Source organism: Oncorhynchus gorbuscha, linkage group LG22, assembly GCF_021184085.1.
Source record: "Oncorhynchus gorbuscha isolate QuinsamMale2020 ecotype Even-year linkage group LG22, OgorEven_v1.0, whole genome shotgun sequence".
NCBI classification, from domain to species: Eukaryota; Metazoa; Chordata; class Actinopteri; order Salmoniformes; family Salmonidae; genus Oncorhynchus; species Oncorhynchus gorbuscha.
The window spans coordinates 4,626,039-4,770,217 of record NC_060194.1 but is presented as its reverse complement, the minus strand read 5'-3'; the positions used below and the strand labels follow the sequence as shown (position 1 = coordinate 4,770,217).

The following is a 144,179-nucleotide window of genomic DNA, read 5'->3' as shown; positions in this document are numbered from 1 at the left end:
ATAGTTGAGGTTTAGGGTTTAGTGAGTGTTTTGTTCCAAATACAATGCTTTTAGTTTTAGAAATATTTAGGGCCAACTTATTCCTTGCCACCCACTAACTGCAGCTCTTTGTTGAGTGTTGCAGTCATTTCAGTTGCTGTAGTAGCTGATGCGTATAGTGTTGAGTCATCCACATACATAGACACTCTGGCTTTACTCAGTCAGTGGCATGTCGTTAGTAAAAACTGAAAAAAGCAAGGGGCCTAAACAGCTACCCCAGGGAATTCTTGATTCTAAATGGATTATACTTGAGGCTTCTTGGAACTCTGGGGGCGGTATTTCATTATTGGATAAAAAACGTTCCCGTTTTAAGCGCAATATTTTGTCTCGAAAAGATGCTCGACTATGCATATAATTGACAGCTTTGGAAAGAAAACACTGACGTTTCCAAAACTGCAAAGATATTGTCTGTGAGTGCCACAGAAATGATGCAACAGGCGAAACAAAGATGGAATTTCATACAGGAAGTGCCCCAGATTTTGAAGGCGCTGTGTTTCAATGTCTCCTTATATGGCTGTGTATGGGCCACGAATGAGCTTACACTTTCCGTCGTTTCCCCAAGGTGTCTGCAGCATTGTGACGTATTTGTAGGCATACTCTTACACAAATGCTTGTGTAGCTATGGTTAAAAAGCATATTTTGAAAATCTGAGATGACAGTGTTTTTAACAAAAGGCTAAGCTTGTGAGTGAATATATTTTTCATTTCATTTGCGATTTTCATGAATAGTTAACGTTGCGTTATGGTAATGAGCTTGAGGCTATGATTACACTCCCGGATACGGGATTGCTCGTCGCAAGAAGTTAAATAACTCCCTCTGTGCATCTGTTGTAGGTCGGAATTCTTCCAGCAGGACAACGACCCCAAACATCAAAAGCAACCTGGAATGGTTTGAGAAGAAAACTCTGGAATGGCCAGTGAAGAGTCGAGATCTGAATCACATCCATAACTATGGCAAGAGCTGGAAACAGCCGTTGGTGGAAGGCACCACCGCAAACATTGAAGTATTAGAGCATTGTGCTACTAAAGAGAGGGCCAAATTGCAAGTAAGAAAGTGTTGCAAATTATTTTGGTCTGCAGTCATCTTGGCCAAAGGCTGTGCAAACAAGTACTAGCTCCAGGGTGCCAATCATTTTGTCCATGCCATTTGTTTTTATTAAAGTAGACCAAAATAAAATTGGTTCTGCTAGTACATTGCCTTCAGAAGGTATTCATACCCCTAGACTTATTCCACATTTTGTGCTACGGCCTGAATAAAAAGTTTGAAATATATTTTTGTCTCACCCATCTACACACAATACCCCATAACGACAAATTTAAAGTCCAAACTGTAACTTGGCCACTCAGGAACATTCACTGTCTTCTTGGTAAGCAACTCCAGTGAAGATTTGGCCTTGTGTCTTAGGTTATTGTCCTGCTAAAAGGTGAATTTGTCTCCCAGTGTCTGGTGGAAAGCAGACAACCAGGTTCTCTTTTTTTGCCTTTGCTTAGCTCCATTCCATTTCTTTTTTAGTCTTACTCCCCAGTCCTTAACGATTACAAGCATACCCATAACATGATGAGATACGCCACTATGCTTGAAAATATGGAGAATGGTACTCAGTTATCAGATTTGCTCCAGACACAAGACTTTTGACAAAAAGTTAATTGCTTTGCCACATTTTTTTGCATTATTACTTTAGTGCCTTGTTGCAAACAAGCATGTTTTTGAATATTTGTATTCTGTACAGGCTTCCTTCTTTTCACACTGTCATTTAGGTTAGTAATTGTGGAGTAACTACAATGTTGTTGATCCATCTTCAGTTTTCTCCTATCACAGCCATTAAACTCTAACTGTTTGAAAGTCACCTTTGGCCTCATGTTGAAATCCCTGAGCAGTTTCCTTCCTCTCCGGTTTCCTTCCTCTCCGGCAACTGAGTTAGGAAGGACGCCTGTATCTTTGTAGTGACTGGGTGTATTGATACCCCATCCAAAGTATAATTAATAACTTTACCATGCTCAAAGGGATGTTCAATGTCTGCTTTTTATTTTTTATTTTTTTACATTTACCTATCAACCTATAGATGGCCCTTTTTCGAGGGACTGGAAAACCTCCCTTGTCTTTGTGGTTGAATCTGTGTCTGAAATTCACTACTCGACTGATGAACATTACAGATAATTGTCTGTGTGGGGTACAGAAATGAGGTAGTCATTCAGAAAGTATATTAAACACTATTATTGCACACAGAGTAAGTCCATGCAACTTATTATGTGACTTGTTAAGCAAATGTTTACTCCTGAACTTATTTAAACTTACCATAAGAAAGGGTTTGAATACTTAATGACTCAAGACATTTCAGCTTTTCATTTTATAATAAATTGTAAACATTTAAAAAAACAATTCCACTTTGACATTATGTGATATTGTTTATAGGGTAGGGACATTTTTTCTCTCCCAATTTAATCCATTTCAAAATGTGGAAATGTCAAGTGGTGTGAATACTTTCTGAAGCAACCATACATTAAAACATGAAAGATAATGAAAATAGATGCCACAAACAAGAGTCAGTCACCTGCATTTGTGGCAAAAGCGCACCAGTTCATCCTGTTGAACGCGGTCTGCCAAGAACTGGGGTCGACAAAGGGGCAGACGGGTCTTGGAGAGTAACTCAGGGAGCCGAGGTTCCCGCTCCTCACGTTCATGCCGCACCCACGCCAGAACTGCTTCAAACACCTAGAACGAGGGCACAACAGAATGTCAAACACCTAGAACGAGGGCACAACAGAATGTCAAACACCTAGAACGAGGGCACAACAGAATGTCAAACACCTAGAACGAGGGCACAACAGAATGTCAAACACCTAGAACGAGGGCACAACAGAATGTCAAACACCTAGAACGAGGGCACAACAGAATGGCAGAGGGAATAACGCTTAGGAATTCAAATCCAGTCATGTTAGACGTCGTTTACCACAGCACAGTTTTATCACAGGCGAACGATTTTGAATTCATCACAGCATTCTCTATCGGAAAGTGGGCTGGCCCTCATTGATATCGCGTAGGTCAAAACATTGGTCTGATCATTTATAAAGCTCTTGCGCAAAAACTCCTGCATTACCTTAAATCATTACTAACCTATACAAGTATGAGATACCCGCTCACAGGGATGGCTTTTTGTTTCCTTGCATATCACTTTTGGAACAATCTTCAGAATACCATACAGTTCGATGCATTGGTGCCTTTCAGGCAGTTCAGAGACTTAGCCGAAATCCTCTTTAGAGAGGAATGTGCATGTTTTTTCACAAGGTTTTTGCATTTTGGAGTTTCCTGTGCTGCCGCCTTGAGGTATCTAACTTGTAATTGTTGCTGGTCTTGTGAAGCAGGGCTCCATTGCAAAAGAGACCTTTGTCTCAATGGGACTCCCTGAAATAAAAAGGTTACAGTGGGGCAAAAAAGTATTTGGACAATGCCGAGAAGCAGCGGCAAAACGCCGAGAAGCAGTGGCAAAACGCCGAGAAGCAGTGGCAAAACGGCGAAAAGCAGTGGCAAAACGGCGAAAAGCAGTGGCAAAACGCCGAGAAGCAGTGGCAAAACACCGAAAAGCAGTGGCAAAACACCGAAAAGCAGCGGCAAAACGCAGAGAAGCAGTGGCAAAACGCAGAGAAGCAGCGGCAAAACGCAGAGAAGCAGTGGCAAAACGCAGAGAAGCAGTGGCAAAACGCAGAGAAGCAGCAGCAGTGGCAAAACGCCGCAAAACGCCGAAAAGCAGTGGCAAAACGCCGAAAAGCAGCGGCAAAAGAAGCAGCGGCAAAACGCCGAGCAAAAGCAGCGCAGCGGCAAAACGCAAAACGCCGCAAAAGCAAAACGCAGCAGTGGCAAAAAACGCAGTGGAGAAAAGCAGCGGCAAAAAAACGCCGCAAAACAGAAGCAGTGGCAAAACACCGAAAAGCAGTGGCAAAACACCGAGAAGCAGTGGCAAAACGCCGAGAAGCAGTGGCAAAACGCAGAGAAGCAGTGGCAAAACACAGAGAAGCAGTGGCAAAAAGCTGTTGCGCTCTCCACGGGGAGCAGGTGCGACATCAGGAGGGCAGTGCACTGTTTCCTGAGCCCGGGTATAGGTTAGGACGAGGGCTACGGTGGCTTCAGCACACTTCCTGAATGTCTGTGGGGCCAGGGACAGACGGAATGGGAAGGTGAGAAATTCCGAAGCTATTCTCTCAAAGGTGAACATCATATCTCCTGTGTGCAGAACAAACTGATGTGGAATTAAGCATCCTTGAGGTCAACAGTAGTGAAATACTCGTTTGGCCGAATAGAATCTAACAGCATGCGATGCGTTAGCATTCAAAATCCGTAGACCCTCAGATCATAAATCTAGGACGGGGCGTACCCCTCCCCCTGAAGAAGCCTTGGTGAGCTTCCTCCTTAGGTACCAACTCCCTTGGCCAACCTCTCATCTTTGAGGCACGGCCCCTTCACCCTGTGCAGTGGACTGCACTACTACCATGAAACGCAGGACCCAGGGGGAGACTTCTGTGAAGAGCAGGGGAACCCAGAGCAGGGGAATAGGTGGGTGGATAGAGCCCACTGGTGGGCACCCCAATGGGGCAACTGCGCATTTGGGCAACATGCATCATGGAAGGGACAGGGGACCTGTCAGGCCTGTGGCCAGACAAGGTTGGCCTTGAGAGGTTGGTTAAAAAGGCTAAATGTGGAACCATCACCCTCTGCCCCTGGGCATGGATATGATGGGAACTCGTTAAAGAACTAAACTGGGGTAACAGTGGTTTTTGACCCACCCCAAAGAGGGCTATAGGTCTTGAGGTGGGGGGCTCTGAACTATCCCAACAACTCCATGCCATTCATATCCAAGTGGGCGTAGCCTGGCACTGGTGACGTCAGTGGCTCATCCCAAACAATTTCAATTGGGTTGAGGTTGGTTGATTGTGAAGGCCAGGTCATCTGACGCAGCACTCCATCACTCTTCTTCTTGGTCAAATAGCCCTTACACAGCCTGGAGGTGTGTTGGGTCATTGCCCTGTTGAAAAACAAATGATCATCCCACTAAACCCAAACCAGATGGGATGGCGTATCACCGCAGAATGCTGTGGTAGCCATGCTGGTTAAGTGGGTCTTGAATTCTAAATAAATCACTGACAGAGTCACCAGCAAAGCACCCCAACACCACTTCCTCCATGCTTAACGTTGGGAACCACACATTCGGATCTCATCCGTCCACCTACTCTGCGTCTCACAAAGACACAGCAGTTGGAACAAAAAATCTCAAAGGACAGATTTCCATGAAGGCCTGAGACACACAGTCTCCTCTGAACAGTTGATGTTGAGATGTGTCTGTCACGAACTGAAGCATTTATTTGGGCTACAATTTCTGAGGCTGGTAACTCGAATGAACTTACCCTCTGCAGCAAAGGTAAATCTGGGTCTTCCTTTCCTGTGGCGGTCCTCATGAGAGACATCATAGCGCTTGATTGTTTTTGCAACTGCACTTGAAACTTTCAAAGACCTTGACATTTTACAGATTGACTGACCTTCATGTCTTAAAATAATGGACTGTCATTTCGTTTTGCTTATTTGAGCTGGCCTTCTACCAAAAGGGGCTATCTTCTGTACCTTGTCACAACTTATTGGCTCAAACACATTAAACAGTAAAGAAATTCCACAAATTAACTTTTAACAAGGCACACCTGTTAATTTAAATGCATTCCAGGTAACTACCTTATGAAGCTGCTTGAGAGAATGCCAAGAGTGTGCAAAGCTGTCAAAGGCAAAGGGTGGCTACTTTGAAGAACCTCAAATATAAAATATATTGATATTTAACACTTTTTCTTGGTTACTACATGATTATTTCATAGTTTTGATGTCTTCATTATTATTCTACAATGTAGAAAATAGTCCAAATAAAGAAAAACCCTTGAATAAGTAGGTGTGTCCAAACTTTTGACTGGTACTGTAGGTGTGGGAGATGTAGAATACCCGGGATCGAGTTTGGAGGCAGCGCGTCTGATCGGTTTGAAGAAGGGGAGATCAGCCATTGACTCCTGCCCTCCCTTCTCAGTTTGGCTGGGCAGCATAAGCTGAGCAGAGGAGATGAACTCTTCCTCAGGGGCATAATACCTCCCATGGTCAGAGAGGGTGCTGCCTGATGCAGCAAGAGACATGCAGTCATCCTCACTTCGTGATTAATCTTTAAGGTCCGCCCCCCGGGACAGATAGGCGTCCTCCGAATATGCTGGGAGCTTGAGGTGAAGATGGCTGTCCCTCTTCTGAGACTTTGTTTGCAACGTCTTCCTCGAGCAAGAACGAGGTCTACCATGCTCTACACCGGGTCCCAGCTGAACGCAATGTGAATCAGACTGGGACACGAAATGGCCGCAACTGCAGGGGAAAGCCTTGCTAGGGATACGGGTGACGCTAGCTGGAAGCCAGGTAATCAGACACAGGTTAGGTAAGCAGAAATAGCTTAAGCTACATTATTTCTCTCATTACCGCGTCCCCTATTTGAAGAATGGTCGAATGACCGCAGCAGCAGGGTTTGTGACGTTATGGGAATATTTTGGGAAAAGTGAGAGAAAACCCCTCCGACTTTGTTTGAATGGATTTGTGCATCGAAATAGAAACTGTATTTTAAAAAATGCAGAAAAGTCAACAGACAAGGTAGACACTGACTCCATTAATGTGCCAATCCAAAGATTGTAATATCCAAGATCCTCTCCGATCTGGCATTTCATAATTTGTTGGTTAATATTTAAGTAATAACCTGAATAATAATAATGAAATGCCATCATAAAGAAGTGTAATGGCTTGTTTCAAATACATTTTTATTAAGAAGCATATCCATGTAAACACGTGTACAAACAGAATTGTGATCTCCCCCGGTTATATATCAAGTTATCGCATTGGGACAAGTAGACCACAGGATATCCTAGGTTTCCTTTTCTCTCCCCTGGTTATATATCAAGTTATCGCATTGGGACAAGTAGACCACAGGATATCCTAGGTTTCCTTTTCTCTCCCCTGGTTATATATCAAGTTATCGCATTGGGACAAGTGGACCACAGGATATCCTAGGTTTCCTTTTCTCTCCCCTGGTTATATATCAAGTTATCGCATTGGGACAAGTGGACCACAGGATATCCTAGGTTTCCTTTTCTCTCCCCTGGTTATATATCAAGTTATCGCATTGGGACAGGTAGACCACAGGATATCCTAGGTTTCCTTTTCTCTCCCCTGGTTATATATCAAGTTATCGCATTGGGACAAGTAGACCACAGGATATCCTAGGTTTCCTTTTCTCTCCCCTGGTTATATATCAAGTTATCGCATTGGGACAAGTAGACCACAGGATATCATAGGTTTCCTTTCCTCTCCCCCGGTTATATATAAAGTTATCGCATTGGGACAAGTAGACCACAGGATATCCTAGGTTTCCTTTCCTAGGATGTTGGGGCTTGCCAGACAGTGAAGATAAATTGAGTGACTTGTCTTGTCAGTCAGTCAGTGCAGCCTGCCGAATCGCATCGCTGAGAAAGCCATTCATGAGGCTACTGGTAGGCCTAGGCTTATTGATGCTTATCTGCAGATAAACTATTTAAAAAATCTATGAAGATGGCGAATCATCACTGCAAGAACAATAGGTATTGAGAGCCTCATTCTGGTCCAAAAATGATCATTAGGGCCATCACAGAATCCAGGCATTAACATTGCATTCAACAATATTCAAACAATGTATTGATCTTAGCAGGGAATCAACTAAATGTGTGTGTGCCTCCTCTACTTATGTACCTTCCCGTACAATTCTGATAACTCCATGAAGGACATAACTCTACCATTCTAATTTACAATATAATTTAGGAATAAAATACATTTTCAAACACCTTTCCCATAAATACAGGTATTTTATCAACCAGCACATTTGAGTTCAGCCATAATAATTTTTTCCATCTTTTCAGGGGGATGAAATTGAAATTGTATCCAGCTCTGCAATGCTTGTTTGAAAACTTTTCAATTAATCTGAAAATGAGATATGGCAATGGATGAGCTTGTTTTAGTAATCTACTTGAGAACCATTTAGGGTTCAAGTAAGATGTTTGAATAAGTGAAAGTTTTAGAGCTTTAGTGCTTATATATTTTATAATCTCAACCCACCGAATTAATATTCATTATATCTCTGAAGCCCACTTACATGTTTTACATCAATCTTCAACTGTATCACTAGCCACTTCAAACAATGCCACTTAATATGGTTTACATACCCTACATTACTCATCTCATATGTATGTGTATATACTGTACTCTATATCATCTGCTGCATCTTTATGTAATGCATGTATCACTAGCCACTTTAAACTATGCCACTTTGTTAACATACCCTACATTACTCATCTCATATGTATATACTGTACTCTACTGCATCTTGCCTATGCCGTTCTGTACCATCACTCATTCATACATCTTTATGTATATTCTTTATCCCTTTACACTTGTGTCTATAAGGTAGCAGTTGTGGAATTGTTAGGTTAGATTACTCGTTGGTTATTACTGCATTGTCGGAACTAGAAGCACAAGCATTTCACTACACTCGCATTAACATCTGCTAACCATGTGTATGTGACAAATCAAATTTGATTTGACTTGGAGTTACATTGTGTTGTTTAACCTGTTACTCCTACCCCCTACTTTTTCGAACATTCTGTTAAAAATCGCGCAACATTTCAGCGCCCTGCTGCTCATGCCAGGAATATAGTATAGGCATATGATTAGTATGTGTGGATAGAAAACACTCAGACATTTAGAAAACTGGTTAAATCACGGCTGTGACTATAACAGAACGTGCATTTCATCGAAAAGCGCAGGAAAATCTCACTGAAAATTGGAAAATATATCAATGCGCCACAAATTACCTGGAGCAGAGATTGCAATTCCTACAGCTTCCACACGATGTCAACAGTCTTGTCATTTACCTAGGCTTTGTTTCTTGGTCAAACGAAGAAGAGACAGCCCATTTCTTCAGGTCTCGGACCGGATATTTTGGTTGAGATTTACCCGGACATTATTTCCAGACGTAACCCTATAGAATATACATCGCCTCATGATCAATTTGATCGCTTATTAAAGTTTACTAATACCTAAACTTGCATTACAAAAGTATTTCGAAGTGTTTTGTGAAAGTTTATCGTCAACTTTTTTAATTAAAAAAAAATGACGTTACGTTATAAGAGGCTATTTTTTTTCGTTTATCACACAGTCTTCATAGATCGATATCTAGGCTATATATGGACCGATTTAATCGTAAAAAAGACCCAATAGTGGGACATCTAGGAGTGCCAACAAAGAAGATGGTCAAAGGTAATGAATGTTTTATATTTTATTTGTGCGGTTTGTGTAGCGCCGACTATGCTAATTATTTTGTTTACGTCCCCTGCGGGTCTTTTGGGGTGTTACATGCTATCAGATAATAGCTTCTCATGCTTTCGCCGAAAAGCATTTTTAAAATCTGACTTGTTGCCTGGATTTACAACGAGTGTAGCTTTAATTCAATACCCTGCATGTGTATTTTAATGAACGTTTGAGTTTTAACTAGTACTATTAGCATTTAGCGTAGCGCATTTGCATTTCCAGATGTCTAGATGGGACGCCTGTGTGTCAGGTAGGAGCAAGAGGTTAAGTGTTCCCTTTATTTTTTTGAGCAGTATATATATATCAAAATTTGCAAAACAAAATCTAAAAACGTGTTTTTGCTTAGTCATTATGGGGTATAGTGTTTAGATTGCTGAGAAAAAAAGTATATTTAATCAGTTTTAGAATAAGGCTGTAAAGTAACAATGTGGAAAAAGTCAAGGGGTCTGAATATGTTCCGAAGGCACTGTATACAGATTTTGAGTGATAAAAATGTTCAAGTGTTGCTCACAAAAGTCAAAATGAAGGAAAATTCATCATGGCAAATATTCTTGAGAAGTTGGAGAAATTATTTTTCAATGTATTTAAATTGAATGGATTTGACCAAATGTGTGACCATCTCAAACAGGGTACGGGGTTTGAGCTTTCCAAATTTGAAAACAAAGACCCTTGGTATAGCTTAACCATGTTTCACTGCTTGAACCCCTAACGACAATAAAAAGCCACAGACCTGCTCCTCCGCTTTGATGTTGAGTTCGTCACAACCCACCAGCTCCAGTACTTCCTCTGGCCTGAGACTGAGGAACTCCTCAGACACGGACACCTCCACAAAGTGCTGGTGGACAAAACTGTTGGCCGCGTCGTACAGTGTTGTGCACATCATGGTCTCTGCAAACTGTCGCACGCCCAGACAGTTCTTAGGGTGAAGTCTGTGGTGAAATAGAGGTGGTGTGGGGGGAGAAAAATAAATAAATAAAAGAGAGAGCAAAAGTTCAAATTAGTTATTCACAACTTCCAGTTACATGGTTATTTTGCTCACGCAAAATGTCACCCTACGTGTGCAATATTATAAAATAATTTGGCTTTAGTTGCAAGGACTTTAGGGAGTTTTATAAATGCTCCAGTGTTGAGAATATTATTGGCATATAAAAGAGACAAACGATTAACAAAAAAAACTTTTTGATTTGCAGAAATGAGGAATCAAATGATTAAATTGTCAATGATTGACCACCCACAAGGGTTGGTGCTGCTAGTAATAGGGTTCTCCCCAGGGATGTTAAACAAGGTGGTGCTGCTAGTAATAGGGTTCTCCCCAGGGATGTTAAACAAGGTGGTGCTGCTAGTAATAGGGTTCTCCCCAGGGATGTTAAACAAGGTGGTGCTGCTAGTAATAGGGTTCTCCCCAGGGATGTTAAACAAGGTGGTGCTGCTAGTAATAGGGTTCTCCCCAGGGATGTTAAACAAGGTGGTGCTGCTAGTAATAGGGTTCTCCCCAGGGATGTTAAACAAGGTGGTGCTGCCGAGAACGGCACTGCCCCTCTTTGGACATAATTATTTATTACATTTGAAAATGTTTATTACAAAAATGATCTCAAAGTACATCAAAATGAGAAAAGTAACTGTCAGTGTCTGGCGTGGCCTCCAGCTGCATTAAGTACTGCAGTGCATCTCCTCCTCATGGACTTGCACCAGATTTTCCAGTTCTTGCTGTGAGATGTTACCCCCCTCCTCCACCAAAGCACCTGCAAGGTCCCGGACATTTCTGGGGGGGGAGACAGCCCCGATCAAACATGCCCAATGGGATTGAGTTCCGGGCTCTTCGCTGGCCATGGAAGAACACTGACATTCCTGTCTTGCAGGAAATCGTGCACGGAACAAGCAGTGTGGCTGGTGGCATTGTCATGCTGGAGGGTCATGTCAGGATGAGCCTGCAGGAAGGGTCCCACATGAGGGAGGAGGATGTCTTCCCTGTAATGCACAGAGTTGAGATTGCCTGCAGTGACAACAAGCTCAGTCCAATGATGCTGTGACACCGCCCCAGACAACAATATATGCCAACGGACACCTCCACTTACAGTCATGTGTGCATACATTCTACGATGGGTGGTCCCGAACCCACACCCTGGCGTTACAGGCGCCATGCTCTACCAACTGAGCTACAGATTCCCTCAATCCCACTCCAAACACAAACTCCTTCAACGATCATCACCCCTGGTGAGACAAAACCGCTACTCGTCCGTGAACAGCACTTTCTGCCAGACCTGTCTGGTCCAGCGAAGGTGAGTTTGTGCCCATAGGCGACGTTGTTGCCGGTGATGTCTGGTGAGGACCTGCCTTACAACAGGCCTACAAGCCCTATTGCGGACAGTCTGAGCACTGATGGAGGGATTGTGGATTCCTGGTGTAACTCGGTAGTTGTTGTTGCCATCCTGTACCTGTCCCACAGGTGTGATGTTCGGATGGACCGGTCCTGTGCAGGTGTTGTTATACGTGGTCTGCCATGGTGAGGACGATCAGCTGTCCATCCTGTCTCCCTGTAGCGCTGTCTTATGCATCTCACAGTACGGACATTGCAATTTATTGCCCTGGCCACATCTGCAGTCCTCATGCATCCTTGCAGCATGCCTAAGGCACGTTCACACAGATGAGCAGGGACCCTTGGCATCTTTCTTTTGGTGTTTTTCCAGAGTCAATAGAAAGGACTCTTTAATGTCTTAAGTTTTCATAATTAACTGCTGACCTTAATTCCACATATGTTCTTTAATTGTTTATGGTTCATTGAACAACATGGGAAACAGTGTTTAAACCCTTCACAATGAAGATATCTGAAGATAATTCGTAAAAATCATACCTTTTAAAGACTGTCCTTTTTTTGCTGAATATGAATATATACATACATACATACATACATACATACATACTGCTCAAAAAAATAAAGGGAACACTTAAAAACAAAGTAACTCCAAGTCAATCACACTTCTGTGAAATCAAACTGTCCACTTAGGAAGCAACACTGATTGACAATACATTTCACATGCTGTTGTGCAAATGGAATAGACAACAGGTGGAAATTATAGGCAATTAGCAAGACACCCCCAATAAAGGAGTGGTTCTGCAGGTGGTGACCACATACCACTTCTTTAGTTCCCATGATTCTTGGCTGATGTTTTGGTCACTTTTGAATGCTGGTGGTGTTTTCACTCTAGTGGTAGCATGAGACTGAGTCTACAACCCACACAAGTGGCTCAGGTTGTGCAGCTCATCCAGGATGAAACATCAATGCGAGCTGTGGCAAGGTTTGCTGTGTCTGTCAGCGTAGTGTCCAGAGCATGGAGGCGCTACCAGGAGACAGGCCAGTACATCAGGAGACGTGGAGGAGGCCGTCGGAGGGCAACAACCCAGCAGCAGGACCGCTACCTCCGTCTTTGTGCAAGGAGGAGCAGGAGAAGCCCTGCCAGAGCCCTACAAAATGACCTCCTGCAGGCCAAAAATGTGCATGTGTCTGCTCAAACGGTCAGAAACAGACTCCATGAGGGTGGTATGAGGGCCCGACGTCAACAGGTGGGGGGTTGTGCTTATAGCCCAACACCGTGCAGGACGTTTGGCATTTGCCAGAGAACACCAAGATTGGCAAATTCGCCACTGTTGCCCTGTGCTCTTCACAGATGAAAGCAGGTTCACACTGAGCAGACGTGACAGTCTGGAGACGCCGTGGAGAACGTTCTACTGCCTGCAACATCCTCCAGCATGACCGGTTTGGCGGTGCTAACAGTCATGGTGTGGGGTGGCATTTCTTTGGGGGGCCGCACAGCCCTCCATGTGCTCGCCAGAGGTAGCCGGACTGCCATTAGGTACCGAGATGAGATCCTCAGACCCCTTGTGAGACCATATGCTGGTGCGGTTGGCCCTGGGTTCCTCCTAATGCAAGACAATGCTAGACCTCATGTGGCTGGAGTGTGTTAGCAGTTCCTGCAAGAGGAAGGCATTGATGCTATGGACTGGCACACCCGTTCCCTAGGACCTGTATCCAATTGAGCACAACTGGGACATCATGTCTCGCTCCATCCACCAACGCCACGTTGCACCACAGACTGTCCAGGAGTTGGCGGATGCTTTAGTCCAGGTCTGGGAGGAGATCCCTCAGGAGACCATCCGCCACCTCATCAGGAGCATGCCCAGGCGTTGAAGGGAGGTCATACAGGCACGTGGAGGAGATGTCAGGAGACCATCTGAGGCACGTGGAGGCTACACACACTACTGAGCCTCATTTTGACTTGTTTTAAGGACATTACATCAAAGTTGGATCAGCCTGTAGTGCGGTTTTCCACTTTAATTTTGAGTGTGACTCCAAATACAGACCTCCATGGGTTTATAAATTTGATTTCAATTGATCATTTGTGTGATTTTGTTGTCAGCACATTCAACTATGTAAAGAAAAAAGTATTGAAGAATATTTCATTCAGATCTAGGATGTGTTATTTTAGTGTTCCCTTTATTTTTGAGCTACATACACACACACACACACACACACACATGAGTTGAATTTAGACACAAATACAATATTTTTTGTATTACAATTTGTAATACAAAAAATATTGTAAGAAATTATGCAAATGACATGTGCCTTTACTGCCAATCCACTTTTCTGGACACTGGATGAAGTCAGTGGTGGGCTTTCAATTGGAAAAGACACTTCAGGACTATTCAGAGATTGATGCTTTTCATCTTTCCATCTAAAAATAAAATACTGCATTTAAGCATATTTTTTCCCAAGGGTATCTTAGCTTGAACACATACTGAAGCAATTGTTGATATCTTGAAGAAGAAAGTCTGAAGAACAAGCACAACATGTGGTGAATGCACAAGCTTCTGAAGCTAAGATACTATGGATGTTATAATGCTGAAAAAGGATACTGACAATGAAAAGAGAGAAACCAATTATATAGTCCAGATAAAACCTTGACAAAGGTTAGCTTTCCAGATTCCGTTTCAATGTATGGTGTATGTTTAAATAAAATATATATCTTGTATTATTATTTAAAAAATGTAAACGTGTGGGAAACTAATCCGGACTGTTATAAGAAATCCCGCTATGCCCTTCGACGAACCATCAAACAAGCAAAGAGTCAATACAGGACTAAGATCAAATCCTACTACACTGGCTCCGACGCTCGTGGCAGAGTTTACAAACTATCACGGATTACAAAGGTAATCACAGCCGCAACCAGTGACGTGAGCCTACCAGATGAGCTGTCTTCACTGACATTTTCAAACTTTCTTTGACCCAGTCTGTAATACCTACATGTTTCAAGCAGAACACCAAGGGAACAGATACTGCACTTCACAATGCCCTTTCCCACCTGGACAAGAGGAACACCTATGTGAGAATGCTGTTCATTGACTACAGCTCAGCATTCAACACCATAGTGCCCCGAAGCTCATAACTAAGCTAAGGACTCTGGGACTGAACACCTCTCTCTGCAACTGGATCCTGGACTTCCTGATGGGCCGCCCCCTGGTGGTGAGTGTAGGTAACACATCCACCACGCTGACCATCAACACGTGGGCCCCTCAGGATTGCATGCTGAGTCCCCTCCTGTACTCCCTGTTCACCCATAAATCCTACACTACATTTACATAAATTCTACATGCATTACATTTGCAGATAACAAGACAGTGGTAGGCCTGATCACCGACGACAATGAGACAGCCTATCGGGAGGATGTCAGAGACCTGGTAGTGTGGTGCCAGGACAACATCCTCTCCCTCAGTGTTGGAGGAAATTATGGTTGAAATGACTAATTATGTATACATTCCAATCAGAACTGACTAGACCAAATGCTATAATGTACTGTATATGAATTTTTCTCTTGCTCCCATTCCCAATTGTATATAATGTAGTCAGGAGTTTAGTAACAATGAAGGTCTGTTCCTTAGTTCATTCATTTGTACAATCTCCAGGTGGCAGGAACGGACTATCTCCAGACTGTCTAGAATGCTGATTTATACTGACTGACCTTGACTTCAGGCGTGGAGCGAAGGCTCGAGAAAAACGTTAGAAAACGCTGACGTCATTTTCAGTTTATAACCTGTGGAAATATGTGTATGTGGCAGTACTCTTGAAATAAACGCTGTTACCTTGGCTTTTAAGACTGGTCTCGATCTACTTCATGCATAATTAATAAACTTACAACTCATTAATGAAATAGAAAGAGTGCGAATTTGGTTTTGGCTACAAAACAATTAGGAATTTAGAATTCCACAAACACTCAGTGATAAAGACAAAGGAGCTGATCGTGGACCACAGGAATCGGAGGGCCGAGCACGCCTCCATTCCCATCGGCGTTGCTGTAGTGGAACAGATTGAGAGTTTCAAGTTCCTCTATGTCCACATCACTAAGGATCTATCATGGGGTTCACACAAACCAACACAGTAGTGAAGATGGCATGACAACATCTCTTCCCCCTCAAGAGGCTGAAAATATTAAGGGATTCTTTACCTGTTACACAAAAAAATTGTGATATATCTGATCAAGTGTATTTGTGGTCTATGCTATGTAGGAAAAACTAAACGAGCTCTGAAAAAAAGAATAGCAGAACACAGGAGCAATATCAGGATTCTTGACCAGAGACACCCTGTGGCTGCGCATGTCATGGAGGCTCGTCAACACATCAGCTCTCTAAGATACAACGGTATTGAACATGTTAAGACTCCTAGGAGGGGGTAAGATCCAGATAATATTTTATTAAGAGAACTTTATTGAATTCACCATTTATGCACCATGTCTCCTAAAGATCTGAACCAAGAGATTTATATCAGACCATTTCGTACATGAATGTTATTTTTCCTGCCTTCCAGGTCTCCTACTTGGTCATTTTGTTCATATACACTACTGTTGAAAAGTATGGGGTCACTTAGAAATGTCATTGTTTTTGAAAGAAAAGCACATTTTTTGTCCATTCAAATAACATCAAATTGATCAGACAAGTCCTCAATTGGCAGCTTCATAAAATAGTACCCACAAAACACCAGTCTCAACGTCAACAGTGAAAAGGCGACTCCGGGATGCTGACCATCCTAATCTTTTATTGGCCAGTCTGAGATATGGCTTTGTCTTTGCAACTCTGCCTAGAAGGCCGGCATCCCGGAGGCGCCTTTTCACTGTTGACGTTGAGACTAGGGTTTGCGGGGGGGGGTGCACCAGGGCCTCCCACACTCCTCTTTCTATTCTGGCTAGAGCCAGTCTGCGCTGTTCTGTGAAGGGAGTAGTAGACAGCATTGTACGAGATCTTCAGTTTCTTGGCAATTTCTCGCATGGGATAGCCTTCATTTCTCAGAACAAGAATAGACTGACGAGTTTCAGAAGAAAGTACTTTGTTTCTGGCCATTTTGAGCCTGTAATCGAACCCAAATGCTGATGCTCCAGGTACTCAACAAAGTCTAAAGGCAGACAGTTTTATTGCTTCTTTAAATCAGCATAACAGTTTTCAGCTATGCTAAAAATATTTGCAAAAGAGTTTTCTAATGATCAATTAACCTTGGATTAGCTAACACAAAGTACCACTGGAACACAGGAGTGATGGTTGCTGATAATGGGCCTCTGTACGCCCAGGTAGATATTCCAATAAAAAATATTATTTTTAAATCAGCCGTTTCCAGCTACAATAGTCATTTACAATATTAATGTCTAGACTGAATTTCTGGCCGTAAAAATGGTCAAAGACTCCAGCCACCGTAGTCATAGACTGTTCTCTCTGCTACCGCACGTGAAGTGGTACCGGAATGCCAAGTCTAGGTCCTAGAGGTTTCTAAACAGCGAATACCCCCAAGCCATAAAACTCGCTAATGTTATTTAACTGCTGCTCTTTAATTACTGCGTTGTTGGTTAGGGGATCGTAAGTAAGCATTTCATTGTAAGGTCTACACCTGTTGTATTCAATGCATGTAATTAATAACATTTGAAAAAATGGAATGTTATTTTAATGGACCAAAAAATTAGCTTTCTTTAAAAAAACAAGGACGTTTCTAAGTGATACAATTTTGAACAGTAGCGTATACGGTAGCGTATACAGTTGAAGTCGGAAGTTTACATACACCTTATCCAAATACATTTCAACTCAGATTTTCACAACTCCTGATATTTAATCCTTGTAAAAATACCCTGTTTTAGGTCAGTTAGGATCACCATTTTCTTTTAAGAATGTCAAATGTCAGAATAATAGTTGAGTCAATGATTTATTTCAGCTTTTATTTCTTTCATCACATTCCCAGTGGGTCAGAAGTTAACATACACTTAATTAGTATTTGGTAGCACTGCCTTTAAATTGTTTAACTTGGGTGAAACGTTTTGGTTAGCCTTCCACAAGCTTCCCACAATAAGTTGGGTGAATTTTGGCCCATTCCTCCTGACAGAGCTGGTGTAACTGAGTCAGGTTTGTAGGCCTCCTTGCTCGCACACACTTTTTCAGTTCCGCCCACACCTTTTCCATGGGATTGAGGTCAGGGCTTTGTGACAGCCACTCCAATACCTTGACTTTGTTGTCCTTAAGCCAATTTGCCACAACTTTGGGAGTATGCTTGGGGTCATTGTCCATTTGGAAGACCCAATTGCAACCAAGCTTTAACTTCCTGACTGATGTCTTGAGATGTTGCTTCAATATATCCACATACTTATCCTACCTCATGATGCCATCTATTTTGTGAAGTGCACCATTTTGTGAAGTGCTTCACAGTTGGGATGGTGTTCTTCGGCTTGCAAGGCTCCCCCTTTTTCCTCCAAACATAACAATGGTCATTATGGCCAAACAGTTCTATTTTTGTTTCATCAGACCAGAGGAAATGTCTCCAAAAAGTATGATCTTTGTCCCCATGTGCAGTTGCAAACCGTAACACAACTTCAAAATTTGCTACATGAGACTGAATCAAGGCGGTCGGTCGGTCACATGTGGGAACTCCTTCAAGACAGTTGGAAAAGCATTCCTCATCAAGATGTATATCAAATATATATCTGTAGGCTAAATAAAGCCAAATTATTTTGTCCGGGAACATTGGGTGCAGTAAACAAAAAGACAAACACAGCAGATTATGAAGTGGCCAGCCGACGTAAGAGGACTGCGCACTTCTTTTGAGCCCAAAAACTGGCGCAAATATTGTAGGAGGGAGGAAATCCCTCCACAGCTTAGAATGTTTAGTGTTATATATATATATATATAAAAAACACAACAATCAAATATAAGAGGAAGGGCAGGCCAGCTGATAGAGGTGAGTCTTAAGGCCTGCTTTTACCTCTTGGTGACTGGAGAGCAGTATTGAGTAGCTTGGATGAATAAGGTGCCCAGAGTAAACTGCCTGCTATTATGGATATAATTGGTATACTCGGACAGAAAACACTGAAGTTTCTAAAACTGTTTGAATGATGTCTGTGAGTATAACAGAACTCATATGGCAGGCGAAAACCTGAGAAAAATCCAACCAGGAAGTGGGAAATCTGAGGTTTGTAGTTTTTCAACTCATTGCCATTCCAAATTTCAATGTCTCTGGAGTCATTTTGCACTTCAAGGCTTCCACTAGAATGAGAGGGGATTGAGCCAGGTGTCTGGCAGAGTGCCATGGGCTTGTGTTCATGTGAGAGTTACCTCGTGTTCCATTGCTTTTCTACAGACAAAGAAATTCTCTGGTTGAAACATTACTGAAGATTTATAATAAAAACATCCTAAAGATTGATTCTATACTTTGTTTGTTTCTACGGACTGTAACGGAACTTTTTGGACTTTTCGTCCTACCTTTCCGCTGGACGCACGTGCGTCGTGAGTTTGGACTCGCTAACAAAAGGAGGTGTTTGGACAAATTACGAACTTTATGGAACAAATCCAAATTTATTGTCGAACTGCGATTCCTGGGAGTGCATTCTGATGAAGATTATCAAAGGCAAGTGAATATTTATAATGCTATTTCTGACTAATGTTGACTACACAACATGGCGGATATCTTTATGGCTTGTTTGGGCTCTGAGCGCTGTACTCAGATTATTGCATGGTATGCTTTTTCCGTAAAGTTGTTTTTAAATCTGACACAGCGGTTGCATTAAGGAGAAGTTTATCTAAAGTTATATAATAGTTGTATCTCTTATCAATGTTTATTTTGAGTATTTCTTCAAATTGATGTGGCTCTCTGAAAAATCCCCGCATGTTTTGGAACTACTGAACATAACACGCCAATGTAAAATGAGATTTTTGGATATAAATATGCACTTTATCAAAGAAAACATACATGTATTGTGTAAGATGAAGTCCTATGAGTGGCATCTGATAAAGATCATCAGATTTATCTATATTTCTGCTTTTTGTGACTCCTCTCTTTGGCTGGGAAAATGGCTGTGTTTTTCTGTGACTTGGTGGTGACCTAACATAATCTATGTGGTGCTTTTGCTGTAAAGCATTTTTTAAATCAGATACTGTAGCTGGATTAACTAGAATTTTATCTTTAAAATGGTGTAAAATACTTGCATGCTTGAGAAATTTTAATTGTGAGATTTTTGTTGTTTTGAATTTGACGCCCTGCACTTTTGGCGGGGTGGGACGCTACCATCCCACATTTCCCAGAGAGATTAAATGCCTCAGTGGTTTGAACAGCCCAAACGTGAAGTGAGGGAGAAAAAAGTTAAACAAGGTTCTCTCTTGATCAATCAATCTAAATCAGCCAACACATGGCACATGCATTTACATTTTTCAAGGACCAATTAAATATGTGTGTGGGTGTATAATGCGTATGTGAGAACACACCTTTCCTGGAGGAAGGAGCAGCAGGCATCCTTGACATTCTGCAGCTGCAAAAAGCTGGCTCCAATCAGCAGGGACTGGACGTTCTGCTGGTCGATGGCCACATGGCCATTATACGCAAAATTGATCAAAGCTTCAAGTGCACTGCCAAGGGGGAAAAAGAAACAACACCTGACGTAAGGGAGCAGCACTGTGGCCCAGTACAGAAACAACCCCCCTCCCCCCAATTAGTTACTTTGGTAACACTTTACTTGACACAGTGTCATAACTGGCATAACCATGTCATAACAGCTGACATTACATGTCATTAGCTGTTATATGGTCATAACATTGTCTTGACATATTTAGACTTGTGACATATATTGCGTTAATTTATGGCTGGTTATGATACCTATATTAGAATGCCAAAACCTACCACACAAGGCAACACATTCCATTACACCATAGCTTGCTTGTCAACAGTATGTTTATATTATACACTCCTCAAACAAATTAAAGGGAACACTAAAATAACATCCTAGATCTGAATGAAATATTCTTATTAAATAAATAAAAATCTTTACATAGTTGAATGTGCTGACAACAAAATCTGTGCCGCCCCCCAAAGAAATGCCACCCCACACCATGACTGACCCACCGCCAAACCGGTCATGCTGGAGGATGTTGCAGGCAGCAGAATGTTCTCATGACTGTCTGTCACATGTGAGTGTGAACCTGCTTTCATCTGTGAAGGCAGGGCGCCAGAATTTGCCAATCTTGGTGTTCTCTGGCAAATGCCAAATGTCCTGCACGGTATTGGGCTGTAAGCACAACCCCACCTGTGGACATCGGGCCCTCATACCACCCCCATGGAGTCTGTTTCTGACCGTTTGAGCAGACACATGCACATTTTTGGCCTGCTGGAGGTCATTTTGCAGGGCTTTGGCAGTGCTTCTCCTGCTCCTCCTTGCACAAAGGAGGAGGTAGCGGTCCTGCTGCTGGGTTGTTGCCATCCTATGGCCTCCTCCTGATGTACTGGCCTGTCTCCTGGTAGCGTCTCCATGCTCTGGACACTACACTGACAGACACAGCAAACCTTCTTGCCACATCTCGCTGATGTGCCATCCTGGATGTGCTGCACTACCTGAGCCACTTGTGTGGGTTGTAGACTCAGTCTCATGCGACCACTAGAGTGAAAACACCACCAGCATTCAAAAGAGACCAAAACATCAGCCAGGAAGCATAAGAACTGATAAGTGGTCTGTGGTCCCACCTGCAGAACCACTCCTTCATTAGGGGTGTCTTGCTAAATGCCTATAATTTCCGCCTGTCTATTCCATTTGCACAACAGCATGTGCAATTTATTGTCAATCAGTGTTGCTTCCTAAGTGGACAGTTTGATTTCACAGAAGTGTGATTGACTTGGAGTTACATTGTGTTGTTTAAGTGTTCCCTTTATTTTTTTTGAGCAGTGTATATAATCTTCATACATCATTATAATTGCACACACATTGATGTCAGACATGCCCCGACCCCAATGTTCTGTTGCCGATGACTGGGCTGAACGCAGCAGCAGATTTCAGGAGCAGGACAAGACACCCTCCTCTTTTGATTGATATAAGGTTTGTATGTTCTAGGCTAAGTTGTTTCAAATATTGATGAAAAAACATGAAATCATTACAACAATAAAAAAGGATTTAAGAAACAAACTTTCAAAACGAAAGGACATTTCTTGGCAAGGAAAAAACAAATTTGAATAAATGTGGGTTGACACTTATGTAGGTGTCACAAGCAGCCATAGAATAATGAAGTGATAATGCCAAAAGCCGGTGTTTGGAGGATATATTGGCAAGAGTGTTAAGCTCGAGACGATGTCAAGGGCCGACATACTGTGCCCAAATATCCTCCAAACACCAGCTTTGAGGGCATTATCACTTTTATACAACAGATTATTAATACAATTTCTTCCTTCCAGAAGAAACAGTCCCGACACAAATCAAGGTTTGCTTCCAAAGTCGGCTAGTCGTTCGTTCTATTGGTTTGGTTGCAAAAGATGCAACCGGGTTGTTCAGTCTTTTTGATCTGTATCTATGGACGCAACCAAGTCGTTTGTTCTAAATATTCCATTGCCATACTGGCTGGCAGCATACTTATCCCTCGATTGCTAGCGAGCCAACTACAGCTAACTGACAATTACGTCAAACAGTGCAGTCAGAATAACAACAAAGTAGCTGCATTGGCATTTGTTTTCTAATGATATTTGGATACATCCATAACAATGAGCTAATGAGGCGTGATTTCACCTGGTGTAGAAAATGTGCTCCCGTCAGGACACGGTTGTTCGAGAGCTAGCCAACAAAACAACTTCAAACTGAAGCTGGAAAGACTGCACACTAGCTGCACTTTGTTTTGTTTTACCTGTTGTTTTCTATTGATCATTTTGTATATATAGTTGAAGTCGGACGTTTACATACAACTTAGCAAAAACTATTTAAACTCAGTTTTTCACAACTCCTGATATTTAATCCAAGTACAAATTCCCTGTCTTAGGTCAGTTAGGATCACCACGTTATTTTAAGAATGTGAAATGTCAGAATAATAGTAGAGAGAATGATTTATTTTCATCACGTTCCCACTGGGTCAGAAGTTAACATACACCCACTTAGTATTTGGTAGCACTGCCTTTAAATTGTTTAACTCGGGTTAAGCCTTTTGGGTGAATTTTGGCCCATTCCTCCTGGCAGAGCTGGTGTAAGTCAGGTTTGTAGGCCTCCTTGCTCAGACCAGCTTTTTCAGTTCTGCCAACAAATTGTCCATGGGATTGAGGTCAGGGCTTTGTGATGGCCACTCCAATACCTTGACTCTGTTGTCCTTAAGCCATTTTACCACAACTTTGTAAGTATACTTGGGGTCATTGTCCAATTGGAAGACACATTTGCGACCAAGCTTTAACTGATGGTCTTGAGAATTTGCGTCAATATATCCACATACATTATTTCCTCATGATGCCATCTATTTTGTGAAGTGCCCCAGTCCCTCCTGCAGCAAAGCACCCCCACAACATGATGCTGCCACCTCTGTGCTTCACGGCTGGTGTTCTTCGGCTTGCAAGCCTCCCCCATTTTATTCCAAACATAATGATGGTCATTATGGACAAACAGTTCTATTTTTGTTTCATCAGACCAGAGGACATTTCTCCAAAAAGTATGATCTTTGTCCCCATGTGCAGTTGCAAACCGTAGTCTGGCTTTTTTTTATGCCGGTTTTGGAGCAGTGGCTTCTTCCTTGCTGAGCAGCCTTTCAGGTTATGTTCATATAGGACTCGTTTTACTGTGGATACAGATACTTTTGTACCGGTTTCCTCCAGCATCTTCACAAGGTCCTCTGCTGTTGTTCTGGGATTGAGTTGCACTTGTTGCACCAAAGTACGTTCATCTCTAGGAGACAGAACGCGTCTCCTTCCAGAGCGATATGACGGCTGCATGCTCCTATGGTGTTTATACTTGTGTACTATTGTTTGTAGAGATGAACGTGGTACCTTCAGGCGTTTGGAAATTGCTCCCAAGGATGAACCAGACTTGTGGAGGTCTGCAATAGTTTTTATGAGGTCTTGCCTGATTTAAAAAAATTTCCCATGATGTCAAGCACTGAGTTTGAAGGTAGGCCTTGAAATACATCCACAGGTACACCTCCAATTGACTCCAATGATGTCAATTAGTCTATACATCCACAGGTACACCTCCAATTGACTCCAATGATGTCAATTAGTCTATCAGAACTTCTAATGCCATGAAATCATTTTCTGGAATTTTCCAAGCTGAAAATCTGTCTGTAAACAATTGTTGGAAAAATTACTTGTGTCATGCACAAAGTAGATGTCCTACCCGACTTGCCAAAACTATAGTTTGTTAACAAGAAATGTGTGCAGTGGTTGAAAATCAAATTTTAATGACTCCAACCTGAGTGTATGTCAACTTCCAACTTCAACCATGTATAACCATAAAAATTTGACTGATTCATGATTTTGATGGGCTGAGAAAAGCTGCCCTCCTGTCAGTCTCATCCTGACTCCCACGCGTTCATTACTATGGAATGGAATTTGAATATTGAAACAATGTTTCAATTGTCGGAGAGACAGCAGGGTTTATACACATCTCCGCTGTTGAAAACTAAATGTTAGTTTAAAAGTAATGTGAGATAATGTCTGCTTTTTATAGTGGAGATCAAGTTTATAAATTGCCTAGCTGGGCTTATTAGACAGTGGATTGAGCAGTCAGATGAAAGAGTAAATAGGCATGTTTTTTTGTTGTCGTCTTTTACCCCCCTTTTCTCTCGTCGCTGCAACTTCCCAACGGGCTCCGGAGAGGTGAAGGTGGAGTCATGCGTCCTCTGAAACATGAACCTTCAAACCGCGCTCCTTAACACCCACCAGCTTAACCAGGAAGCCAGCAGCACCAATGTGTCAGAGGAAACACTTTTCAACTCGGGGCTAGATGAGCCAAGTAAAGCCCCACCGGCCAAACCCCTAATTTAAAGCTGCACTGTTGTAAATAAAGTAAATACCTAATATCTATAAAATGGTCATTTTTGAAGTTCATTCCCTCTTCAACGCACCTATCTGGAAGCCCAATGATTACAATTGTGTACTTGTGTGAAACATAGAGCTGGGCGATATGTCCAAAATATATCACGGTATATATCACGGTATTCCAAATTTGTTACAGTACGGGCGGTATTTGACAATATTTTATGTTTTTGATTAAAAGTACACAATTAGATTTATGAGTAGTGCGTGACCCTAGCGAGGCAACACATATATTGTAAGTGATTTCAATGAGTCTTTCTCCATTCTGATTTTTTTATACTGTTCAATTCAACTTCAAACAAAAATAATTTCCTGCATTTCTGCACTCATTTGAGAATTTCTACACTGCTACGTAGGGTTGCACAATATGGGCAAAAAATATATCAAAACACTTGGGTGAACTGTTGAAATCATGGAAATGGAATGTTATTCTAATTCTATAGTACATCATGGAATCATGGGAATGGAATGTTATTCTAATTCTATAGAACACTCGTAAATCCGTAAATTATATAATACGTAAAATAATACAAATAATAGTGGGCCATACCATAAAATGCTTACTTACAAGCACTTAACCAGCAGTTCAAGAAGAGTAAGGTTGCAAAGGGTCGGAAACCTGCCGGTAAATTTCCTCAAATTTTCCATGGGAAGTTAAGCCCGGGAATTTTGCTTAAATTCATCAAAAAGTTAGCTTATAACAGTGAACCTTTTTTTCGTGGGATACACAAGACAATTCTAGGTCTTGTGGGATATTTTAGTTAAACAATCCCCAATTCAAAGGAATTGCAACCTCTGCATGCACAGTGCATTCTTCCATCACACGCAGAGCTGATTCTCAAGATCTTGCACACTAATGAGATGCTATTGAGCCCACACTACTACACTGTCTGAGCCAAGGACTACATGCTTTCTGGTAAGTTTTAGTTACAATACAGGGTGAGGTGAATATATTTGATATGACATACATGATTTTTGTTAACCTCTTGGTGTTAGGGGGCAGTATTTTCATTTTTGGGAAAAAACGTTCCCGTTTTAAATGGGATATTTTGTCAGGAAAAGATACTAGAATATGCATATAATTGACAGATTTGGATAGAAAACACACTAACATTTCCAAAACTGTAAAGATATTGTCTATGAGTATAACAGAACTGATGTTACAGGCGAAAGCCTGAGAAAAATCCAATAAATACAGAGGTAGCCATTACTCCAATCGGTCAGAGTGAAAAATGAATTGTCCCGACTGATATATTATCGAATAGATATTAGAAAAACACCTTGAGGATGGATTCTAAACAACGTTTGCCATGTTTCTGTCGTTATTATGGAGCTAATTTGGAATATTTTGCCGTTATGGTGACCACAATTTCCAGGCGATTTCTCAGTCAAACGTGAAAAACAAACGGAGCTATTTCGCCTACAAAAATAATATTTTGGGGGAAAAAAATGAACTTTGGCTGTCTACCTGGGAGTCTCGTGAGTGAAAACATCCGAAGTTCAAAGGTAAACGATTTAATTTGATTGCTTTTCTGATTTTCGTGACCAGGTTGCCTGCTGATAGCTAGTTGTAATGCTATGCTAGGCTAGCGATAAACTTACACAAATGCTTGTCTAGCAGTGGCTGTAAAGCATATTTTGAAAATCTGAGATGACAGGGTGATTAACAAAAGGCTAAGCTGTGTTCTAATATATTTCACTTGTGATTTTCATGAATAGGAATATTTTCAAGGAAGATTTATGTCCGTTGCGTTATGCTAATTAGTGTCAGATGATGATAATGGTCCCGTTCACGGGCTGGGCTACAGGTCACTACAGGTTAACTAGTAAATAGTAGCCTACAGTAAAGTGTGTTTAAATCATTTCTAACTTGTTACCAATTTCTGCTTGTTGTTTTTTGCTACCATGTGGGTTTTAGCTTGCTTGAGCCTGCAAACTGAGGAGTGTTAATTCACCTGTTTCCATACATGTTTCATTTTTAAAAATGTATCTTACAAAGTAGTTGTTCAACTGCTTAACTATATATCTGTACATGGAAAAGAATTTATCTTCTAATCTTTACAGGAAAGTGCCACAGGCACTATCTGATGTGTGGAGACATTGCACTGCAGCTAATGTAGAAGGAAAAGCTGTGTACATTTGCAAATATTGTGCCAAATCATATGTGAAGAATGCAACAAAGATGCAGAATCATCTGGCCAAGTGCATAAAGTTTCCTCAGCAATCACGTGATCAGAGAAATGCTGATGAAGGTCTTGCTCGAGCTGTGTATGCAACTGATTCAACTCTGATGCTCACAGACAATGTGTATTGGAAGAGATTTCTGAATGTTCTTCGCCTAGCATACACCCCTCCAACCAGACATGCTTTATTTACTAATTTGCTGGATGAAGAGTTCAACAATCAATCAAATGTATTTATAAAGCCCTTCTTACATCAGCTGATGTCACAAAATGCTGTACAGAAACCCAGCCTAAAACCCCAAACAGCAAGCAATGCAGGTGTAGAAGCACAGTGGCTAGGAAAAACTCCCTAGAAAGGCCGGAACCTAGGAAGAAACCAAGAGAGGAAGCAGGCTATGAGGGGTGGCCAGTCCTCTTCTAGCTGTGCGGGGTGGAGATTATAACAGAACATGGCCAAGATGTTCAAATGTTCATAGATGACCAGCAGGGTCAAATAATAATGATCACAGTGGTTGTAGAGGGTTCAACAGGTCACCTGTTGGAGTGGTGTTGTCATCATGTTTGACAGTCTCCTGGAGGGGGAGGAGTCTCTCCAAGAAATAGCCATATCACAGTCTGCCGATATAGACAGCCCCATCAAGAGGATCCTCCTGGATTATGTATTTTGAGAGAGAGTGGTAAGCAGCTTAAAACTCCTGAAATCTATAGCAGTAGCTATTGCACGGATTGAGGGAGACAATGCCATCCTGTATGAAGTTCAGACTCTGCTTGCAGATGTAAGAGAAGAAATCCATACTGCCCACTTCACTGTTACTCCAAGCAGAGGAAACAGCAGTTCTGAAATACATCAAAAAGTGTGAAGACTTCTGCCTGAAGCCCATACATGCCACAGCGTACATGTTGGACCCCAAGTATGCTGGCAAGAGCATCATGTCTGGTGCAGAGATCAACAAGGCCTATGGTGTCATCAATACCGTGTCTCACCACCTTGGTCTCGATGAGGGCAAGGTTCTTGGCAGTCTGGCGATGTACACTTCCAAGCAAGGGATTTGTAGATGCAATATAGCAGTAATGCCAACATATCTCATCAGCCACCTGGTGGAAGGGACTTTGTGGAGCTGAGGTTCTTTCCCCTGTTGCCTCCATCATCCTCCAAATCACACCAACATGAGCCACCTCAGAGTGCAACCGGTCCTTGTTTGGGAACACACACACCAAAGCACACAACAGGCTGACCAATAAAGGTTGAAAGATTGGTGGCCATCCGGGCAAATTTGAGCCTGACAAGCCATCCAGGTTGGAAAGTGACAGTGAAGATGAGGCCTCAGAGTCTGATGTTCAAGAAGTGAACATTGAGGAGGTCCAGGGAGAAGACACGGAAGCCTGAAGACAAACAAAGCTATAGTTTCTCGACTATTATTTTACAGATGTATGTTGAAAATGTTTTTGGGAGATGCGATGGATCATTGGGGATCATTCAATATTCCCTTTCTTTTGTTGTTCAGTGAAATCATCTCAGGTGAAAGTCAATTCATGTAATTCAAGTTAAATTCATAACTAAATCTCTTTTTTTTTTTATATTGGAAGGATTTAATCATTTGTAATTATGTCTACTCATGATAAGGTAAAAGGTTTATGTTTGTCTCCATATGATATTGTAAATCTATCCAATGCAAAAAACATCGACATTTAAATGGTATTAATAGTTTCCACCTTGGAATATTCCCCAAAATGTGCAACCCTAAAGAAGAGTTAAGAAAATATTAACCAAATAAACTATATATACAGGGAGTACTGGTACCGAGTCAGTGTGCGGGGGTATGAATCCAGAGACTTAACAAATGGATTGTAATAATTATAAATGGTGCTGTTTTACGGGCCCTTGACCAACTCTGCTATTTTGTTTGTTTTTTCGCAATTTTTAAAACTAATTTGTACATAATGTTGCTGCTACCATCTCTTATGACCGAAAAGAGCTTCTGGAGATCAAAGCAGCGATTACTCACATCGAACTGGTAAAGATATTTTATTTAATGAGTCCGAAGGATATACTGCTTCCTGGAGACAAGGCCCAAATCACCGTCATTCACGTGAAGAAAAGATGGAAATACAGGGGGCGGGGTCTGGGTGCCTTGTGAGAATTAGTCAGCGAGTGAGTAAACCACCACTACCCTCTGTATTTTTGGCCAACGTGCAGTCATTGGAAAACAAACTGGACGATGTACGACCAAGTCTATCCTACCAACGAGATATTAACGGTAATATCTTATGTTCCACCGAGACTTGGCTGAATAACGACACAGATAATATAAAGTTGGCTGGCTTCTCCATTTTTTGGCACGACAGAGCAGCTACGTCTGGTAAGACGAGGGGTGGGGGTGTGTGTCTATTTGTCAATAACTGCTGGTGCGCAAGGTCTAATATTAATGAAGTCTCGAGGTATTGACCGCCTGAGATAGAATACCTCCTGATAAGCTGTAGACCAATCTACCATGAGAGTTCACATATATATTATTCACAGCTGTCTATTTACCACCACAGTCCACAATAGTTTTCAAGCCCAGTCACATACGACGAGCGTCAAAGCTGGTGTCGTAGGATTTAAGACCGCACTCAACGAGCTGTATACGGGCATAAGCAAACAAGAACATGTTGAACCAAATCCGTTTGACCTAAATTCTACCAGCATGTCACATGTGCAACCAGAGAGAGAGAGAGAAAAAAAAACTCTAGACCACCTTTACTCCACACAGAGACACATACAAAGCCATCCCTCGCCCTCCATTTTGAAAATCTGACCATAATTATATCCTTCTGATTCCTGCTTACAAGAAAAACTAAAGCAGGAAGTACCAGTGACTCAATACAGAAGTGGTCAGATGACGTGAACGCGAAGCTACAGGAATGTTTTGCTCGCACAGACTGGAATATGTTCCAGGATTCATCCAATGGCATTGAGGAGTATTCCCCCTCAGTCACCGGCTTCAACAATAAATGCATCGACGACGACGTCGTCCCCACAGTGACTGTACGTACATACCCCAACCAGAAGCCATGGATTACAGACAAGATCCGCACCGAGCTAAAGGCTAGAGTTTTGGCTTTCAAGGAGCGGGACACGAATGCGGACACCTATAAGAAATCCTGCTATGCCCTCAGACGAACCCTCACAGGCAAAGCGTCAATACAGGACTAAGGTTGAATCCTACTACACCGGCTCTGATGCTCGTCGGATGTGGCTGGGCTTGAAAACTATTACAGACTAGAAAGGGAAACACAGTCACGAGCTGCCCAGTGACGCAAGCCTACCGGACGAGCTAATTCCCTTGTATTCTCGCTTTGAGGCAAGCTGATTCTCAACACTGGGGCCCCTCAGGGGTGCGTGCTTAGTCCCCTCCTGTACTCCATGTTCACTTACGACTGGTTGGCCAAGCACAACACCATCATTAAATTTGCTGACGACACAACAATGGTAGGCCTGATCACCGACAATGATGAACCTATTCCCCCTCAGGAAACTGAAAAGATTTGGCATGGGTCCCCCGAAGTTCTACAGCTGCACCATCAAGAGCTTCCTGACCGGTTGCATTACCGCATGGTATGGCAACTGCTCGGCATCTGACCGGAAGGCAATACAGAGAGTAGTGCGTACAGCCCAGTACATCATTGGGGACAAGCTTCCTGACATCCAAGACCTAAAAATTGTCAAAGACTCAAGTCACCCAAGTCATAGACTGTTCTCTCTGCTACCGCACGGCAAGCGATACCAGAGCACCAAGTCTAGAACCAAAAGGCTCCTTAAGAGCTTCTTCCCCCAATCCATAAGAGTGCTGAACAACTAAACTAATCAAATGGCCACACGGACCATTTACATTGAACCCCCCATCCACCTTTGTTTTTACACTGCTGCTACTCGCTGTATATTATCTATGCTCTAAGTCACTTTACAAATTACCTTGTACCCTGGCACATTGACTCGGTACCGGTACCCACTGTATATAGCCTCGTTATTGTTATGTAAATGTAATATAATAATAATAAATGCCATTTAGCAGACGCTTTTATCCAAAGCGACTTACAGTCATGTGTGCATACATTCTACGTATTGGTGGTCCCGGGGCTCGAACCCACTACCCTGGCGTTACAAGCGCCATGCTCTACCAACTGAGCTACAGAAGGACCAGACTTTCATGTTACTGTCATGTTACTTTTTGATAGATCTGATTTTTTTTAACTTTAGCATATTTAGTTAATATTTTCTTAAATCTATTTCTTGAACTGCATTGTTGGTTAAGGGCTTGTAAGTAAGCATTTCACTGGTGACAAATACCATTTTATTTATTGTTTCATACAGGTACGCATACATTTTCATTGGGTTGCAGGTGCTTCGCGGAGCGAATCAACTTAATGCTGCAATATGTAACTTTTAGGTGACCCGACCAAATTTAAAGTTAGATCTGTCGTTCTCATTGAAAGCAAGTTTAAAAAGTGGTAGGTATGTTCCATGTGTGCTATTTCTATGCTTCCAGGTCTTCCTTTTAGTTTTTGCATCTTTTACTTTCGGTTTTGTACACCAGCTTCAAACAGCTGAAAACACAATATTCAGCTGAAAACACAATATTCAGCTGAAAACACAATATTCAGCTGAAAACACAATATTTCACAGCGGTTTAGATTGTGCAATGATTCTCTACATTATACTTGTTTTGTCACTGACTGAAATTAGGTGAACTATTAGAATTTTTGCAACCAGGAAATGGCGGAGCAATTTCTGCATAGTGCATCTTTAAAACAGGTCCATTTTACAGAAGAAGCCTACTTTGTTGAACATGGTTTGCATTGTTAGGTGATCAGCAGAAAATGTGTGAATTGTCAAAATAACGCACTTACATAACTTGAAACATCCTGTGTGCACGACTTCAGCGATTCATTTTCAAAAGGCGATAATAACGTTGTAACTGATTTTAAATGTGTTATTAGAATGATTAATATTGGCTAAGGTGATGGGTTGTTTCTGGTCCAGCCAATACACCTGTCCCTCGAACATCTCTTTCCAAATGGGCATTAATATGGAGATGTTTCACCTTTGCTGCTATAACAGCCTCCACTCTCAGTGCTGCTGAGTGAGTAGGCTATAGAGGCCTTACCTAGGGTCCATCCCTTGCATTACAATCTCATCTTGCTTGCACTCTACCATGTCATTTGTAAACATGGCATGGAAGTAAGGGATGGAGGCAGCCAGAACAATCCTGTGGGCGCTGAACTTGTGGTCTCCAACCTGTAAGGGCGATACAAGCAAGTGATTTAGTCCAGACATGGCTCAAATACATGTTCCATACGGTAGAATGGAACAAACAGAATAGCATCAAAAGGGTGCATACTCCGAGCTAAATCAAGCCCACCTGAAGTGCATTAATTTCAGAGAATTGTAATACAGTTGAAGTCGGAAGTTTACATACACTTATGATGGAGTCATTAAAAATCATTTTTCAACCACTCCACAAATTTCGTGTTGACAAACTATAGTTTCGGCAAGTTGATTAGGACATCTACTTTGTGCATGACAAGTAATTTTTCTAACAATTGTTTACAGACAGATTATTTAAATTACAATTAACTGTATAACAATTCCAGTTGGTCAGAAGTTTACATACACTAAATTGACTGTGCCTTGAAACAGCTTTGAAAATTCCAGAAAATGATGTCACGGCTTTAGAAGTTCTGATAGACGAATTGACATCATTGGAGTCAATTGGAGGTGTACCTGTGTATGCATTTCAAGGCCTACCTTCAAACTCAGTGCTTGACATCATGGGAAAATCAAAAGAAATCAGCCAAGACCTCAGAAAAAAATTATAGACCTCCACAAGTCTGGTTCATCCTTGGGAGCAATTTCTAAACACCTGAAGGTACCATGTTCATCTGTACAAACAATAGTACGCAATTATAAACACCATGGGACCACGCAGCGGTCATACCGCTAGGAAAGGAGATGCGTTCCGTCTCCTAGAGATGAACGTACCTTGGTGCGAAAAGTGCAAATCAATCCCAGAACAACAGCAAAGGACCACGTGAAGATGTTGGAGGAAACAGGTACAAAAGTATCTATATCCACAGTAAAATGAGTCCTATATCGACATAACCTGAAAATCCGCTCAGCAAGGAAGAAGACACTGCTCCAAACCTGCCATAAAAAAGCCAGACTACGGTTTGCAACTGCACATGGGGACAAAGATCATACCTTTTGGAGAAATGTCCTCAGGTTTGATGCAACTAAAATAGAACTGTTTGGCCATAATGACCATCGTTATGTTTGGAGGAAAAAGGGGGAGGCTTGCAAGCCAAACACCATCCCAAACGTGGAGCACGGGGGTGGCAGCATCATGGTGTGGGGGTGCTTTGCTGCAGGAGGGACTGGGGCACTTCCCAAAATAGATGGCATCATGAGGGGGAAAAAATTACGTGGATATATTGAAGCAACATCTCAGGATGTCAGTCAGGAAGTTAAAGCTTGGTCGCAAATGGGACTTCAAAATCGACAATGACCCCAAGCATACTTCCAAAGTTGTGGCAAAATGGCTTAAGGACAACAAAGTCAAGGTATTGGAGTGGCCATCACTAAGTCCTGACCTCAACCCTATAGAAAATGTGTGAGCAGAACTGAAACAGCGTGAGCGAGCAAGGAGGCCTACAAAAAGACTCATTATTGTGGAAGCTTGTGGAAGGCTACCTGAAATGTTTGACCCAAGTTAAACCATTTAAAGGCAATGCTACCAAATACTAATTGAGTGTATGTAAACTTCTGAACCACCGGGAATGAGGAAAGAAATAAAAGCTGAAATAAATCATTCTCTCTACTATTATTCTGACACGTCACATTCTTAAAATAAAGTGGTGATCCTAACTGACCTAAGACAGGGAATTTTTACTCTGATTAAATGTCAGGAATTGTAGAAAACTGTGTTTAAATGTATTTGGCTAAGGTGTATGTAAACTTCCAACTTCAACTGTAATCAGAACTTAATGTCACCTTTAACCATTGCTTTCCCCTTGCGACACCAACATAAGACTATAGCCTATTGTATTCATTATCAGTGGTGTGAAGTACTTAATTAAGTAAAAAAACTTTAAAGTACTACTTAAGTAATTTTTTGTGGTATCTGTACTATACTATTTATATTTTTCAACTTTTACTTCACTACATTCCTAAATTAAATAATGTACTTTTTACTCCATACATTTTGCGTGACACCTAAAAATACTCGCTACATTGTGAATGCTTAGCAGGACAGGAAAATGGTCCAATTCGCGCACTTATCAAGACAACATATGGTTATCCCTTCTGCCTCTGATCTGGCGGACTCACTAAACACAAATGCACCTTGTGTAAATGATGTCTGAGTGTTGGAGAGTGCCCCTGGCTATCCATACATTTTAAAAACAAGAAAATGGTGCCACCTGCTTTGGTTAATAGAAGGAATTTGAAATGATTTACACTTTTACGAAATGTTTACAATTACATTTACTTTTGATACTTAAGTATATTTAGAACCAAATACTTTTAGACTTTTTCTTAAGTAGTATTTTACTGAGTGACCTTTACTTTAGTAACTTTTTATTAAGGTGTATATATACACTTTTACTCAAGTATGACAATTGGGTACTTTTCCTACCACTGTTCATCGGGCTACTTATTTGAGAAATGTGTGTTTATTTTATATGAAAAACTATAAAATCAAAAAGAGACATCTTGCATGAGGTGGGTACACTGACTGTTATGCCTAACCAATACCAAGGTCAAGGCATATGAAGTCGCCTTCATGTAGGGCAGGTCTTGTTAAAGAGAAAGTGCACTAATGGAAGCCAGAGTGATGGAGGTGATGAGTTACAGATAAAGATGAAATTCCCTTCAGAATATGGTCCGGTAGATATCTAGGCTCCAGGACAGCACACAGCAGCTTATCATAATGATGGTGCTTATTAATAGGACAGGTGCATCACGTGGGAGGGCCTGAAGAGCGAATATATAACTGCTGTTCCCTGACAAAGGTCCAACTGACCACATGCAATGTGAACGTTTAGGTGATGCTGCAGGTGTTTTAGCCACAGATTTTTAGGACAATTAACAGTCAGCTCGAGGTTTGTGAAGATGCGGGCAATGGCTGGTTAGTCATGTTAATTTGATTCAAGAATACCGTAATCTGAAATAACAATGGTCAGTAAATCCATAGTTGTCTGAAAACAAGGCATACTTGACTAGCTACGTTATATTATTCTAATTCAGCAGGGCTGTGTATTAGTAAGCAGTTGGCCAAGTCTTACTACAGCTAGCTTAGGCACCAGGGGTGAGTTTCCCCAAAAAACCAAACAGTCAAGTGAAGATGACCTTTACGTTTTTAGGTAAACGTACACCCAATTAGTGTGCTGCTTCGCCATCACAGCAACAAACACAAACAAAAGGTTTACCTTGCAGCATTGCCAGTAACGTAGACTTCAGTAGGTGCTAACAGTAGTTCTCTCTACAGTCTGCTAGCAAGCTGGGCGGCCAAATCGTGGATAAAACTACCATGACATGTGAAAGGGAAGGGCTAAATGTGTTAGATAACTAACGTTACTCAATTGGCACGATAATCGCGATGTATACATTCATATATTTACGGTCAGTAGCTACAGTAGCTAGCTATGCTGCTTAGCCAATAACTTACCTAGGCTAGATCTTTATATATGTACAAATAGAAGCCTCTGCAGCTAGCTAAAGTTATTTATACATTCATATATTTAAAGTTAAAGTTATTTAGCTAGCTTGCCTCAATTCTATTGATAGCTAGTTAGCCGGCTGGCTATTTTCTCAAATTAAGTTACTGTAGTGCGCCTGGCGAGCTACTAGGCTAACTCCACACATTACCTTCAGGGTGACATCGCAGAGTTTCCCTTGCCTTCTGATCTCCTCCATAACAGCATATCCACGACCTGGTAAATCGTGGACTGAAAAATGCATCAAATCCTCCAGTTCTTCATATATCATATCACCCATCGTCATTTGAGGAAAAGGGAAATAATGAAAACGCCTAACAATGGGCGAACTGACCCACTCGAGACACCGTAGTAGGAATTATTCTCCAATCCACTAGTATTCTGCCAGCAACGCAAATTATGACGCGTATTTGTATGGTAATATGGAAACCTTCAAAATAAAAGCCTGCATTTCAAAACTGCCATGTGAATTTCATTCAACTTTAATGTGTCTTCTGCATTTAATCCAAAACCCTCTGAATCTGAGAGGTGCAGGGGGCCTTCTTAATTGTATGGGGGTTAACTGATTTACTCAAGGGCAGATCCGACAGATTTTTACCTTGTCTGCTCAGGGATTCAACCCAGCAAATTTTCAGCCCAAATGCAATACACTGTAATAGACTGTACATGGGATACAGATTGGGTTGTAGAGAGAACTATTCTACCTGGAAAAACTCAGTAGATTGTGGTCAATAAACCCATATAATATGGTGTTAGGTAATTGCGTAACTGCTGTTATAATAACGTTTATACAAATCTATTAGCAAGTACAAATTGCAAATGCTTAACTAGATTAACTAAATTGTTGGCAAAGTATTTTTAATCATTATTTTGTTGCAATGTTTTCATAAACCATTTACACTATTTGATTGACAATAAAGAGCCTTATGTTGATATTGGTCATATTGCTGCTAACTAATGTGAATGCCGTGAACACTGTGCAGTTTCAAAATAATCCAAAGGATGGCAACCTAGACCACAAATTAATGTTTTGCATGAAATAATGTTCTGGGTAGTGCAATATAGTAGGATTGGGATTTTAGGCTACCATCCTTTGGATTATGTTGGAACTGCGTAAACTCTAATTAGCAGTAAACATGTATTATGACTGTAGAGTAGGGGGACACACTTTTGCTGATATGTAAATGTAACAGATGTATATAATGTACTCTCCATGCGTTGTGTTTTCTCAAAATAAATCACTTCGGCCAGTGGTCCCAGTTGAGCATTTATTTCTGTTGTTCAATGGGAAACAGCACGTTAGTTGTGCAGGGCTGAACGGTATTGATGGCTGTCGATGGCAAAATCTGTAGCATGAAGACAACTGTGTTAGCAGTGGTTTATGTGACCGTTACATCGGTGTATGCTAGCTAACACACTGATTTACAGCAATCATATGCCAAAGCACATCCCAGAAAGCCCCTCAATCCCTAACAGGTACCATATACCCACACATGTATAAATCAGTAACGTACAGCAAACTTGTACACATTGTAAAATAGATAATAGAAAACAGTATTCAGAACGTGACCTACCCCTTGCATCACATTTTCATACTGGGGAGACCTGACGTTCTTGATCTCCCCTATCTGCAAGCGGGGCCAATCACAACACACCTTATTGTCAGAGTTGAACTAACCAATAAGAATGCTTGAACATTAAATAAACATTTCTTTAGAGGCAAGTGGAAACATAACCAACCCTGTTACATTCTCCCCTGCTGAATTACACTTGTATACTATAAAGAAACAAAATGAGGTATGCAATACCTTGCAATACATATCTCACTAAACATTCCAGTGCAAAGACTATTCTCTAAAGAGAATTAGGGGAATTCAAAGACCCAATAGGAAAACTTGCCTGTTACATGTTCAGTACACTCAGTGACAATTAGAACCTCAGACAGAAAAACCTTGGCCTACATGACCTCTGACCCATTACCTCAATGGGGTCTCTTGAAAGTTAAGTTTTAAAAAATGTTGGAGGGGGGGGTGGCTACAGACTTGGATTCTAATCCTACACCCACACAGGTACTGTAATGAATTCTGTATGAAAAACCCTCTGTGTCTGCATAGTCTCAATGAGTCTCACTGGGCGTTTCCTAACCCGACCAGCCCCTGACCTGACAGTCCTAACAGAGTTATCATTACGTTTAACCTGTTCAACTACAACCAACATTGGTGGGTCACTATCCACAGTCGAAGGGTAGTCAAGGTCAAGGGTTCTGTGACTGTTGCTGGAACTTGTGCCACCAGCGGCATCTTCAGAATGCCTTTCTTCCTCAGAGAGTTCGGACATTTCTTCTCCAAAGGGTAGATCTGACATGCTTGTGCCACCAGTGGCACCCTCAGAATGTGGTGAGTTCTGAGGGTCCCTCGCCAGTGGCCCATCTTCCAGCACATCTGGGGTCTCTTTTTCAGAGGGCTCCGACTGTGTTTCCTCCGAGGTCTGTTCTGATACCCACACACTAGTCCTCTCACCGATGTCCATTTCTGGTATATCGTTCATGGATGAGTCCTCCATCTCCTCACTCTGATCCTCAAGGTCTCCTGTATTCGGTGTCTCCAAGGCAGTGTCAGGGAGAGGCAAGAAGATTACAGGCATTATCAGATTACGGTGGACCGTTTCCCCCTGGCCAGTCGACATGTTCTGGATCTTGAAGATGTGGATGTTGCTATTCTTCTCCGTAACAATATAGAGGTTGTTCTCCCAATGATCCGCCAGCTTCCTCTTTCCACATTCACCCTTATTCGCCAGTAGCACCCGATCACCTACCTCCACTGGAGCTCCTCTGATCTTCCTGTTGTAGAGGCCCGCATGCCTCTTCAGCTGTTTGGTTGCCGACACCTGTACCGTCTCCATGGCCTCCCTCAGGTCTCTCGTCAGGGACTTGATGTACTCGTCATAGTCTACAACAGCTGAGTCTTGTAGCACAGTACCAAACATTATGTCGACAGGCAGACGTGGGAGTCTCCCAAACATCAACTGGAAAGGGTCGTGGCCCGTGGTTTCATGGACTGTACAGTTGTAGGCGAAGGTCAACGACTTCAGCTTCTGGGGCCACCTGTGCTTCGCTCTCGTAGGGAAAGCCCTGATCATGTTTCCCAGCGTTCTATTGAACCTTTCGACTCCCCTGTTCCCCATCGGATGGTAGGGAGTTGTGTGCGACTTCTGGACTACTGCAGCACTCAACAACTCAGCAATCAATTTACTTTCAAAGTTTTCCCCTTGGTCAGAGTGGATACGACGAGGTAAACCATACACACAGAAGATGTTGTTCCACAGCTGAAGGGCCACTGCTTTAGCTGATTGGTTCGGACACAAGAAGGCATGGGCCATCTTAGTAAAATGATCAGTGACGACCAGAACATCCAAGGACTTGTTGTTGGAGTCTTCCGCAGATCAGAAGTCCACACACACCAACTCGAGGGGCTCAGTCGTGATGATGTTCTCCAGTGGAGCTCTGGCCTCTGGCTCGGGGGCCTTACTGAACACACACCTCTTGCAGGTCTTGACATACTCTCTCACATCCGACTCCAGATCATGCCAGAAGAACCTCTGTCTTGTAAAGTACAACGTCCACTGTTGCCCCTGATGACCGGCTTCATCGTGGACACCCTTCAAAACTGTCGCCTTCATGGAGGTGGGAACTACATACTGGTACATCTTCTTCTTTGACAGCAAACTTTTGATAACGATATAGTACACCCATTTTCAGAGTGAGCTTCTCCCAGGTCTTCAGAATCCGCAGAGCCTCGATCGTTTCATGGCCACGTTCCTTCCTAGAAGGTCTACGTCCCCTTTCCATGTAGAAGACAACTCTGGCGAGTGCATCATCCTGGCGCTGCTTTGATATCAGGTCGTCAAGGGACAGCACTCTCACATCTGACATCTCAGATGGCACCAGTGACTGAGTGAGCTGAGGCAGTAGCAGCGCACAGTTCTGTAGACCAGCCTCTTCTTGCGACTTCAGGCCTGCTGACACCACTTCCTTTGACAGAGAACCAGGAGAAGGATAGGAGGTAGTTTGGCAGTCCATGAAAATTTCACAGACATCTGCCTCAATTGACGGTGAGCAGCTTTCAAGGTCGAATCGGTGTGTTACGAATCCCTTTTGGCCCGACAGTCTAGGGGGGATGGTAATGAGACTCGTAACATAACTCAAGCAAATTCTAATAGTGACAAAGTAAAAGTGTGAACGAAATAACCAGGACAACTGAAATCTACTGTCAATCTGAAGGTTTATTTGAAAACACACGGTAATGGGGGGAGCAGGAAAAGGGGCTGAGCTGGACCCAAGGAAAGAAACAATAAGTATTCAAAAACACCCCTAAGCTAGACTAGCCTACTTTAACAACAGCTAACTAACTAACCAAAAATACAGTGGGTGGTCCACCCAGTTCTAACTAGTGTATTTAACAAAGTTCACCTACGGGTAGTGTATGCCCATGGGTGACATGTCTTGGTTTCCCCTTTTCCCACCAGCAAACAAACAAACACCATAACCAAAAACAATACTCACAGGGGATGACAAAGTGCTAATGGAGGTGCTCAAACAAAAGATAGCTCAATACACAAAGAGAGGGTGAAACAGAGAGACCTACAGACATGGCATTTACAGAGCGATTGAGCTCTAGAGCAAACAACTGATGGGGTTTTTAAACCAAGGGAAAGGAACTGTGATTGGGTAGGAAACAGGAGGAGGTGTGTCTTCTGATTGATGATTGTTGACACACACAGGATACTTGTATCTGTAACAGGGTGGTTCGACCAGCGGACCACATCTTGCACCTTCTCAGCACGTACTCCCGCAGCTTCTTCCAGCAAGGCCTTGTATGGAAGCCTTGTGATACGGTGGAGAGTGCTCGGCTGCACAAATGGCTGTCTACTGAGTGCATCAGCAATGACATTTTTGGGACCGGGGATGTACTTTATGTCAAACTCGAATGGAGCAAGTTTAGCAACCCATCTCTGTTCACAGGCGTATAATTTGGGCTTGGACAGAATATACATTAATGGGTTGTTGTCTGTCCATACAGTAAAAGGCTTGCCCCTTAGCCAATGACTAAACTTCTCACAGACGGCCCAGCGTAAAGCAAAACAACTCTAACCTATGGGCAGGATACTTTGACTGTGCATAAGTAAGAGATTTGCTAGCGAATGCTACGGGCCTGCCTGCAGACCCATCCTTTGGCACTTGGGAGAGGACAGCACCTAATCCATTACTAGATGCGTCTACAGACAGCAAGAAAGGTCTACTAAAATCAGGGTGGGCTAGCATGACCTGATCGAGGAGAGCTTGTTTCAACTGACTAAAGGCATGTTTGCAGTCACCAGTCCAGTCTGCTGCTGTGAGTTTTCTATGTATTCCTCTTTTCCTCTTGCCTTTCCCATGGCGTGGTGCCTTCGTCCCAGTTGTTAGCCCATGCAGTGGCTTAGCGATGGTGGAGCACCCCTCAATGAACTGCTGGTAATAAACTATCATTCCGAGAAAGGACCGAATCTTCCCCTGGGAGGGCACGTCCGTGTTATCCTCCATGAGATCCTTCTCTGTCATCCCTGCAATAGCCTTCACTTTTTCTGGTTCTGTGGCCACACCTCCTTCACTGATGACAAGCTCCAAGAACCGCACTGACCTCTTCATGAAATGGCATTTCTTTGGAGATAGTTTCAGATTATGGGCCTTGAGACGCTCAAAAACTGACTCCAGGCGTTGCAATCCAAGTTCTTCAGTCGGGGCAAAAACCAGCACATCGTCCAGGTAGCATAGAAGGCTAGAAAAATGTTGATTCCCAAAAAAGATTCTCAACATCATCCTAATGAATGTAGCTGGGCTATTGCATAGTCCTTGTGGAAGACGGTTATATTCATATAACCCAAAAGAAGAAGTGAAGGCTGTAAACTTTTTGTCTTCTTCATGTACCTCCACATTGTAGTAGCCTTAGGTCAAATCCATTGTAGAGAAGAAGGCATTGCCACCCAGGGCCGCCAGAGCATCAGCTTGATGAGGTAGAGGGTGAGCATCCTTTACGGTGCGAGCATTGAGCCATCGGAAGTCTGTACACAGTCTCAGATCGCCAGACTTCTTCCAGACCAGCATGAGCGGGGAGGCATACTCACTGCTGGATGTCCTGATTATCTCTCGCTCTTCCATCTCATCCAAGGCCTGCCTGAGCTTGTCATAATGGTTAGGGGAGAGCCTACGGTAAAGATAGCCTAAAAGGCTTAGTGTCACTGAGTCTGATGCGATGGACATATCCAGTAGCCTTCCCGCAATCTAGTTTGTTCCGGAAGAAGATACTCTCGTAGCGGGCTATTAGCTGAACTAGCCTGGCCTTACACTGTGGACGCAATGTCAATGTCACCTAGCCCTAACTCGTGCAACATCTCACTTGTCACTCTGTGCGGTTTTACGGCACTGTCAATGGTCAAGCTATCTCCACTACCATTGTCAAAGTCTTGATTGTCATCCATTTTGTGTACCTGCTGCACCAGGGGGACTGGTTCGGCAGTGGGCCCATCTATATAGTCAGTGTCAAAGTCTTCTAATGCCATGCAAGGAAAAACGTCCGCTATCTTGGCATTGCGTCTCACTGTTATCGGCTTTGGTGAGGGATTGATAACTTTGACAGGGACCCAGCCATCGCTCCACAATTTCGCTACTGTTCTCCCCACTAGAATGTTTTTCGGTCTTGAGCGTGCCCTCGTAGGCTCAATAACGACTGCACTGCCCGCGGATACATTTTGAGGCGTACACAACCGGCCCCAGACTAAATGTTCCTGCATGGGGCCACAGTGTCTCTCTACATCTCTCTACATTAGAGATGTTTGGCCCTGTCCGGGGGTGTCCTCGGATGGGGCCACAGTGTCTCCTGTCCCCTCCTGTCTCAGCCTCCAGTATTTATGCTGCAGTAGTTTGTGTCGGGGGGCTAGGGTCAGTTTGTTATATCTGGAGTACTTCTCCTGTCCTATTCGGTGTCCTGTGTGAATCTAAGTGTGCGTTCTCTAATTCTCTTCTTCTTTCTTTCTCTCTCTCGGAGGACCTAAGCCCTAGGACCATGCCCCAGGACTACCAGACATGATGACTCCTTGCTGTCCCCAGTCCACCTGGCCATGCTGCTGCTCCAGTTTCAACTGACCTGAGCCCTAGGACCATGCCCCAGGACTACCTGACATGATGACTCCTTGCTGTCCCCAGTCCACCTGGCCATGCTGCTGCTCCAGTTTCAACTGTTCTGCCTTACTATTATTCGACCATGCTGGTCATTTATGAACATTTGAACATCTTGGCCATGTTCTGTTATAATCTCCACCCGGCACAGCCAGAAGAGGACTGGCCACCCCACATATGCTCTCTCTAATTCTCTCTTTCTTTCTCTCTCTCGGAGGACCTGAGCCCTAGGACCGTGCCCCAGGACTACCTGACATGATGACTCCTTGCTGTCCCCGGTCCACCTGACTGTGATGCTGCTCCAGTTTCAACTGTTCTGTCTTGTTATTATTCGACCATGCTGGTCATTTATGAACATTTGAACATCTTGGCCATGTTCTGTTATAATCTCCACCCGGCACAGCCAGAAGAGGACTGGCCACCCCACATAGCCTGGTTCCTCTCTAGGTTTCTTCCTAGGTTTTGGCCTTTCTAGGGAGATTTTCCTAGCCACCGTGCTTCTACACCTGCATTGCTTGCTGTTTGGGGTTTTAGGCTGGGTTTCTGTACAGCACTTTGAGATATCAGCTGATGTACGAAGGGCTATATAAATACATTTGATTTGATTTGATTAGCCAGCAGACGGAACAGTTTGTCATCTCCATTGTGTTCAGATGATGAGTCACCGGTCGTCTTCAGCTCCCTGATGAGGTGTTTTATCACGTTGCTGCCTAGGATGAGCTCATCACGTTGGCCATCCACTACTAGAACAGGAACAGAGACACTGCTGCCATACACAGACAGATTCCATTCACACACACCTGCAGGCTTGGTCTTCAACCCCCCGCAGCCAACCACCACCACTTCAGTCGGACTGAGAGAGCCACGCTTGAGCACCCCTGCTTTCTCAAGGCGTGGCACCACTGTTGAGCTCAATGTGCATGCCATAGAACCGCTGTCAATCATAGCGCTCACCTCTATAACATCCTCCAGTAACACACTAGTATAGAAGAGTTCATCATTGTGGACCACTCTCTGTGTATTTTGCATAATTACTTTTTCGTTCGACTTGACTTCATCACAAACACTTGAATATATTGACTCTACAACACTATCGGATTGGGGCACCTCACAAGGCCCAGTACTTGCCCCCACCCCGTGCGGGCCAGCTAGTTTTCCCTGCCGGTGTGAACGTGTTGCCGCTTGATGGAGCGACGGGAGTTACCAATGAAGTGCGAGGACATTCCTGATGCTTGTGCCCATCTGCATAACAGAGGAAGCATAGGTGGTTAGAATAGAAACTGGAGCAGCAGCACAGCCAGGTGGACTGGGGACAGCAAGGAGTCATCATGTCAGGTAGTCCTGGGGCATGGTCCTAGGGCTCAGGTCCTCCGAGAGAGAGAAAGAAAGAGAGAAGGAGAGAATTAGAGAATGCACACTTAGATTCACACAGGACACCGAATAGGACAGGAGAAGCATTCCAGATATAACAAACTCACCCTAGCCCCCCGACACATAAACTACTGCAGCATAAATACTGGAGGCTGAGACAGGAGGGGTCAGGAGACACTGTGGCCCCATTCGAGGACACCCCCAGACAGGGCCAAACAGGAAGGATATAACCCCACCCACTTAGCCAAAGGACAGTCCCCACACCACTAGAGGGATATCTTCAACCACCAATTTACCATCCTGAGACAAGGCTGAGTATAGCCCACAAAGATCTCCGCCATGGCACAACACAAGGGGGGGATGACCACATCAGTGAATCAACCCACTCAGGTGACGCATCCCTTCCAGGGACGGCATGAGAGAGCCCCAGTAAGCCAGTGACTCGGCCCCTGTAATAGGGATAGAGGCAGAGAATCCCAGTGGAAAGAGGGGAACCGGCCAGGCAGAGACAACAAGGGGGGTTCATTGCTCCAGAGCCTTTCCGTTCACCTTCACACTCCTGGGCCAGACTACACTCAATCATATGACCCACTGAAGAGATGAATCTTCAGTAAAGACTTGAAGGTTAATACCAAGTCTGCGTCTCTCACATGGGTAGACAGACCATTCCATAAAAATGGAGCTCTATAGGAGAAAGCCCAGCTGTTTGTTTAGAAATTCCAGGGACAATTAGGAGGCCTGCGTCTTGTGACTGTAGCGTACGTGTTGGTATGTATGGCAGGACCAAATCAGAGAGATAGGTAGGAGCAAGCCCATGTAATGCTTTGTAGGTTAGCAGTAAAACCTTGAAATCAGCCCTTGCTTTGACAGGAAGCCAGTGTAGAGAAGCTAGCACTGGAGTAATATGATCAAATTTTTTGGTTCTAGTCAGGATTCTAGCAGCCATATTTAGCACTAACTGAAGTTTATTTAGTGCTTTATCCGGGTAGCCGGAAAGTAGAGCATTGCAGTAGTCTAACATAGAAGTAACAAAAGCATGGATTCATTTTTCTGCATCATTTTTGGACAGAAAGTTTCAGATTTTTGCAATGTTACGTAGATGGAAAAAAAGCTGTCCTTGAAACAGTCTTGATATGTTTGTCAAAAGAGAGATCAGGGTCCAGAGTAGCGCCGAGGTCCTTCACAGTTTTATTTGAGACTGTACAACCATTAAGATTAATTGTCAGATTCAACAGAAGATCTCTTTGTTTCTTGGGACCTAGAACAAGCATCTCTGTTTGGTCTGAGTTTAAACGTAGAAAGTTTGCAGCCATCCACTTCCTTATGTCTGAAACACATGCTTCTAGGCGAGGGCAATTTTGGGGCTTCACCATGTTTCATTGAAATGTACAGCTGTGTGTCATCTGCATAGCAGTGATAGTTAACATCATGTTTTCTAATGACATCCCCAAGAGGTAAAATATATAGTGAAAACAATAGTGGTCCTAAAACGGAACCTTGAGGAACACCAAAATGTACAGTTGATTTGTCAGAGGACAAACCATTCACAGAGACAAACTGATATCTTTCCGACAGATAAGATCTAAACCAGGCCAGAACTTGTCCGTTTAGACCAATTTGGGTTTCCAATCTCTCCAAAAGAATGTGGTGATTGATGGTATCAAAAGCAGCACTAAGGTCTAGAAGCACGAGGACAAATGCAGAGCCTCGGTCTGATGCCATTAAAAAGTCATATACCACCTTCACAAGTGCAGTCTCAGTGCTATGATGGGGTCTAAAACATAACTCAAGCATTTCGTATACATTGTTTCTCTTCAGGAAGGCAGAGATTTGCTGCGCAACAGCTTTTTCTAAAATGTTTGAGAGGAATAGAAGATTCTATATAGTCCGATAGTTTTTTATATTTTCTGGGTCAAGGTTTGGCTTTTTCAAGAGAGGCTTTATTACGGCCACTTTTAGTGAGTTTGGTACACATCCAGTGGATAGAGAGCCGTTTATTATGTTCAACATAGGAGGGCTAAGCACAGGAAGCAGCTCTTTCAGTAGTTTAGTTGGAATAGGGTCCAGTATGCAGCTTGAAGGTTTAGAGGTCATGATTATTTTCATCATTGTGTCAAGAGATATAGTACTAAAACACTTGCGTCTCTCTTGATTCTAGGTCCTGGCAGAGTTGTGCAGACTCAGGACAACTGAGCTTTGAAGGAATACGCAGATTTAAAGAGGAGTCCGTAATTTGCTTTCTAATAATCATGATCTTTTCCTCAAAGAAGTTCATGAATTTATTACTGCTGAAGTGAAGTCCATCCTCACTTGGGGAATGCTGCTTTTTAGTTTGCTTTGCGACAGTATCAAACAGAAATTTCAGATTGTTCTTATTTTCCTCAATTAAGTTGTAAAAATAGGAAGACCGAGCAGCAGTGAGGGCTCTTCGATACTGCACGGTACTCTCTTTCCAAGCTAGTTGGAAGACTTCCAGTTTGGTGTGGCGCCATTTCCGTTCCAATTTTCTGGAAGCTTGCTTCAGAGCTCGGGTATTTTCTGTGTACCAGGGAGCTAGTTTCTTATGAGAAATTAATTTTAGTTTTTAGGGGTGCAACTGAATCTTGGGTATTGCGCAAGGTTAAATTGAGTTCCTCAGTTAGATGGTTCACTGATTTTTGTCCTCTGACGTCCTTGGGTAGGCAGAGGGAGTCTGGAAGGGCATCAAGGAATCTTCGTGTTTTCTGTGAATTTATAGCATGACTTTTGATGCTCCTTGGTTGGGGTCTGAGCAGATTATTTGTTGCAAATGCAAGCGTAATAAAATGGTGGTCCGATAGTCCAGGATTATGAGGAAAAACATTAAGATCCACAACATTTATTCCATGGGACAAAACTAGGTCCAGAGCATGACTGTGACAGTGAGTAGGTCCAGAGACATGTTGGACAAAACCCACTGAGTCGATGATGGCTCTGAAAGCCTTTTGGAGTGGGTCTCCAAAAATTAGAATATTATCTGCTATGACAACAAGTTCCGATAGGAATTCAGGGAACTAAATGAGGAATATGGCCCAGCAGGCCTGCAAACAGTAGCTATAAAAAGTAGGCTGCATCGATTTCATGACTAGAAGCTCAGAAGACATACGTCTTTTTTTTTGTATATTGAAATTTGCTATCGTAAATGTTAGCAACACCTCTGCCTTTGCGGGATGCACGGGGGATATGGTCACTAGTGTAACCAGGAGTTGAGGCTTCATTTAACACAGTAAATTCATCAGGCTTAAGCCATGTTTCAGTCAGGCCAATCATATCAAGATTATGATCAGTGATTAGTTCATTGACTATAACTGCCTTTGAAGTAAGGGATCTAACATTAAGTAGCCCTATTTCGAGATGTGAGGTATCACAATCTCTTTCAATAATGTCAGGAATGGAGGAGGTCTTTATCCTAGTGAGATTGCTAAGCCGAACACCACCATGTTTAGTTTTGCCCAACCTAGGTCGAGGCACAGACACGGTCTCAATGGGGATAGCTGAGCTGACATCACTGACTGTGCTAGTGGCAGACTCCACTAAGCTGGCAGGCTGGCTAACAGCCTGCCAGCTAGGATGGAGTCCGTCACTCCTCAACAGGCCAGGCTTGGTCCTGTTTGTGGGTGAGTCCCAGAAAGAGGGCCAATTTTCTACATATTCTATCTTTTAGCAGGGGCAATTACTCGATGCCGACACATCTTTCTAGCTGATTTACACGCTGAAGCTATGTTGAGCTTGGTGACCTCTGACTGTTTCATCCTAACATCGTTGGTGCCGACGTGGATAACAATATCTCTATACTCTCTACACTCGCCAGTTTTAGCTTCAGCCAGCACCATCTTCAGATTAGCCTTAATTAACGTTGGTAGCCCTGCCCCCTGGTAAACGGTGTATGATCGCTGGATGATTCGTTTTAAGTCTAATACTGCGGGTAATGGAGTCGCCAATGACTAGGGTTTTCAATTTGTCAGCGCTGATGGTGGGAAGCGTCGGTGTCTCAGACCCTTAACGGGAGGAGTAGAGACAAAAGAAGGCTCGACCTCTGACTCCGACTCGCTGCTTAATGGGGTAAACCGGTTGAAAGTTTCTGTCGGCTGAATAAGCGACACCGGTTGAGCATTCCTACAGCATTTCCCTCCAGAAGCCATAAGAAAGTTGTCCGGCAGCGGGGACCGTGCGAGGGGATTTATACTAACGTTACTATCTGTACTTACTGGTGGTACAGACGCTGTTTCATCCTTTCCTACACTGAAATAACCCTTGCCTAACGATTGCGTCTGAAGCTGGGCTTGCAACACAGCTATCCTCGCCGTAAGGCGATCGTTCTCCTGTATATTATGAGTATAGCGACTGCAATTAGAAGGCATCATGTTAATGTTACTACTTAGCTTCGGCTGTTGGAGGTCCTGACGAACCATGTCCAGATAAAACATCCGGAGTGAAAAAGTTGAATGAAAAACAGTTGAGTGAGGGAAAAACTAAAAATATAAACGGTAATTAAAAAGTAAAAACCGTAAAGTTGTCAGGTAGCAAAGTAAGGTTGGCAACAAAACGCACAAAACGCAATTAAGTCTGGCTGCACAACCGATTGGAAAACGTACTGCTATTGAGAAATCATGTGACTAAACTGAATTGAATGTGACTAAAATAATTAGAAACAAGTATTGTTTTCTATCGACAATGACAAGCCACCGGGGTCTGACAATCTGGATGGAAAATTACTGAGGATAATAGCAGATAATATTGCCACTCCTATTTGCCATATTTTCAATTTAAGCCTACTGTAAAGTGTGCCCCCTCAGGCCTGGAGGGAAGCTCATTCCACTACCCAAGAATAGTAAAGCCCCCTTTACTGCTGCTGGAAAAATGTATGTGTTCTGGCTTTACACCCCCTGCTATAATGTGGATGAAGAGTTACATGTCTGACAGAACAGAGGGTGTTCTTTGATGGAAGTCTCTCAAACATAGTCCAGGTAGAAGGAATTCCCCAGGGTAGCCATTTAGGCTCCATGCTTTTTTCAATATTTACTAACAACTTGTAAGGCCAGTGTGTCTATGTATGCGGATGACTCAACACTATACACGTCAGCTACTACAGCGACTGAAATGACTGCAACACTCAAAGAGCTGCAGTTAGTTTTGGAATGGGTAGCAAGGAATAAGTTAGTCCTAAATATGAACTAAAATCATTGTATTTGGGACAAATCATTCACCAAACCCTAAACCTCAACTACATCTCGTAATGAATAATGAGGAAATTGAGCAAGTTGAGATGACTAAACTGCTTGGGGTAACCCTGGATTGTAAACTGTCATGGTCAAAACATACTGATACAACAGTAGCTAAGATGGGGAGAAGTCTGTCCATAATAAAGAGCTGCTCTGCCTTCTTAACAACACTAACAACACCATCGAGAGCATCTTGACTGGTTGCATCACTACCTGGTATGGCTATTACATTTACATTTAAGTCATTTAGCAGACGCTCTTATCCAGAGCGACTTACAAATTGGTGCATTCACCTTATGACATCCAGTGGAACAGTCACTTTACAATAGTGCATCTAAATCTTAAAGGGGGGGGGTGAGAGGGATTACTTATCCTATCCTAGGTATTCCTTAAAGAGGTGGGGTTTCAGGTGTCTCCGGAAGGTGGTGATTGACTCCGCTGTCCTGGCGTCGTGAGGGAGTTTGTTCCACCATTGGGGGGCCAGAGCAGCGAACAGTTTTGACTGGGCTGAGCGGGAGCTGTACTTCCTCAGTGGTAGGGAGGCGAGCAGGCCAGAGGTGGATGAACGCAGTGCCCTTGTTTGGGTGTAGGGCCTGATCAGAGCCTGGAGGTACTGAGGTGCCGTTCCCCTCACAGCTCCGTAGGCAAGCACCATGGTCTTGTAGCGGATGCGAGCTTCAACTGGAAGCCAGTGGAGAGAACGGAGGAGCGGGGTGACGTGAGAGAACTTGGGAAGGTTGAACACCAGACGGGCTGCGGCGTTCTGGATGAGTTGAAGGGGTTTAATGGCACAGGCAGGGAGCCCAGCCAACAGCGAGTTGCAGTAATCCAGACGGGAGATGACAAGTGCCTGGATTAGGACCTGCGCCGCTTCCTGTGTGAGGCAGGGTCGTACTCTGCGGATGTTGTAGAGCATGGACCTACAGGAACGGGCCACCGCCTTGATGTTGGTTGAGAACGACAGGGTGTTGTCCAGGATCACGGCAAGGTTCTTAGCGCTTTGGGAGGAGGACACAATGGAGTTGTCAACCGTGATGGCGAGATCATGGAACGGGCAGTCCTTCCCCGGGAGGAAGAGCAGCTCCGTCTTGCCGAGGTTCAGCTTGAGGTGGTGATCCGTCATCCACACTGATATGTCTACCAGACATGCAGAGATGCGATTCGCCACCTGGTCATCAGAAGGGGGAAAGGAGAAGATTAGTTGTGTGTCGTCTGCATAGCAATGATAGGAGAGACCATGTGAGGTTATGACAGAGCCAAGTGACTTGGTGTATAGCGAGAATAGGAGAGGGCCTAGAACAGAGCCCTGGGGGACACCAGTGGTGAGAGCGCGTGGTGAGGAGACAGATTCTCGCCACGCCACCTGGTAGGAGCGACCTGTCAGGTAGGACGCAATCCAAGCGTGGGCCGCGCCGGAGATGCCCAACTCGGAGAGGGTGGAGAGGAGGATCTGATGGTTCACAGTATCGAAGGCAGCCGATAGATCTAGAAGGATGAGAGCAGAGGAGAGAGAGTTAGCTTTAGCAGTGCGGAGCGCCTCCGTGATACAGAGGAGAGCAGTCTCAGTTGAATGACTAGTCTTGAAACCTGACTGATTTGGATCAAGAAGGTCATTCAGAGAGAGATAGCGGGAGAGCTGGCCAAGGACGGCACGTTCAAGAGTTTTGGAGAGAAAAGAAAGAAGGGATACTGGTCTGTAATTGTTGACATCGGAGGGATCGAGTGTAGGTTTTTTCAGAAGGGGTGCAACTCTCGCTCTCTTGAAGACGGAAGGGACGTAGCCAGCGGTCAGGGATGAGTTGATGAGCGAGGTGAGGTAAGGGAGAAGGTCTCCGGAAATGGTCTGGAGAAGAGAGGAGGGGATAGGGTCAAGCGGGCAGGTTGTTGGGCGGCCGGCCGTCACAAGACGTGAGATTTCATCTGGAGAGAGAGGGGAGAAAGAGGTCAGAGTACAGGGTAGGGCAGTGTGAGCAGAACCAGCGGTGTCGTTTGACTTAGCAAACGAGGATCGGATGTCGTCGACCTTCTTTTCAAAATGGTTGACGAAGTCATCTGCAGAGAGGGAGGAGGGGGGGGGGGGATGAGGATTCAGGAGGGAGGAGAAGGTGGCAAAGAGCTTCCTAGGGTTAGAGGCAGATGCTTGGAATTTAGCGTGGTAGAAAGTGGCTTTAGCAGCAGAGACAGAGGAGGAAAATGTAGAGAGGAGGGAGTGAAAGGATGCCAGGTCCGCAGGGAGGCGAGTTTTCCTCCATTTCCGCTCGGCTGCCCGGAGCCCTGTTCTGTGAGCTCGCAATGAGTCATCGAGCCACGGAGCGGGAGGGGAGGACCGAGCCGGCCTGGAGGATAGGGGACATAGAGAGTCAAAGGATGCAGAGAGGGAGGAGTGGAGGGTTGAGGAGGCAGAATCAGGAGATAGGTTGGAGAAGGTTTGAGCGGAGGGAAGAGATGATAGGATGGAAGAGGAGAGAGTAGCGGGGGAGAGAGAGCGAAGGTTGGGACGGCACGATACCATCCGAGTAGGGGCAGTGTGGGAGGTGTTGGATGAGAGCGAGAGGGAAAAGGATACAAGGTAGTGGTCGGAGACTTGGAAGGGAGTTGCAATGAGGTTAGTGGAAGAACAGCATCTAGTAAAGATGAGGTCGAGCGTATTGCCTGCCTTGTGAGTAGGGGGGGAAGGTGAGAGGGTGAGGTCAAAAGAGGAGAGGAGTGGAAAGAAGGAGGCAGAGAGGAAAGAGTCAAAGGTAGACGTGGGGAGGTTAAAGTCGCCCAGAACTGTGAGAGGTGAGCCGTCCTCAGGAAAGGAGCTTATCAAGGCATCAAGCTCATTGATGAACTCTCCGAGGGAACCTGGAGGGCGATAAATGATAAGGATGTTAAGCTTGAAAGGGCTGGTAACTGTGACAGCATGGAATTCAAAGGAGGCGATAGACAGATGGGTAAGGGGAGAAAGAGAGAATGACCACTTGGGAGAGATGAGGATCCCGGTGCCACCACCCCGCTGACCAGAAGCTCTCGGGGTGTGCGAGAACACGTGGGCGGACGAAGAGAGAGCAGTAGGAGTAGCAGTGTTGTCTGTGGTGATCCATGTTTCCGTCAGTGCCAAGAAGTCGAGGGACTGGAGGGAGGCATAGGTTGAGATGAACTCTGCCTTGTTGACCGCAGATTGGCAGTTCCAGAGGCTACCGGAGACCTGGAACCCCACGTGGGTCGTGCGCGCTGGGACCACCAGATTAGGGTGGCCACGGCCACGCGGTGTGGAGCATTTGTATGGTCTGTGCAGAGAGGAGAGAACAGGGATAGACAGACACATAGTTGACAGGCTACAGAAGAGGCTACACTAATGCAAAGGAGATTGGAATGACAAGTGGACTACACGTCTCGAATGTTCAGAAAGTTAAGCTTACGTAGCAAGAATCTTATTGACTAAAATGATTAAAATGATACAGTACTGCTGAAGTAGGCTAGCTGGCAGTGGGTGCGTTGTTGACACTACACTAATCAAGTCGTTCCGTTGAGTGTAATAGTTTCTGCAGTGCTGCTATTCGGGGGCTAGCTGGCTAGCTAGTAGTGTTGTTTACGTTACGTTGCGTTAAAAGAACGACAATAGCTGGCTAGCTAACCTAGAAAATCGCTCTAGACTACACAATTATCTTTGATACAAAGACGGCTATGTAGCTAGCTATGTAGCTAGCTACGATCAAACAAATCAAACCGTTGTACTGTAATGAAATGAAGTGAAAATGTGATACTACCTGTGAATGCGACCGGGTTGTTGAGTTCTATTCAGAAGACGTTGGCTAGCGTTGGCTAGCTGTTGGCTAGCTAGCAGAGTCTCCTACGTTAAGGACGACAAATAGCTGGCTAGCTAACCTCGGTAAATTAAGATAATCACTCTAAGACTACACACTCTAAACCTAAACAACACAATTATCTTGGATACGAAGATACGAAGACAGCAAAGACAGCTATGTAGCTAGCTAACACTACACTAATCAAGTCATTCAGTTGAGTGTAATAGTTTCTCCAGTGCAGCTAATCAGTGGACGTTAGCTAGCTGGCTAGTGAAGACTACGTTAGGACGGCGAAATACGATAATTACGCAATTATCTTTGATACAAAGACGGCTATGTAGCTAGCTGAGAAGAAATTGCTAAGATTAGACAAATCAAACCGTTGTGCTATAATGAAATGTAATGAAATGTAATGAAAAAGTTATACTACCTATACTACCTATACTAGTATTACTCAGCCTCCGACCACAAGGCACTACAGAGGGTAATGCATACGGCCCAGTACATCACTGGGGCAAAGCTTCCTGCCATCCAGGACCTCTATACCAAGAGGTGTCAGAGGAAGGCCCTACAAATTGTCAAAGACCCCAGCAACCCCAGTCATAGACTGTTCTCTCTACTACTGCATCGCAAGCGGTACCGAAGTGTCAAGTCTAGGACAAAAAGGCTTCTCAACAGCTTCTACCCCCAAGCCATAAGACTCCTGAACAGCTAATCAAATGTCTAGCCAGACTATTTGCATTGCCCCTCCCCCCTACACACAAAGAGAACCACATTTTTCTTAGAGCTTGGTGAGAACGTGGTTGTCCTATGGTTATTTTGCATAAAACCTTCCACAACTTTCTGGGAATGGTGCAGGACAGTTGCTTGGCTTTGGAACATTCTCAGCACATTTGTGACTCACCACCTGGATTCGGTCTTATGTAGCGACATTTGAAATGGTGTATTTTACGTTGGATAAAAGTAGAGACTCAGAGCTATGAAATTGTATATCATACACTGCAGTCGAGCATCTTTGAGGAACAATGGGAAAGTAATTCTGCTTTGAAAGTTGATAAACTTGTCAACTCACTTTTGAAAAATGTTTTGGTATCTAGTGAAGAGCTCTTCTTTGTCTACACCCATTCAGCATCGTTCACACCCTCTTAAGCTTTAGCCCCACCCATCTCGTTTCGCTCTTGGAGTGCACACTTGACGCTCTGGCCGATTTGTTTACCTCTGGATAACATGAAAACAGCCCAACCAGCACTGCTGGCAACAATTTCATTACACTTTTTTTCTCTCTGACGTTTACTGACACCGGTCATATTCAGCTAGCTAGGTAAACAACATGTAAGAACACACTCGTCACGTAACGTTAGCTAACGAGCCAGTCAGCTACCGTTAGCTAGTTAAACAACAATGAACATAGTGCCAAATCACGTCGGCACTACCCTGCATGAATATGCTGGAAGGTAACCAACCAGGTTAAATGTTAGCTAGCTAACATTGGGCTCTAACTAGAAAAGCAAACGGCTCTGGGAAATGAATAATAACATCAGCTAGGGAGCCAGCCAGCTAACGTACACTTTAGCTTGAAATGAAACCTACTTTGTCAAAATTAGAAACTTGTAATATCCTAAAATGTAGCTAGCTAACGCTAGACAATCTTACCTGTATTCATCATCATGCATGATTGACACATGGAGAAAATACCTGTCTCCGGAATACATCTTCAAACTAAGGGCAAACGTGGCATGGCATCCGTGACAGGAAGCTGTCACAGATGCCATGCCACGGTTGCCCTTAAATTTGAAGATGTAATCCAGAAACAGGTGTTTTCTCCATCTCTTTTGCTATCATACTCTAATTCAACTGATTTCAAAACTTGATCCTCCAGAAAGTGGAGAGCAAAATGTATGCAACTCCACGATACATTAAAAAAAAGCTCAGTTCGACAGGATTATCAACTGACCAGCTCAAATAGAAAGAAGTCTTCTGGCAGACCAATCCTCTCTCCCCTACAACTTTCCTCATAGTTCTATTTAAAGTTGTTCTCAAATTGTTCTAAGAATGCTAAGAAACAATGTTCGTCTGTGGGAATGTCAGTACATAACGTTTCCTACAGGTTTCTTCATGGTTCTATTTAAAGTCATTTTCTCAAATAGTTCAGAGATCGTTAAGAAAAATGTCTATAAAAACCACATGAGAACTTTGGTAAGACTCAGAGAATGTTATTTATTTAAAAATACATACTGTTTTCAGCATCAACAGAACTCTCTCTATCCTCCATTTAATTTGTAATGGCGCTGGAGGAGATGGCTGACGTTTTACGGTCCCCAAACCAATTTTGCTATTGTGTGTTTTTTCGCGTTATTTGTAACTTATTTTGAATGTTTCTGTCACCGTCTCTTATGGCCAGAAAGAGCTTTTAGAGCTTCTAGATATCAGAACAGCGATTACTCACCTCGGAATGGAATTAGATGGTTTTTCTTTAACGAGTCGGACGTGAAGGAGTTATTTCAGACACCCGACAAGGCCCTCATCCCCATCATTCACAGGAGAGAGAGACTGAGATATCGGGGACGTAGGTCGGGGTGCCTTGTTAGGATCCGATGGCGAGCAGGTACTCTGCCTTTACCATCGGTCCTATTAGCTAACGTACAATTATTGGATAATAATTAGATGAACTACGATCACGTATGTTCTACCAACGGGATATTAAAAACTGTAATATCTTGTGTTTCACCGAGTTGTGGATGAACAACGACATGAATAACATACAGCTGGCGGGTTTTACGCATTTTCAGCAGGAAAGTACTGCAGCCTCTGGTAAGGCAAGGGTTGGTGGTCTATGTATATTTGTAATTAACAGCTGGTGCACGAAATCTAAGGACGTGTCAAAGTTTTGCTCACCTGAGGATGAGTATCTCATGAAAAGCTGTAGACCACCATTTTTTAAAATGTTTATTTAAAAAACAAAATATTGAACCCTTATTTAACTAGGCAAGTCAGTTAAGAACAAATATTTATTTACAATGACGAACCAGGAACTGTAGTGACCCCTCATTAATCAACAAGAGAAAGATAGAGGAGGTAGGCTAATGACATTAGTGGAACTTATGAAAGGTAGACCTATATACTTTGTGTCAGCTTACTAATTATACAAGGCCTTTTTATATTTAAATCAAATTCGCTAGCCTATACCTGTAACTTTGTAGGGAGCATGTGCTGAAACAGAATTGCATGTTCTCTCAGCTTTTTTCAGGTTTGAATGAGGTGTGTAATTTCAGTCCATATGATACAGTAATACAGTTCACACTCAACAATATTAGCCTACTGGAGCTAGTTTAATCTATTTACTTAAGAGAGCATACAGCTAGGTACATCTATGGAATGTTATGTTTTTCTGTTGTGTGTAATGTGCAGTAGACTATATTTCATTTATCAAAACAAATTGTATTTGTCACATGCACTGAATACAACAGGTGTAGACCTTACAGTGAAATGCTTACTTTACAAGCCCTGAAACCAACAATGCAGTTAACAAAATACCCCCCAAAAAGTAAGCGATAAGAATAACAAATCATTAAAGAGCAGCAGTAAAATAACAATAGCGGGGCTATATACAGGGGGTACCGGTACAGAGTCGGGGGCACCGCTGTTCAGGGAATTGAAGTACTATGTACATATAAGGTAGAGTTATTAAAGTGACTATGCATTGATAATAACATAGATTAGCAGCAGTGTACAAAAAGGGGTGGCAAATTCTCTGGTAGCCATTTGATTAGATATTCAGGAGTCTTATGGCTTGGGGTTAGAAGCTGTTTAGAAGCCACTAGGACCTAGACTTGGCACTCCGATACCGCTTGCCATGTGGTAGAAGAGAGAATTGTATATGACTCGGGTGGCTGGAGTCTGACCATTTTAAAGGCCTTCCTCTGACACCGCCTGGTATAGAGGTCCTGGATGGCAGGAATCTTTGCCCCAGTGATGTACTGGGCCATACGCAATACCCTCTGTAGTGCCTTGCGGTCGGAGCCCGAGCAGTTGCCATACCAGGCAGTGATGCAACCCATCAGGATGCTCTCGATGGTGCAGCTGTAGATCCTTTTGAGGATCTGAGGTCCCATGCCAAATATTTTCAGTCTCCTGAGGGGCAATAGGTTTTGTCGTGCACTCTTCACGACTGTCTTGGTGTGCTTGGACCATGTTAGTTTGCTGGTGATGTGGACACCAAGAAACTTGACGCTCTCAACCTGCTCCACTACAGCTCCGTCGATGAGAATGGGGGCGTGCTCGGTACTCCTTTTCCTGTAGTCACACAATCATCTCCTTTGTCATAAGGTGAATGTACCAATTTGTAAGTCGCTCTGGATAAGAGCGTCTGCTAAATGACTTAAATGTAAAATCATGTTGAGGGGGGGATTGTTGTCCTTGCACCACACGGTCAAGTCTCTGACATCCCTATAGGCTGTCTCATCGTTGTCGGTGATCAGGCCTACCACTGTTGTGTCATCGGCAAACTTAATGATGGTGTTGGAGTCGTGCCTGGCCATGCATTCATGATTGAACAGTGAGTACAAGAGGGGACTGAGCACGCACCCCTGAGGGGCCCCCGTGTTGAGGATCAGCTTGGCAATTGTGTTCTTGCCCATCAGGAAGTCCAGGATCCAGTTGCAGAGGGAGGTTTTTAGTCCCAGGGTTCTTAGCATAGTGATGAGCTTAGAGGACACTATGGTGTTGAATGCTGAACTGTAGTCAATGAATAGCATTCTCACATAGGTGTTATTTTTGTCCAGGTGGGAAAGGGCAGTGTGGAGTGCGATTGAGATTTAATCATCCGTGGATCTGTTGGGGTGGGTCTAGGGTTTCTAGGATAATGGTGTTGATGTGAGCCATGACCGGCCTTTCAAAGCACTTCATGGCTACAGACTTGAGTGCTGCAGGTCGATAGTCATTTAGGCAGGTTATCTTAGTGTTCTTGGGCACAGTGACTATGGTGGTCTGCTTGAAACATGTTGGTATTACAGACTCAGACAGGGAGAAGTTGAAAATGTCAGTGAAGACACTTGCCAGTTGGTCAGCACATGCTCAGAGTACACATCCTGGTATTCCGTCTGGCCCTGCGGCCTTGTGAATGTTGACCTGTTTAAAGGTCTTACCCACATCGACTGCGGAGAGTGTGATTACACATTCGTCCGGAACAGCTGATGCTCTCATGCATGTTTCAATGTTACTTGTATCAAAGCGATTGGGGTATATAAACTCAGCAATGAAAGAAACATCCTCTCAATGTCAACTGCGTTTATTTTTTAGCAAACTTAACATGTGTAAATATTTATATGAACATAAGATTCAACAACTGGGACATAAACTGAACAAGTTCCAGAGACATTTGAATAACAGAAATGGAATGATGTGTCCCTGAACAAAGGGGGGGTCCAAATCAAAAGTAACAGTCAGTATCTGGTGTGGCCACCAGCTGCATTAAGTACTGCAGTGCATCTCCTCCTGATGGACTGCACCAGATTTGTCGGTTTGTCAGTTCCCAGACGTGCTCAATGGCCATGGCAGAACACTGACATTCCTGTCTTGCAGGAAATCAAACACAGAACGAGCATTTGCTGGAGGGACATGAGAGAGGAGGATGTCTTCCCAGTAATGCACAGGGTTGAGATTGCCTGCAATGACAACAAGCTCAGTTCGATGACGCTGTGACACACCGCCCCAGAGCATGACGGACCCTCCACCTCCAAATCGATCCCGCTCCAGAGTAGAGGCCTCTGTGTAACGCTCATTCCTTCGACGATAAATGCTAATCCTACCATCACCCCTGGTGAGACCAAACCCTGACTCGTCAGTTAAGAGCACTTTTTCAGTAGAAAGGAGAGTCAGTAGAAAGGCCTATTTAGTGTCCTAAGTTTTCAGAACTGCGACCTTTTACCTCTGGTTGCACATTTAACATGCTGCTAGAAATGTATTTAAGTTTTCCTGCATTAAAGTCCCCGGCCACTAGGAGTTCCGCCTCTGGATGAGCGTTTTTCTGTTTGCTTATGGCCGTACACAGCTCATTGATTGGGGTCTTAGTACCAGCATCGGTCTATGGTGGTATGTAGACAGCGACGAAAAATACAGCCTATTGGATAATGGTACAATCTTCTGGGCCTTTTTGGCTCATAAAAAGTTAATGTATGGCTCATCAGATTCAGGTAGCATCACGGTTGAATTTTCAATCAAAACTCTATTCAAATTCAGACAAAGGCTTTTGAATGACACTTCCAGTTTTTTTTACCGGGAAAATATTCAACCCACCATCAAGGCTTATTATAAAAGCAGGTGACAGCCTTAATTGGCAATGGTCTTGGTAAGTGGAGTGTGCCAATATATTTTGCATAATGCTTTCTTGACTAGAGGAAAAAAAGCAAGTAGGCTATGAGGATACATTTATATTCGTAGCTACATCCAATATTTACAATATTCATCCCGTGCCCACACCCAATTCTGAAAAGTGAAAGTATACCTGCGAGAGTGGTCGCCCTGGTAGTAGATGTAGGTTTTCATACAGTACCCAAGACCTACCGATTGTCTCATTCACCCCGAAACTATTCCCCAGGTCGTTGCTGTAAATGAGAACGTGTTCTCAGTCAATTTACCTGATTGAGAAAGGGTTAAATAAAAATAAAATACCAATCTTGTGAATTAATTTGACCATTGGAAAAGGAGCTACTGCGTAAATACTGCAATGTGGGCAGGATGCACAATTGAGAGGATCCTGTTGGGCTGTATCACCGCCTGGTACGGCAACTGCACCGACCTCAACCACAAGACTCTCCAGAGGGTGGTGCGGTCTGCACAACCTATCACCGGGGGCAAACTACCTGCCCTCCTAGACTCCTAATGCACCCAATGCCACAGGAAGGCCAAAATGATAAATCAAGGAGCCACTGCCTGTTCACCCCACTATCATCCAGAAGGCGAGGTCAGTACAGGTGCATCAAAGCAGGGACCGAGAGACTGAAAAACAGCCTCTATCTCAAGGCCATCAGACTGTTAAACAGCCATCACCAAGTCAGAGGCTGCTGCCTACTTTAAGAAAAAAATCACTGGACACTTTAATAAATGGATCAATTTGGCACTTTTTACAATGCACTCTAAATAATGCCACTTTAATAATGTTTACATATCTTACATTACATGTATATACTGTATTTTATACCATCTATTGCACCTTGCCTATGCCGCTCGTCCAACCATATACTTACATGCACATATTCTCCTTCACCTTCATATATGTGTATTAGGTAAAAAAACAAACATACGCTACCAAGGAACCAAATGTTCTAGCTGGGCTTGGTGCTGGTGTTACTGTAGAATGGAACGTAGCAACCCCTGGGCATATTGGTTTATTTGTCTTGTCTGCTTCACTAGCACTGTGTTCTGGCGGTGATAACGTTAGCTAGATCAATTTAGCCATCTATGTGTCTGTCTATATCGATCTCTCTCTCGATCTATATACCTATCTGTGTGTCTGTCTATTCATTTGCAATTTTGCAGTGCTGAAATGATCTAGTTGACTACACACTGCTATTCCTTTAGCTACATTTGTTATAACGAATGGATGGCTGTACGTTTCAGTAAGCAACCATTTGATACATGCCTTCAATTGCATTAGCCTATTATTGAAATACTTGTCATTCAGTGATATTTATTCGCACAGTAATTCTTTAGGATCCATGAAATGTTTGTTAAGAAAATGTGCATGCGTAGTGGTGGGTGTTGTGAAGAGATGTGCAAAGTGACATCAAAGTTTATAACTTCCACAAGGATGGCAACAGCTTAGTAACAGGCGCTGCCTAGCAACCATCATCAGGCGAATTGCTTAGCTTAGAGTTATTTTGTTTAGTGCAACAGGTGTAAATTCTGATCACAAAGTTGGACATAACTATGTCTGACCTCGCATTTAAAACCAACTTTTTTTTGTTTACCAAACTAGACTAACCGACCCCTGCTCCCTGTAGTTTTTTTCTGGATTAATATCAATAATCAAAACATCAAACCACTTTATGAATTCATCAGGAATTTATTGTTTTGGGCAATTAATACCAAGAACTATATAACAAGAGAACCTTTGTAGAATTGACTTAATCAAAAAAGGTGTAACCGAAATAAAACTTAAAATCAGGGAAATGAAACTGAAAACGATACAAAACCAAATATCCAGCCCTTCACAGTAGGCCACAATAATAATTAAAAAATCCATTAGAGTCTCCTTGCTTTGTCGGTGTCCCCAAACAGGAGCATTAATAATATTAATATCAACATTGATAAAAAAAAAAAAAAAAAACAGGTTAAAAAGAGGCCAGCATCACCTACAGTGGTGCGTGGCAGCCTTGTCTGTGTAAGTGTGTGTGTATGTGTGTGAGGGGGAGAGAAACACCAGAGGTTGTGGTCGTAGCAGTAGAGATCTTTCAGAAAGGTCAGAACGTCTTATGCAGATAAGTCGCTGTTGTCAAAGCGCTCCTGGTCGTACACCTCAGCAATGACCTTGCGACCTCCAAACCAGCGATTATTGAGTGCCTGGATGGCCTTGTTCATCTCTGCCGCCATGGAGAACTCCACAAAGATCTTGACAATAACCTCCGCATCATCCTCCTCGCCCTGCTTTTCCTGGTAGATGATGACACGGTTGACAGCACCAAACTTGCCGCACTCCTCAGTCACCTCACCCTCCAGGTCATCGTCGATGTCCTCTGGTCCTACCATGTTCCGCAGCACCATCACCGTCGACTGGGCACAGTGGAAGAAAAGCATTATTATTGTACAATGTATTATTAAAACACAAATATGCTACCAGTTACTTTCTTGATCTGAGAAAACACTGACGGTACAGTTAGTTACCCACACGTTGCGACTATTAATGTTGTGGAAACTTTTCAGAGAATGCAACTGTAGCCCTTGTGGCTAAACGGCACACTTTGAACCCCAACCAGGGCTCCAGACGTGACCACTCAGTAAAATTGTGTGACCCTTTTACTTGGCTGTGCGAGTTCATGTTAAAAACATCTTAAAGATTGATTCCATACATCGTTTGACTGGTTTCTATGACCTGTAACGGAACTTTTTGAGTTTTTGTCTGGACGAAGTGCTCGCCCCTCATGAAGATGGATTACTGGTCTGAACGCACTACCAACAATTGGCTATTTGGACATAAATGATGGACTTTATGGAACAAATCAGTCATTTATGGTCGAACTGGAATTCCTGGGAGTGCCTTCTGATGAAGATCATCAAAGATAAGTGAATATTTAGTGTTATTTCTAACTTCTGTTGGATATTTCTCTGTCCGGGCTCTGAGCGCTGTTCTCAGATTATGTAAAAAAAAAAATCTGGCATTAACCTTTCTAGCACAGACGTTCCTCTGGCGGAACCCCTCGACAACATTCCGCTGAAAAGGCAGTGCTCGAAATTCGAAAATATTTTTTTGAAATATGTAACTTTCACACATTAACAAGTCCAATACAGCAAATGAAAGAAACTTCTTGTTAATCTACCCATCGTGTCCAATTTCAAAAAGGCTTTACAGCGAAAGCACGACATATGATTATGTTAGATCATAGCCAAGTAAAAAAGCACAGCCATTTTTCCAGCCAAAGATAGGAGTCACACAAAAAGCAGAAATATAGATAACATTAATCACTAACCTTTGATCTTCATCAGATGACACTCATAGGACATCATGTTACACAGTACATGTATGTTTTGTTCGATAATGTGCATATTTATATCCAAAAATCTCAGTTTACATTTGGCGCGTTACGTGCAGTAATGTTTTGATTCCTAAACATACGGTGTTATTCACAGAATTAAAGTTGGACTTCTCCTTAACGTAGCCTATTTAAAAAATATTTCGAGCTCTCTTTTGATAACCACTTTTCGGCGTGAAAGGATTTTTTTTATTTTTTAAATCCTCTGATCCGGTGGAATTGTCATAAAATAGGCCTACTTCTTATCCCTTGTGCAAATAGCCTACAGCTGTCTGTGTCTGTCTGTCCGGAGCTCACTGGCATAGGAAACTGAGGGCCCAGAATATTTTAGAAAATGTTGCAAGATTGATTGTGCTAGCTTCAGGCCGGACCCAAGTTAACAGTTGATATAATGTTTCATATTCCTTGCAGACAGGCCATGCATAGCCAATGTGAATTATAGGATATTTATTTTTAACAGGAAATTTTCTACCTGCAATGTTTTTATTTATTAGCTACTTTTTCCACATTTTGTTACGTTACAGCTTTATTCTAAAATGGATTAATGTACTTTTTTCCCTCATCAATGTACACACAATACCCCATAATGACAGAGATGTTCGATCGGGTTAAAGTGCGGGCTCTGGCTGGACCACTCAAGGACATTCAGAGACTTGTCCCGAAGCCACTCCTGCGTTGTGTTGACTGTGTGCTTAGGGTAGTTGTCCTGTTGGAAGGTGAAACTTTGCCCCAGTCTGAGGTCCTGAGCGCTCTGGAGCATGTTTTCAACAAGGATCTCTCGGTACTTTGCTCCATCAATCTTTCCCTCAATCCTGACTAGTCTCCCAGTACCTGTCGCTGAAAATCATACTAAGAGCATGATGCTGCCACCATGCTTCACTGTAGGGATGGTGCCAGGTTTCCTCCAGTCGTGACACTGGACTTTCAGGCCAAAGAGTTCAATCTTGGTTTCATCAGACCAGAGAATCTGGTTTCTCATGGTCAGAGTCTTCGGGTGCCTTTTGGCAAACTCCAAGCGGGCTGTCATGTGAAGATGGTTGTCCTTCTGGAAGGTTTTCCTATCTCCACTGAGGAACTCTGGGAGGCTCTGTCAGTGTGACCATCGCGTGCTTTGTCACATCCCTGACCAATGCCCTTCTCCCCAGATTGCTCAGTCTGGCCAGGCAGCCAGCTCTAGGAATAGTCTTGGTGGTTCGAAACTTCTTCCATTGAAGAATGATGGAGGCCACTGTATTTTTGGGGACCTTCACTGGTGCAGACATTTCTTGATACCCTTCCCCAGAGCTGTGCCTCGACACAATTCTTCTCTCAGAGCTCTACGGACAATTCCTTCAAACTCGAGGTTTTTTCTTCTTCTCTGACACCCACTGTCAACTGTGGGACCTTATATAGAGGCATGACTCTCCCGGGGGAGGGTCCAAGGCTCAGATCAGCGTGGCAATGGCTGACAATAGCCAGACCCCCTCTCACCCACAGAAGAGGAGGAGGGGGCTGTGCCGGTTTTGACACCTTAACACTCAGTCATGAATTTGGCAGTATTACTAAAGGAATGCCCTTTGTCTACAGAATACTTTTACCGCCAAAACGATGACATCCAAAAAAGTTAATATTGGAACAATATTTCTAATATAGGAATGTTAAGAATGGTCAGTGGGGATCTAAAGAACAATCATGTCACATTGTTTATTATTTTGTGATGTCATTAATAATTGCATCAAGAAAATACTGTATCTCGAAAGTGTACACATTGTCAAGTTTACATCCAAATGATGTATAAAATATATGATTAAGGATGAGAGTATTTCTGTTAAGATAGGAATGTGATTTGAGTTTTCAATTATATATTTTTTCCACATAAATTGTGACTAGACCTTGCACAGTGACTAGACACACCCTGCATGAGGTCAGAGAGCTTGTCAGTGTGATGGGACTGCCTTTTCGACCAGAGTGCTTGAAAGGACTGGCTAAGAATTAACATATCATACCAGAAGACGTGAGGCCGTGATCCACACGTTGAAATGTTTTGAAACTCTCAACCTCAACACGAGATGAGAAGATAACCTCACCTTCCAGACCAGAAAGAGTGGAGCGTTAGCTACATGTTTGAAATGGTTAAATCTTTAAAACCTTGACACAAGGTGAAGAAGAAGATAACCTCACCTACCAGACCAGTAAGACTGTCAGTCTGTAGCTGAGCTAGCTAAATAGGACAAATTAGCTAGCAAGTGCCGGCTAGCTCGCTAGATTGCCATAAACGTTTAAAGCTTTAAGACCCCAAATTAATGTAATTGGTTCAGAGTTTGTTTTGATATTTTAACATGCATGTCGTGATCGCGTTTGGTGTGGACGACAAAATAAAATGTCTGCATGATGGCACATGCGCGCAGCCGGTTTGGATTAATTAAGGCAATAAATAGGCCATAGTGGCGAAGTAATTACAATTTAACAATTAACACTGGAGTGATAGATGCGCAGAATAGGATGTGCAAGTAGAAATACCGGTGTGCAAAAGAGCAGAAAAACAAATATGGGGATGAGGTAGGAAGTTGGTTGGGATAATTACAGATGGGCTATGTTCAGCTGCAGCGATCGGTAAGATGCTCTGACAGCTGATGCTTAAAGTTAGTGAGGGAGACATAAATCAACAACGTCAGTGATTTTTGTAATTTGTTCCAGTCATTGGCAGCAGAGAACTGGAAGGAAAGGCAGCCAAAAGAAGTGTTGGCTTTGGGGAAGACTAGTGAAATATACCTGCTGGAGCGTGTGCTACGGGTGGGTGTTGCTATGGTGACCAGTGAGCTGAGAATGGGAGGAGCTTAACCTTGCAGATGACCTGGAGCCAGTGGGTTTGGCGATGAATATGTAGCGAGGACCAGCCAACGAGTGCATACAGGTCGCAGTGGTGGGTAGTATACAGAGCTTTGGTGACAAAACGGATGGCACTGTGATAGACTGCATCCAATTTGCTGAGTAGAGTGTTGGAGGCTATTTTGTAAATGATAACGCCGAAGTCAAGGATTGGTAGTATAGTCAGTTTTACGAGGGTATGTTTTTGCAGCATGAGTGAATGAGGCTTTGATGCGAAATAGAAAGCCGATTCTAGATTTAATTTAGAATTGGAGATGCTTATTATGAGTCTGGAAGGAGAGTTTACAGTCTAGCAGACACCTAGGTATTTATAGGTGTCCACATACTCTAAGTCAAAACTGTCCAGAGTAGTGACGTTAGTCGGACGGGCAGGTGCAGGCAGCAATCGGTTGAAGAGCATGCATTTAGTTTTTCTAGCATTTAAGAGCAGTTGGAGGCCACGGAAGGAGTGTCGTATGGCATTGAATCTCGTCTGGAGGTTAGTTAACACAGTGTCCAAAGAAAGGCCAGATGTATACAGAATGCTGTCGTCTGCGTAGAGGTGGATCAAAGAATCACCCGCATCAAGAGCGCCATTGATATATACAGAGAAAAGAGTCGTCCTGAGAATTGAACCCTGTGGCACCCCCATAGAGACTGCCAGAGGTCCGGACAACAGGCCCTCTGATTTGACACACTGAACCCTGTCTGCGAAGTAGTTGGTGAACCAGGCAAGGTAGTCATTAGCGAAACCAAGGCTGTCGAGTCTGCCGATAAGAATATGGTGATTGACAGAGTCGAAAGCCTTGGCCAGGTCGATGAAGACGGCTGCACAGTACAGCCTTTTATCGATGGCGGTTATGATATCGTTTAGGAACTTGAGCGTGGCTGAGGTGCACCCGTGACAAGCACGGAAACCGGATTGCATAGCGGAGAAGGTACGGTGGGATTCGAAATGGTTGGTCATCTGTTTTTATTTTTGGGGGAGGATGGATCAGCTTAATATTGCGGAAAGATTGTTGCTTCTATCAATGTAATTGTCTGCATCATTTCCAATCCCCCATATTTTTTGGGTAAATATATATATCCATACACGCATGCATATATATACATACACATACCTATATAGACATACATACTTTTTTAAAGAATATACCTTTATTATTATTCCCCCCAAACCCTTCCACCGATCCCCCAATTGGAGTAAACTAATAAACACTTCTACTTCTCCTTTGCATTAGCGTAGCCTCTTCTGTAGCCTGTCAACTATGTGTCGGTTTATCCCTGTTCTCTCCTCTCTGCACAGACCATACAAACGCTCCTCACCGCGTGGCCGCGGCCACCCTACTTTGGTGGTCCCAGCGCGCACGACCCACGTGGAGTTCCAGGTCTCCGGTAGCCTCTGGAACTGCCAATCTGCGGTCAACAAGGCAGAGTTCATCTCAGCCTATGCCTCCCTCCAGTCCCTCGACTTCTTGGCCCTGACGGAAACATGGATCACCACAGACAACACTGCTACTCCTACTGCTCTCTCTTCGTCCGCCCACGTGTTCTCGCACACCCCGAGAGCGTCTGGTCAGCGGGGTGGTGGCACCGGGATCCTCATCTCTCCCAAGTGGTCATTCTCTCTTTCTCCCCTTACCCATCTGTCTATCGCCTCCTTTGAATTCCATGCTGTCACAGTTACTAGCCCTTTCAAGCTTAACATCCTTATCATTTATCGCCCTCCAGGTTCCCTCGGAGAGTTCATCAATGAGCTTGATGCCTTGATAAGCTCCTTTCCTGAGGACGGCTCACCTCTCACAGTTCTGGGCGACTTTAACCTCCCCACGTCTACCTTTGACTCTTCCTCTCTGCCTCCTTCTTTCCACTCCTCTCCTCTTTTGACCTCACCCTCTCACCTTCCCCCCTACTCACAAGGCAGGCAATACGCTCGACCTCATCTTTACTAGATGCTGTTCTTCCACTAACCTCATTGCAACTCCCCTCCAAGTCTCCGACCACTGCCTTGTATCCTTTTCCCTCTCGCTCTCATCCAACACCTCCCACACTGCCCCTACTCGGATGGTATCGCGCCGTCCCAACCTTCGCTCTCTCTCCCCGCTACTCTCTCCTCTTCCATCCTATCATCTCTTCCCTCCGCTCAAACCTTCTCCCACCTATCTCCTGATTCTGCCTCCTCAACCCTCCTCTCCTCCCTCTCTGCATCCCTTGACTCTCTATGTCCCCTATCCTCCAGGCCGGCTCGGTCCTCCCTCCCGCTCCGTGGCTCGATGACTCATTGCGAGCTCACAGAACAGGGCTCCGGGCAGCCGAGCGGAAATGGAGGAAAACTCGCCTCCCTGCGGACCTGGCATCCTTTCACTCCCTCCTCTCTACATTTTCCTCCTCTGTCTCTGCTGCTAAAGCCACTTTCTACCACGCTAAATTCCAAGCTGCTGCCTCTAACCCTAGGAAGCTCTTTGCCACCTTCTCCTCTCTCCTGAATCCTCCGCCCCCCCCCCTCCTCCCTCTCTGCAGATGACTTCGTCAACCATTTTGAAAGAAGGTCGACGACATCCGATCCTCGTTTGCTAAGTCAAACGACACTGCTGGTTCTGCTCACACTGCCCTACCCTGTGCTCTGACCTCTTTCTCCCTCTCTCTCCAGATGAAATCTTGCGTCTTGTGACGGCCGGCCGCCCAACAACCTGCCCGCTTGACCCTATCCCCTCCTCTCTTCTCCAGACCATTTCCGGAGACCTTCTCCCTTACCTCACCTCGCTCATCAACTCATCCCTGACCGTTGGCTACGTCCCTTCCGTCTTCAAGAGAGCGAGAGTTGCACCCTTCTGAAAAAACCTACACTCGATCCCTCCGATGTCAACAATTACAGACCAGTATCCCTTCTTTCTTTTCTCTCCAAAACTCTTGAACGTGCTGTCCTTGGCCAGCTCTCCCGCTATCTCTCTCTGAATGACCTTCTTGATCCAAATCAGTCAGGTTTCAAGACTAGTCATTCAACTGAGACTGCTCTCCTCTGTATCACGGAGGCGCTCCGCACTGCTAAAGCTAACTCTCTCTCCTCTGCTCTCATCCTTCTAGATCTATCGGCTGCCTTCGATACTGTGAACCATCAGATCCTCCTCTCCACCCTCTCCGAGTTGGGCATCTCCGGCGCGGCCCACGCTTGGATTGCGTCCTACCTGACAGGTCGCTCCTACCAGGTGGCGTGGCGAGAATCTGTCTCCTCACCACGCGCTCTCACCACTGGTGTCCCCCAGGGCTCTGTTCTTGGCCCTCTCCTATTCTCGCTATACACCAAGTCACTTGGCTCTGTCATAACCTCACATGGTCTCTCTTATCATTGCTATGCAGACGACACACAATTAATCTTCTCCTTTCCCCCTTCTGATGACCAGGTGGCGAATCGCATCTCTGCATGTCTGGCAGACATATCAGTGTGGATGACGGATCACCACCTCAAGCTGAACCTCGGCAAGACGGAGCTGCTCTTCCTCCCGGGAAGGACTTCCATGAATCACGGTTGACAACTCCATTGTGTCCTCCTCCCAGAGCGCCAAGAACCTGGCGTGATCCTGGACAACACCCTGTCGTTCTCAACTAACATCAAGGCGGTGGCCCGTTCCAGGTTCATGCTCTACAACATCCGCAGAGTACGACCCTGCCTCACACAGGAAGCGGCGCAGGTCCTAATCCAGGCACTTGTCATCTCCCGTCTGGATTACTGCAACTCGCTGTTGGCTGGGCTCCCTGCCTGTGCCATTAAACCCCTTCAACTCATCCAGAACGCCGCAGCCCGTCTGGTGTTCAACCTTCCCAAGTTCTCTCACGTCACCCCGCTCCTCCGTTCTCTCCACTGGCTTCCAGTTGAAGCTCGCATCCGCTACAAGACCATGGTGCTTGCCTACGGAGCTGTGAGGGGAACGGCACCTCAGTACCTCCAGGCTCTGATCAGGCCCTACACCCAAACAAGGGCACTGCGTTCATCCACCTCTGGCCTGCTCGCCTCCCTACCACTGAGGAATACAGCTCCCGCTCAGCCCAGTCAAAACTGTTTGCCCTGGCCCCCCAATGGTGGAACAAACTCCCTCACGACGCCAGGACAGCGGAGTCAATCACCACCTTCCGGAGACACCTGAAACCCCACCTCTTTAAGGAATACCTAGGATAGGTTAAGTAATCCCTCTCACCCCACCCCCCCTAAGTTTTAGATGCACTATTGTTAAGTGACTGTCCCACTGGATGTCATAAGGTGAATGCACCAATTTGTAAGTCGCTCTGGATAAGAGCGTCTGCTAAATGACTTAAATGTAAAATGATGTAAATGTACTTCTACCTGCAGTCCATACATCTTATACATACTCTACAGACAGTCTACTTCACAATAGTTCTCTCTTGTTTGTTCTTAGTCCTTCCTCTATTTCTGATGTCCATCCAGTTTGATTTCTATTTGTAACTGTGCTATTTCACAAAAGCTCCGGACCTATATACATTCTACAGATCCCTTATCCCCTACATTGTTTATCTTGTTATTAGTCCCACCCTTCAGCTCCACTCAACCCCTCCCATCTGTCTCTCAACATCATCCATTTTGGATTTCTACTTGCCATATATTTTTCAACTGCGCTGTGATGCTTCACAAAATAATTGAACCTTGCTATTCTCATAGCTTCTACAGATGATTGTAAATTAAAAATAAACATTTTTGCTAAAATAATTATTATATTATTGATTGATTGACTATGGCTTTTCAAATCACCCAGTATTGCTATCTGTAGTGTTAGTTCTAGGCAAATGTTGCAATTCTTCAGCCATTCCTGGACCTGTGACCAAAAATGAGCTACATATGGACAATACCAAAATAAATTATCTAATGACTCTGCCTCCTCACAGCAGACTCTGCAGAGCTGGGAAGAGTGTATCCCACATATATATAACATTATATTAGTTGCAAGAATTTTGTATAGTAATTTATATTGAAAAATGTGAAGTTTTGAATCCGGCGTTGTTTTGCGTATCAATTCATAAACCATGTGCATCGAATGGGTACATCGAAATCTCTTCCCAACCATTTTGCAATTTATATGGCACAGCTGTCTGTTTTTTAGTCCTTAAATGAAATTGGTATATGTTTTTATTTATCACACTTTAACCATTTATGTTCTTTAATACAGGGCCGACTTACAAGTTCCTTACTTTTTTCCCCTTCTACTTGCCTCTTCCATTTTTGTGGTAATGCTATAATTAATTGGTTGTAATTTTGGGTAGAGCAGACATTTCCATATGTCTGTGTTAGCTGCATGTGTGACATAACTCCACCAGTCCCATTTATTTACATTTACATTACATTTAAGTCATTTATCATTCACTAAATGTATACCTTTGGTCGGTCATCTGTTTGTTCACTTGGCTTTCAAAGACTTTAGAAAGGCAGGGCAGGATGGATATAGGTCTGTAACAGTTTGGGTCTTGAGTGTCTCCCCTTTTGAAGAGGGGGATGACCGCGGCCGCTTTCCAATCTTTAGGAATCTCAGATGATACGAAAGAGAGGTTGAACAGATAGGCGTGGCAACAATGGTGGCGGCTAATTTTAGGAAGAGAGGGTCCAGATTGTCGAGCCCAGCTGATTTATAGGGATCCAGATTTTGCAGCTCTTTCAGAACATCAGCTGTCTGGATTTGGGTTAAGGAGAAGCGGGGGGGCTTGGGCCAGCTTCTGTGGGTGGTGCCGAGCTGTTGGCCGAGGTTTGGATAGCCAGGTGGAAGGCATAGTCAGCCGTAGAGAAATGCTTATTGAAATTCTCAATTATCGTGGATTTATCGGTGGTGACACTCAGAGGAGGTGAGAGGAGCTGAGAGGAGGTGCTCTTATTCTCCATGGACATTACAGTGTCCCAAATTTTGGGGGAATTAGTGCTGCAGGATGCACATTTCTGTTTGAAAAAGCTAGCCTTTGCTTTCCTAACTGACTGTGTCTACTGGTTCTTGACCTCCCTGAAAAGTTGCATATTGCGGGAACTATTCAATGCTAGTGGATGTTTATGTGCTGGTCAAGGGCAATCAAGTCTGGAGTGAACCAAGGGCTATATCTGTTCTTAGTTCTTATTTAAGATGGTGAGGAAGGCACTTTTAAAGAACAACCAGGCATCCTCTACTGACGGGATGAGGTCAATACCCGGGCCAGGTTGATTAGAAAGGCCTACTCGTAGAAGTGTTTTAGGGAGCGTATCTTCAAAGGAAGAAAGGAGAAAACCCTCTCAGACAATCACTAGTACAGCCAAGTAGCTGCACTTAGGAAACGGACATTGGAGGTCCAGGACAACTAAGAAGAACAACATTGGTGTATGGCTCTGGTTGTCCACCAGAGGTCACAATCGACCCCTTCGCCATAGAAGGCTTGATTGGTTTCAACAGAGATGACAAATAAAGACATCCACATGTAAATACACTAATGACTTCTTATTCCAAAATGCAAAACTGGCGGTGGTTTGTGTGCAAGGTACAGGGATTCCTCCTTTAAAATTTGCGAGCTTACGCCACAGGACTTAGAGGTAATTTGTGATTTAGTATGGTGCCCTGCGTCACCACTTCATTGCCCCAGACCAGCGCAAGGGGGAGTTAGAGCACTGATTATGCTTTTGGGTCCTACTGTGTCTCTAATTGACAATGAATGGGCGACATAAACCTAAATAGAAACTGATAATTGTGCATTACTTCAGTATTACTTACTAAAACTCTTGTTACACTAAGGTTCTTATTATTTTATTTTGCTCTTACTGTAGTACTGTACGGTAACGTACAGAGCCTAAGTGGCGCAACGGTCTAAGACACTGCTACAGATGCATAGCAGAACAAGCTGTGTGGCTACAGATGCTGGTTCAATACCCGTGCCAGTCTTGACTGAGAGACTCATGAGATGACTGTAGGTTTTTGTTTTTCACCCTCTAAAAGCAGAAATAAATCATTCTAAATATCAAACTGGCTTCATTTGCAAATTAGTAACAATGTCTCACTCCATGTTCCAAGAATGGCCTTTTTCTTGCTCATTCTACATTATTTGAAAAATGAAATCTCCAAAATATTTAAGTGGCATTGCACTAATAATGGAGCTGACTTATTATGACAATGACAATTACACGTATTATATTAAGTTAAAATAAAAGTGTTCATTCAGTATTGTTGTAATTGTCATTATTACAAATATATATATAAAAATCGGCCAGTTAAATCGGTAGTGGCTTTTTTGTGTCCTCCAATCGATATCGGGCATTGAAAAATCATAATTGGTCGACCTCTACTGAATACCATCTCTGTAGTCTATGTACACTTCTTAAAAAATGAATAAAGGAATGGGAATGACTTTATAATGTCTTCATAAGATGATTTAAAGAAATCTAATTGCAAAAAAAAAACATGTGACTCGTTTCAGGAAACTCTGCGTATGCCGTCACTAATGGCGTCACTAATTCACAGGAGAGCCATTTAAACCTTTTTTTATTTTTCAAAATGCATTTTTTGGCAGAAAAGCCTTCTGGAACATGTGAACTTTCATGTGCCTTAATAACAAATGTGTATGCCATCTGTAAATACAAATAAAATTGTTAGTACGAGCGTAGTTGGTTTAGCCACGGAAAAAGCCAGGAACCTTCCCTCTAGCTATGATTGGCTGAGAATGGCTGGGCTGGACATGCTGAGATATGAATACGGATTGGTCTCCCATGTAGCATGCTTCTGTTTATGCTCAGTATGTGTAGGTAATCCTTTCTCATGTGGATTTTTTAAAAGATACCCCGCAGTAAAACTGCAAAAGTATTGATCTCTACTTTCTAGAGGACCACGTTTTGTAATCAGTGGAATGCCTATTGGAATTAGAGTATGATAGCTAAGGAGATGGAGAAAATTCTGGCGTTGTATTGCAAATATGCAGAGGGAGTCAAAAAGAGAACACACTTGGCTGTTGTATAAAACACCTGTCTCTGGTTTACATCTTTAAGCTAAGGGCAACCATGACTGTGACAGAGAGGGAGAAGTGTCCATCCATGTATACAGGTAAGAAGGTCTAGCTAGCTACATTTTCAGATATTACACGTTTATAATTTTGTCAGAATGTCATTTGCATTTCAAGTTAAAGTGTAGTGTTAGCTGACTGGCTCGCTAGATAACGTTATGTGTATGATCTGTGTAGAAATATTATTCGTATCTCAGAGCCATTTGCATTGCTAGTTACAGCCTAATATTAGCTAGCTAGCTAACGTTGAACCTAGCTGCAGTTTCATGCAGGGTAGTAACATGAGTTGGGATTATGGTTCATTGTTTAGTTAGCTAGGTGTACATTACATGTCTAAACAAAAGACTCCACTATGCAAGTAACCATTTACATTTACATTTAAGTCATTTAGCAGACGCTCTTATCCAGAGCGACTTACAAATTGGTGCATTCACCTTATGACATCCAGTGGAACAGCCACTTTACAATAGTGCATCTAAATCTTTTAAGGGGGGGTGAGAAGGATTACTTTATCCTATCCTAGGTATTCCTTAAAGAGGTGGGGTTTCAGGTGTCTCCGGAAGGTGGTGATTGACTCCGCTGTCCAGGCGTCGTGAGGGAGTTTGTTCCACCATTGGGGAGCCAGAGCAGCGAACAGTTTTGACTGGGCTGAGCGGGAACTGTACTTCCTCAGTGGTAGGGAGGCGAGCAGGCCAGAGGTGGATGAACGCAGTGCCCTTGTTTGGGTGTAGGGCCTGATCAGAGCCTGGAGGTACTGAGGTGCCGTTCCCCTCACAGCTCCGTAGGCAAGCACCATGGTCTTGTAGCGGATGCGAGCTTCAACTGGAAGCCAGTGGAGAGAGCGGAGGAGCGGGGTGACGTGAGAGAACTTGGGAAGGTACATTTCAATACAATGTTGATGATGTCACTGCGACAACTGTCGAAAGATGTAGCTGGTAAGTTTGCTCTGGCTCTCGCCTGTGACAAAGCACAGAATAAACAACAAATTTACAAACGCTCAACACCCGTTGAATATGGCCGGTGTCAGTAAACGTTGGCAAAAAAGCACAATTAAATTGTTACCAGCAGCACAGTTACAGTCACCAACGCTCTTGGCGGAAGGTAGCCTAGTGGTTAAAGCAACCAAAAGTTTGCTGGATCGAATCCCCGAGCTGACAAGGTAAAAATATGTGCTTCTGCCTCTGTGCAAGGCAGTTAACCCACTGTTCCCTGGGCGCCGATAATAAAGACAGTAGATCAGGCTGGTCTGTCATAATATATTCAACCTTATGTTCCCTGTCCTCTATATATAGCTGTTTATTATACCTGTTGATACAGGGCTCATATGTGAAACTATTCTAACTGAACATTTTCTTTCACAGTGACACTGACTCCGAATGGGAGCCCCCAGTGCCAAGGTGTCCATCCCCCACTGAAGCTGGTTCATCCAGCTCCTGCCACAAGTGGTGTTCATCTGCACAAATGTATTTCTGCAGGCATGGATGTGCTATGGCACCTGGCATCAGCAGCATAATATTGTGTAGAGGACTGAGGGTCTTCCAAATATTGAAAGTGTTATTTTGTAAATGTGTATTTTTTGGGGGGGGGGGGGGGGGGTGTTAGAATACCATATTGGTATTTTGTATATAGTTATTCCATTCAAAGTGTATAACTTCACCAATTTGGCCACTTGGGTACATTTGGGCTACTTGTGGGGACACCTGGGTGACTTCATGATAAATGTCATGTAGCACACTCATTTTGGAAGTTATCATTCTGAAACTTTGCACAAGTACTGTTGCACTCTTGTGTTTTTCACTGAAATTGTCCCCATCATCCTATCTGAATTTTTGTTTTGTCTTGTTCATTTTAAAGATGATACAACAATAAAAAGAAAACACGTATGTTTTTTTTCATTGTATTATCTAAACCAGATCTATTGTGTTATATTCTCCTACATTCAATTCACATTTACACAAACTTCAGAGTGTTTTTTTTTCAAATGGTACCAAGAATATGCATATCCTTGATTCTGTGCCTGAGCTCTAGGCAGTTAGATTTGGGTATGTCTTCAGGAAATTGAAAAAAGTAGGGGGGTAGTTCTAAGAGGTTTTTAAGGAGAAGTCTATATAAGTCTTTAATTCTGTGACTAACAATTGTATCTTTTATCAATGTTTATTATGAGTATTTCTGCAAAACCACCAGATGTTTTGGAATCAAAACATTACAGCACGTAACGCGCCAATGTAGATTGAGATTTTTGGATATAAAGATGCACATTATCGAACAAAACATACATGTATTGTGTAACATGATGCCCTATGAGTGTCATCTGATGAAGATCATCAAAGGTTAGTGATTCATTTTATCTATATTTCTGCTTTTTGTGACTCCTATCTTTGGCTGGAAAAATGGCTGTGTTTTTTTTTACTTTGCTATGACCTAACAAAATCATATGTTGTGCATTTGCTGTAAACCATTTTAGAAATCGGACATGATGGGTAGATTAACAAGATGTTTATCTTTCATTTGCTGTATTGGACTTGTTAATTGTTGAAAGTTACATATTTCAAAAAAATATTTTTGAATTTCGCACGCTGACTTTTCAGCGGAATGTTGTCGAGGAGTTCCGCTAGAGGAACGCCTGCCCTAGAAAGGTTAATGGGTAGACAAAGATTAGCTCTCCAGTTGGTACCAAACACTCAAGGGCCATTTTCACTAAAGTGATGTTACAAGTTAATCAACTTTTTATTCAAGGTTACAAGTTAAATTACTTTCCCATTGTTCCTCAACTATGATGTACCATTTTGTAGCTCTAAGTCTCTACTTTTATCCAAAATAATAAACACAATTTAAAATTTTGCTACATAAGATCAAATTGAGCCAGTCGGTCACAAATATGGGCTAGTGCCACAAGGGGAAAGGGTTAGACCACTGCTAACTCATCCATTGTGTTCAAGAAGAAGAAAAAAACCCAGGAACATTTCAACCCACCTCTTGCTTGCGGAGCAACTTCTGCATGACCATGTGTCTGGCGCTGCTCCCGGAGATGCTCATGTGCTCCTGCTCACTCAGCGGCTCCTGGCCCGTCCCGTCCTGCAAGGCCTCCTCCTCCACTTCCTTCTTCTTGGCCTCCTGGGCTGCCACCAGAGAGGTGACCAGCACCGGTGGTAAGGCCAGCACTGGGTTGACCAGGCCCACCTGAGGTAGCACAGGCAAAGCGGGCCGCACTGGGGTTACCCCTGTAAGAGAACGGAAGGAGGCAGCACAAAAAGGTCAAACCCCCCCAAGGTTGGACAGCCAACAGAGGAGCCTCCCCAAGCCCTAAGCCAGTGGCAATGGTGGGAAAACCCCTCAGGGGCTTTTCCCAAGATAACTGGCTGGGTTGGCTCCTGTCTAGCAATGTTTAATTGTGACACGACAGCTCCCTGTCAAGTAAAAGGGTGCTATCGAACTGGAGCTAGCAATCATGGTATTGGAATGTTGTGTCCACTAGCAGGCTGTGACTGGACTGACCACATTTGTTCTGCTGCATAAGGAACATTTCCACGTGATGTTTGGGGTTGGCAAAAGTTAGATGGCAAAGAAACTCTATAGCAAAGCCTTCCAAACCCCTTCTAAAGCTCTACCATCTATTCCAGGTAAATATGGTTTTCCTAGTCCATTAATCTTTGTCAAGTAAGTGTTAAAGCGGCAATCAGCAGTTGAATCAATAAATAAGCGTCCTCCTCTCCCTGATTCGGTAAAAAGCTGAGGGAGGGGGCTGGAGAAATATAACCACTCTCGTGAATAGACAGAGCTATGGATGCAAAGACTGACCATCCGGGATATGACAAATATCGTTTTAACCAGTGTTTGTTTACATTTACTTTGATTCCAAACATTGGAGTAAAACAAGCTTATATACTTTGGGTTCTGGTGGAGTACATCAGTTGAACTAAGCTCAGAGGAGGCATTTATAAGTTAGTGCCTTCAGAAAGTATTCATACCCCTTGACTTATTCCACATTGTGTTGTGTTACAACCTGAATTCCAAATGGATTAAATATTTTTTTTTCTCTCACGCATCTACAAACACCCCGTATTGACAAAGTTAAAATGTTTTTAGAGTTTATTGAAAATGAAATGCACACATTTCTAATTTCCATAAGTATTCACAGCCCTGAGTCAATAGTTTGTAGAAGCACCTTTGGCAGTGATTACAGCTGTGAGTCTTTCTGGGTAAGTTTCTAAGAGCTTTGCACACCTAGATTGTGTAGCATTTGCCCATTATTCTTTTCAAAACCTTCAATCAAATTGGTTGTTGATCACTGCTAGACAACCATTTTCAGGCCATGCCATAGATTTTTTCATATAGATTTAAGTCAAAACTGTAACTCGGCTAATAAGGAACATTCACTGTCTTCTTGGTTAGGTTATTTTCATGCTGAAAGGTTGCTACAAATAGAATGCATTTAAAAAATGTGTATATTCTGTAAAGGCGTCCTTTTCCTCTGTCATTTAGGATCGAATTATGGAGTAACTACAAAGTTGATCCCATCCTCAGTTGTCACAGCCATTAAACTCTGTAACTGTTTTAAAGTCAACATTGGCCACACGGTGAATCCCTGAGCGATTTCCTTCCATTCTGGCAACTGAGTTAGAAAGGACACCTGTATCTTTGTAGTGACTGCTTGTATTGATACACTGTGTGGGGTACAGACATTACTCCTGAACTTATTTAGGCTTGCCATAACAAAGGGGTTGAATACTTATTGACTCTTGACATTTCAACTTTTGCTTTTTAATCATTTGTAAAAAATAATGAATAAAATAATTCCACTTTGACATTATGGGGTATTGTGTGTAGGTTAGTGACTAAAAAAACAAAATGTAATCAATTTTAAATTCAGGCTGTAAAACAGTCAAATCTGGCAAAAGTCAAGGGGTGTGAATACTTTCTTAATGCGATATATATTCTTCAAGAATCAATGGGTACATCATTAATTCACAATCCAAAAATGGATGTAGCAACTGCAGACTGCCCCTTTAAAGGGGAAAGGGGGGAGGGGCATGGGATGCAAACTAAACACTCCTTACAATAAAATGAAGGTATTCAAATGAATCCCCCCCACCCTCTAACCACCCTGGTTGTAGCTTCTTAATGGTCATGTTGATGCATACCAAAAGTAATCTCCACAAAACACACAGGATCTGAGACTCACTGGCCAATAGGAATGAGGGGCTATGTTTATGAGGGGAGGGGCTAGAAACAGTCCTCTTCACACTTGGTTGGTCAGTGTGCAGCAAAGGGGAGGGATTAAGTGGCCACTGTCGGTGCGATTGTGGAGTCAAGAGAGGGAGGGGAAGAAAGGAGAGAGAAAAAAGAGAGAGACAAGGAGAGAAGAGACAATAAAAGAGAATCTATTAGTGGAGTGGTCCTCCGACAGGCTATGTACAACTAACACACTGTAGGAGACAACAGCAGCCTGAAAAAAGTACAGAGGCAATTCCACTTCAGACAAAAAAATATCTATATGCACCGGTTTAATTCCTCATCTCGTTTTGGTTCCACCATATAACATTATAGGGTGTTAACAGATGGCATCACTAAGTGTAACGCTACACCAGTGGTGTCAAACTCATTTTACCCCGGGTGCCGCAGTCGTTCTTCATTGAGGTCCGGAGGGCTGCACTGAAAATTGGTTATACTTCCTTGCCAACAAAGTTAACAAAAAAATTGTCCTCTATCCATCATTTTTTACATTTTCTATGCTCCCTGACACTTCTAGCGAGCTGGACAGTCAAGAAACTATGAATATGGGTCCATTATTTCTACACAGTTTTGGTTTGTTTCTAGTCATTTTAAAGCATAGAGTTCGTTTCCCCCCCATAAAATATGTTTTTTCTATAATTTTTTACTCAAAACAAAACCCGCGGGCTGGATCGGACCCCCTCACTGGCCAGATCTGGCGTGAGGGCCATATGTTTGACACCCCTACTCTACACAGAACTGTCTCTCTCTTCTTACTGAACTCAAAACAAAGTGAAAGGCATTGAGATGCCAATTGATAGTCATTTTGGTAGAATGGTTAAAACCCTAATGAATGCAATCTTTAATAAGAGTTTGTCAACAACCTGTAGTTGTTAATATAGGCAAAACACATTACTGCATGTTTGGTCCCAAATATGTCAACTGAACAGCCCCTCTATTTGACTTAAAAAGACTGCTACAAAATTGCACGTTTACAGCGTTGTTTTGGGAAATGGCCTCTAAATGACCACATAACACAGCTAACATAAATCTTATAATATATGTTGCATACGCTTGTCTGTTGCCAGTACCAGGATTTGTCCAATTCATTCCCAATGACCCTACAACTGTCCAATTCTGCACTTACCTGGGCATCTGGCCTCTTTTCATACACACCAACTCACTGTCTCACTCTGGATAGCCCATGCAGTGAAAGGCATGCTAATAAATGCACACATTTCCCTCGCCAGCCAATGAGAGGCACATTGTTCAATGGTGGTGCAAAGAGGGTGTTTAAAAGTAACACTTGTTTTCTTTCTGATTCAAGGCCAAACAAAAGGCTGAGTGTGAAAGCTGCCATGACCAGCACCTGCTCAACCCAATTTCTTACTGTCCAATCTTCCATCTTCCCATTTCAACTCAGTCCACAAAAGCTAGCCTGGTGGAACAAGCCTGATTGCTTCGTTCATCATTCTATTTCACTTCACATATTAGCCTGGCATTCATCCTCATTGAAACTGTTTGAGCCATTGTCTGTTATGAGGGAATTATACATAACTAAATTGGCAGTGATTGAATCACCTTTAACCAATCAGAGGACAGACGGGCATATTCAAAGCACTATATTTGGCCACAGGGTTTTTGACATAAACCCAGCCACTGTTTCTACTTGGAGCAGCCATTTTCTGGCATATTCCAAACACACATCTGTTAAAGAAAGGCCAGAGTGATAACAGCAGTAAAACAGAATCAGGCTGTATACAGCAGCGATCAGATTCCTCTACCACCCCCCATGATGTCCTTTCAAATCGGTGAGGTTACCAGGAAGTAAGAGTTCCTCGTTCCACATCCCCTTTAATCTTTTGCTAAATCCCAAATGAACCCCCACAGAACTTCTTCATGGCCAGTAAAATGATTCTCTACACAATGACTGTTTGTTTTGCCACATAAACTGAAATTAGGAAAACTATTTGAATTTTGCAAACGGGAAAAGGCAGAGCTATTTCTGCATATTGCACCTTTCATTTGACTCTATACTCCAGCATTTTGGATTTGAGATCAAATGTATCATATGAGACGACAGTACAGAATGTTAACTTTTATTTGAGGGTATTTTCAGACATACATTACCATTTAGAAATTAATGCACTTAATTTATCTGTAGCCAGGTGTACACATTTTCATTTGTGTATTAAAGTACTCAAAAGTTTACAAGTTGGTCTCATATTCGTAGCACGTGTCGCCACAAACTTGTTGGATGCATTTGCAGTTAGTTTTGGTTGTGTTTTGGGACATTCTTTGCCCATTAGGAACTGAATGGTGAATGGAGCAATTTTCTTTCTAAGTGAAATGTTTCTGAACACTTTGAAATTAATCCTGATAGCATGATTAAGAAAAATCATGAATAAATCATTATTAATCACCAATACCAATAGGAGGGGCATTAACTTTCTCACTCCTTATTATTAAAATTGTATTTATGATTAACCATAATCTTGGTAGCATCCGCATTAATATAGAAGTGTTCAGAAACATCTATTTTTACTTTCAATAAAAGCGACTTCAAAATGACAATACATTATTCACCATTGACTACTTTAATACACTATAAAAATATGAATTTGTCAAAATACTTTCAAATGGCGAGACTAGATACTAGTGCTGAGCAATTATTGTTTTTATGGTCGGTTCGGTTTGATATTAAACAAATAAAAAATGCATTGTGGGTTGAATGCTACACAGAATAAAACAATTGATGGTATAACTGTCCACTACTATCACTTATTAGGCCCTAATCTTCATTTATTCACACTACTTAAATAATATAATAATAATAATAATAATAAATAATAATAATAATAATGCCATTTAGCAGACGCTTTTATCCAAAGCGACTTACAGTCATGTGTGCATACATTCTACGTATGGGTGGTCCCGGGAATCGAACCCACTAACCTGGCGTTACAAGCGCCATGCTCTACCAACTGAGCTACAGTTGGTAGAGCATGGAGTATATTTGTTTTTGGTACAATGATGACTATTATTGAATTAATGATGGTAAACTTACAGCTCAATGGTAAGCCCTTACAGCTCAATATCTACTAAGCTAACATACGGAATTGTTTTAAGATGGTCATAAAATGGATCATTTACCCACTTGATTTTGAATGAGGCATATACTACCAGTCAAAAGTTGTAGAACATCTACTCACGCAAGAGTTTTTCTTTATTTTGACTATTTTCTACATTGTAGACTACATTGTAGAATAATAGGGAAGACATCAAAACTATGAAATAAATCAAATGGAATCATGTTTGTCTTGTAGACAGCTTTGCACACTCTTGGCATTCTCTCAACCAGCTTCATGAGGTAGTCACTTGGAATGCATTTCAGATAACAGGTGTGCCTTCCTAAAAGTTAATTTGTGGAATTTCTTTCCTTCATAATGCGTTTGAGACAATCAGTTGTGTTGTGACAAGGTAGGGGGGTATACAGAAGATAGCCTTATTTGGTAAAAGACCAAGTCCAAATTATGTCAAGAACAGCTCAAATAAGCAAAGAGAAACGACAGACCATCATTACTTACTTGAAGGTCAGTCCATATGGAAAATATCAAGAACTTTGAACGTTTCTTCAAGTGCTGTCGCAAAAACCATCAAGCGCTATGATGAATCTGGCTCTCATGAGGACAGCCACAAGAATGGAAGACCCAGAGTCACCTCTGCTGCAGAGGATAAGTTCATTAGAGTTACCAGAAATTGCAGCCCAAATAAATGCTTCAGAGTTCAAGTCACAGACACGTCTCAACATCAACTGTTCAGAGGACACTGTGTGAATCAGGCCTTTATTGTTGAATTGCTGCAAAGAAACCACTACTAAAGGACACCAATAAGAAGCACAGACTTTCTTGGACCAAGAAACACGAGCAATGGGCATTAGACCGGTGGAAATCTGTCCTTTGGTCTGGTGAGTCCAAATTTGAGATTTTTGGTTCCAACCGCCGTGTCTTTGTGAGATGCAGTGTGGGTGAACGGATGATCTGGAGCGACACGCCATCCCATCTGGTTTGTGGGACTATCATTTATTTTTCAACAGGCCAATGACCCAACACACCTCCAGGCTGTGTAAGGCCTATTTGACCAAGAAGGAGAGTGAAGGAGTGCTGCATCAGATGACCTGACCTCCACAATCCCCCGACCTCAACCAAATTGAGATGCTTTGGGATGAGTTGGACTACAGAGTGAAGGAAAAGCAGCCAACAAGTGTTCAGCATATGTGGGAACTCCTTCAAGACTGTTGGAAAAGCATTCCAGATGAAGCTGGTTGAGAGAATATCAAGAGTGTGCAAAGCTGTCATCAAGCCAAAGGGTGGCTATTTGAAGAATATAAAATATATTTTGATTTGTATAACACTACATGATTCCATATGTGCTATTTCGCACAAGGTTGTGCGTTTAACTTGAGAAACTTAAAGAGTTTTTATTTTCTCCAATTGACTTCCCAAACCCCAAACCCCTGTCTGGTCTGTCGAGTCTGCTTCGCGAAGCATTCCCAGAAGTATCGGGATGTTGGGTCTCTGGGTTTAGAAACTCTGTGATTAGATTTCTCTCTGGAGAAACGGTGTGTTGCGCTCACAGAAAAAAAACGAACTAAATGGAATTCAAATAAGTTCTCAAAAGAAAATAAACCAACATTTCGGGATAATCACTCAGCAGATAGTAGTAGTAGATACATAAAGTGCGTTCATTTCTAAATGATAAAACAGATACAGTATGAAAATAGCCTCAAATAAATAATACATTCTGTACTGTTGCCTCAAACATTTGATCTCAAATCCAAGATGCTGGAGTATAGAGACAAATATTTTTGTTTTGCTTTACTGTCCAAATACATGGCGTTGACTGTATATACTTTACTAACGACTCTACTCCAAACCCCTCCCAACTGCACAGGCATGGCCAAGGTCCTTAGTAGTAGAAACATTGCCATTCAACTTTTAGGAGCTTTTAAACAGTATACTTTATTCCCATTTGGAATTGTTGGTAGCCTGCAACCATGGAGGCCTGTTGGATGTGCATACACTTTTCTTTAAACAAACGTGTGTGTGTGTGTGTGTGTGTGTGTGTGTGGGGGCTGGGGGTTGAGGTGCTTGACTTACCTGTGATGACCCCCGGGGCCTGGGCTGCCATGACGGCTTGGGGCAGGCCACCCAACTGTTGAGAGAGGAGGGCGGGTCCAGCCAGCACCGATGACCCAACCGTCTCCTGGAAGAACAAAGCCAGACATGAGGGTACACCACCTGGACTGTGCCAGTGACGACAAGGACAGAAAATGAGAAAGGCAAAACAAATTGAGTCGGGATAGTCTGTCCTGGAAGACCAAGGTGTGCATTGTTTTCTCCTCCAGCACATTCGTGCATTTTATATGGAGCACATCAGTCATGAGCGCATTCACGCGCGTACTTAAATTTGAAATATAATATATTGAAGTGGACACACGTAAAAAAGTGAAGAGTCGGGATCTGGGGCTCACTGGGGACACCCTCTCCCAAAGGAAGGGGGTAATACAGCGAACTTAAAGTATCTGTCCAGTGTTCCAGATTTCAATTAAATATGACCTAAAATGTATTACAATATGTAATAAATAGATGTCCTTTCCAATTTTTTAAATTAAGGATGTTAAAAAGCAGTTTCTTTGTGCCCTGGTTTGGGTGCATAAGAGGAAGAAAAAAGAAGAAAGAAAAACTGCAGATTTGCCTGCTCAGCCAATTAGATGAACATACACTTGGATGTTCAAATGAGCTCCAACGTGGGGTCAGAACTACTCCGGCAGGCTTGCCCTTTGCTCATGCTGCAGCAAACCAAGTGAAATAGTATGGATGGATTCAGTATTTGGAAACATATGATGGAATTACCAGGCACTTTACTAAAACAGCAATAAATACAGACTGTGTCATTTCTGTCCATTGCTTTGTCACTACTCCGTTAGAGAGGATCAGCTTGAGCTAAGTAAGGTGCAGAGTCACTGATCTACAAACAGTATTCCCTGCCAAATAATAGGTTTTGTGCAATTCCCAGAGCTACACATCCCCTGATTTGGGCAATTCCCCCACATGCACAAGCAGACTGTGATTGATTGGATACCGCTTGTGTCAATTAAAGACAATTTCCTCTGATTTTCTACCTGCAGCAACACAAGTTGATAACGCTGGATATACCAGTAAAATCAAAGTGCCTCAAAAAAGTACCTAAAATGCCCTCGTTATGTTTTGCCTGTGTTTGTTTCTAAAAAGGTCAAACTGTCACCCTGTCAGTTTAATATTTCATATACACAAATGACAGCTAATATTAATAGGGACTTACTGAGTCTGGCTTTATGAAACAATACATAACTCAAAGAATATGTCAGAGCTTGAATTGAAATTGAATCTCGAGCCAAAGTAAATTCAATTTGCAACTGACCCCAACAGTGGAAAATAGTGTCTACTAAAACGAGGGCACAGACAGTACTGACCTGGGCAGTGATTTTGGCTGTGGCAGCTGCAGCCGCCACAGCTGCAGCAGGGGGGAGTCCGCCAGGTGTGGTCGGAGTGAGCAGGGGCATGGGAGGGGTGACCGCTTTGCCCACACGCAGGTATTGTCCCCCTAGGTCAAAGAGGTTCATGGAGGAAACTGCATCCTGGGAGGACTGAGCCTTGTCGTACTCTAACGGGTGGCAGATGGGGAACCAAAGAGATTCAATTAGGGCTGGAACAATAACATATAACTGTGTAACCAACTGTCATGGATGAATACCGCCATGAAAATAAAATAACCGTCAACTGTAGAAAAACAAAATGGCTGAGGTTGGGAATTTGTGCGTTTGAGTCCGTTTCTGCTGTAACATGGACTCTACACGGTGATGAAACTTTGTTGCTCCTTGCTAAAACAAGAAAGGTGTTGTAGCAAACAAGTCTTTGGTTGCCTAGGCAACGCCCCCCTTTACTGCAGCAGCAGCACATGCAGTTAGGAGTGGAAAAGAGGAGAAAATGTGCGGCGAATTCCATGACTGTCACAGCCCTAGATTCAATACCTGATCGTCTTATTAGGGAGGCATGTTTAACATATTCATAATATAGTACCGGCATGAATATTATTATAACATGATTGCTATTACCTGATTATCGGCCAAAGTTATGATACCTGCACCATTAAGGGGTTCGTTAAAGAACAAACCCCAATGTGGTAATGCATACGAGTGCCGTAGCCTACTCTGCACAACACATTGTATTACTGTGGGTCACACCATAGCCATCCCGGACAGAACATTAACTAAACTGGCCACCCCACATAGCCTGGTTCCTCTCTAGGTTTCTTCCTAGGTTTTGGCCTTTCTCGGGAGTTTTTCCTAGCCGCCATGCTTCTACACCCGCATTGCTTGCTGTTTGGGGTTTTAGGCTGGGTTTCTGTACAGCACTTTGAGATATCAGCCGATGAACGAAGGGCTATATAAACAAAATTTGATTTGAACTCAGCAAAAGAAGGTAATGTCCTCTCACTGTCAACTGCGTTTATTTCCAGCAAACTTAACATGTTCAAAATATTTGTATCTGCCTTCAGTAGTTTGATCTCCAGTCCAAAACTCTGTTGTTGTTTTATCTTAATCCAGTACTTTTCTGCATTGAACAGTTCGTCAGCAGTCAGTTCACCTTGCATCTTTATGGTTGTACAAGCATTGGCTATGAATGTACTTGAATGAATGTAAGGTACTTGCTGGAACGGAAAATGACGTTCGGCAGTACAGTACTGGGCTATTTACGAGGAAGGAGTAGGCTTGTCCTTGTAAATTAGAATTTGATCTTAACTGATTTGCATAGTTAAATAAAAGGTTACACTAAGAGCATAACATTTCTGCACCCTAATTTTCTAATTCTTGTCTAAACAATACTTAAAGATGAAGTGAAAATAAAAATCTCACTGATTTATCAAGACCCCATGCTTGCCTAAGAGTAGCACGAAACGGTGCTAAAATAGTTGTAGGTTTTTGCTTCTAACTTTTATATGCTCTTAAAATAAATAAGACCTACACCATTTTTACTCAAGACTAGTAAGACTCATTTCGCCTAAAGTAGGCCTATATTGAAAATATTTTTTTCAATGACGTGGCTCTCCACCAATAATTACATTGAGGATTGGAGGCCTCTAAATTAATATCTAAGGAGCATTTTCCGCTAGGATCTGTGAGAATATCTAAGGGGCTTTAATATAATTCTAAATTTAATAATAATAAATCGCTTTGTTTAAAAAGTAACAGTATTTGAGATTTCGTTTTCATTTAACGTAGAGTGAGGGAGAAAAAGGCTATTCTTGAACATGGTGAGAGACATTCTCACTAATTTGTAAATAAAGGAAGTTGTTTAAAATTATTTATTTCTGGAGAAACCTAACTTGATTATTTAGCAGACATCACTTGCTTATATTCAGTCAACAAATATCTTAAGAATATCATGGAATATTTGAACATTTTCGTTTCTCCATGCTTGTCGCAGAGCAGCGCAAAACGGTGCTGCAATAGACAGCCACAGCTGGAAGGCTATGCATTCTGTGCCCACTCTCTTCGGTTACACATCCTTCTAATAGCAGAACAGCATAACAGTCCGGGCGGCCCATGCTGTGACTGGTGAGCAGTTGGTCAAGTTCTGTTGTCAGAAGAGTAATGGAAATGTCAGTGTGAACCGAAGACCTGACGAACCCGCCACGTATGTTGACTCTGCCTGTCGGAGGTGGAGTTCCAGAGCTCACAGGTATATACACACACACACACACACACACACACACACACACACACACACACACACACACACACACACACACACACACACACACACACACACACACACACACACACACACACACACACACACACACACACACACACACACACACACACACACACACACACACACACACACACACACACACACACACACTATATATATAAATAAAGGGAACACTTAAACAACACAATGTAACTCCAAGTCAATCACACTTCTGTGAAATCAAACTGTCCACTTAGGAAACATGCTGTTGTGCAAATGGAATAGACAACAGGTGGAAATTATAGGCAATTAGCAAGACACCCCCAATAAAGGAGTGGTTCTGCAGGTGGGGACCACAGACCACTTCTTAGTTCCTATGCTTCTTGGCTGATGTTTTGGTCACTTTTGAATGCTGACGGTGCTTTCACTCTAGTGGTAGCATGAGACTGAGTCTACGACCCACACAAGTGGCTCAGGTTGTGCAGCTCATCCAGGATGGCACATCAATGCGAGCTGTGGCAAGGTTTGCTGTGTGTCAGCGTAGTGTCCAGAGCATGGAGGCGCTACCAGGAGACAGGCCAGTACATCAGGAGACGTGGAGGAGGCCGTAGGAGGGCAACAACCCAGCAGCAGGACCGCTACCTCCGCCTTTGTGCAAGGAGGAGCAGGAGTAGCACTGCCAGAGCCCTGCAAAATGACCTCCAGCACGCCACAAATGTACATGTGTCTGCTCAAACGGTCAGAAACACACTCCACGAGGGTGGTATGAGGGCCCGACGTCAACAGGTGGGGGTTGTGCTTATAGCCCAACACCGTGCAGGACGTTTGGCATTTGCCAGAGAATACCAAGATTGTTGAATTTGCCACTGGCGCCCTGTGCTCTTCACAAATGAAAGCAGGTTCACACTGCGCACATGTGACAGACGTGACAGTCTGGAGACGCCGTACTGCCTACAACATCCTCCAGCATGACCGGTTTGGCGGTGGGTCAGTCATGGTGTGGGGTGGCATTTCTTTGGGGGGCCGCACAGCCCTCCATGTGCTCGCCAGAGGTAGCCTGACTGCCATTAGGTATGGAGATGAGATCCTCAGACCCCTTGTGAGACCATATGCTGGTGCGGTTGGCCCTGGGTTCCTTCTATTGAAAGACAAGGCTAGACCTCATGTGGCTGGAGTGTGTCAGCAGTTCCTGCAAGAGGAAGGCATTGATGCTATGGACTGGCCCGCCCGTTCCCCAGACCTGAATCCAATTGAGCACATCTGGGACATCATGTCTCGCTCCATCCACCACAGACTGTCCAGGAGTTGGCAGATGCTTTAGTCCAGGTCTGGGAGGAGATCCCTCAGGAGACCATCCGCCACCTCATCAGGAGCATGCCCAGGCGTTGTAGGGAGGTCATACAGGCACACTACTGAGGCTCATTTTGACTTGTTTAAGGACATTACATCAAAGTTGGATCAGCCTATAGTGTGGTTTTCCACTTTAATTTTGAGTGTGACTCCAAATCCAGACCTCCATGGGTTGATACATTTGATCTCCATTGATCATTTTTGTGTGATTTTGTTGTCAGCACATTCAACTATGTAAAGAAAAAAGTATTTAATAAGAATATTTCATTCATTCAGATCTGGGATGTGTTATTTTAGTTATTTAGTCAGCCACCAATTGTGCAAGATCTCCCACTTAAAAATATGAGGCCTGTAATTTTCATCATAGGTACACTTCAACTATGACAGAAGAAATGGAAAAAAAATCCAGAAAATCACATTGTAGGATTTTTAATTAATTAACCGCAAAGCTCACCGGGTGCAAACTACCTACACTTCTAGACTCCAAAAGGCACCCGATGTCACAGGAATGCCAAAAAGATCATAAAGGACATCCAGAATGTGAGGTCAGTACAGGTGCATCAAAGCTGGGAACGAGAGAAAAACAGCTTCTTTCTCAAGGCCATACAGCCATCACTAACACAGAAAGGCTGCTGCCTACATAGACTAAAATCATTGGCCACTTTAAATAATGCCACTTTAATAATGTCTACATATCTTACATTACTCATCTCAAATGTATATAGTGTATTTTATAGCATATTGCCTATGCTGCTCGGCCATCGCTCATCCATCTATTTATATGTACATATTCTTATACCATCCCAATACATGTGTACATGACCAATGATATTTGATTTGGATTTAATTTGAGAGATCCTTGATGAAAACCTGCTCCAGGGTGGTCAGAACCTCAGACTGGGGCAAAGGTTAACCTTCCAACAGGACAACGACCCTAAGCACACAGCCAGGACAACGCACGAGTGGCTTCGGGATAAGTCTCTCAATGTCCTTGGGTGGCCCTGCCAGAGCCCGGACTTGAACCCGATCAAACATCTCTGGAGAGACCTGAAAATAGCTGTGCTGTAATGCTCCCAATCCAACCTGACAGAACTTGAGAGGATCTGCAGAGAAGAATGGATGAAACTCCCCAAATACAGGTGTGCCAAGCTTGTAGCGTCATACCCAAGAAGACTGGAGGCTGTAATCGCTGCCAGTGGTACTTCAAAGTACTGAGTAAAGAAAGGGTCTGAATACTTATGTAGATGTTTTATCAAATTATTATTTTTTTAAAATACATTTACAAAAATGTTCTAAAAACCTGTTTTTGCTTTATCATTATGGGGAATTGTGTATAGATTGAAGCTGTAACTTAACAAAATGTGGAAAAGCAAAAAAATATATATCTTTGTTGATTTAACTGCATTATTTTATTTGTTTCAAGGGGGTTAGTTTGCAACCAATTTAATGTCGCAGTCTGGAGATGTTTTCCTCACCAATAAAGCCGTAGCTCTTGTGTTTCCCTGTAGTGGGGTCTCTTGCTAGAGTGCATGACTTGATCCGGCCGAACGCCTCAAACACACTCTTGATGTCCTCGTCCGAGAGGTCGGGGTGCACAGACGCCACGTATATTCGGTTGAAGGCGCGTGCCTCTTCTGCCAGCTGGTCAATGATCGGCTGGGCCTGTCCGATGTTGCTCGGTCGTCCCACCTTAAAGTGTGATGCGTTAAAATAGTGTAGTCATGGCATTGAGCAAAAAAATCAAGCTACTCTTTAAAAATTGACAGCAGAGCTCACCTTAATGTTTCTCCCTCCCAGCATAACGGAGTTCATCTGCTCAAGGGATAGCTGGGCTGCCTCAGGCACCTCATACTCCACAAACGCAAAACCCTGAGGGACGGGAACAACAAAAAAGTTAGGCTTCAACCTGAAGCAGGGAGACTGGTCTTTGCAAAGGGGATTTACCTGTTTGGGAAACAATGGCTATACGCTCTGAAGAAACTTCAGCTAGGACTAAAATTAAAATACATTTGTTAGGGTTTATTTATTTGAACCTTTTTTGGGATAGGGGGCAGCATTTTACTTTTGGATGAATAGCGTGCCCAGAGTGAACTGCCTTCTACTCTGTCCCAGATGCTAATATATGCATAGTAGTATTAGTATTGGATAGAAAACACTGAAGTTTCTAAAACTGTTTGAATGATGTCTGTGAGTATAACAGCACTCATATGGCAGGCGAAAACCTGAGAAAAATCCAACCAGGAAGTGGGAAATATGAGGTTTGTAGTTTTTCAAAGCTTGGCCTACCGAATACAGTGTCTATGGGGTCAAGTTGCATTTCCTAAGGCTTCCACTAGATGTCAACCGCCTTTAGAAACTTGTTTCAGGTTTCTGCTATGAAGGAGGGGGGAATGGGAGCTGAATGAGTCATGGGTCTGGCAGAGTGTCTCAGGCTCGTGACGGGCGCTCCTGACAGAGTTAGGTCTCGTTCCAGTGCTTTACTTCAGACAATGAAGTTCTCCGGTAGGAACCGTATTGATGATTTATGTTAAAAACATCCTAAAGATTGATTCCATACATCGTTTGACTTGTTTCTACAACCTGTAACGGAACTTTTCGAGTTTCTGTCTGGATGAAGTGCTCGTGCCTCATGAAGATGGATTACTGGGCTGAACACGCTAACAACAAGTGGCTATTTGGACATAAATGATAGACTTTATGGAACAAATCAGTAATTTATTGTCCAACTGGGATTCCTAGGAGTGCCTTCTGATGAATATCATCAAAGGTAAGTGAATATTTATAGTGTTATTTCTAACTTCTGTTGACTCTAACATGGTGGTTATCTCTCTGGCTGGATTGGGCTCAGCACCGTTCTCAGATTATGCTTTTTCCATAAAGTTTTTTTGAAAACTGACACAGCGGTTGCATTAAGGAGAAGTCCATTTTAATTCTGTGAATAACACTTGTATCTTTTATCAATGTTTATTATGAGTATTTCTGCAAAATCACCGGATGTTTTGGAAGCAAAACATTACTGCATGTAACGCGCCAATGTAAACTGAGATTTTTGGATATAAATATGCACATTATCGAACAAAACATACATGTATTGTGTAACATGATGTCCTATGAGTGTCATGTGATGAAGATCATCAAAGGTTAGTGATGAAGATCATCAAAGGTTAGTGATTCATTTTATCTATATTTCTGCTTTTTGTGACTCCTATCTTTGGCTGGAAAAATGGCTGTGTTTTTTTGACTTGGCTATGACCTAACATAATCATATGTTGTGCTTTCGCTGTAAAGCATTTTTGAAATTGGACACGATGGGTAGATTAACAAGAAGTTTCTTTCATTTGCTGTATTGGACTTGTTATTGTGTGAGAGTTACATATTTCCCAAAAATATTTTTGAATTTTGCACCCTGCCTTTTCAGCGGAATGTTGTCAAGGGGTTCCGCTAGCGGAACGCCTGCCCTAGAAAGGTTTTAAGAGGTATGGTAGCTGCAACTACCATCAATACTCATGGTTAATAACTTACTCCTAATTACAAGAGATCGCTTACAATTATATTGCAGGGCAGGATAGTTGCAAAAACATTGATGACTGTAACACACTGCACCAACAACTTAAAGGGGAATTCCACCGCTTTTCATTATCTCCAGCACAATACCAGTGTCTACATACACCGAGTGTACAAAACATTATGAGCAACTGTTATTGAGAGAATGATCAGATGAAAGCCATGATGTCACTTGTTAAATCCAATTTGATCCGTGTAGATGAAGGGGAGGAGACAGGTTAAAGGATTTTTAAGCCTTGGACTGTGTATGTGTGCCATTCAGAGGGTGAATGGGCAAGACAAAATATGGTAGTAGGCGCCAGGCGCACCAGTTTGTGTGTCAAGAACTGCAACGCTGCTAGGTTTTTCATGCTCAACAGTTCCCTGTGTGTAGCAGGAATGGTCCACCACTCAAAGGACATCCAGCCAACTTGACACAACTGTGGGAAGCATCGGCATCAACGTGGGCCAGCATCCCTGTGGAACGCTTGAAACCTTGTGGAGTCCATTCCCCGACAAATTGAGGCTCTGCTGAGGGCAAAAGGGTATGCAACTCAATATTAGGAAGGTGGTCCTAATGTTTTGTACACTCAGTGGATGTGAAAGCAGCGCATTTCAAGTTTTGTCTAACAAATTTCTAAAGTTAAAAGGTTCTACCCAATGACATCATCAAAAGGTAAACCATTTTAAAAACAATGATTTTCAAACACTGAGATTTGCGGTGACGGTAAGTTCAGATAATAAATTTTAAAAAAGACAATAAATACATTTGCAAAATACCAGTAAAGTAATACTTGACACCCAACGTCAACACATTACGACACAGTAATAACAGCTGACATAACCTGTCATAATATAATCATAACACTGTCATGATATATTTAGACCTGTTGTGACATATATTGCGTGATTTTATGGCTGTTATGACACCTAAATAAGTGTCAAAACCTACCACACGAGGCAAGGCATTACATTACACCATAGCCTACATGTCAACTGTATGTTTTAGTTATATAATTATTCTTTAAATTGACCATGTTAAATTATCATTGTAATTGCACACACCTACCCCAATATTCTGTTGCTGATGACTGGGCTGAATGCAGGAGCAGATTTCAGGAGCAGGACGAGACACCCTCTTTTTGATTGATATAAGGGCATGATGATGGTAATAATGCTTTTTGTTAGTGTCATAAAGTGTATTTTCTTATTCCACGTAAAGTGACACAGTATGGTCATAATGAGTCATGAGAGTGTCATAAAATGTTTTATCTACATGTTATTTAAAATATGATGGGGAAAAAAACAACTAAAGAATGAATTTATGAGAAACGTTCAAACAAAAGGAAACTTATTATTAGGGAAAAAACTAATTTGAATAAATATGTATATAGAAACTCTTATGTAGGTGTCATAACCAGCCATAAAATAACACAATATTTATCACAACAAGTGTAAATATATGGGTCGTGACAGTGTTATGGCAATGTCAGGTTATGACAAGTTATGTCAACTGTTATGACATGGTTATGACACGGTGTCAGGTAAAGTGTTACCCAAAATAATGCTTTTTATTCATTGATGGAAATACCAGTCGATGTGCTCCAACTTCAAAGGCAAATACACTCCATAGGCTAATAAAGCCCCAAGCTGCTTGGAAATTAGTGTGGTGTGTGTGTCTTTCATGCAAAACATAAGGGACTTCAGCTAGAGTAAGTGTACCCCGACTCAAAATCGGCGAAAATCGTGTTCATTATCCTTGTTTCTAGTGTGCCTGTGAGAGGTGATTCTTTCACCAAAAGAGTAAAGACGGCAGGAAGATCACATCCTTCTTGAGGACAAAGTAACGAGGCTGATGTGCATCAAGCTGCTCCAAGGAGTTCGAAGGTTTTGACTTCCCAACAAGAGCAGCTCACTTTGAGCAGGCCAAGGTTGGCAACAAACGCAAGTAAATTAGAGGCAAATTATTGTGTTAGTCAGGCCCGGTCCTAGCAGTTCTGCTGCTACCCTAGGCAAGATCAACATATGCATCATGTATAGTATAAAGATTTGAAATGGATTGATAGACTAGAGTAATGATGTGTATCGTGAGCAATTGGTGCATATCAGTTGAGGTTATTCAGTAACACTTGGAAACAAAACATCGTTGCCAACTATTCAGATTGGAGAGTTACAATGTTGTCATCACTAGGCAGCCAACCACCTATAGTAGGAAACAGTTGTATCAATAAGTCATGTATAATCACACGACTCGAGTCACGTGACACGAGTCTAACCCTCACCCTAACCCCACGATAGTTCAAATTACAATAAACATTTGCAGCCTAATTTCTATTCTGTTATGATAAACTGTGATGTCACAGAGAATCAGGTTTTAGGACCGTATCTTTTTAATCACTGATTAATCACAGCGCTGTTTTCACATAAGACTCTAGTTTGGTGCTGAAGATGATGAATGAGATTGAAAGGTGGTGGAATTGCCCATTAATATGGTCAAATTAGAGCCCAACCAATATATGGATATTGGCCTGTTAACTATATATCAGCTAATAATATCAGTCAACATCCACTCCCTTATTCTACTGTATTTTCTAATCTGAGCTTCTGGTGAATCAGTTTTACAACAACAACAAAAAAAAACTGACATATTCATGTGTAGTTGTAGCATGAGGTGTAGATCTGTGGTTATGCATCATGTAAAATAGACTGTTGTTTAGTCATTTTAAAGAATATACATAGCTCTACTCTTGTACTTCCAATATAAAGAATTTTCATGAAGCACTTGCTGTTCTGTCACAAGTGTCATCAGATTGCTGCTGCTGCTCTTGCATTCAACCCAACATTACAAAGTAGCGATTGGCTACACTGCTCAGTCTGATCCAACGTTAAGAGCCAATTTCTGAAAACAATTCCTTTTTGGTAGCCTGGTCCTCCTGGCTTCAGAGTCTGGGAGGCCATTTTGATGCTAGTCGGCACGATGAGTCGATAATGAAGTGCTTTTACTGGTCGGCTCTCCTCTGTGTCGTTCTCACTCAAAAACCCACATGTAGGGTAGGGCCCTATTAAATCCACCATGCGGAGAACGCGGACAGAATCACAGTCCAGATGTTCAAATGGAATTAAACAATATTTTAAACTGTATTAAACTTAGTCGAAAAAGTATTGATTTGCATGATTTTCTCTCAAGACATGAACAAAAATGTATCAAGGATGAACATTTCCTACATTGTTCTCAAGAAGCAATGGCATGTTAATTCCCCTGTCTGTGTAGTGCTCACTTTTGTCTCTCACTTTGTGTAGCCAGTTAGCAATGCTAATGACAAACGTCTTGTGGGTAGAGAGGAAGGCCTTCAACAAAACCTTCTGAATTAAATGTTAACTGCAAAGTAGGCCTACCGGGCAGAATGATATCATGATTATTTGTATCAATCGGGTGGGCATTTCTTTTGCAAACTATGCCATCACATGTGCAGTACAGAAACATAGTTAGCCAAACATTCCTTGTTAAATGCACAATTAAAGGGGATTTACAATTTTTTTTTTTGTGTGTGATTTATGCATTGTTATGGAATCATCCAGTTGTAATTTTGAGTCACAAAATAAAAAAAAGATTTAAGAAATCCCAAACCAGGAAAACTAAAACCGGGAAAACCGAATTTGGGAAAACAAAGATTTTATAGGGCCCTGCAAATGCAGTCACACACAGCGCCCAAACGGCAACCCCTTCAATTACAACGATTACAAAATCCAATCAAAACAGCGAGAGGTCTCAACCCCCCAATAAATGCATGCACTTTTTGAGAGTAGAATATGGATTAATAAGGAAAGGGTGTCCAGACCATCGGGGCACAGCTCCTCTAGCTGTGTCACGTGGTCTGTGCGTCAGCCAGGCTACCTGTTTGGTGCAGCAGTCTACAAATACAGTGCAGTGAAAAAGTATTTGCCCCCTTTTTGATTTTCTCTATTTTTTCATACTGAATGTTATCAGATACTCAACCAAAACCTAATATTAGATAAAGGGAACCTGAGTTTACAAATATGTATATATATTTTATATAATTTGATTGATTTAATTAACAAAGTTATGCAACACCCAATTCCCCTGTGTGAAAAAGTTATTGCCCCCTTACACTCAATACTGGATGTCATAAGGTGAATGCACCAATTTGTAAGTCGCTCTGGATAAGAGCATCTGCTAAATGACTTAAATGTAAATGTAAACTGGTGGTGCCACCTTTAGCTGCAATGACTGCAACCTCAGACAGATGGCCTGACATTCTCCTGTAGAATTCTCTGATAAAGAGCAGAATTCATGGTTCCTTCTATTAAGGCAAGTCGCCCAGGTCCTGAGGCAGCAAAGCTTTCCCAAAGCATCACACTACCACCACCATGCTTGACCGTTGATAGGAGGTTCTTAATGTGGAATGCAGTGGTTGGTTTTCACAAAACATAATGGAGGCCATCTAAAAAAGTCTGGAGTCATTGCAGCTAAAGATGGCACAACCAGTTATTGAGTGTAAGGGGGCAATTACTTTTTCAACACGGGGGCATTGGGTGTCGCATACCTTTGTTTATGAAATAAATTAAATAAGTAATAAATATGTAACTGTTGTGTTATTTGTTCACTCAGGTTCCCTTTATTTAATATTATGTTTTGGTTGAAGATCTTATAGCATTCAGTAAATATGCAAAAGTAGGGAAAATTAGAAGGGGGGGGGGGGCTAATACTTTTTCACAGCACTATACATCAACAAGCTGCAAAAGCAGCTTTCAACAGGTTTAAACATTTAGAGACAAGCTTGCTTACCTAGTATTTCAGCTAGCTAGCTAGCAACAAGTTCAACCAGCTGATCAAGTCAGTGGCGAACGATATGCTTTCAGATCATTTTTGCAGGAGGTAGAGCCGCTTTGAATACATTTTATAACCATTGCAAATCTTTGAATCACTGTCAAAATGTGTGTATAATAATTAAGCTAATTCTGCCTGTGTCAGAGATTCATGCGAGACCTCAGTAATTCCAGAAATTAGGAACTATGTTTTCATTTTCTGTGGCGGATGCTTAAAATATAACAATTTTTATTCCACGACCTACAAGACAGGTCGGTTGAGGGACGAGCGTTGCACAGGAGTGGCACCACCTGACGGAAGACAATGATATTGGTCGGGCTATAGTTTAAATTATACACAAAATGCAATAATAATAAATATCCTTACAACATTGTGGGTCGATACAAAGAACATACAGTAAAGGAATCCCTCATTCAACAGCTGAGTTCAGCTGAGGAAAACAAGTCTGGGATGTTCTAATGTTCAGTTGTGAAATCTCACCTTGTGTTTCATTGTAACAGAGTCCCAGGACATGTCGATGCTCTTGATGGGGCCGAACGGGGCAAAGGCCTGCCGGACCGTGTCCTCTCCCAGCTCGTAGTAAATGGAGCCCACGTACACTCGGCACATGATGGCTAATGCTCGCTGTCTCTGAGCCGCGACCTACAGTAGGAGGAAACTGCTTGAATAGAGCACTGACTTGCTGTTCCACTGTATATTACAAACACAAACACTGACCAAAGACACACAAGAATTGGAGATCGGTGGAATTGCTTCCTTCAGTTATTGACATTCCATACTGTATGGACTTCACTCCATTGATTGTGTAATTGAATTTAAAAAATATGGAGAAAATCATGCAAAGATTCTCTATTTTGAAACTTTGGTTTAACAACAAGACATACATAAAAATAACATGGAGTTTTTAACATAATAAATTATATAACAGCTTACCGATTGTAAAGGTGAGAGGGGGTCGCCAAAGCCCATTGTCAGCGATGCCATCTAAGAGAAAAAGTATACATTTAAGGATAAAGGCCCATCAATGAAAAAGTATTCTAAAAAGCAGCATTGAAAGTAATTGAGTCATGTAAACGCAACATGTACAGTGTTGGTCCCATGTTTCATGAGCTGAAATAAAAGATCCCAGATATGCTCAATGCGCACAAAAATATTATTTTAAAAAATGGCACACATTTGTTTACATTTCTCCTTTGCCAAGAAAATCCATCCACCTGAGAGCTGTGGCATATCAAGAAGCTGATTAAACAGCATGATCATTACACAGGTATACCTTGTGCTGGGGACAATAAAAGGCCACCCTAAAAATGTGCAGTTTTGTCACACAACACAATACCACAGATGTCTCCGGTTTTGAGGGAGCGTGCAATTGGCATGCTGACTGCAGGAATGTGCACCAGAGCTATTGCCAGAGAATTGAATGTTAACTTCTCATACTCCCCAGTGGGTGGGCATCAATACTCATTTCAGGAAAGTAGATGTATGTCACACGTCACTACTTCCCAGGAGCAGCCATCGAACGTACACATTTATTTCTTATCAAAATGTGTTTTATGGCAGAAATTCCTTCTGGAACATGTGAACTTTCATATACCTTAATAACACACGTGTACTCCATCCATATATATGAATACAATTTTTAAAGTACGAGCATAGTTGGCTTAGCCACAGAATAAGTCAGGAACCTTCCCACTAGCCATGATTGGCTGAGATAATGGGTGGGCTGGTCATGCCAGGGGATGAGTTTGGATTGGTCTGCCATGTAGCATGCTTCTGTCTATAACATGAACTGTTCAGTATGTGTTGACAGTCCTTTGTACCCTGACTTTCTGAAAGATATCACGTTAGCCATTGAGAACTACAAAAGTTTAGCTACTTTTCTCAACAACATTGATTCCTTGAATTTAGCAGCCGCTATAGACAAATCAGTGTGAATAGGAGAGAATTCCTTGACACAACGCTGGCCAAAAACAAGATGTAGCCACAAACAAGATGTAGCCACAAACAAGATGTAGCCACAAACAAGATGTAGCCACAAACAAGATGTAGCCACAAACAAGATGTAGCCAAAAACAAGATGTAGCCAAAAACAAGATGTAGCCACAAACAAGATGTAGCCACAAACAAGATGTAGCCACAAACAAGATGTAGCCACAAACAAGATGTAGCCACAAACAAGATGTAGCCACAAACAAGATGTAGCCACAAACAAGATGTAGCCACAAACAAGATGTAGCCACAAACAAGATGTAGCCACAAACAAGATGTAGCCACAAACAAGATGTAGCCACAAACAAGATGTAGCCAAAAACAAGATGTAGCCACAAACAAGATGTAGCCACAAACAAGATGTAGCCACAAACAAGATGTAGCCACAAACAAAACAGAGTTAAATATTTAAATATTTCCAGTCTGCTGTGAAGTGTTAATCCATGTATACAGACGGTTAAGAGTCTAGCTACATTTTCAGATATAAGTTTCTAATTTAGTCAGAAAGTATTTTTATTGCAAGTTAAAGTGTACTGTTAGTGAGCTAGCAAACGCTAGCTTGCTGGCTTGCTAGCTAACGTTATGTGTATAATCTATGTAGTGATATTATTTCAATCAGAAATCCATTTAATAGTAAATAACAGTAGTGAGGCTAAATGTACAGGGGGAACGGTACAGAGTCAAAGTGCGCGGGCACAGATTAGTCGAAGTAATTGAGGCAATAAGTACATGTAGGTAGAGTTAAAGTGACTATGCCTAGATAATAAACAGAGAGTAGCAGCAGCATAAGAACAGGGGGAGGGACAATGTAAATTGTCTGGGTAGCCATTTGATTAGTTGTTCAGGAGTCTTATTGCTTGGGGTAGAAGCTGTTAGAAGACTTTTGGAACTAGACGTGGCGCTGCGGTAGCGCTTGACCGTGCAGTAGCAGAGAGAACTGTCTATGACTAGGGTGGCTGGAGTCTAACCATTTTTAGGGCCTTCCTCTGACACCGCCTGGTATAGAGGTCCTGGATGGTAGGAAGCTTGTCGTGCCCTCTTCACGAGTGTCTTGGTGTGTTTGGACCATGATAGTTTGTTGGTGATTTGGACACCAAGGAACTGGACTCTCAACCTGCTCCACTACAGCCCCGTCGATGAGAATGGGGGTATGCTCGGTCCACCTTTTCCTGAAGTCCACAATAATCCCCTTTGTCTTTATCATGTTGAGGGAGAGGTTGTTATCCTGGCACAACATAGCCAAGTCTCTGATCTTCTCCCTATAGGCTGTGTCATCGTTGTCGTGATCAGGCCTACCACTGTTGTGTCGTCTGCAAATGTAATGATGGTGTTGGAGTCATGCCACCTGGCCATGCAGTCATGAGTGAACAGGGAGTACAGGAGGGTGACTGAGCATGCACCCCTGCCGTGTTGAGGATCAGCATTGTGGATGTGTTGTTCCCTACCATTACCACCTGGGGGCGGCCCAGGATCCAGTTGCAGAGGGAGGTGTTTAGTCCCAGGGTCCTTAGCTTAGTGATAAGCTTTGAGGGCACTATGGTGTTGAATGCTAAGCTGTTGTCAATGAATAGCATTCTCACATAGGCGTTCCTTTTGTCCAGGTGAGAAAAAGGCATTTCTGGGACATGGGTGTTGATGTGAGCCATGACCAGCCTTTATAGCTACAAACGTGAGTGCTATGGTTGGAAAAGCATTCCCCGTGAAGCTGGTTGAGAGAATGCCAAGAGTGTGCAAAGCTGGCATCAAGGCAAAGGGTGGCTACTTTGAAGAATCTAAAATATATTTTGATTTGTTTAACAATTTTTTGGTTACTTCACGTTTCCATATGTGTTATTTCATCGTTTTGATGTCTTCACTATTATTCTACAATATATCAAATGGTAAAAATAAAATAAAACCTTGCATGAGTAGGTGTGTACAAACTTTTGACTGGTACTGTATATTAAATCCAATTTGTTTTGGTCAGCACATGGTTAGCAGATGTTATTGCAAGTGTAGCGAAATACTTATATCTGATATTTGCTATGCTGTGTCTGATTTTGCTTTCCCTGTACAACACAACTATTCTGGCTTCAGACATGGTAAAAAGCCATGCGGCCACAGTAGTGAAGGTTGGGCGATCCCAGATCAGAAATGCAAATGAAAACCTACAACTACAACAGAGAATCTGACAAAAGAAGTATCCCCAGATATCTGTACCCATTACCTCCGTACCAGGTTCTTTATTCCCAGTGAGGACATTGAAAGAAACAGAAGTCACTGTAGTCTGAAGCAAGTGCCTGGCACCATGATGTTGCATTGAATCAAAACCGTCGAGGTAGTGGCAACCAGAAACCTCTGTTGCTTCTTGGATTCTTGTCTCCATGGGATTGGAGTCTGTGAGAATGGATGATATTTTGCGCAATGGACAAAGGTGAAACTTTCCAGTCTGCGTGGTACGTAACACATTGCTTACATTATGCAAATCACGTGTTTTTTTGTTTCCATACCAGACCTTTGTAAGATGCCAGAGACCAGATGTACCAGAGACTAGGTGTACCTGATGAACCAGCGGCCAGTCCTTCTGTAGCTCAGTTGGTAGAGCATGGCGCTTGAAACGCCAGGGTAGTGGGTTCGATCCCCGGGACCACCCATACGTAGAATGTATGCACACATGACTGTAAGTCGCTTTGGATAAAAGCGTCTGCTAAATGGCATATATTATTATTATATTAACAGAGACCAGATGACAGTGACCAGAGTATTGAGTGTGGTGGTGGTGAAGAGATCTAATAATGTCATCAAGCCAGAGAAAATGCTGCAAGTGAAAATATGGTATGCAATCTAACACACACACACACGTCACATTTTGACTGACATGTAGATGTTGTTGGTGGACTTTTATTCCTGTAATTACACATGTGAAGCAGCAAGAAATCAGATTTAAATATATATCAAACCATTTAGAAATGTTGACCCTAATGTCATATATTGGCCCCTTTATTTATAGAAAGATCCATATACATACATACATACATACATACATACATACATACATACATACACATACATACATACATACACACACACACATACATACATACATACATACACACACACACACACACATACACACATACATACATACACACACACATACACATACACACATACATACATACACACACACACACACACACACACATACACACATACATACATACATACATACATACATACATACATACATACATACATACATACATACATACATACATACATACATACATACATACATACATACATACATACATACATACATACATACATACATACATACATACATACATACATACATATATATATATATATATATATACATACACATACAGTGGGGTAAAAAGTATTTAGTCAGCCACCAATTGTGCAAGTTCTCCCACTTAAAAAGATGAGGCCTGTAATTTTCATCAGAGAAAAAAACGAGAGAAAAAAAATCCTGAAAATCACATTGTAGGATTTTTTATGAATTTTCTCAGAGGATCCCGCAGGTGAAGAAGCCAGATTTGGAGATCCTGGGCTGGAGTGGATTACACATTGTCTGCAGTTGTGAGGCAGGTTGAATGTACTGCCAAATGCTCTAAAATGACATTGGAGGTGGCTCATGGTAGAGAAATTAACATTCAATTCCCTGTCAACAGCTCGGTTGGACATTCCTGCAGTTAGCATGCCAATTGCACGTACCCTCAAAACTGTGTGGCATTCTGTTGTGTGACAAAACTGCACATTTTAGAGTGGAGCACCTGTGTAATGATCATGCTGTTTTAGCAGCTTCTTGATATGCCTTTCAGGTGGATGGATTATCTTGGCAATGGAGAAATGCTCACTAACAGGGATGTAAACCACTTTGTGCACAAAATTTGAGAGAATACTTTTGTGCGTATGGAACATTTCTGGGATCTTTTATTTCCGCTCATGAAAAATGGGACCAACACTTTACATGTTGCGTTTATATTTTTTGTTCAGTATAGTTCATATAGTTTTGAAACCGAAATGTACTTTGAGGGTAGTATTCAATATTATGTGTAGTTTTGAAAATGCCACCAGAGGGTATCAGAGTTTAACAGGTTAATACACTTCTAGAGCTCAGTTGGTAGAGCATGGCGCTTGTAACGCCAGGGTAGTGGGTTCGATTCCCGGGACCACCCATACGTAGAATGTATGCACACATGACTAAGTCGCTTTGGATAAAAGCGTCTGCTAAATGGCATATATTATTATATTATATATATTAGAGAGCTGAAGCAAGAACAGACACTTTCTTTGGGAAATGTACCGTTACTAGTTTAGTGATATTTATCTTACCTTAGGCCAGTAATACAGCATGAGCCCATGCTTACTTTTCAGGCTGACTAGCATCTACAGAGTTGCAATGTTCCATAAGTTCAATGACCAAATCACGAGAACATTATGTTTGCTATAACCTTGCAAATATTCTGTATATCTTTTTTCGTTTAATGTCTACAATCCCATTTTATCTCCTAGCTTGCTATTAGATACCCATAGAGTCCCAGTCATTGAGCTAACGCTCGTTAGTACTACCGCACACTTCTTCCACACTGGACACACATCCATACAATTGGTATCCACAAGTTCATCTGACTTCATGGAAGTAGATAAAGGGCCTCATTGCCAACATATGGAATTGTTATAATTTAACTTTTGATTTTGAATTTTAGGACCCCTTGGGGGTCACTAAACTACTTCCACTCATTTTTTAAACTGGTACCGGGCTACCTTCAGATGAGACATGTGGGCTTTCACCATGTACGTGTTCTTGAGAGTCTCACCTTTCCATAGACTGGTCATATTTTAGTTTTGTAGGCCAAACCGTTTGGACGCTACAGATGTTTTGTGAGAATCCCGATTTTCGGGATGACTCATGGTCCAGCAGCATTACCACCCTGCATCCCACTGCTGGATTTCTTCTGAAGCTGAGCAGGGTTGGTCTCTGGATGGGAGATGCCCCAGTGCAGTGATTGGGAACATTAAACGGGTGTCATGACTCTCTGTTGTCACTAAAGATCATATGGCACTTATTGTAGGGGTGTTAAAGTCGGTGTCCTGGCTAACTTCCCAATCTGGAACTCATACCAACACGGCCACCTAATCATCCCCAGTTTGCAATTGGCTCATTCATCTCTCCCCTGTAACTATCCTCCAAGTTGTTGCTATAAATGAGAACACATTCTCAATCAACTTACCTGGTAAAATAAGGGTTACGTAAATTAAGTCTGATAAACACAGCTGTAGATCGGCCACCTCCCAGCACAGATGCAGGAGGTGAATGCGGTGGATTGAGACCCAGCCCATGTTTAATCAGACAGATTTTGATGGGGATTTCTGTATTATGCTAATTCAATTTACGCAGAGAGGTGCAGACATCTAGGCTGTTTGTTTTTTCAACAGTAAATAAACTTTGTATGGCCGTATTTGTTTCCCATGAAGTGGGTAGTACGTTGTGTAGAACATTTAAATATGTTAAATGGGGTTTTCAGCACGGTATGAGGACGGAAGCTTGGTGGACAGGGCTGACACCCCACAAATGAGGCCGGTGCAGTGGTGCCAAGGTTCTCCTTACCTGTAAGTTGGTGAGCTGCTGTTGTTGATGAGCCAGGGTCTGTTTGACCAGCACACTTTTAATGCTTTGCTCCATGGCATACTTCTTCGCCTGCAGGCAAATGAAGGGAAAGAGAAGAGGTTGACATTTTCAACATCACACACAGTGACATGATACCAGAAATGTGACCTTTGATACCAATACCAGCCTGCACACTTAGTATCAGAATACTTCATAGTCTATACCGCAACGAGAAAATGCCTCAGTTAAACTGTACTGTTACTGTATAAAACAAATGTAGCCAACTCTCCATCTGGAGAGCTACTGGGGTGCAAAGCTATTTTCCCAACCATGCTCAACACAGTCAGCTCATCAGGGTCCTGTTGAGTATCTTATCAGTAGAAAATGGTGTGTTAGTGCAGGGCAAATATTGTCAAAATTATATTTAGCAATCGAATCACATTCAAATATCAATTTGTTTGCCACATTGGTCTAAGAAAAATAACTCTTCAGGTTTATCTCTCATTGGGTGTTGTCATAACTCTCCTGTGACGATCTGAAGGATCAGGTTACAGTGGGTCCGCTCTATAGCGTGTTCTCTCTCGAAGAGGGGGAGAGCGGGAAGTCGGCTGTTTTATGGCGGTCGTAAAATATGCTGCCTCTATGCTCTGTGGTGTTTGAGATTGGAATGTAAAACTGTGGAACACAGAGAGACACTTGGACAATTAAACATTTGAATAATTAAACAATATTTCTATTTTTGGGAATGTGGGAATTGTCTGTGGGTATTTAAAGAACAATCCTGTCAAGGTTGTTTCATTTAGTGACCTCATTACTGAATCTCTGTGTACACTTTTCAATGATCAGATTTACATCAAGATGTTGGATAAAATGAATGCATAAATATGAAACTATTTGTGAAAAGATGTGATGTGTGCCTTCTAAATGAGAATTGTTATTTTTCTAAAGTTTTTAACCAAGTCAGTGGCCATGTGGGCATAGACTTGGTCGGTATCATGGAATGCCCCCTTCTTCCAGAGTATAAAACCCACTTCCTACAAAATGTACATTAAGTTAGAGAACGCCGGGATGGAGTCCCCACGTTGGAATGGCTCCAATTCTATAGGCCATTAGACCAGACAGCGTGCAGGTGACACGGCTGACAAATGGTTTAAAACTACAAGACCAGAAAAGCACGGAGAGGTAGCTACATGTGAACGGTTAAGAACTACAACTCCATAGGCCGAGGAGAGCATACAGCTATAAAGGGTGCAACTCTAAAACATTGCTACAGAAGGAGCCAATCTTAGACAAGGCCATTTCAGTCTGCAGCTGAAAATGTACCTAACCTAGGAAGAAGAATACCAACATTTGGAAAAAAAACTTTTCTTGTCGACTCAGCAGATGGACCGGCGACCACAGAGAGAGACAGCAAGACATACACTCGTAAATACGTAAATTGCTACACTCGTAAATACATACATTTGTTTTTGAATGAGTGGTTGTTCATATTCAAAGTATTAGCAATTTCTATGAGTGTAGTGATCAGCTATGAGTTTCCCACTCTTGAGCAGTCCCCACCCCCTTTCCTTTGTTTACCTAGACGTCATATCGGTTTCATCGACTCGGGACTTTTTTTTGTATCATGTAGTAACCCATGTATGAACTAATTGTGTGTGTTTATGCAATACAGTGATTTATTTATTTACTAATGAACTTAATCATTGAGCCAATTGGTATATCGCTGATTCATGATTTAGGCGAGGGTTCGTGCAGATATTCAAGGGTTTGCGACATTCAGTAATGAGACTGAAGAGGTAATAATAATACATTAATACAAGACTGTACTCGATAGGATATGAAAATATCTGAATAGTTAAAAATTGGGATTTGAAACTATAAACATTCCCGTGGTGCCCCGACTTCCAAGTTAATTCAAGTTCCATGATTAGTTTTAATCGTGGAATTAAATTACTCAGAGAATTGATTTGATAAGATAGTCAACGACACAACATAATGATACTCCCATGCGAGGAATCTAAGATAAAATGAAGCATTTATTTTGATTCAGCCTATATAAAATTGGAAAGCAGATTGCATTACGCACCCATATTATATTATACAATTTGGGAGTTGTAGACAGGATTTGTTGATGTGTGTTGCCATTTGAACAATACAAGGAGGTTCCCTCTGTCTTGTTTCTCTGACATAGTCGGGTAGGGTTAAGATTACATTTATAGTGCTAATTATAGAAATCTGATAAATAGATGCATTGGGCCAAAGTGCTATTTCTGTCTCTCGTGTTCAGAAGCGGGTAGACTCGGTCATTATTAATGTCAAGAGCGAGGACATAGGGCCAGCCGATTGAAATTTGAGGTCATATTACCCTGACCAATCGATAATTCTCTGTCCCCCACGTTTTCAGCAGCGTAAGGAGACCACGGTGTATTTCGTTGTTTTCTGCGCATTCCGGTTAAAACATCGCAAAACTAGCGCCGTAAAGGGTTTGAATGGAAGGCGTTATTAGTAAAATCATTCCCTTGTTTAACTTGTTATGGCTGGGGGCAATATTGAGTAGCTTGGATGAATAAGGTGCCCAGAGTGAACTGTCTGCTACTCAGGCCCAGTTGCTAATATATTGCATATTATTAGGAGATTTGGATAGAAAACACTCTGAAGTTTCTAAAACTGTTTGAATGATGTCTGAGTATAACAGGACTCATATGGCAGGCAAAACCCTGATAAATTCAACCAGGAAGTAGGAAATCTGAGGTTTGTAGTTTTTCAACTCTTGGCCTATCGAATAGACTGTGTCTATGGGGTCATATTGCACTTCCTAAGGTGATGTCAACAGTCTTTAGAACCTTGTTTGATTCTTCTACTGTGAAGTGGGGACGAATGAGAGGGGAATGAGTCAGAGGTCTGCCAGAGAGGCATGAGCTGGCCGCGCGCGTTCACGTGATAGTTAGCTTGCGTTCCATTGCAATTCTACAGACAAAGGAATTCTTCAGTTGGAACATTATTGAAGATTTATGTTAAAAACATCCTAAAGATTGATTCTATACATCGTTTGACATGTTTCTACAGACTGTAACGGAACTTTTTGACTTTGTCTGCTCCTAGTGATCGCGCGTCATGAATTTGGATTACTGAACTGAATGCACTAACAAAAGGAGGTATTTGGACATAAATGATGGACATTATCGGAAGAAGAAAAAAACATATTGTGGAACTGGGATTTCTGGGAGTGCATTCTGATGAAGATCATCAAAGGTAAGTGAATATTTATAATGCTATTTCTGACTTCTGTTGACTACACAACATGGCGCTGTACTCAGATTATTGCATGGTGTGCTTTTTCGGTAAAGCCTTTTTGAAATCTGACACAGCGGTTGCATTAAGGAGAAGTGTATAAATAATTCCATGCATAATAGTTGTATCTTTTATCAATGTTTATTATGAGTAATTCTGTAAATTGATGTGGCTCTCTGCAAAATCACTGGATATTTTGGAACTACTGAACATAACGCGCCAATGTATACTGAGATTTATTTATATAAATATGAACTTTATCGAACAAAACATACATGTATTGTGTAACATGAAGTCCTATGAGTGTCATCTGATGAAGATCAAAGGTTAGTGACTAATTTATCCCTTTTCTGCTTTTTGTGACTCCTCCCTTTTGCTGGAAAAAATGTTCCATGACTAGGCACTCACCAAACAATCGTTTGGTTTGCTTTCGCTGTAAAGCCTTTTTGAAATCGGACACTGTTGTGGGATTAACAAGACGTGTATCTTTAAAATGGTGTAACATACTTGTATGTTTGAGGAATTTTAATTATGGGATTTCTGTTGTTTTGAATTTGGCGCCCTGCACTTTCACTGGCTGTTGTCATATCGATTCCGTTAGCGGGATCTCTGCCCAAAGAGGTTTTAAGGGGATCCTATGTTATGCTTGAAAGTGTACAAAGTAGGATTAGCTTGCACGAGATGCTACAGCTAACAAAGGGAGAGCAACCATTTGGTTTTTCCTGTGTCACGTTGAAATTCCTCTGTCTTGGGCGACGGAAGTCCCACCCTATGTACTTCGGTTTTATTTCAGCTTTCTGCAAATCAGTGAACCCTGGGGGTGAAGAAAACGCCAGAATTTAAAAATAATAACTATATAAAATTAAATTAATTATTATTTATAACATCCAACGTGTATCACGTTTATATCAAGTGGTTATTTATGATATCCAGCCAATCTCAACGGATTGGATATCGTTATCTCATTTCAGTTAATTAAGAGGTAAAATTGTCAGACTTACCTTTTTCAAATGGATATTTAAAATTATATCCAAAATGATTGCTTTCTACAAATGAGACAATTTAAACTTTTCCACATTAACCTTGATACAGACTCTCTCCAATACAACCCAACATTGCAGAGTTATTTTCATCCTTTCAAGCACACCCTTCTCATTAACCTGTGTTTTGAGTTAATCACCATTTGTGATGAACAAATACGGTTTTATTTGTAAGATGGCTAAATAAAGAACAAAATTATTGATTATTATTATTTGAGCCCTGGTCCTATAAGAGCTCTTTGTCACTTCCCACGAGCCGGGTTGTGACAAAAACTCACACTCATTCTTATGTTTAATAAATGTATTATAGTGTGTGTGTGGAAGGCTTACAATAATGGCAAAAAACAACATCTGTGAGTGTGCTGACCCTGGTGATAAAGGGGGAACGCAGTTGGAGGTTGAATTTTTGAAGGGGTACGGGACTATAAAAAGTTTGGGAATCACTGGACTAGAGTAATTTGTATCGTGAGCAATTGGTGCATAACAGTTGAGGTTATTCAGTAGCGCTTGGAAACGAAACATCATTGCCAACTATTCAGATTGGAGAGTTACAATGCTGTCATCACTAGGCAGCCAACTACCTATAGTAGGAAACAGTTGTATCAATAAGCCATGTATAATCACACGACTCGAGCCACAACCCCACAATAGTTCATATTACAATAAACATAACATTTATTAACATCATTCAGTAGAACTGTAAAAAGACATAATTTGAGCTTTGGAAACAAGTGTTTTCATAAATGCATGAAGCGTTTCACAGAAGCATGGTAAAATAAGCTCTCTCTCAATGAACCAGCCATAACTAATTTTGTTCATTTACATATCGAATTTGATTGTCCAACATCAATTTTATAGTTTGTTCATTTTGTGGCCACCTAGAGTGTCCTCTTTCCACTGCTGTGGTGCTAAATCACAATGAGAATGGGGAGTGGGACCGGCCGGCCCGGTCATGGCTAGAAGGGATCCAGCCAGACAGGAAAAGGAAGAGAGAGGCCCAATTCGGCAAAAAAATCTGTCTCCCTCCAGCAGGTGGAGTTTTTGCTTTGTTTAGACAGACAAACAAGGAGTTTTTGCTTTGTTTAGACAGACAAACAAGGAGTTTTTGCATTGTTTAGACAGACAAACAAGGAGTTTTTGCATCAAGGTCTATGAACGTCGAATTTGGTCAACAACAAAGAAATGTCTGGCTAATTTGCTCCTTGAGGTTTATTTGATCTAATAAAAGTTTCATAATGCTTAAGTTGTTACTGATATAAGTAGGACATGTGACCTCTCGGCAACTTTGGAAAAATAACTTTATATTGGAGTTGTCTCCAGATGGCTATTGATAGGAATGGATTTCTGAACTTTAAATGTTATTAAGCATTAGAGACCTGAGGGGTGCCGTAGTCTAGGGTCTACACCAGAGGTTAATGGTTATCTGTAGGAAGAAGGTATATGGTGGGTGCAACTAAGCCTGAAATGTACTGAGTGTAGGGAAAGTGAATACGTGGCAGGCATTGATGAGGGGAGAGCCATGGATTCGTGAAGAAGGGGGTTGAGGTCAGGTCACGTTAAGGGAGAAGAAAAGTGTATTACCGTATCACTTTGTTTCCTACCTAGCAATAAAGATGCAATGTTTAGCGAGACTCCACCCAAAGTGGGTCAGATACAGTATAAAACAACTATTCTAACCATGTCTTTGTCTAATGCAACTGTATTGACCCTCAGGGAAGAAAGCTTTCATAGTGTCCGTTGAGTTTACTCTGGGAATTAGAACCTAACTACACATATTCATTGCATGACGCTAGCAGAATAGATTCTCTCTCCATTGAATACAGGCAGTTGAAGTCAACAACCCTTATCAAATATTCAAAAACAATTACAATAATGAGGTGTATCCACCAATCCAAAGAAAGGAAGGCGGGAGCTAGACAGCCCTCTGTGCCGCTTTGTGGACAATGACTCCCATTGTTAGGGCACAGAGACATGAATATTGTCAGTGTGTACATAATCTTTAATCCATCTTTTGTCAAACTAACATCAAAAGATACATTTTGCATTTATTTTAGCAATTTTGCTAACCCTAACCCTTTTCCTAACCTTAACCTAATTATCCTAACCTACTAGGAAAGGTCAAGTTTGAAAAAAGCTGGGTCCCTTCTAACATGACCGGCCAGACAGCCATGTAGACAGAAATGTTATGTTAGTTATTGGCCTAATTAAAATGTTCATGCCTAGGCTAAATTACATTAGAGCAGGGGTGTCAAAGTCAAATGGACGGAGGGCCAAATAAAAAATTTAGCTACAAGCCGAGGGCCGGACTGTTCGAATGTTCATTGAAAAATTTTTAAATGACGCATATAGTCTAGTGAACCTAATTGAACCTACGGAAAACCTAACAAATATATTCCAATATGATCAGATAAATAAAGCAATATTTTCTTATGGCTCTGTCAGTAATCTTTAATTTTCAACAGACACAAAAGACAAATTTCCTTTATATAAAAATCCCCATAACATGAACATTAAATGAAAGAAACCGGTATTCAAGGCACCATCAGTAGCCTATATTTTCTATTTTAGCAAAAGTGGGCTAAATTTACTTCAAAGAAAAAAACAATAATAGCAATTTTCTATCATCCACTCAACTGAAATATTTTTAAAATATAATTGGATTGAAATACAATAAAATAAAGTGCAAAAATCTATTAATCAAAAACAACACTTTGTTTAAGGAGAAGTAACATGCAGTGAAAACAAATATTAAACTTTAACTTTTAAACTTGAACTGAGTAAAAACTCTAAATATGTGATTGCACAGTAATGTTCACTTGTTTGAGGTTGAGGTGATACTTGGTGGTGTCCCATCTTTTCCACAAGTTCATCAATGTTCGGGGTAAGGCTCTGAGCTGAGGAAATCCTCAGAATTGAGTGGAGGTGTTCAGCAGTAAGTCGACTTCTGTGTGATGTTTTGTTCAAGTTCATCAAAGAAAACAGTTGTTCACACAGGTATGTGCTGCCAAACATAGACAACGTTTGAGCAGCCTGGATGCGCAGCTGGGGCATTGTGTCGGGAGGAAACGGGCGAACTCCGCAGCACCCACTGCCGCATATTTTGCCCTCAGTGCATCATTGCATTGGAGGTCAATCAACTCCATTTGGAGGTTTGGTGGTGAGCTTTCCACGTCAACAGCAAATGGGTTACCGAGCAGTTCCAACCTGCTTTTTGTGCTTCAAAGTCAGCAAATCGGCGTCGAAAGTCAGCGGCAAGCATACCTATTTTATCAGCCAACTGTGCGCTCGGGAACGCACTGGTAGAGAGCTTCTCTTTCATGGTCTGGCAGCTGGGAAAGTGGCTCAAATTTTCTTTCCGCATCTGCGTCTCCCACAGAGTCAGTTTGGTTTTAAATGCCTTCACTGTACTGTACATATCAGAGATGACACGATCCCGACCCTGCAGCTGCAAGTTCATTGCATTCAGATGACTCGTAATGTCACACAGAAAAGCCATTTCACACAGAAACATTTCGTCTCGGAGTTGTGTTGTGTCTTTCCCTTTGCTGTCCAAGAACAGACAAATCTCCTCACGAAGCTCGAAACATCTTTGAAGCACCTTTCCCTGGCTTAGCCATCGCACCTCTGTGTGATAAGGCAAATCACCATGCTCCGTTTCTAACTCCGTCAGAAATGCCTTGAACTGGCGGTGATTCAAACCTTTGGCTCTGATAAAGTTAACTGTGCGCGTGATGATGCTCATTACATGCTCCATTTTCAAGGCTTTACCGCACAACGCTTCCTGGTGTATGATACAATGATAAGCTGTCAGCTCACCTGTCGCGTTTTCCTCTTGCATCTTTTCCCGTATCTTTGCCACCAGTCCGCTCCTGTGTCCACACATCGCAGGTGCTCCGTCGGTTGCCAAACCCACGAGTTTTTCCCAAGGCAGCTCCATCTCATTTACACATCTTGACACCTCTTCATACAAATCATGCCCCGTAGTTGTGCCATGCATAGGACGTAAAGCCAAAAACTCCTCTGTCACGCTTAGGCTGGAGTCCACTCCGCGGATGAAAATTGACAACTGGGCAATGTCAGAAATGTCGGTGCTCTCATCCACAGCCAAGGAATATGCAATGAAATCTTTTCCCTTTTTCACAAGCTGCTCTTTTAGATTGATGGACAACTGGTCTACTCTCTCGGCAATGGTGTTTCTGCTCAGACTCACATTTAAAAAGAGTTGCCTTTTTCTGGGCAAACTTCGTCACAAACTTTAATCATGCAGTTTTTGATGAAATCCCCCTCCGTAAATGGCCGGGCTGATTTAGCGATCTCTTCTGCCAAAATAAAACTGGCCTTGACAGCAGCCTGGCCTTTTTCCATGTCCATATTCTTGTTTTTGTCCGCGTGTTTCGTTTCAAAATGTCGTCTCAGATTATACTCTTTCAGTACCGCCACACTTTCTCCACACGGAAGACACACAGGTTTTCCAGCTACCTCCGTGAACAAATACTCCGACTCCCACCTTGTTTGAAACCCCCCGGTTCTCAGTGTCCACCTTCCGTTTTGCCATTTTTGATGGGTATCTGAAAGTTAATTTTACTGTGATGCTGACAACTGCTGTGCCAATAAATATTGAAATGAAGCAGCCTACTGCTCGGTGCGTCACCGTTGCATTGTGGGAAATGTAGTATTGGTGCGTGTAAAAGATCTGCGGGCTGCCGGCTTGCTGCGGTCTGCGGGCCCGGTTCTAATAATAAATCAAGATCATCCCAGGGGCCGTAAAAAACCTTCTCGCGGGCCGGATGTGGCCCGCGGGCCTTGACTCTGACATATGTGCATTAGAGGGACCTAGGTTGTATTTGAAAACAGCCATGTTTTGTTATTTATTAACACATTTCATACAAATAGTCTACAGGACAGGTCGTTCGCAAATTACATTATTATATTATTATAAGATAAATGACAATAATCTAAATGTGATTTTGAGAACAGTGGGTGGACGCCGTAACGCGGTACACACTAGAGGTCGACCAATTCATCGGAATGGCCGATTAATTAGGTCCGATTTCAAGTTTTCATAACAAATCGGAAATCGGTATTTCTGAACGCTGATTTTGCCGACTTGTATTTTTTTTACAACTTTATTTAATAACGAGGCAAGTCAGTTAAGGACACATTCTTATTTTCAATGACGGTCTAGGAACGGTGGGTTAACAGCCTTGTTCAGGGGCAGAACAACAGATTTTTACCTTGTCAGCTCAGGGATTCAATCTTGCAACCTTACGGTTAACTAGTCCAATGCTCTAATCACCTGCCTCACGAGGAGCCTGCCTGTTACACGACTGCAGCAAGAAGCTACGATAAGTTGCTAGCTAGCATTAAACTTATCTTATAGAAAACAATCAATAATAATCACTAGTTATAACTACACATTGTTGATGATATTACTAGTTTATCTAGCATGTCCTGCATTGCATATAATTGATGCGGTGCGCTTTGGCGAAAAAGGGCTGTCGTTGCTCCAACGTGTACCTAACCATAAACACCAATGCCTTTCTTAAAATCAATACACAGAAGTATATATTTTTGAACCTGCATATTTAGCTAAAAGAAAGGTTAGCAGGCAATATTAACCAGGTGAAATTGTGTCACTTCTCTTGCGTTCATTGCACGCAGAGTCAGGGTATATGCAACATTTTGGGCCGCCTGGCTCATTGCGAACTAATTTGCCAGAATTTTACGTAATTATGACATAACATTGAAGGTTGTACAATGTAACAGGAATATTTAGACTAATGGATGCCACCCGTTAGATAAAATATGGAAAGGTTCCGTATTTCACTGAAAGAATAAACATTTTGTTCTCGAAATGATAGGTCATTAATATGGTTGAATCCGGAAACTAAGGCCCATATTTCTGTGTGTTATTATGTTATAATTAAGTCTATGATTTGATATTTGATAGAGCGATGGTAGGCACCAGCAGGCTCGTAAGCATTCATTCAAACATCACTTTCGTGCGTTTTGAAAGCAGCTCTTCCCCGTGCTTCAAGCATTGAGCTGTTAATGACTTCAAGCCTATCAAATCCCGAGATTAGGCTGGTGTAACTGATGTGAAATGGCTAGCTAGTTAGTGGGGTGCGCGCTAATAGCGTTTCAAACGTCACTCGCTCGGAGACTTGGAGTAGTTGTTCCCCTTGCGCTGCTTCGAGGATGGCTGTTGTCAATGTGTTCGAGCCCAGGTAGCGGCGAGGAGAGGGATGGAAGCTATACTGTTACACTGGCAATACTAAAGTGCCTATAACAACATCCAATAGTCAAAGGCATATGAAATACAAATCGTATAGAGAAATAGTCCTATAATTCCTATAATAACGACAAACTAAAACTTCTTACCTGGGAATATTGAAGAGACTCATGTTAAAAGGAATCACCAGCTTTCATATGTTCTCATGTTCTGAGCAAGGAACTTAAACGTTAGCTTTCTTACATGGCACATATTGCACTTTTACTTCTCCAACACTTTGTTTTTGCATTATTTAAACCAAATTGAACATGGTTCATTATTTATTTGAGGCTAAATTGATTTTATTGATGTATTATATTAAGTTAAAATAAGTGTTCAATCAGTATGGTTGTAATTGTCATTATTACAAATAAATAAATACAAATCGGTATCGGCTTTTTTGGTCCTCCAATAATCGGTATCGGTGTTGAAAAATCATACTCGGTCGACCTCTAGTAAACACCCAACGCACTTGGATGTCCGGTAAATTAAAATCTTGCCGGTCACCTTGTCCGGCGCCAGATTTTGCTAACGGAAATCCTGATGTTGATCTTTGGTTTGTCACTTTGATATTGATAGGCTGGGCTAACACGTTAAGTCAATGAGTCAAAGATATATATACATTTTTACTGCGCTCTGAACAGAAATTATAAGTAATGTCATACAATGTGTGACACTGATCAACATCAATTGAGCTATTCACTTAACCAATTCAGTTGAAAACTGCACAAAAGCATCAAGCATGACTTTTTGTAATGATAGCCCCAGGTCTCCTAAATAAGATGCATAATTGATGGTTCATATAACATATTTATAAAGGGAAATAGTCTCCTAAATAAGATGTATAATTGATGGTTCATATATTTGTAAGGGAAATAATGTCAAGTTGAGGTTAGACTTCATTATTCCATTATTGTTATCATGAAATAGTCTACCATCCAAAAGATGTTGTCATGTTAAACTACAGACAATTTTCCTGCTTTTGTATAGGGCACTGTCATTAAAGCACACTCTCTCCTCCATATTATTTCCCAGTTTCAGTTCAATCCAATTCACAAAAAAATATGTGAGGAGTGACTGCCCCACTCCTTCAGCAGAAAAAAATAATACTGCAGTCTGTGACTATACCATGTCTGCACTGTTGGCCTCTCGCTTTTGTGAAAATCTCAGGAATAAAACCGTTCTAGGGGGCCTTACCTTCTGCAGTGCCTCGTGCTGCTCAGGGGTGAGAGGCGGCAGGCCGAGCTTTGAGGCGGTGCTCTGTCCATTCTCCATCATCAGAGCCTCGCCTCCCTGCAGGCACACAAGTGTATGGTTATGATGACAGGGAGGAAACACCCACTACAAATCTCTGCCGGAAACACCCAAATCAAATCTCTGCAACTCTCTACTCAGAAATGAACAAGATGGTTGAACTAACTAACAAGTACAAACAAGCTAACTACGTATGACCAACCCCTAACCCCAAACTCAAATATGATCCACGACTCAAGTTTAAGGATCAATAATGAATGCAGTTATCTTACAAGTTCTAATTACATCCACTATCTCCTACTGTGCTGGTTTTGTAACAATAGAATGCAAATTAAGCCTTTTGCACCATTTAGCATACATGAGAGACAAGTAGCCGTTTATCAAATATGCAGGTACAATTGAGAAGATGCGACTATTTTGCGCTTGCTCTGAAACAAAACGTGCTCATCATTACACTGTGGTGGTAAAATGACACAGAGGAACAGTAACATATTTGATATACAAAAATATAGACAATTTAGATAAACATGCAGTGTGGTTTTGTAACAGGGGAAAAAATGCAGACTAAAATATTTGGTTCAGACATTTAGTGTAGTTTAAGAATAACAGGACTAAAAGAAAACATGATGTTAACCAAATATAACAATGTCTTCCAAAAGAAGAAGCGTGGCCACTTATTTCAATAGCGTGGGGGACTGAGTGCCATCTCCCCAATAAGTGTGCATCATTTTACAGTGCGTGCCTATTGACGACGACACAGAAGAAAAACTAACTTGGCATTTATGAACTCCAGAGGGATGCACCACAATGAGCAGTGAGACAATGCACACTCGACGTCCTAACTGACACTCAATATTCCAAAATTCAAAAGCCATTCGCGAGCATCGTCTCTCGCAACCGGTCTTTTGCATGACTCACTCGCTACGAAACACGGGCACTGGGGAAAAACACAGACACATAATCTAACAGTGAGAAAGTTGTAAAAACAACTAATTCCACTAAAAGATTTGCAAGTACAGTGCATTGGGAAAGTATTCAGACCGCTTGACTTCATCCACATTTTGTTACCTCCAGGCTCTGATCAGGCCCTACACCCAAACAAGGGCACTGCGTTCATCCACCTCTGGCCTGCTCGCCTCCCTACCACTGAGGAAGTACAGCTCCCGCTCAGCCCAGTCAAAACTGTTCGCTGCCCTGGCCCCCCCAATGGTGGAACAAACTCCCTCACGACGCCAGGACAGCGGAGTCAATCACCACCTTCCGGAGACACCTGAAACCCCACCTCTTTAAGGAATACCTAGGATAGGTTAAGTAATCCCTCTCACCCCACCCCCCTAAGTTTTAGATGCACTATTGTTAAGTGACTGTCCCACTGGATGTCATAAGGTGAATGCACCAATTTGTAAGTCGCTCTGGATAAGAGCGTCTGCTAAATGACTTAAATGTAATGTAATGTAAATGTTAAGTTACAGCCTTATTCTAAAATTGATTAAATATGATACCTTTTTTTAAATCAAATATAAAACACAATAGCCCATAATGAATTGTCTAGGGACAATTCCTTCGACATCATGGCTTGGTTTTTGCTGTGGTAAATTCAATTGATTGGACATGATTTTAAAAAAAAGGCACACACCTGTCTATATAAGGTCCACAGTTGACAATGCACGTCAGAGTAAAAACAGAGCTCAAATACAGGATTGCGACTGGATCTCAGACTGGATCTGGGGAATGGTACCAAAACATTCCTGCACCATTGAAGGTCCCCAAGAACACATGGAAGTTTGGAACCACCAAGCCTCTTCCTTGAGCTGGCTACCTGGCCAGACTGAGCAAATGGGGGAGAAGGGTCTTGGTCAGGGAGGTGACCAAAAACCCGATAGACGACTTCTGGAGCTCTGTCAGAGTGACTATGTGGATGGGAGAACCTTCCAGAAGGAAAACCATCTCTGCAGCACTCCACCAATCAGGCCTTTATGGTAGAGCGGCAACTCCTCAGTAAAAGGCACATGAAAGCCCGCTTGGAGTTTGCCAAAAGACAACCAAGGACTCTCAGACTATGAGAAACCAGATTCTCTGGTCTGATGAAACCAAGAATGAACTCTTGACGCCAAGCGGCACCATCCATATGGTGAAGCATGGTGGTGGCATCATCATGCTGTGGGGCTGTTTTTCAGCGGTAGGAACTGGGAGACTAGTCAGGAGCAAGGTACAGAGAGATCCTTGATGAAACCCTGCTACAGAGCACTCAGGACCTCAGACGGGGGCGAAGGTTCACCATCCAACAGGACAACAACCCTAAGCACACAGGCAACACAATGCAGGAGTATCTTCGGCACAAATCTCTGAATATCCTTGAGTGGCCCAGCCAGAGCCCGGACTTGAACCCAATCGAACATCTCTGGAGAGACCTGAAAATAGCTGTGCAGCAATGCTCCCCTTCCAACCTGACAGAGCTAGAGAGGATCTACAGAGAAGAATGGGAGAAACTCCCCAAATACAGGTGTGCCAAGCGTGTAGCGTCATACCCAAGAGTCAAGGTTGTAATCGCTGCCAAAGGTGCTTCAACAAAGTACTGCGTAAAGAGTCTGAATACTTATGTAAATGTGATATTTCATTTTTCTAAAAACCTGTTTTTGCATTGTCATTATGGGTTATCGTGTGTAAATTGATGAGGGGGAAAAAACAATGTAATACATTTTAGAATAAGGCTGTAACATTACAAAATGGACTTCATCAAATCAAATCAAATCAAATTTTATTTGTCACATACACATGGTTAGCAGATGTTAATGCGAGTGTAGCGAAATGCTTGTGCTTCTAGTTCCGACAATGCAGTGATAACCAACAAGTAATCTAACTAACAATTCCAAAACTACTGTCTTATACACAGTGTAAGGGGATAAGGAACATGTACATAAGGATATATGAATGAGTGATGGTACAGAGCAGCATACAGTAGATGGTATCGAGTACAGTATATACATATGAGATGAGTATGTAGACAAAGTAAACAAAGTGGCATAGTTAAAGTGGCTAGTGATACATGTGTTACATAAGGATGCAGTCGATGTTGTAGAGTACAGTATATACATATGTATATGAGATGAATAATGTAGGGTAAGTAACATTATATAAGGTAGCATTGTTTAAAGTGGCTAGTGATATATTTACATCATTTCCCATCAATTCCCATTATTAAATGGCTGGAGTTGGGTCAGTGTCAATGACAGTGTGTTGGCAGCAGCCACTCAATGTTAGTGGTGGCTATTTAACAGTCTGATGGCCTTGAGATAGAAGCTGTTTTTCAGTCTCTCGGTCCCAGCTTTGATGCACCTGTACTGACCTCGCCTTCTGGATGATAGCGGGGTGAACAGGCAGTGGTTCGGGTGGTTGATGTCCTTGATGATCTTTATGGCCTTCCTGTAACAACGGGTGGTGTAGGTGTCCTGGAGGGCAGGTAGTTTGCCCCCGGTGATGCGTTGTGCAGTCCTCACTACCCTCTGGAGAGCCTTACGGTTGAGGGCGGAGCAGTTGCCGTACCAGGCGGTGATACAGCCCGCCAGGATGCTCTCGATTGTGCATCTGTAGAAGTTTGTGAGTGCTTTTGGTGACAAGCCGAATTTCTTCAGCCTCCTGAGGTTGAATAGGCGCTGCTGCGCCTTCTTCACGACGCTGTCAGTGTGAGTGGACCAATTCAGTTTGTCTGTGATGTGTATGCCGAGGAACTTAAAACTAGCTACCCTCTCCACTACTGTTCCATCGATGTGGATAGGGGGGTGTTCCCTCTGCTGTTTCCTGAAGTCCACAATCATCTCCTTAGTTTTGTTGACGTTGAGTGTGAGGTTATTTTCCTGACACCACACTCCAAGGGCCCTCACCTCCTCCCTGTAGGCCGTCTCGTCGTTGTTGGTAATCAAGCCTACCACTGTTGTGTCGTCCGCAAACTTGATGATTGAGTTGGAGGCGTGCATGGCCACGCAGTCGTGGGTGAACAGGGAGTACAGGAGAGGGCTCAGAACGCACCCTTGTGGGGCCCCCGTGTTGAGGATCAGCGGGGAGGAGATGTTGTTGCCTACCCTCACCACCTGGGGGCGGCCCGTCAGGAAGTCCAGTACCCAGTTGCACAGGGCGGGGTCGAGACCCAGGGTCTCGAGCTTGATGACGAGCTTGGAGGGTACTATGGTGTTGAATGCCGAGCTGTAGTCGATGAACAGCATTCTCACATAGGTATTCCTCTTGTCCAGGTGGGTTAGGGCAGTGTGCAGTGTGGTTGAGACTGTCCCACTGGATGTCATAAGGTGATTTAGTTTGCTGTAGCCTGCTTGCTGCTAGCTAGCTTCACTGACAAACACAGGGATGTAATGTTAGCTAGCTAGCCAAGGTTGGGCACTGCACTGACAAAAAGTGTGTAGCTTATCACTTATTTACGACAGCAAGGCTTCACAGTCTGCGAACATTTTACTCAGATATGCGCCTAAATATTTAGCTGTGCGACCTGGAAGTTTTAATAAGAAGAACCATTGCGCCTAGAATTTTTGGGAATTCTATCTTTAATACCTCAAATATTTTTAATTGTGCTACTATATTTCTTTGTGTTCACCTACAACTTAGACGCACACATGCTCCTTGCGAGAAAGGTAATAGAGCCCTGGATAGTTTGACAGCTTGTTGAAGAAGTTGTAGACATGTTCCCAGCAGTCAGTCCATACTTTAGCATGTCTCCAAAGCACCAATCGCCACTTTGTAATAATAATAATAATATATGCCATTTAGCAGACGCTTTTATCCAAAGCGACTTACAGTCATGTGTGCATACATTCTACGTATGGGTGGTCCCGGGGATCGAACCCACTACCCTGGCGTTACAGTAATATTGGGTCAGCTAAAACAATGGTTCCCAACCAGACGTACTATACCCCTTGGGGGTACCTGGCCTATCAACGGGGTGTACTTAAAAAGACTCATGAGATCATAGGTCTACTGGTGAAATGCACATGGAGTATATCCTGGGGGACTCACGGCAGAGCAAAATTCAATTGGTGGTGCAGTAAACGAAAAAGGTTGGGAACCACTGAGTTAAAAGCACAGCAGCAGACTCGATAGGAGCAGAGCGTTCGCGTCAGTCGCTTGCCTTTCTCTGCCATTTTTCCAACTTGACCTCTCTGTGCGCGGAACCCAATGGCGGGATGAAATTCGACAAAATACGTTGATCGCTACATAAATAGTCATATTAAACATTCATGAAAATACAAGTGTCTCACGTGTTTCGAAAGCCTAGAATCTTGCTAATCTAACTGCGTTGTCAGATTTAAAAACGGATTTACTGCGAAAGAATACGATGCGATTATCTGGGGATAGAGCCCCATAAAAAAAAAAACATTTTAACCAGCACAGAAGTAACACAATCAAACTGCAATAAAATAAATAGTTTACCTTTGACAATCTTCCTCTGTTTCCAATCCCAATGCTCCTTGTTACACAATGAATGTTTTTTTTGTTTGATGGAATCCATTTTTATAGCCTAACACTTAAACAATTTTGAACCGCTTGTGTCGTGAATTCCGTCTCATTCCATCCCTCATGTTTTTCACTGAAATTGTCCCCATCATCCTATCTGAATGTTTGTTTTATCTGGTCCATTTTAATGATGATACAACAAAAATAAAAAACATTTTTTTCATTGTATTATCTAAACCAGATCTATTGTGTTATATTCTCCTACATTCAATTCACATTTACACAAACTTCAGAGTGTTTTTTTTCAAATGGTACCAAGAATATGCATATCCTTGGTTCTGGGCCAGAGCTACAGGCAGTTAGATTTGGGTATTACTTCAGGCGGAAATTGAAAAAAGTAGGGGGGGGGGGGGTAGTAGCTCTAAGAGGTTAATGACGTACGGAGCGCACTATAACCGTGGCAAATAATTGATCAATTCTACCCTGCTAGAGCCAGTCAACTGCAAGTGCTGTTATTGTGAAGTGGAAACATCTAGGAGCAACAGAGGCTCAGCTGCGAAGTGGTAGGCCACACAAGCATACAGAACGGGAGCACTCAGTGCTGAAGCGTGTAAAAATCGTCTGTCCTCGGTTGCAACGCTCACTACCAAGTTCCAAACTGCTTATGGAAGCAACGTCACCACAACAACTGTTTGTCGGGAGCTTCATGAAATGGGTTTCGATGACCGAGCAGCCACACACAAGTCTAAGATCACCATGCACAATACCAAGTGTCGGCTGGACTCTGAAGCAGTGGAAATACGTTCTCTGTAGTGATGAATCATAATTCACCATATGGCAGTCCAACAGACAAATCTGAGTTTGGCAGATGCCAGGATAACGCTACTTTCCCCAATCCATAGTGCCAACTGTAAAGTTTGGTGGATAAGATATGGTCTGGGGCTGTATTTCATGGTTCAGGCTAGGCCCCTTTTTTCCAGTGAAGAAGATCCTTACGCTTCAGCATAAAGTGACATTCTAGACGATTATGTGCTTCCAACTTTGTGGCAACCGTTTGGGGAAGGCCCTTTCTTGTTTCAGCATGACAATGCCCCAGTGCACAAAGCGAGGTCCATACAGAAATGTTATGTCCATATCGGTGTTGAAGAACTTGATTGACCTGCACAGAGCCCTGACCTCAACCCCAGCGAACACTTGGGATGAATTGGAACACTGACTCCGAGCCAGGCCTAATCGCCCAACATCAGTGCCTGACCTCACTAATGCTCTTGTAGCTGAATGGAAAAAAAATCCCTGCAGCAATGTGCCAACATCTAGTCGAAAGCTTTCCCAGAAGAGTGGAGGCTGTTACAGGAGCAAAGGGGACCAACTCCTAGACAGTGGCAAGTCAAATTCAAGGACTTAATTACTTTTTCAAGCACTAATATTTATTTAATAACCATTCATTTGTAATAGTTCCTATTATGTAATTGTTTCTAGTCGATAACAGACGGCAGTATATCACCATAACTTCAAGGGGGGGGAAACTGACTTACTATTCATCACTACCTTACAAGTTCTCCTCAATAATACATGTTTCACTCTTTATTTACTACATACATGAGTGGTAAGTCAGGACTGATGATGTTGACTGATTTTCTTATATGAACTGTAACTCAGCAAAATCTTTGAAATTGTTGCATGTTGCGTTCATATTTTTGTTCTGTGTACATATTAAATTGTCTTTATACTGTATTTCTCTCTGTTTGTCATCCCTCTGGCTGTCACAACACAATTACATGAAAAACTATTCTGAAAAGTGTAAACGGCCCTTAGTTGACTAAACTGTGTGTTTGATAAGATTAAAGACTCTCAGGGGACCCTATTTAAATTTTAGAGGACCTCACATGGGTCCCGGACCCCAGTTTTGGAACCACTGTACAACTAACTTCTCTCCCTGCTTGTTTCAATGCTTCCTCTCTCTGTGTATCTCCTTTGCAGCCTGACTCAATACTGTATGTCTCACTACTCTCTATAAAGAAAAGGTATTTTGATTATAGCTAATTTAATTTCAGTCATCATCCTTCTAGTCAGCTAGTTATAGCTAGTTACCTGGCTAAGAGCCAGAGCCCTTGAGCCAGCTAGCTTGCTAGATATCTGACTGAAACATCAACACTCATTCTCAGAGAGTCGGGGGGGGGTTGTTTGGGGGAATGTCTGCTGACACCGCAGGAGTCAAGGGATGTTAAAAGAATTCCCACCGTCAACGGCGTCTTTGCTACTTGCCACTGTAGGTCTGGACTGAGGTAGCTCATTTCACCTCTCCGCCTATGTCGTGGGAAAAGTTTCCCATTGCACAGAGTGGTGAATGAATGCGCAGCTAACACGGCAAATCCGGAGGAACAGACGAACATAACGAGCACACACACAAATCATTCACGATTCCACTTGTTCGCAGAGGCTGGCGCAATTAGAACTCAGATCAAGAAGCCTTCTGAGCATTGATCAAACGCTGGGAATGCAATAAGTGTGTAAACAATAATTAACAAGATAAAAGCGGTGCGTAAAAAGCGTTTAAGTGTGTTTACCCTCCACTACCTCCCTGGTTGGGTCTGGCAAAACCCATTCATAAACCTCAATATCCTGCCAGGCAGGATTAAATCTACATTTTCCCTGTATTTTAGTTATCCATGTGACGTTTGGCAGTGCCTGATCAAACCGTTCTGTACCTGCCTGTCTGAGTGGCAGTGTGGGTGGAATGAGCGAGCTCGCCTTGTAGTCTGCCTGGAAATGTATTCACATGACCAATACATTATTCTAATATTTTTCATATTTTATCATTTTCTGTTCTCCACTTATTTTATTTCAAGCACTTTCAAGTACCAACTTGAGGAAATGTCTGATTTTCAAGGTGTTCCAGTACTTCAACTGGAATGAGATGTTCGATGAGCTGGTGTCCACATACTTTTGGTCATGTAGTGTATTTCCTTCATTTTTTTATATATCTTAGATTTAGGACAGACACTTCAAAACCTTGTTTCTTAATATATATTTTTTTACTGCCCTTTTTGCCATTGATGAATGTGTTATTCAATGCGTTTCTATGGGCTTTAGTAGTAAAGGCCAAATCAATATTCACTGCTCAAAAAATAAAGGGAACACTAAAATAACACATCCTAGATCTGAATGAAATATTCCTATGAAATATTTTTTTCTTTATATATAGTTGAATGTGCTGACAACAAAATCACACAAAAATGATCAATGGAATTCAAATTTATCAACCCATGGAGGTCTGGATTTGGAGTCACACTCAAAATTAAAGTGGAAAACCACACTACAGGCTGATCCAACTTTGATGTAATGTCCTTAAAACAAGTCAAAATGAGGCTCAGTAGTGTGTGTGGTCTCCACGTGCCTGTATGACCTCCCTACAATGCCTGGGCATGCTCCTGATGAGGTGGCGGATGGTCTCCTGAGGGATCTCCTCCCAGACCTGGACTAAAGCATCCGCCAACTCCTGGACAGTCTGTGGTGCAACGTGGCGTTGGTGGATGGAGCGAGACATGATATCCCAGATGTGCTCAATTGGATTCAGGTCAGGGGAACGGGCGGTCCATAGCATCAATGCCTTCCTCTTGCAGGAACTGCTGACACACTCCAGCCACATGAGGTCTAGCATTGTCTTGCATTAGGAGGAACCCAGGGCCAACCGCACCAGCATATGGTCTCACAAGGGGTCTGATGATCTCATCTCGGTACCTAATGGCAGTCAGGCTACCTCTGGCAAGCACACGGAGGGCTGTGCGGCCCACAAAGAAATGCCACCCCACACCATGACTGACCCACTGTCAAACCGGTCATGCTGGAGGATGTTGCAGGCAGCAGAACATTCTCCACGGCGTCTCCAGACTGTCACATGTGCTCAGTGTGAACCTGCTTTCATCTGTGAAGAGCACAGGGCGCCAGTGGCGAATTCTCCAATCTTGGTGTTCTCTGGCAAATGCCGGTGTAAGCACAACCCCCACCTGTGGACGTCAGGGCCTCATACCACCCTCATGGAGTCCGTTTCTGACCATTTGAGCAGACACATGCACATTTGTGGCCTGCTGGAGGTCATTTTGCAGGGCTCTGGCAGTGCTCCTCCTGCTCCTCCTTGCACAAAGGCAGAGGTAGCGGTCCTGCTGCCCTCCTACGGCCTCCTCCATGTCTCCTGATGTACTGGCCTGTCTCCTGGTAGCGCCTCCATGCTCTGGACACTATGCTGACAGACACAGCAAACCTTCTTGCTACAGCTCGCATTGATGTCCCATCCTGGATGAGCTGTACTACCTGAGCCACTTGTGTGGGTTGTAGACTCACACAGACCGCCAGCATTCAAAAGTGACCAAAACATCAGCCAGAAAGCATAGGAACTGAGAAGTGGTCTGTGGTAGCCACCTGCAGAACCACTCCTTCATTGGGGGTGTCTTGCTAATTGCCTATCATTTCCACCTGTTGTCTATTCCATTTGCACAACAGCATGTGAAATGTATTGTCAATCAGTGTTGCTTCCTAAGTGGACAGTTTGACTTCACAGAAGTGTGATTGACTTGGAGTTACATAGTGTTGTTTAAGTGTTCCCATTATTTTTTTGAGCAGTATATATATATATATATATATATTTTTTTTTTGATACCCTAAAATTCCAAATCAAACAGCTAAAGTATCCATAGTATGACCACCTTATAAAAAGTCCATGTTTGCTCAGCAAAACTCCCCCTCCCCCAAAGTCTTAAACTTAGTGTTCAGAGAGTTCTGCGTTTTTTAACACCTGTAAGTTCCATTTCCTGCGATCAACAACAACAAAAATACCCTTTAAGGTTGTGTTGCCTGGCTTTAAATAATAACAAATTAGTAAAAAATATATACAGAACCAGACAAAAGGTTGTACACACCTACACATTCAAGGGTTTTTCTTTATTTTTTACTAGTTTTCTACATTGTAGAATAATAGTGAAGACATCAAAACTATGAAATTAAACATATGGAATCATGTAGTAACTAAAAAAAGTGTTCAACCAGATTCTTCAAAGTAGCCACCCTTTGCCTTGAGACCGCTTTGCACACTCTTAGCAATCTCAGCCAGCTTCACCTGCAATAATTCTCCAACAGTCTTGAAGGAGTTCCAATATATGCGGAGGTCATTGTCCTATTGTGAAACAAATGATAGTCCCACTAAGCGCAAACCACATGGGATGGCTTATCGCTGCAGAATGCTGTGGTAGCCATGCTGGTTAAGTGTGCCTTGGATTCTAAATAAATCACTGACAGTGTCACCAGCAAAGCACCCCCACACCTCCTCCTCCATGCTTCACGGTGGGAACCACATATGCGGAGATCATCCAATCACCTTCTCTGCATCTCACAAAGAAAGCAGTTGGAACCAAAAATCTCACATTTGGACTCATCAGACCAAAGGACAGATTTCTACCGGTTTAATGTCCATTGTTCGAGTTTTCTGGCCCAAGCAAGTCTCTTCTTATTAATGCCCTTTAGTAGTGGTTTCTTTGCAGCAATTCAACCATGAAGGCCTGATTCACACAGTCTACTCTGAACAGTTGATGTTGAGATATGTCTGTTACTTGAACTCTGTGAAGCATTTATTTGGGCTGCAATTTCTGAGGCTGGTAACTCTAATGAACGTATCCTCTGCAGCAGAGGTAACTCTGGGTCTTCTTTTCTTGTGGCAGTCCTGATGAGAGCAAGTTTCATCATAGCTCTTGTTGGTTTTTGCTACTGCAGTTGCATAAACTTTCAAAGTTCTTGATATTTTCCACATTGACTGACCTTCATGCTTTAAAGTGATGATGGTCTGTAATTTCTCGTTGCTTATTTGAGCTGTTCTTGCCATAATATGGACTTGGGTCTTTTACTAAGTAGGGTTATATTCTGTATACCACCTATACCTTGTCACAACACATCTGATTGGCTCACCCGTACCATGTGACAACACACATGATTTGTTCAAACGCATTAAATAAGGAAATAAATTCCACAAATTAACTTTTAACAAGGAACACCTGTTAATTGAAAAGCATTCCAGGTGACTACCTCATGAAGCTGGTTGAGAGAATGCCAAGAGTGCGCAAAGCAGTCATCAAGGCAAAGGGTGGCTACTTTGAAGAATCTCAAATATAAAATATATTGTCATTTGTTTAACACTTGTTTTGGTTACTACATGATTTCACGTGTTATTTCAGTGTGGACGTCTTCAATATTATTCTACAATGTAGATAACAGTACATAAATATATAGTGGCGCAGCCCGTCCACAAGATGGAGCAGGGTTAATGGTTAGACGAATTGACAGGAACGATTACTAAAGTGTGCCTTTGTCCTCCTGTTTCATGGCCAGTTATATGGTTTTGTTCACATGCTAGGTTGTTTTTCAATGTTCGTTTGAGATTGATGCAATTATCTGCTGCTAGGAAGACAACGCAGTACGAGATCATTTTATCACAGAGAAGTGAGTGCCCAAGTTACCACGGTAATGACCCATCCCTTAAAGGGATTCTTGATTGCACATGAATCACTCCCAAAAACTTATCTTCATGAACTTTGTCATTGTTCTCCTAGTTGTATTTGTGTGCTCGTTTCTACTTAGGAGCACATCATGTCCTCCTTGTAAAAAACGCAAGCTCTGAACTAAAAAAAACAAAAAAAGCCGTATCACTCAGCATTTTGTGGCAGGCCATGCACTTTGTTGATTCCTGATATTCAGTTGTAAGAACTTATTCTGTTTTTATTATTAGATCTAAATGAATTATTTTAACATACATTGGTTAAAAGACGCCGGTCACAAATTAAACAATATAGCCCACTACTTCTCACTAGTAATACATTTATTGTTTTTGAAGAATTTGAAAGCATGCTCATGTTTTTTGTGATTTTTGGTGTAATTATGGAGCAAATAATATTTTGTCTGGTAAAAAGTGACTGGTCGATTTATTTTTTATTTAATTTATCTACCTGCCACAGTGGCTGGTGGACCAAAAAGTTTTTTCCCAACCCTGGAAGGAAAAAACTTGAAGACAGTTAGTTTAAGGGCTGTGGTAGAAAAATAATTATGAATTATGAACATCAGTTTCTCCACAATACTAACCTAATTGACTGTGAAAAGAAGGAAGCCTGTACATAATTAAAATATTCCAAAACATGCTGCAAAAAAAAATGGCAAAGCAATTAACTTTTTGTCCTGATTACAAAGTGTTATGTTTGGGGCAAATCCAATACAACACATTACTGAGTACTACACTCCATATTTTCAAGCACAGTGGTGGCTACATTCTGTTATGGGTACGCTTGTAATCGTTAAGTACTAGGGAGTCTTTGAAGATAAGTAACGGCATGGAGCTAAGCAGAGGCAAAATCCTAGAGGAAAACCTGGGAGACAGCAAGACAATAACCTAAAACACAAAGCCAAATCTACACTGGAGTTGTTTACCAAGAAGACAGTGAATGTTCTTGAGTGGCAAAGTTGAAAGTTTTTACTTAAATCCACTTGAAAATCGATGGCAAGACCTGCAAATGGTTGTCTATCAATGATCAAGAACCAATTTGACAGAGCTTATAGAACTTTGAATAGAATAATGGGCAACGGTTGCACAAACCGTTTGTGGAAAGCGCTTAAGAGACTTACCCAGAAAGACTCACAGCTGTAATTGCTGCCAAAGGTGCTTCTAGACAGTATTGACTCAGGAGTGTGAATACTTGTGTAAATGATACATTTCTGTATTTAATACTAAAAACATGTTTTCACTTTGTCATTATGGGGTATTGCATGCAGAGAAAAAAAATGTAATCCCTTTTAAATTTAGGCTGTAACAACAAAATGTTCCACTGGATGTCATAAGGTGAATGCACCAATTTGTAAGTCGCTCTGGATAAATGACTTAAATGTAAATGTAAATAAATCAAAGAGTATGAATACTTTCTGAAGGCACTACCTTATGCTACTTTCCATGATGTGGACAGTATGTGTTACTATACACATGCTGACATTTTGAACATATCGAATTGGGGGGAATTACACATCCATTTAACCTCAGATCGGTGATGTTAGTATAGAAGTTTATGGTCAACACAACGACAAGATCAGCTGCTAAAAACAGATACATTTATTTGGTTTTGTACTGTTAATTTTGCCACACACACACACTGGAGAACACAGCAATCATTTTCTTCTCAAAATGGCACAGATAATTCTGGGCGGTCTCTCTATAAAAGTCACTGACCGCCAACCCTTGTCAGCGTTAATATCCAATACTAACACTCAAGTAACAGCCAACCCTTGTCAGCGTTAATATCCAATACTAACACTCAAGTAACAGCCAACCCTTGTCAGCGTTAATATCCAATACTAACACTCAAGTAACAGCCAACCCTTGTCAGCGTTAATATCCAATACTAACACTCAACAGCCAACCCTTGTCAGCGTTAATATCCAATACTAACACTCAAGTAACAGCCAACCCTTGTCAGCGTTAATATCCAATACTAACACTCAAGTAACAGCCAACCCTTGTCAGCGTTAATATCCAATACTAACACTCAAGTAACAGCCAACCCTTGTCAGCGTTAATATCCAATACTAACACTCAAGTAACAGCCAACCATTGTCAGCGTTAATATCCAATACTAACACTCAAGTAACAGCCAACCCTTGTCAGCGTTAATATCCAATACTAACACTCAAGTAACAGCCAACCCTTGTCAGCGTTAATATCCAATACTAACACTCAAGTAACAGCCAACCCTTGTCAGCGTTAATATCCAATACTAACACTCAACAGCCAACCCTTGTCAGCGTTAATATCCAATACTAACACTCAAGTAACAGCCAACCCTTGTCAGCGTTAATATCCAATACTAACACTCAACAGCCAACCCTTGTCAGCGTTAATATCCAATACTAACACTCAAGTAACAGCCAACCCTTGTCAGCGTTAATATCCAATACTAACACTCAAGTAACAGCCAACCCTTGTCAGCGTTAATATCCAATACTAACACTCAAGTAACAGCCAACCCTTGTCAGCGTTAATATCCAATACTAACACTCAAGTAACAGCCAACCATTGTCAGCGTTAATATCCAATACTAACACTCAAGTAACAGCCAACCCTTGTCAGCGTTAATATCCAATACTAACACTCAACAGCCAACCTTTGTCAGCGGTAATATCCATACTAACTAACACTCAGCGTTAATATCCAATACTAACACTCAACAGCCAACCCTTGTCAGCGTTAATATCCAATACTAACACTCAACAGCCAACCCTTGTCAGCGTTAATATCCAATACTAACACTCAACAGCCAACCCTTGTCAGCGTTAATATCCAATACTAACACTCAACAGCCAACCCTTGTCAGCGTTAATATCCAATACTAACACTCAAGTAACAGCCAACCCTTGTCAGCGTTAAAATCCAATACTAACACTCAAGTAACAGCCAAAGTTAATATCCAATACTAACACTCAAGTAACAGCCAACCCTTGTCAGCGTTAATATCCAATACTAACACTCAACAGCCAACCCTTGTCAGCGTTAATATCCAATACTAACACTCAAGTAACAGCCAACCCTTGTCAGCGTTAATATCCAATACTAACACTCAAGTAACAGCCAACCCTTGTCAGCGTTAATATCCAATACTAACACTCAACAGCCAACCCTTGTCAGCGTTAATATCCAATACTAACACTCAAGTAACAGCCAACCCTTGTCAGCGTTAATATCCAATACTAACACTCAAGTAACAGCCAACCCTTGTCAGCGTTAATATCCAATACTAACACTCAAGTAACAGCCAACCCTTGTCAGCGTTAATATCCAATACTAACACTCAAGTAACAGCCAACCCTTGTCAGCGTTAATATCCAATACTAACACTCAAGTAACAGCCAACCCTTGTCAGCGTTAATATCCAATACTAACACTCAACAGCCAACCCTTGTCAGCGTTAATATCCAATACTAACACTCAAGTAACAGCCAACCCTTGTCAGCGTTAATATCCAATACTAACACTCAAGTAACAGCCAACCCTTGTCAGCGTTAATATCCAATACTAACACTCAACAGCCAAAGCGTTAATATCCAATACTAACACTCAAGTAACAGCCAACCCTTGTCAGCGTTAATATCCAATACTAACACTCAAGTAACAGCCAACCCTTGTCAGCGTTAATATCCAATACTAACACTCAAGTAACAGCCAACCCTTGTCAGCGTTAATATCCAATACTAACACTCAAGTAACAGCCAACCCTTGTCAGCGTTAATATCCAATACTAACACTCAAGTAACAGCCAACCCTTGTCAGCGTTAATATCCAATACTAACACTCAAGTAACAGCCAACCCTTGTCAGCGTTAATATCCAATACTAACACTCAACAGCCAACCCTTGTCAGCGTTAATATCCAATACTAACACTCAACAGCCAACCCTTGTCAGCGTTAATATCCAATACTAACACTCAAGTAACAGCCAACCCTTGTCAGCGTTAATATCCAATACTAACACTCAAGTAACAGCCAACCCTTGTCAGCGTTAATATCCAATACTAACACTCAAGTAACAGCCAACCCTTGTCAGCGTTAATATCCAATACTAACACTCAAGTAACAGCCAACCATTGTCAGCGTTAATATCCAATACTAACACTCAAGTAACAGCCAACCCTTGTCAGCGTTAATATCCAATACTAACACTCAAGTAACAGCCAACCCTTGTCAGCGTTAATATCCAATACTAACACTCAAGTAACAGCCAACCCTTGTCAGCGTTAATATCCAATACTAACACTCAACAGCCAACCCTTGTCAGCGTTAATATCCAATACTAACACTCAACAGCCAACCCTTGTCAGCGTTAATATCCAATACTAACACTCAACCCTTGTCAGCGTTAATATCCAATACTAACACTCAACAGCCAACCCTTGTCAGCGTTAATATCCAATACTAACACTCAACAGCCAACCCTTGTCAGCGTTAATATCCAATACTAACACTCAACAGCCAACCCTTGTCAGCGTTAATATCCAATACTAACACTCAACAGCCAACCCTTGTCAGCGTTAATATCCAATACTAACACTCAAGTAACAGCCAACCCTTGTCAGCGTTAAAATCCAATACTAACACTCAAGTAACAGCCAACCCTTGTCAGCGTTAATATCCAATACTAACACTCAAGTAACAGCCAACCCTTGTCAGCGTTAATATCCAATACTAACACTCAACAGCCAACCCTTGTCAGCGTTAATATCCAATACTAACACTCAAGTAACAGCCAACCCTTGTCAGCGTTAATATCCAATACTAACACTCAAGTAACAGCCAACCCTTGTCAGCGTTAATATCCAATACTAACACTCAAGTAACAGCCAACCCTTGTCAGCGTTAATATCCAATACTAACACTCAAGTAACAGCCAACCCTTGTCAGCGTTAATATCCAATACTAACACTCAAGTAACAGCCAACCCTTGTCAGCGTTAATATCCAATACTAACACTCAAGTAACAGCCAACCCTTGTCAGCGTTAATATCCAATACTAACACTCAAGTAACAGCCAACCCTTGTCAGCGTTAATATCCAATACTAACACTCAAGTAACAGCCAACCCTTGTCAGCGTTAATATCCAATACTAACACTCAAGTAACAGCCAACCCTTGTCAGCGTTAATATCCAATACTAACACTCAACAGCCAACCCTTGTCAGCGTTAATATCCAATACTAACACTCAACAGCCAACCCTTGTCAGCGTTAATATCCAATACTAACACTCAAGTAACAGCCAACCCTTGTCAGCGTTAATATCCAATACTAACACTCAAGTAACAGCCAACCCTTGTCAGCGTTTAATATAACACCAAGTAACAGCCAACCCTTGTCAGCGTTAATATCCAATACTAACACTCAAGTAACAGCCAACCATTGTCAGCGTTAATATCCAATACTAACACTCAGTAACAGCCAACCCTTGTCAGCGTTAATATCCAATACTAACACTCAAGTAACAGCCAACCCTTGTCAGCGTTAATATCCAATACTAACACTCAAGTAACAGCCAACCCTTGTCAGCGTTAATATCCAATACTAACACTCAATAGCCAACCCTTGTCAGCGTTAATATCCAATACTAACACTCAACAGCCAACCCTTGTCAGCGTTAATATCCAATACTAACACTCAACAGCCAACCCTTGTCAGCGTTAATATCCAATACTAACACTCAACAGCCAACCCTTGTCAGCGTTAATATCCAATACTAACACTCAACAGCCAACCCTTGTCAGCGTTAATATCCAATACTAACACTCAACAGTTAATATCCAATACTAACACTCCAACCCTTGTCAGCGTTAATATCCAATACTAACACTCAACAGCCAACCCTTGTCAGCGTTAATATCCAATACTAACACTCAAGTAACAGCCAACCCTTGTCAGCGTTAATATCCAATACTAACACTCAAGTAACAGCCAACCCTTGTCAGCGTTAATATCCAATACTAACACTCAAGTAACAGCCAACCCTTGTCAGCGTTAATATCCAATACTAACACTCAACAGCCAACCCTTGTCAGCGTTAATATCCAATACTAACACTCAAGTAACAGCCAACCCTTGTCAGCGTTAATATCCAATACTAACACTCAAGTAACAGCCAACCCTTGTCAGCGTTAATATCCAATACTAACACTCAAGTAACAGCCAACCCTTGTCAGCGTTAATATCCAATACTAACACTCAAGTAACAGCCAACCCTTGACAGCGTTAATATCCAATACTAACACTCAAGTAACAGCCAACCCTTGTCAGCGTTAATATCCAATACTAACACTCAAGTAACAGCCAACCCTTGACAGCGTTAATATCCTATGCCAGGTTCGTTGAAGTCCAAAACTGGAAAAAGTGGTTTGTTCCCATTTCCGTATTGGCAGCTCCGGAAATCGACATCCAACATTCCAAAATATAGATAGCAGCCTTCTACCAATCCTCATCTGACCAACCATATATAGATTATTACATGTTTCCGTGCTGTCTTGGTATAATGTTAGTTTAAACAGCGCATACAACTACGGTGACCACATTTAAAATACCCAAATACGGGACAAAGGGATGATTTTGCAGGACAGTGTAGCCTTCATGAATAAAACACTTTGGCAGCACCAACACGATAACCTTTCCGTATTGGTAACCCCCTTGAAACAAAATGCAACCATCCAAAATGTAGATGGTGGTCTTCTACAAGTCCTAAATCAATGAGATATAGATATATAATTCCCAGATTGCCTGTGGTTTTTCAGTAATGTAACTTTGAACAGGATGTGCAACCTGACTTACCCCCCCCTCTTGTTCTATTGATTTCAACATTATATCGATATGTGTGATTTAGGGCTGGGCAGTATACTGTATTTTATGATATACTGGTATTGAATTGATTCAGGGACCGGTTTGGGTTTTTACTTTACCTTCTATACCGGGATTTGAATGTTTGGTTTGTTAAATGTGATACGCCATGTGTAATGTCAATTTTTATAGTTTAATTCGCTACTTGAGTCATCTCTCTCCGCGCCACTTTCCACACAGACCTAGCCACGCCCCCTGTCACTCAAGGAGCACATTTGACGTTCCTCAACCACGAGACACTTGCATTCAGTCTGCATGGTCAATGCAGCACCTGCAACAATGTTGGTGACAAGTGTTGTTTTCACTTTGCTTCTTAATATAAAACCAGTAGCTTTCTATAATGACACTATTCGTTTGTGTTTCTTACTTGTAAGTCGCTCTGGATAAGAGCGTCTGCTAAATGACTTAAATGTAAATGTAAATCAGCAAACAGCTAGTTAGTCTTTTCTTAGCAAGTTGCCCTAAATCTTGTGAGCCGCTAATGCTAACAGCTAGCTAGCTAATAAATGTACTGAGTAAGAGCAAACATAGCTAGCTATTACAGCCTGATAATACCAGTGATGGTGTAGACCTAAATCAGCATGTTGTTTGTGCAACAGTATCTTCTAAATCAATGAGGAATATGCAAAGCAAGAATATGTTAGCTACATGAAGTATCTAAGAAAAAACATGCAATGAAGCCAAAAGCTTAAGGTCCCCCAGGAAACACTTAGCAACAATTTAGTTCCTACCCTGTCACAATAACTCCTCCCTGGCATTTTAATTGGTTGTCATCTCAAACACTGTATTCTAACTACAGAATTAGAATAGTCATTCTACTTCCATGATTCCAACAGTTTTGCTGTAATTCACAAGTCAAATCGCAATTGCAACATTTGGTTAAAAATAAGTCCTAGATTATTTGCCCGTATCGTGCAGCCCTACGTGGCAGTGTGGACATTCTCAATTGAGCAGTGGTGTAAAGTACTTAAGTAAAAATACTCTCAAGTACTACTTAAGTAAAAATACTTAAGTACTTTAAAAAAAAATGTATTTTGCAGCTCATTCTGTAGTTTTTAACCTAATAATGTAAAATCCTGTATTAAAATGTAAGTATCATTAATATTTAAATTCCTAAAACATACACTGAAAATGATACTGTTGCTGCTTCCTGACTTTTCGATTTATGGCCAAGTGTCAAAACACCAGTTTTAGATGTCCAAATTCATAATCAATATGCTGAAATAAGTTGTGGTATTTTGAAGACCAAAACATAAATGTTACTCCCTACGAACGTTTCACACTAAATTAGTACCTTCTAAACTGCACACGCACCATTATTTACCAAGCGTTATTGATTAGCTTGTTCTATTGAAGGGCCTAAAATTAACCAGCCAAATGCAGGTAGATTTTGGCAGTGGTGGGTACGTTGGCGGATGTTCAGGGCACCATTTCACTCACATTTATGAAGGAAAATAGTCAAGTATGACCCCACATTTATAGTCAAATAAATGCTGCAGTAGCAGTTTTCAAAGTATTTCTGCCGTTTTGTTTCATAGCTGGAAAATTAATTGCATAAAGTCAAAGAACGATGAATCCTATATAGCCTATTCCACCTCATGCTGCAACACTGCCTGGCTGGGGGCTGTGTGCATGTGAAGAGCTGAGAGAAAGTTTCATTTTTAGAAGCGCACAGGTATAAAAGTTGGTCTAATTTACTTGAAAGGAAAGTCTACTGAAGTGAGACTTTGTCCTTGTGTTTCTCAGCTATTTACATAGAAAAATGATCTTGCTTGTGAAAACAAAACTATGTTTGAGTTTCAACTGCTCACAAAGAGAAGACAACGCAGACTCAGTCTCACAGCCACAAACATGACGATTCAGGTTACCGCAATAACATTGCACCCTTAAAGGGGCAGGCAAACATGTGTCTCATCTGTGATATTTTGGTTAAAAGACTCAGGTCACAAAAAATGCAATTAAACAATATACCACATTACTTCCTACTAGTAATACATGTATTGTTTTAGAAACATTACAAAACATGCTCATCTTTTTTTGTTGGAGTAATTTGAGCAGGGAAAATATATATTTTGGCTGGTAAAAAATCTGAGTGACTTGTAGATTTAAAAATGTAACTGCCACAGTGACTGGTGGAACAAAAAGTCAATTTGCCCTGTTCTACTGTAATCAATAGCGCATGCAAATGAATCACTCTCATTGATATTGAAATCATTCGCACTCTTCGAACACAGCATCTCCCAAACGTGATCCTGGGCCCACAACACAGCTGATTTAAATGACCAACTCTTCATCAAGCTCTAATCATTTGAAATCAGCTGTGTAGTGCTAGGGTGGGAAAAAACATCTGGGGGGGTGCCCAGGACAAGTTTGGGAAGCGATGTTCTAACAGACAAACCTCAATGAACTTGGACACACTACATGTGTCTTGATAAATGACAACCTGTTGTAATGTAGCCATTCATCAACTTATATCTGTGAGAAAATGATGGTCAATACGGAAAAGGAAACCGTTTTCACAGGATAATTTCAACCAATCACCACCTTACACCAGTTTCTAAATAGCGACCACGGTTGCATTTCCTCTGAATGATAGTTTAACCCTCAAATTCATGAGGCCAGAGATTTACCAGCGATTTAATTTCCTAGCCACAGTGGTCTGAAAATTACAGTTACGTGAAGTCCCACTACAGACTGGCGCGTATGACAAAAACACTGGAACTAAAACCAAAGTTATTGATCCGTTTTAAGCAATGGAATTTTGAGCTCGTTATGACTATAAAACGTGACACTAACATCACCAATCGGAAGTACAAATTTGTATTTCCTGTTCTTGTGTGTTGATAACGTCAGTCCAACTAGTAACACTAGCGTAATTATAATGAAACATGTCATAGTAACTCAACACATCTTTCTACCTCCTTTAACCATGGAGTAAGGCTCATAAACACCATTTAAGCAGGAGCTCTGTGTCAGGGTATGTGTAGCAGGCTGATCATTCGACCTACTAACGTTACTCGTTCACCTCAGCAAATGACAGACTGTAATTGACTAGTTATCTAGTTAACTACATCCAGTCGACTTGGAGAGCTAGCTAGTTGGCGCCTACCCAGTTTCGCGAGTGACGGTACTACTAGTAACTATCTAAACGTGAGTTAACTACTATTATCGAAAGATACAAGTTCGTTGGTTAGTACCTAGCGAACGAAGGTTAGCTTCATAGTTAGCTAGGTCTATAAATCCCGCTCTTTGCCATCTAGCTAACTAACGGTACTCAATTCACATTTACTCGATCGTAACGTTAAGAGAGCTAAATAGCGTTTGGGTTTGTAATGGCTAACTAACGAGCCAGGGTTAACAAACTAACTAGCTAGCCATCTAACGTTAGCCAACTGAATAAGGGAACAGGATGAGTGCAGGACAAGCTTGTACTGTACGCATTCAACGATGAGCTGTTCAAAATATGGTCAATAATCCCTTTTTAACCATCAGAGTTTGACCATTGGTGTAAAATATAATCGAAAAACAATGCTATTCGATTTATTTACCGCAGAAACTGCCACCGCCATGAAGCACACCTTTCAGCACAGGGCGACGCCAATGAGGAATTCTTCTTCTATGAAGTTTATTGGCTCCTAGCAACCAACTTCAAAGGTGCATTACCGCCACCTACTGGACTGTAGGAATGAGGCCCGGTTGCATCAGCAACACGTAAAGGCGTCCTCATGTATTTATTTGTATTTAATTTGTATCATCATCAGGCAAGTCAGTTAAAAAAAAAAAATCTTAATTACAATGACAGCCTATCAAAAGGCAAAAGGCCTCATTTTGGGATTGGGAATAAAAAAATATATATATTGGACAAAGCACACATTATTGTATTTATTTTTAATGACGACCTACCAAAATGTGATTATAAATTAAATAAAAATATAGGACAAACATCATGACAAGAGACAACACTACATAAAGAGAGACCGAAGGTAACGACACATCATGGCAACAACATAATATGGTAGCAGGACATAACATGGTAAAAACATTATTGGGCACAGACAACAGCACAAAGGGCAAGAAGATAGAGACAACAATACATCACGTGAAGCAGCCACAAGTGTCATGAAGACTGTCCATGATTGAGTCTTTGAATGAAGAGATGGAGATAAAACTGTCTAGTTTGAGTGTTGCGGCTCGTTCCAGTCTCTACCTGAAGCGAACTGAAAAGAAGAGCGACCCAGTGATGTGTGTGCTTTGGGGACCTTTAACAGAATGTGACTGGCAGAATGGGTGTTGTATGTGGAGGATGAGGGTTGCAGTAGGTATCTCAGAGAGTGGGGAGTGAGCCCTAAGAGGGTTTTATAGATAAGCATCAACCAGTGGGTCTTGCAACGGGTATACAGAGATGACCAGTTTAGAAGAGTATAGAGTGCAGTGATGTGTCCTAGAAGGAACAAGGGTGGCAGATTTGATGGCCGAATGGTAAAAGAACACCTCGACGCTCGAGAGCACCCTGACCTGTCGATCTATAAATTAAGTCTCCATAGCATGCGTAGGATGGTCATCTGAATCAGGGTGCGTTTGACAGCTGGGGTGAAAGAGGAGCGATTATAATAGAAGAAACCAAGTCCAGATTTAACCTTCGCTTGCAGCTTGGATATGTGCTGAGAGAAGGACAGTGTACCGTCTCGCCTTACTCCCAAGTACTTGTATGAGGTGACTACCTCAAGCTGTAAACCCTCAGAGGTAATAATCACACCTGTGAGAAGAGGGGCATTTTTCTTTCTGAACCACATGACACATAGTTTTGGAATAGTTCAGAACAAGGTTAAGGGCAGAGAAAGCTTGTTGGACACCAAGAAAGCTTTGTTGTAGAGAGTTTAACACACAATCTGAGGAGGGGTAAATTGAGTATAAGACTGTATCATCTGCATATACAGTGGGGCAAAAAAGTATTTAGTCAGCCACCAATTGTGCAAGTTCTCCCACTTAAAAAGATGAGAGAGAGGCCTGTAATTTTCATCATAGGTACACTTCAACTATGACAGACAAAATTAGAAATAAATCCAGAAAATGTGCGGGGAGTGCAAGGAAAAAATAAAGTGACTTGGGGCTAGCCATTGTTCAAAGAGTTCAAAGAGTCACTCGCCCCAACAAGATAACTTGAGAGAGTAGCTCTCTCTGAGTCCTGTAGGCTATAAAACTTTGAGATAAAATAAATAAATAATAGTGTATGTGCATGTATGCTGGAGGCAAGCGAAGGCTCGTGGGAGGGGGGGGGGTGTAGTGGGGGTACCTGTTTCAGAGACGGGCAGACAGGGAACAGATCACCCGGTGGGATCAGCAGTGCAACAGGCAGTAGGTGTCACACCTGCTTGGGAGAAGCTTTTTTTCGGGAGGCCGAGTCGGAGATGAGGCATTCAAGTTTGCACGACTAAAGTCTCCTCGGCAAAAACGTCAATATTAATATTTCTTGAGTTATGTTACATTCATTCTGACTGTTTTGAGGAAGTGCCTATTTGTGCATCTTTAGTTTACCTTTATTTAACTAGGCAAGTCAGTTAAGAACACATTCTTATTTTCAATGACGGCCTAGGAACAGTGGGTTAGCTGCCTGTTCAGGGGCAAAACTACAGATTTGTACCCTGTCAGCTCGGGGATTTGAGTTTGCAACCTTCTGGTTGCTAGTCCAATGCTCTAACCACTAGGCTACCCTGCCACCCCGGCAGAGATGCCGTAGCCAGTATACTGCCTGACAATAGTCAGAATTAATCTAAAATAACTAAAGAAATCTGTCATTAATTTGTATGGGTTTGCCGAGGAGATCTTAGTCGCACAATTTTACATCTAAATAACATGTTAGGTGCAGTATTTCTCAAGTGAAAACATGTGCATGACACAGAAGTTCAAAGACAACCTCTTCGAATACACCAGATTATTTTAAAATCTCACACAGAAATTCTACAAATAATTTTGTTGTTAATGGAAGCCTGCAGTACGCCGATCGGCCTTCAATTTGAGTTGTTCAATGAGAGGAGGCAGCTCTGAGCTAGCCTGCAATGTCACTTCCTGGAGTAGCTCAAAAGTTATTGCCTAATTTTATTTTATTCTACCTGTATTTAACTAGGCAAGTCAGTTAAGAACTAATTCTTATTTTCAATGACGGTCTAAGAACAGTGGGTTAACTGCCTGTTCAGGGGTAGAACGACAGATTTGTACCTTGTCAGCTCTGGGATTTGAACTTGCAACCTTCCGTTTACTCGTCCAATGCTCTAACGAATGGGCTACCCTGCCACCCCTTGAAGACAACTGGAAACTCGGAAATCTCTGACTTCTGACTTCAGTGCGTTCAAGACAACTGGGAACTCGGGGAAAACATGAGCTCCTACTGGGAAAAACCTTTTGAACGGTCATCCAACTCAGGAACACTGGCATCTTTCTAGAGAAGTGTCTCCCAGCCCTGGTCCTTGAGTACCCCCAACAGAACACAGTCTCATTGTAGACCTTGACAAACATGCCTAATTCAACTCATTGAGGGCTTGACGATTAGTTAACAAGTTGAATCTGGTGTGCTTGTCCAGGGTTACAATAAAAATGATTGTAAACGCAATACAGTTCATGGCTCACTCGGAATACGTCATCAGAGTCGGTACAGCTACCTGGCTTCTTCACGCATCGCACCTACAGAAACGAACATCTCTCTGGTAAGAAGAAGGGCGGGGGTGAATGCCTTGTGATTAACGAGACATGGTGTGATCATAACAACATACAGAAACTCAAATCCTTCTGTTCACCTGACTTAGAATTCCTCACAATCAAATGACTACCGCATTATCTACCAAGAGAATTTCTCATAATCACAGTCGTGTGTATCGACCCAAAGCAGACAGATCGACGGCCCTGAATGAACCTCATTTGACTCAATGTAAAATAGAAACCACATATCCTGAGGCTGCATTTATTGTAGCTGGGGATTTTAACAAGGCTAATCTGAAAACAAGGCCCCCTAAATTTTATCAGCATATCGAATGCGCAACCCCCGCGACGCATATAAAGCCCTCCCCCGCCCTCCTTTCAGACAATCTGACCACGACTCCATTTTGTTGCTCCCAGCCTATAGACAGAAACTAAAACATGAAACGCCCATGCTCAGGTCTGTTCAACGCTGGTCTGACCAATCGGATTCCACGCTTCAAGATTGCACCGGTCACTTGGACTGGATATGTTCCGCATAGTGTCGGGCAATAAAATTGATGAATACGCTGATTCGGTGAGCGAGTTTATTAGCAAGTGCCTCGGGGATGTTGTACCCACAGCGTCTATAAAAACATTCCCCAACCAGAAACCGTGGATTGATGGTAGCATTTGCGCAAAACCAAAAAACGCAAAACTCTGCTTTTAAGGTGACCGGAAACCTGACCGAATACAAACAGTGTAGCTATTCCCTCCGCAATGCAATCAAACAAGCTAAGTGTCAGTATAGAGACAAAGTAGAGTCGCTATTCAACAGCTCAGACGCGAGAGGTATGTGGCAGGGTCTACAGTCAATCACGGACTACAAAAAGGAAAACCAGCCCCGTAGCGGACACCAATGTCTTTCTCCCAGACAAACGAAACAACTTCTTTCCTCGCTTTGAGGACAATACAGTGCCACTGACACGGCCCGCTACCAAAACCTGCGGGCTCTCCTTCACTGCAGTCAATGTGAGTAAAACATTTAAACGTGTTAACCCTCGCAAGGCTGACGGCCCAGACGGCATCCCCAGCTGCGTCCTCAGAGCATGCGCAGACCAGCTGGTTGGCGTGTTTACGGACATATTCAATCGATCCTTATCCCAGTCTGCCATTCCCACATGCTTCAAGGGGGCCACCATTGTTCCTGTTCCCAAAAAAGCGAAGGTAACTGAGCTAAATGACTATAGCCGCTTAGCACTCACTTCCGTCATCATGTAGTGCTTTGAGAGACTAGTCAAAGACCATATCACCTGCACCCTACCTGACACCCTAGACTCACTCCAATTTGCTTACCGCCCCAATAGGTCCAGAGACAACGCAATCGCAATCACACTGCCCTAACCCATCTGCACACTGCCCTAACCCAGAGGAATACCTATGTAAGAATGCTGTTCA

General features: G+C 42.3%; 2 protein-coding genes across 2 annotated transcripts in view; both read right to left on the bottom strand.

The window, feature by feature from the left end:
- The window catches only part of klhl18 (kelch-like family member 18), a 55,882-nt gene extending 19,809 nt beyond the window's left edge, over positions 1-36,073 (bottom strand). The window contains exons 1-5 of the mRNA XM_046322281.1: positions 35,867-36,073; positions 32,109-32,239; positions 20,218-20,358; positions 10,166-10,364; positions 2,591-2,751 (exon numbers count right to left, since the gene is read on the bottom strand). Coding sequence (XP_046178237.1) covers positions 2,591-2,751; positions 10,166-10,364; positions 20,218-20,358; positions 32,109-32,239; positions 35,867-36,001 — 767 coding nt within the window. The 5' untranslated portion in view covers positions 36,002-36,073. The remainder of the gene's footprint in view (positions 1-2,590; positions 2,752-10,165; positions 10,365-20,217; positions 20,359-32,108; positions 32,240-35,866) is intronic.
- Positions 36,074-61,373: 25,300 nt separating this feature from the next.
- On the bottom strand, positions 61,374-139,716 carry puf60a (poly-U binding splicing factor a). The gene is made up of 11 exons (XM_046321177.1): positions 139,601-139,716; positions 117,087-117,182; positions 105,288-105,377; positions 98,615-98,665; positions 98,162-98,323; positions 91,066-91,158; positions 90,765-90,978; positions 85,656-85,846; positions 84,301-84,406; positions 76,904-77,151; positions 61,374-62,096 (listed from the first exon to the last, which is right to left on the bottom strand). Exons 1-11 carry the CDS (start codon positions 139,619-139,621, stop codon positions 61,797-61,799), a joined length of 1,572 nt encoding a protein of 523 aa, XP_046177133.1. The 5' UTR covers positions 139,622-139,716; the 3' UTR covers positions 61,374-61,796.
- Between the last annotated feature and the right edge of the window lie 4,463 nt (positions 139,717-144,179).

Excerpts from the sequence above, each read along its gene's own strand:
- puf60a (XM_046321177.1), bottom strand. The coding sequence starts at position 139,621 with ATGGCGGTGGCAGTTTCTGCG. Across the intron at positions 105,378-117,086 it reads AGCACGAGGCACTGCAGAAG|GCGAAGAAGTATGCCATGGA; the intron begins GTAAGGCCCCCT and ends ATTTGCCTGCAG. Across the intron at positions 90,979-91,065 it reads TGGGAGGGAGAAACATTAAG|GTGGGACGACCGAGCAACAT; the intron begins GTGAGCTCTGCT and ends TCACACTTTAAG.